The sequence below is a fragment of the Marmota monax genome, unplaced genomic scaffold (genome assembly GCF_021218885.2).
Source record: "Marmota monax isolate L192 unplaced genomic scaffold, Marmota_monax_Labrador192_F-V1.1 WCK01_AAM20220418_F8-fsc00122, whole genome shotgun sequence".
Taxonomy (NCBI): Eukaryota; Metazoa; Chordata; class Mammalia; order Rodentia; family Sciuridae; genus Marmota; species Marmota monax.
The window spans coordinates 6,570,583-6,711,889 of record NW_026695223.1 but is presented as its reverse complement, the minus strand read 5'-3'; the positions used below and the strand labels follow the sequence as shown (position 1 = coordinate 6,711,889).

At 45.3% G+C, this 141,307-nt stretch overlaps 5 protein-coding genes and 1 pseudogene across 14 annotated transcripts; 4 read left to right on the top strand and 2 right to left on the bottom strand.

The window, feature by feature from the left end:
* The first annotated feature begins 11,174 nt into the window (after positions 1–11,174).
* Positions 11,175–11,989, top strand: LOC124086076 (ATP synthase subunit epsilon-like protein, mitochondrial; annotated as a pseudogene).
* A 26,427-nt stretch (positions 11,990–38,416) lies between these two features.
* Positions 38,417–57,388, top strand: Kel (Kell metallo-endopeptidase (Kell blood group)). Of its 3 annotated transcripts, none has more exons than XM_046434245.2 (18): positions 38,417–38,521; positions 38,803–38,944; positions 39,236–39,412; positions 41,200–41,324; positions 41,644–41,790; positions 44,635–44,697; positions 44,787–44,975; positions 45,241–45,389; positions 46,361–46,490; positions 52,877–52,987; positions 54,045–54,143; positions 54,343–54,420; positions 54,798–54,898; positions 55,076–55,186; positions 55,329–55,396; positions 55,599–55,768; positions 56,123–56,218; positions 57,098–57,388. In XM_046434245.2, the coding sequence occupies exons 1-18, from the start codon at positions 38,498–38,500 to the stop codon at positions 57,257–57,259; spliced, it is 2,142 nt and encodes a 713-aa protein (XP_046290201.2). In that variant the 5' UTR covers positions 38,417–38,497; the 3' UTR covers positions 57,260–57,388. The 3 variants fall into 3 exon arrangements, with proteins under 3 accessions (XP_046290201.2, XP_046290202.1, XP_046290205.2); XM_046434246.2 differs by having other exon boundaries at positions 39,216–39,412; XM_046434249.2 differs by lacking the exons at positions 56,123–56,218; positions 57,098–57,388 and having other exon boundaries at positions 55,329–55,400; positions 55,599–55,739.
* A 288-nt stretch (positions 57,389–57,676) lies between these two features.
* On the bottom strand, positions 57,677–58,805 carry Llcfc1 (LLLL and CFNLAS motif containing 1). Its single transcript, XM_046434185.2, has 2 exons — positions 58,664–58,805; positions 57,677–58,133 (listed from the first exon to the last, which is right to left on the bottom strand). The coding sequence occupies exons 1-2, from the start codon at positions 58,803–58,805 to the stop codon at positions 57,955–57,957; spliced, it is 321 nt and encodes a 106-aa protein (XP_046290141.2). The 3' UTR covers positions 57,677–57,954.
* Positions 58,806–63,358: 4,553 nt separating this feature from the next.
* Positions 63,359–90,774, top strand: Trpv5 (transient receptor potential cation channel subfamily V member 5). The gene is made up of 15 exons (XM_046434184.2): positions 63,359–63,904; positions 66,122–66,219; positions 66,370–66,492; positions 66,989–67,126; positions 67,433–67,531; positions 67,657–67,829; positions 68,234–68,380; positions 70,232–70,444; positions 80,172–80,258; positions 80,355–80,431; positions 80,689–80,854; positions 81,057–81,123; positions 82,805–83,073; positions 85,917–86,023; positions 86,593–90,774. Exons 1-15 carry the CDS (start codon positions 63,792–63,794, stop codon positions 86,888–86,890), a joined length of 2,175 nt encoding a protein of 724 aa, XP_046290140.1. The 5' UTR covers positions 63,359–63,791; the 3' UTR covers positions 86,891–90,774.
* A 12,069-nt stretch (positions 90,775–102,843) lies between these two features.
* Trpv6 (transient receptor potential cation channel subfamily V member 6) lies at positions 102,844–117,591 on the top strand. 2 transcript variants are annotated; one of them, XM_046434154.2, is made up of 15 exons: positions 102,844–103,220; positions 110,732–110,829; positions 110,976–111,098; positions 111,462–111,599; positions 111,906–112,004; positions 112,130–112,302; positions 112,780–112,926; positions 113,008–113,220; positions 113,544–113,630; positions 113,729–113,805; positions 114,041–114,206; positions 114,558–114,624; positions 115,013–115,281; positions 116,366–116,472; positions 116,844–117,591. In XM_046434154.2, the coding sequence occupies exons 1-15, from the start codon at positions 103,093–103,095 to the stop codon at positions 117,133–117,135; spliced, it is 2,184 nt and encodes a 727-aa protein (XP_046290110.1). In that variant the 5' UTR covers positions 102,844–103,092; the 3' UTR covers positions 117,136–117,591. The 2 variants fall into 2 exon arrangements, with proteins under 2 accessions (XP_046290110.1, XP_046290111.1); XM_046434155.2 differs by lacking the exon at positions 102,844–103,220 and having other exon boundaries at positions 110,813–110,829; positions 111,467–111,599.
* Positions 117,592–117,680: 89 nt separating this feature from the next.
* Positions 117,681–132,831, bottom strand: Ephb6 (EPH receptor B6). 7 transcript variants are annotated; one of them, XM_046434151.2, is made up of 19 exons: positions 132,525–132,831; positions 132,064–132,274; positions 125,312–125,383; positions 124,831–125,031; positions 124,490–124,554; positions 123,465–124,236; positions 122,658–122,813; positions 122,001–122,351; positions 121,687–121,811; positions 121,338–121,500; positions 120,781–120,895; positions 120,531–120,583; positions 120,242–120,361; positions 119,858–120,105; positions 119,436–119,609; positions 118,781–118,930; positions 118,386–118,579; positions 118,106–118,261; positions 117,681–118,000 (listed from the first exon to the last, which is right to left on the bottom strand). In XM_046434151.2, exons 4-19 carry the CDS (start codon positions 124,928–124,930, stop codon positions 117,892–117,894), a joined length of 3,051 nt encoding a protein of 1,016 aa, XP_046290107.1. In that variant the 5' UTR covers positions 124,931–125,031; positions 125,312–125,383; positions 132,064–132,274; positions 132,525–132,831; the 3' UTR covers positions 117,681–117,891. The 7 variants fall into 7 exon arrangements, with proteins under 7 accessions (XP_046290107.1, XP_046290106.1, XP_046290109.1 ...); XM_046434150.2 differs by lacking the exon at positions 132,064–132,274 and adding an exon at positions 129,026–129,144; XM_046434153.2 differs by having other exon boundaries at positions 132,600–132,831.
* Between the last annotated feature and the right edge of the window lie 8,476 nt (positions 132,832–141,307).

Sequence of the window (141,307 nt, the reverse complement as noted above, 5' to 3'; positions counted from 1 at the left end):
AGGAGAGATGCTCACTTTGGTCCTCATAAGCATTGCAAATTGTTTCCCTGTACCTTTGTGTGATGTTTTAATGATATGCATATGATATGACCATATACATTTGAAATATCCCTAGGCTTTCTTTGTGTGGTTATGGCTTGATGCTATTGCTACTACAAAGTAGCATCATTTACATCTTAGCATAGAACCACTCTGGAATGGAGATGGGTTGTGGAATATTCTCCATTTGGCAACTCCTGCTCATGTTCAGAAGAAGAAAGTATTTGGCGATAGGTGCAGGGGAAACATTCCTTTTTCTAAATTTCAGAGTCTGCATAAATTTCTCTTTGTGGCAGGCAAAGAAACAAGGGCAAATAAGAATTAAATGACTAATTTTAGAAAGAGCATCTTGTGTTTTATAGATGCATAAATCATCCATGTCTATTGAGACTTCTCCTAGACCCAGCCTGCAAACTTCATAATGTTCTTGTTTTTGTCTCTCCCAAATCCAGCAGTTTCAGTAGAGTGCCATACATGTTATCTTTGGCACATTTTTTTAAAAATGTGAGGTTACTTTTTTTTTTTTTTTAAAGAGAGAGAGAGAAAGGTTTTTTTAATATTTATTTTTTAGTTTTTGGTGGACAACATCTTTATTTTATTTTTTTATGTGGTGCTGAGGATGGAACCCAGCGCCCCGCACATGCCAGGCGAGCGCGCTACCGCTTGAGCCACATCCCCAGCCCATGAGGTTACTTTTTTGATTCCCAAATTCCTAGCAATTCAAGGACTTGACTTTTGGCAATGCACACGTGGAAATTTTGTATAATGTTGGAAAAAGAGTTACAAGGAAGGAGTTTACCCGAATATATGCAATCAATAGATTCTGCCAGTCCTAAGTGGCGGAAGAAATTGAGCTGCCCAGTAGTGAGTGAAGGGCTAATACAGTTCCAAAGAGTACTCTGGGAGCTGTCTCATCTTGTCTAGTGAGGGTGACCAAACCATCAGATATTACCAGGTAATTTGCACTGCAGAAACACAACAGACAAGGTGGTGAGTGCATCCTTAAATCCCACCAGCCCATGCTTTGGGAGCTGACCCATGAGCCCAGTGAGGCTGCACTGGTTGGAGAAAGGACTTCTGGTTTCCAGGCCAGTTTAGGAAGATATGTTCTCATCAGAAGAAATACCTTTTTTTTTTCTAATTTATTAATCCAGAGAAGAAGCCTCTAATAGATGAGAAAATAGGGGCTCAGAGAGGTGAAGTAACTTGCCCACATTGACTTAGCCATCAATTCTATTGCAGCCCTGTCTATAACTCTGGAGTACTAATTGTTAATATGGATGCTGGAGAATAAGAGTTTTTGTCCATTTCTGATGGGGATAAAAATGAATGGTCTCAGTAATAAGAAATCCTAATAAGCAGCAACAGTGTGTATCCTCTGGCCTACATAATGGTGGCGGGTGCTAATGAGCCCACAAAAGGAAGTCCTCAGCCTCAGGCCGTGTTTATTACTTTTTCTTTGGACTCAGTTTCTGACAGTTTTTATCCCTTTTCTGAAAACTCTCTCTCTTTGTGCATATTGTCCACCTTTCCATGACATCATTTAACACCTTCGTCCTTATAATGCTTTTCGTTAAGTATTTTAGGAGTTTGAATCATTTATTGATCATTCACTGTATTCTTAGTGGGTGCCCTAGGGCTTATCTGATCAGCATTCACTTAGTATTCATACTTAACAACACCAGGGAGAAGAAACATTGCTCCTGCGTGCCTGGATTCCCCCTGCCTCTCTCTTGGGTTATCATTGGGGCATATGTTTTATTCATTTAGTTACAATCTCAAAAATACATTCTTAAAATTATTATTTGTGATTTTTAAAGAAGTTGGGAGAAGAAAAAAGAGCAGGTGTATGTTTCTAGCATTTGTTATCTTAACCTTATTTACATTTTCTGGATCTTTTCATTTGTTCCCCAGATTCAAGTTACCCTTGGGGGTCATCTCTTTATTTCAAAACAGTTTTGTTACCTACCTATCTTTTGTGATTTTATTGTTAAATATATTACATTTCTTTATGTTTTCTATTTAACAGCACAATTATGTATGAACTGTTTTATACAGTTGCTTTTTAAATCAGGTAAGAGAAAGAAGGAGAAGAAATACAAATTTATATTTTCTCTTATAATTAAAGAATTGCCTCTATCCGTGCTCTTTGTTTTATTTGTGTGAATTTTAATACTGTCTGGGCTCACTTTCTTTCATTATGAATTATTGTGCTTTTAGTCTCTAGAATTTTCATCTAGCCCTTTTTATGATTTTGATATTTTCGTTGGTATTCTCTATGCAGAGAAGCATTGTCATCAGACTTGACTTCTTAAGCATTTGCTTTCTTTAGTTCTTTGAATATATTTATAACGTGGACTTAAAAGTTAAATGTCAAATATGGCATCTGGTCCTTCTCTCGTGCAGTTTCGGTTGTCGACTTTTCCTCCTGTGTATGGGTCATACTTTTTTGTTTCTTGAAATTTTTTTTTTTTTTGGAAATGAGATATTTTAGATCTTAGCTTACACGGTTCATTCTGGACAATCGCACTCCATCCTCAGGGGCTCGTGATTGTAGTTTTCTTGTCAATTGGCTTAACGTCCCTAAGGGACCATTTTGGTGAAGTCATATTTCCCTGGCCATGTGTACCCTTACGACTGCCCCTCAGAGGGGATAGGCGTGGGTACACCTGCCGTCACCCTGAAGTGACAGAGATCTCCTTGATTGATGCTGTCATCACACCCACAGTTCGCCTCCTCTAGTTGGCAGCTCGTTGTTCTATTCTTTTTTTAATGCTCTAGGGCACAGGTTGCTCCACAGGCTGACCCAGTTGGATTCCTTTACAAAGGTGGGTTTGGGGGTGAGCATTGGAGATTTATTCATTCACCAGAAAAAGTACTTCTTACCTCTCTCTTCCTCTGTTCCTCTTGGTGGAACTGTGTGGCCTATACTTCATCTCGTTTCTCTTGTGTATTTATCAGACTCCTTTGTTTTTTGCTTTCTATGAACGCCCCCATTGTTTGAGAGGCCCATTAACCATTTTTATTTTAGCTGATGATTTTCAGTCTTATGGTGGTATAAAAATAATGCACATTCCAAAGAAATCATACTTCAAATTTTGAATTTTGACCTTTTCCCAGGCTAGCAATATGTGTTCGAGACTCTTGTGATGCTGGGCAATGGCCATGAGCAGCTTCCGGTCAGATGTGCAATAATGAGAGTACATGACGGGTACCCTACAGTGCCCTGTTGTCAGTTCATCCTGGATACTGTGTGTTTGCATCCCACGAGGTCTACAAAATGCCCATCTGTGTGTGTACATAAGATAGTCAACACTCTATTATAAAACTAGGCATTGTGTTAGATGGTTTCGACATTCAGTGTGTTAGATATATTAAATGCATTTTGAATTTGTGATATTTTCAACTTAGGATGGTTTTACAAGGCATAATCCCATTGTAAAATCTGGGAGCGTCCACACTTGGTATTAGGAAGGACCAGGTCAATTAAAAACAGAACTACAGAAGACCCAGTGGAGTTAGGGAAGAGTCACAGAGGCAGTGGGTGCCAGGGAGTGAAGGGCAGAGGCTGGGGGCATAGGGAGAGCTCCTGTGTACAAAGTCCAGGGACATCAGCTCAGCTGACTGACCACAGGACGGAAAGCTGGGGTTCAACAGGGAAGGATGGAAGTGCCTGTAAATGCCACAGACATGGCTAAGCTGTCTAAGAATGAAACTTGGAATGTCATGTTCAATATATTGCATACATTGTTTCTAAATACAATGACCCATTAAGAAAAGGTTATTGTCTTCTTTTACAGGTGAAGAGTATGAAATAAGAAACACCTGGACAGAAGTTGCATTTCACCCCAGGCCTGGCTGATGCCAAAACACTGCCTTGGTGCTTCCCAACCATGGCTGTTGTAGGACGCTCAGGAGCATGCGATCGCAAGTATTGCCAACATGCCGACTCCGTAAAGCAAGCTAAGTTTAAATGTCCGTAGGTAGTTCATGCTCAGATCAATGAAATACCCACCATGGGGAAATATTGCTGATTTTTTTTTCATTTTTCTATTGTATGAATTTTCTTATTGAAGAATAGCAAAATAATCCAGTTTGTGACTTTGGTGTTAAGTGAGTGTTGGGGTGGGATTGTTGGGTTCTAAGAATGTGTTGCCATTTGAAAAGGAGTCCTGTGTTCAAGGAGTTTCGTAGCCACTGCCTGCTGCTTTTCCTTGACCAGCCACATTCCGCATATTAGCCCAGGTGGGATATAATCTGTATAAAAATAGCATGCACCCCCAAAGATCTCAACAGTATGAAAAAGGCACTGTGCACTTTATGTGGGTGTGTGTATACGTGGTGCATAGACAGAATGGAGGAGAGGTGGATGGCTGAGCCTATTACACTGCAATCTGTATAGAGCCAGCCTCCCATGTCTTTGGACGCTGCCAACTTCAGTAATATGAAAAAACTCTTGTTGGAGATAGTTTCTCTAATTACTATGTTTACCTCTTTTTTTTCAAGTTAATTGATGTTAATGATCAATTATCCTCATGGCCCACCCTCCAAAGGAAGAACCTGAGCAGGCAGAGGCCACATTGCCAACGCTGCTGCCAGTGCCTCTTCAGAGGTGTGTATCTACCCCCACCTAGTGACCACTGTAGGTAACCGCAGGAAGTATGTTTCAGGCATGATGTCAGAGGGAAAGGAACCAGGACAGGTACTCGTTTCCAGAGATGAGGGGAGTGGACAACAAAAAGTTAGAAAATATTGGGTACAAAATTTTAAAAATCTGAAAATAGGAGGCAATTCGGAAGCAAATCAAATGTCCAGAAAATGCTTGAGATCTATGAACAGAGAAACTCATTTCCTGGGAAGAATAACAATTATTTCTGTGGGCAGAAAAATTTATTTATATTTATTTACTTACTTTGCAGCTCTGGAGATTGAACCCAGGGCCTTGCATGTGGTAGGTGAGCACTCTAGCACTGAGCCTCATCCCTGTCCTGAATTGTGTGAAGGTCACGAGTGTGATCTCCAGTACCCCCCCCAACACACACACACATACACACACACACACACACATCTGAACAGGACTCAGCACTTATTGAATCCCTCCAGAAGGGCTGAGGAGGCAGGGCAAAATTTGGTGAAACAGTTAGGGTCAGAAAAAATCATGTTCTCAGGTACATATTTAACTGAGCTATTGCAAGCACAATATTGCCTTGTGGGTGTTGTAGGGGATGAGATGACATGAAACTGTTTTTACCAACTACCTTGAATGCTTCTAATGGTAGCCTCATCTGTGGAACACACGCCCTACAGTAGGTCTGCCATAGGGACTATACCTACCGCATTATCAACACAGACAATGTTGTACCATTAGGTACCATCAGCTCTCCACATCCATGTGTTCCACACTGTGAATTCCACATCTGTGGATATAACCAATCATGTATGGAAGACATCTGGAAAGAAATGTGTGTCTGTATCAAATGTGGTCAGAAAGTTTTCTTGCCATTATTCTCCAAACAATGCAGTGTAACAACTGTTTACGTTGTACTATGTAGAATATGTCAACTAAGGGTGTCTTAAACTATACAGAGAATGTGCATAGGTTCTGTGCAAATGCCAGGCCATTTTATAAAAGGAACATGACCATACACATTTTAGTATTCATGGGGTGTCCTGGAACTAATTGCCCGTAGACACTGAGGGATGATTGATTATATTCTGTCCTATGTCAAGCACAAGGAAGACAGGGATTCAGAGATGTCAAATAACAAACCCAAGATCTCCTAAGCACTGAAAGGTCAAGATGGGATTCAAGTTCAGGTCCATGATTCCAGATCCTATTCTCCCCATCATACATATCACATTGCTTTTCTTTAAATTATCTACACTTAAAATTTAATTTTGATGTTGATTTGTTAACAAATTCATACAGCAAGACGTTCAAAAAAGAATAAAAGTGTAGCAAGTAGAAAGAGATCACCCATCTACATCCAGCTGTCCAGCAACTCTTTCTTGAGGCAGCCCCCTGTTACTGGTGCCTTGTCTACCTTTCCAGAGAAATTAATCCATAAGAACAACTAACAAAAATTAATAAATGTTAACATCAAGATGATGGCTCCCCCAGCATCATAAGAAATTTTATTTTTATAAGTAAATCAGAAAGTCACACCAAGAGGTTCTTTCATTTAAACATCAAAGTCAAAACTACTTTGCTTGTTTTAACAAAATCCTATTCAATCAAAAGCTAAGCATAGAGGATTTTTCAAAATAAAATACGGTAATCTGCTGTTCAGTCATTTTAGTTTTGAGTCTCTGCTAAAGTAAGGCTTAAAAATGATTGCTGAAATTTTCTCTGAAGCTTATATGTCTTCCCAAACCCCTGTTAGAAAGCACCAAATTACCCATAGCCTGTTTCTTTTATTAAAAACACTCTTCTTATTCCCAGACCTTTCCTCAGATATTAGATTGACCCTGAGCCAACCAAGTTAATATGGCTAGAGATACTCTTGCTAAAGAGTCTCAGCCCAAAGTGCCGGTCTGGATTTTATTTCTAGTTATATCATGGGCAAACTAGATGGCCATTTCTTTAACAAAATGCCTTGAAGTTTAAAAAATGTTCCCAAACTCGTTTGCCACATGTTGTTTTGTCAGTACGAGTCCAGTTTCACATGCAAAATGAATCAGCTTCATCACTCTCAGTGTTAAGTACATTTTTGCAAGAGGTCCCATTTTTAGCCAAGTCACAGCTGAGCGTTACTTTCAGCTAATTAGTACTTGTTCTTAAATTGGGCAGTTCTAACCCAAGCTAGAAGATGAGATGCAATTTACTTCCTCTCTACTCTCCTAAAATTAACCAAGCTGTAAAATTCAAGTGTTCCCTTGTTTTCCCCTTTGTCTCCCCCAGGATTTAGTTCCATCATAAAGAATTCAACAGAACTCAGACTATTTCCACAAATCTTGCTGTTCTGATCTGAGCAGTAATGGAGAATTTCCTTTCAAAACCTCTGCTCTTTGGTTGCCAAGCAACCATTAATTTATTGCAACTAACTTGTTTTGAAATTATATATGATAGTTCACTAAATAATGTGCTTTCCATGCTCCTAAATCCATACAACACTGGCCAAATCTGAATGAATATGATGTTCTTGTATAAAAAAAGAATTATAGGAGCATCTCTTGAGATGAAGAGAAGAGGGAATCAATCTGTCTATTCCCTGATTTAGTAATACAGGGATCTGTGGGATCATACAACTTGATGGCCACAAAATTGGAGCAATTTCAGGTACTGGATCCTTCTTTTTCCTAAAGAAGAGTGACATGAACTACAATTAAGTCCCCTTGAAGGACCCATTATTTTGTTAGGCCGATCCACTTTAACCCATATTTTATCATATAAGGACATTCTAAATAAACCAATAATTCGGTTTGTGGCCAATTTATTAAGTGAGCTAAATTTAATGGGATAGAAATAGAGAATGACTGACTTTCTTTTCTTATTAACCATTACCTCTAACATGTTCCATCATGTCTCACTTCCCTTCCCCATGTTACATGTAGGACATATCCTGTCTAAATTAGAACTTCCATATTGCATGCAGTTTGGAGAATTTCTTCTCCTCTAAACAAGTTTCTGACCAGCAACTTGGAAACCCATGGATGGAAAGCAGGAACATCTGGCTCTTTCACACCCCCCTTTTTACCCACTCCAACCCCCCATCTCTGCCCTGGCTCTTTTGATACCAGGACAGGCAGGAGATTAGAGAGGAAAGGGCTGAAGTCTTTGTAGTTGTCTAGAGCTGTCTGTCCTTTCCTTGGCTGCTGTTGCCCTTCATGGGAAGGCATCCAAATGCAATCACGCTCACTGGGCACCTTTGTAGGTTCTTTAGTTACCCAGGAAGGACAGTAACTTGTAGTTACCCTCAAGTTCTGCATTAATTGTTCACCTTATACCTATTACCTTACAGTGCTAGGGTCTCCTTGTTTGAGTAGGTGGCCCTCTTGGATGAAAAATCTTCACAATTGTTTGTACCTTCCCTGGTGCCCATTGAGCCTCTTTTGCTGTATCAGTGATAGAAGTACAAGTTTAATGGCATCCTCCCCACGAGACAAGAGCACTCCCCTGCTCTCTCAAACTCTAAGGAAGGGTGTTCATCGCTCCAGAGGGCTATCTCCATGCTGCTCCTCTGAGAGGACCAAGGTGGGTCTGTGGGATAAATAAGAGACCTCATTTCTGTGGAATGTATACATAAGCCTCTTGGAGATTGGCTGTTCTTCCTAGGGCATGTGGGAGAAGGCACTAGGGTGCTCCATTGCTGTGATTTTTTTTTTTTCTCCAGTAAATGTATTCCTTTGTCCTTCAGCTTGACTGGGTGGTGAAATGAGGTCAATAGGTAGCTATGCTGCATTTTGCAAAGTTGACTCTGCTCTTTTCTTTTAGAATTCATTGGTGCTAAACACCTATTTTCTGAGCTTTGGCTTTGTAGTTCGATGATAATGAAAAAGCCCATCTCAATATGTCACTATAAAGGCAACCACAAAACAGGAAAGGTTTCAGCAGTAGAAACAGAACCCCACAGTGTGATAGCTGCTCATCTTGGAATCTGCCAGTTTTGCTTCGATGCCTTTGGTTTTCTCAGGTTGAAAGAGTTCAGAGTTGGGTCAAGGACACGGGCCACATCAGGAGAAGGAACAGAGAAGAAGGTGTAGTAAGGCAGCAGGACCTAAGACTGGCAGACAGACAAAATCTAGAAAGATTAGAAAGGAATCTGTAAGGGAGGCCATGGGAAGTGAAGCAGTCTCCACCCATCCCTCTGCTTATCCTGCAAAACTATTCCAGATGATTCCTCTCTGTGCTAGGCTGGGCCCCCCAAGAAGCAGACACCAAGTGAGCCATTGGATAGTGATGCAGATACGAGCATTATGAAGGAGGGATGGAAGGTGGGAAGGTTTGGGGAAAGAGTCTGAGATGGCAGGGAAGTTCTTATGAAGTTCAGTAAGGCTATCAGGTTGTTGTTGGGCCTATGTCACCCCTCTGAGCTGCCCATGCCACCCACAGTCATCAGCTGGGAGCAGTCCCTGGAAAACATGGCCCCAGCAAAGACACCTGAAGGATTTTGGAGCACAGCAGCTGGCACTACCTGTCAGTTGAACTCCTTGTCATTAGAGACATGAGGAGTAGTACATTTGCATGCCACTGTATACTCCAGACAATGAAATAACTGAACGAGTCAATATCCTTTTCTTTTTCTTAGCTATTATGTTAACCCAATCTTATCTTTTCTTCTATGACAAATCTCCTGAAATATAAGTACAACTCAGTGCTCTTCCTTCCATATGTTCCAATATTTGTTTACCCACAGCAAGATAGATTCTCCTCCCACTGCCTATGGACACTGCTCTAGACATAGCTATCGTCCATTTCCTGGGACTGAATACATTCACCTGGAGATAAAATAAAATCAATCAGGGAAGATAGTTGTGGATTGGGGGATGTGAACAGCCAGAAATCTGATGGAGGGAAGGGGAAGGCAGGAATGTTTTAGAAAATAGAGGGGAAAAAAAAAAGAGCAGAGAGGTTGAAGAAGAGAGTGGATTTTAAAAATATCTTCTCTGATGTCCAAAAGTCTTTGCGGACATATAATCTGGGGAGACCCCAGGGCTTCTTGGTCATATGCAAAGTGAAAGGAAAAACATCAAATCTGCATCTTTGGTTGACTTCAGATTTGTTCAAAGAGGTCAGCCTCTTTGAGTCTTTGCTCTCCCCAGAGAAAAGGCAGGCAGAAAGGTGCATGCTGGGCTTCTGCTACCCAGACTTTCTTTCTTTCTTGGGTCCTCTTCCAGGTTCAGCAGTTGCTATTCTCCTGGTAAGAGGCTGTATTGACTCATATGAATCATCACAGGTTATGTGTCTCATGATCTTCAACTTCAGTTTATATCCTTCTCCTTTAAGTCTGAGCACATTAGTTAAATTTTTTGGCATGCTAGACCATGCGATTAGACAAGAGAAAAAATGCACATGTAAAATATTGGAAAGGAGGAGAAAATAAAATTACCCTTAATTTCAAATGATGTTTACATCAAAAAACACAAGAAAATAAATTAAAATACAGCAAGATAACTCAGTAATGTGACTAGGTATAAAATTTATATTCAGAATCAAAAGTCTTCACATATACAAACATATTCAATTAGGACATATAATGGTAGCAAAAGACCTCATTTACAAAAGCAACAACAAAGAACAAGAACATTAGGAGTAAATTTAATAAGTAAAGTTTTATATAAAGGAAACTTCAAAATTTTCCTGAGAAACACCAAAGAAGACTTAAGGTGGACTCAACAATACAAAGAGGTCCACTTCACAGAAGAAGAAATATAGTCAAGAAATACATAAAAAATGTTCAACATCTCTAGCATAATTAGAGAAATGCAAATCAAAACTACACTATTTCATCTCACTCCAGGAATAATGGCAATTATTAAGACTATAAGTAGGGGCTGGGGATGTGGCTCAGGCGGTATCGCGCTCGCCTGGCATGCGAGCGGCCCGGGTTCAATCCTCAGCGCCACATGCAAACAAGGATGTTGTGTCCACCGAAAACTGAAAAATAAATATTAAAAGTTCTCTCTCTCTCTCTCTCTCTAAAAAAAAAAAAAGACTATAAGTAACAATAAATGTTGGCGAGGATGTGGGGGAAAAGTTACACTCATACATTGCTGGTGGGACTGCAAATTAATGCAACCACACTGAGATTGCACAATTAAGCAATATGGAGATTCCTCAGAAAACTTGGAATGGATCCACCATTGACCCATTTATCCCACTCTTTGACATATACCCCGAGGAGTTAAAATCAGCATACTATAATGACAAAGCCACATTAATGTTTATAGCAGCTCTATTCTCAATAGCTAAGCTATGGAACCAACCTACATGCTCTTCTCAGCAGATGAATGAATTAAAAAAAAATGTGGTATATATACACACTGGAATATTATTCAGCAATAAGAAAGAATGAAATTATGGCATTTGCTGGTAAATGGATGGAACTGGAGACTATCATGCTAAGTGAAATAAGCCAATCCCCTCCAAAAAACAAAGGAGAATGTTCTCTCTGATACACAGATGCTGACTCACAATGGACAGGGAGAAGTGGGGGGAACGGAGGGGGTATGGAAATGGGAAACACAGTAGCATGAATCAGACATAACTTTCCTATGTTTATATATGGATACATGAGCAGCATAACTCCACATCATTTAAACCCCCAAAATGGGAAGTTATACTTCATGTGTGCATGATGTGCCAAAATACATTCTACTCTCATATATAACTAAAAAAGAACAAATAAAAAAATGCAACCTAAAAAAACTAATACAAAGAGGTTAACTCTCCCCTAAAAGTATCCATAAAAATTATATAATCACTATTTAAAAATATCATTCTTTTTAGTTAATCAGATTAAAATTTTATATGGAAAAATGTACAAGCAAAAAATAGGCCAACATATTCTGAAAAAGAAACATAATAAAGAGGAAATATATCTGTAAAATGGATTATATAGTGATAATTAAAATGTTCAAGTACTATCAGTGGGAAAAGATGGATTATTCAATAAATGGTGAAACAAACTAGATAATCATCTAGAAAAATAATTGAGTTAAATTCACTATTATGTATTTCACTCCAGAAAAAAATTCAACTAAGCCAGATTTAAATGTAAAAAAAGCAAATCATAATTTAATGTAAGAAGTGAAAGATTCCACTCTCACGATGTGCTGGTGACATACTGGCAACAGGCTGAACTCAGCTACATCTGATTCTCCCAGATGGGCGCAGAGGCAGTGAGAGGCACTGAAGACAGATTTCAAAGCCAATGCCCAGAAGACTTCTGGTAACAGCATAGAAATCACAAAAGTAAAAAGGGGACAATCAACCCTGACTGAAGCTTGAAATGCTACATTTTCAAGGTGAAGATATGTAGGAACCTGTTATGACAGATTAAAATCGATCTCACTTCATGGGGAAAGAAATGTACCTGTCTTATTCATAAATTGACAATGCCAATGTGCATTTCACTCTTTTAAAAAAAGAATGTACATAGAAATGAATAAGATATTTTTAAGATATTTCATAAAAAAGTTTGTCAAACCTGACATTGTTAAGAATTTTCTTTTAAAAAAAAATCACAATGGTTCATACCACCTTAAACAAAATATACAAATGAAATTGCTAGAATACATTATCTGCAAACCACATCACAAAAGACTGACTTGCCTAATGTATAAAGAACTCCTATAATGCAATAAGGAAAAAATATAACAATTGAATAAAAAAGTGGGCAAAGGATAGAAATACAAAAGAATGCCCTCATTTTCTCTCATAAAGAGAACAATGCAAATTGAAATTACAGCAGGATGTCACTTCTCACTTATTGGCAAATGTCAACAGGTTTTCTACTACACTGAGTGAAGTGGTGATGCAAATGCAAAAACCTGCATTAAGAGCAATTTCATAATGTCTATCAGAGTTCTAAATATCAATATGCCTTGATCTAGTGTTTCCTCTTCAAGGAATCATCATTCATATTCTGGCACAGGGAAATGATGTGTGCATTTGATTACTAAGTACATCATTGGTTGTAGAAGCAGCAGCCTGAACTTAAACGTTGATCAGTGGAGAACAGTAAAATAAATAAATGTGCATTCATATAGTAGAATAATATAAACCATTGAATAAAGGAGAAAAGGAATGTCTTATGTACAGCTATATAATGATATTCAAGGTGCAGTTATTTAATCTACTATCATTTGTACAAAAAGAAAAAATTAATTTGCATCCATTTGCTTATAATATGCTTAAGAATATCTATAAAGACATAAGAAATTGGTAAGATTGGTTTCAAAGGAAAAGAAGAATCAGGTGGAAAAGTAGAGAGAAGTGTTTTAAAGATTTTTTTTTAAACTATGTGAATGTATTATGCTTTGTTGCCTTAATATTGGAGAATAGTTATATCCTCATTTCATATTTTGGCACTTAAAAATGGCTGTTTTAAAGATATGCTGTAAGCCTCAATCTCTAGATACCATAATTAACATAGATATATGTCTACATATGCCTCTCTGTTTTCAATATATAAATAGGTAAAACTCAACTCTACAGACTTTCTAGAACAAACCTAAAAATCAGAAAACAGCAAAACAAATCAGCAAGCAGATAAAATAAATGTCCCAAAGTCCATGAACTGAGTGAAGTTTAGGCATTTTGCTTACAGGAAGTCTGTTAAGCTTGCTTTAATCTATTTATTTATTTATTAGAGATAATCGTATCAAGTTTGCTAAAGTAATTTATCTATAGAAAGTCAATAAGAAAGGGCAGGGCCTCCTGTAAGCAATGAGGACTGTGTCAGCTGATGATCCAAAGGCAGGTTAGGAAAAACTCTGCAGAGCTGCTCCTGACTCTTGGGACATTTGGGTCATGGAGACCAGGAGCAGGCCTTCTCTGAGATCATCTCTGGATGTCTGCGACCACTTAATGTTAATTGGAAGGGAGCAAAAAGGCATTCAGAAGTGCTTAACAGTATCTTTTTTTTTAAGGTTTCAAAATTTTTTTTAATTATACATGAACACAATATCTTTATTTTGTTTATTTATTTTTATGTGGTGCTGAGTATCGAACTCAGTGCCTTACGTGTGTGAGGCAAGTGCTCTGCCACTGAGCCACAACCCCAATCTTTAATAGACTCTTTTGAGGCAGGCTTTCATGCTCAATATTTAAATGGATCAGAAAAAACTTTCAATGATTGAAAGTCTAAAATTTAGTCTCTTTGGAAAACACCACAATGCAGTTCAGGTTTCTGGTGGTTTATAATCTATTTTTAAAATGCTTAAGTGAAATATTGACTAAAGATTCCAGAATAACTAGTCAGAGGTTTCCCTCGGTATTGAACACAATAAAATAACAAAATGAGTATTCAACAAATGAAAATGCCAATATTGAAAACTGGCAGAAGATTTATCAAAAACAAAGCAAGAAAACTATCATAGCACAAGAAATAATTTTATCATACACAAGAGCCCAGAGAACCTTCTAACTTTTCTGCAATGAATGGCTCCAAAAATCAGAATAAAAAATGTTAATAATAGGTAAAATCTGTTAGTAAAGAAATGAGAATTATACCAGTCATCAGTCTAGAACAGGTTAGAATAAAGGCAATAGTAATTTAATGATTAACCATAATGGAGTAATTAAAATGATCGCTGGTGTACTCTTTGACCTAGCCATTTCTAGGAATTGTTCTTCTAGATGTATGCACATTAGGTACAGAGATATGCACACCAAGATAGGAATACTTTTGTTAGAAAACTATCTAGACTGCTTTGAAATAATGAGGCTAAAAGCAACTTAAATGTCCAATGAAAGGAGACTGATAAAATAAATTTTGTTATATCCATACAAAGGAATACTATGTAATCATTAAGTAGATGTGTGTGTGTGTGTGTGTGTGTACTCATACTTAAAATTAACTACTTTAAAACAAAGAAAAGGGCTGTGACTGTGGCTTAGTGGTAGAGCCTTGCCTCACACTGGCAGAAGATTTATCCAAAAAAAAAAAAAAGCAAGAAAACTATCGTAGCACAAGAAATAATTTCATAATACATAAGAGTCCAGAAGTATGAGGCACTGGGTTTGACCCTCAGCACCACATGAAAATAAATAAAATCTATAACTAAAAATATATTTTATTTTATTTATTTTTTTAAAGAGAGAGAGAATTTTTTAATATTTATTTTTTAGTTTTCGGCAGACACAACATCTTTGTTTGTATGTGGTGATGAGGATCGAACCCGGGCCGCACGCATGCCAGGTGAGCACACCACCACTTGAGCCACATCCCCAGCCCCCTAAAAATATATTTTAAAAAAGAAAAAAAAATAAGTTGCAGAAGATCATACAATGAATCATATTTAAAAATTCTGTGTGTGTATGTGTGTTTGTGTGCATGTATTATGATTGGAAAATAGTTAGAAAGATACCCACCAACCAAAGTGGTATATAAATTGAGGATTTGGAGAAGCAGACTATGGGTTTGAATTTTTTGCATTACTCTATAGATAGTTATATTTGATTTTTTAAAAATGTTTTTTAAATGTTTAAAAACAAGAATATTATTGTTAACTTTGAAAAATTAATTGATGGAATGGACCAAGAAATCAAACCTAACTTATAATTGGGTTAAAATAATGCATTGAAAATGATGGAATTTGAGAATGGTATATAATGGATAGGGATCACTCTGCTAGAACATGCCCTTCCTTCCTCTGGGCAATGTCAGCAGCACTTCCTTCCCTTGGACAATGTCTCGTCCCCTCTGCAAACTTTTGGCTTAAAGAACCTGCAACTGTCTTTCAGATTCTATGCTCCTGACCAAATGATAGGCCCAACAGGAAGCTCCTAGCCTAAAATGGGCCACACATAGAAACAGGACTCTGTCCCCAATATACATGACGGTGTGGGAGTCCAAGCAAAACCTGTCACAGCTCTTTTCAGCATGTTTCAATTGGTATTTGAGAAGGGGAGGGATTCCTTCTGGGGGGTGGGACTCAAAGGTGCATCCCTGGAGATGTCCCCTCCACGTGGAGGAAGCCAGGTGGCAAAAGATAATGAGCCAATGTTCAAAAGAAGCTGTGGTGAGAGATGTAGAGCAGATTGTTGTAGCTCTACCAGCCCCACTTCCCTTCTCGTGGTTACAGGAGAAAACAATTCTTTTAACTAAATTAGCTCAGGTTGGGTATCTGTCCTTTTCAACCAGAAACATACTGTCTAATAATAGAAAGAACAGGCAAACAAGCTAGCACATTTATTTGCTTCCACATTCCTTTCAATGGAAATGTCATGAGGATATATTAATCTAAAAGTGTACTGAAAATATTCAAAAGATTATAGATTGGGATGATTACAACTTCTATAATTGAAATCATAAATCTAGAAATAGAACAATATTTGCCAGTTCTTACAGAAAACCTTCCCTATACATATATATGTTTGAGGGACAATCTATTTGCAAAGAATAAAAAAAGGAGATAGATTTTTCACAGGTTCAAAGGCCAGAGAGAAATCTGCTGACCTCATATCTCATTGCTGAATACATTTAAAATAATGTGTTAGCAGCTTACCACGTGAGAAAATCATGTTAGAAAGATGATACTGAGAATTCAGGAAGCAAATGGATTGATGTTTTGGTCAGAGTAATGCTGGATTTAAAACCGTACATGAGATAAAAAAAGAAAATGAATGAGACACACATTCAGACGTGGGACAACTTGTGCAAAACCTCATCAGAAAAGAATCCTAAATTTCAACTTGCTATTTAATAGAAATAGAAATAAGAATTTTTTTTTATTAGTCCACCCTGTAGAATTGAATTACATAAAGCTTTATTCAACCCATTTGGAACATGTAAATGAAGTTCATATGTAAAAAGGCATAATTTTTAAAGCAACAACAAGAACTGGAGGAAGAAAACCAACTCAGTAGTATGTATTTCAGCCATAACCACTACTTTTCAAAAAATAAAATAAAATTCACCTCTCAAAAATGTCTCATCCTATATTTAAAAGCAAAGCCATTTATAATGTTTAAAAAATAGAAGATCAGCTGGGGGTGGTGGAACATGCCTTTAATCCAAGCTACTTAGGAGCTGAGACAGAAGGATCATAATGTCAAGGAAAGTCTGGGAAACTCAGTGAGACCCTATCTCAAAATTTTTTTTAAAAATCAATAAATTAAAAAGGCCTGGGATGTAGCTTGGTGCTAGAGCACCCCTGGGTTCAAGCCCCAGTACCACAAAAGGGGGCAAAAATATCCAGAAAGAACATGAGCTGAAATAAAGGGTATGAAATTACAAAGAAAGCATGAGTGATTTTCAAAAATGGAAATCATTTCATTAATAATTAGGTGTGATAGTGACTACTTAATAATGTAATGTGATAAAATGCATAATAAAAAGAATTAAAAAAACACCTTTACATTCAATCCAACCATTTAACATGAAAACAATGTCAATGAAAATATGCTTAAAATGGAAGAAAGTGAGGCAGTCACCAGAGCAGCCCTTGCAGACCTCTAAGTATGTGGAGTTGACTGAGGAGCAGTCCTACTAGCTTTGACATCTGTCCCTGGGAGAGGTGAGGCCACCCCCATGCTGCTTCCATGGGCTCCTCAAAACAGCCCACACTTAGAGAAGTGGGTTTCCTCTGACTACAGCTTCATTTGAGGCCTTGCCAGTGATCCCCCCAAGCCCTCTTAGACTATGTGACATGCAGAAAACTTCCACTCACTTTCTCTTCCTTCACTCTGGGACAGACTTGCATGGTGGCTTAATGACCCTCCCCCCATATTTCTTCCCAGGCCTTTCTTTTCCCTAATAAACACCGGCATGTTAATCTGGTTTTACCAGCTGCTTCTCTGAGAACTAGACCAACACAAAGAGATTGATAAAATAATACATTCATAGTGAGAGATCTGAGCTGCATGGTAAAACTTGCAACCCAAGCAAGTTCAGGTACTTGTCTCCCCACTCCAGTGGCAAACTCAGCTTTTTTTTTTTTTTTTTTTTTTTAGCAGAATTCAATGTTTCAAGAAGATCCAGTAATTCAGCATCAGGTAGTGACTGGAGATTCATAACTGTAGGTGATTCATCTCTTCATCCTGCTGGGAGGAACAGAGGAACACAATCAAGCTCCCCAGGGAGTAGCAATGGCCCAGATGGAGCTGGGATCCCACCATGGAGAGAGCACAACCAGAAATGGAGACAGAAGTTCTACAGTGCCAGTTCACAGAGGGCATGTTAAGAAAGTGAGAACTCTGGGGGACCACCCACCCACCAGGAAACCCACTGGGAGCAACAGAGCCCACCCAAGACTCCTTGTACTATAGGACCCTTGATGTAATTCTTGTGGGCTGGGATCATAGATCCAAAAGGACTGTGACTCTCAGGAATGGGAAAGGGGTTGACAATATTATGGTGATAAAACGCCTTAAGAAAAGTATTACAAACTTAGACAATTCAACTACTCAGGCAATTTTAATAAATCTTTGTGAAATTAACTGAGAAAAATAGAGAATATATTTCTGTATAGCTGTCACAAAAAAATCAAAATAGGTTATTAAAGTATTTTTAAAATATCAACTACCAGCCTTCTAAGAGCAAGAATTCTACCCAACACATGTTTTAACTATTACACATTTAAAGGAGAAATGAATAAGAAAATATTAATAAATTGCTTAATTTCTTAAGATATTGAAATACTTTTTATAAGTAAAAATTGGCTTAGGAAGGAAATTAAGAATGCAATAAAATTGTATTTTAACGTAATTGTAATAAACAGTTCTGAATATGAAAATGTGATGGGATGTGGCCAAAACAGTCTTTAGAAGAAAATGTACTCATTTAAATGTCTTTAATAAGAAAAGAAAAAGAGACCTATTAGTGAAAAACTAATATACGATAAAATTCTAGAACAGAACAAAGTATTAATTTAAATATGCAAGCAAAAATAATAACCCCAGAAAATAAATGTTATAATCATACACAAAACTAAGAACTGGTTATTTGACAAGAGAAGAAAATTGATAAACCTCTGATAAATATAATTTAAAATACATAGAATAGTCTAGTATCTACAGATATCTATATGAATACCCCAATGCAACATCTCCAATTAAAAAAAAAATCAATATATGCTTGCAGACACACTGGTAAAACTCCTAACATTCCTCAGATTAATCTCCCTTGCTGGCTTATCTTTTTGACCATCAAATGTTGGGAAGGTGCATGCTCCAACCTCATTTCTAGACCTGAGGAATTCAACTTCCGACTTCCAATTTGTCATATCCAACCTTGACTTCTCTTGAGCTCTAGTGGTTGTATTTAATTTTCTACTGAACATCTCTTCTAATAAGAATCCTTGAATTTGAAAATCTAAAACAAAGCACTCACTAGCAACTTGTTCCTTAATTTTCTTTCAGAAAATTGTACTGCCATTCATCCAGCTATTTGGGCATCAAACCTTGGTCTTGGGCTTGATAGTCACATCCCCATCCCATCTCACATGGAGAGTTCAACAACTAATCCTGTGCAGCATTCTTGGAGAATGGATAGATACATAGATACATAAGATAGGTAGATCTCTCTTGATTTCGGCCCTTTTCTCAACACCTCCATTGCTATCATTTTAATCCCTTTCTTCTTCATGTTTTTCTTGGATCTTGCAATGATTCCAACAGCCTCTTATATCAGCCCTCCTGCTTCCAGTCAATCTTCCCAGGAGCCTGGACCATTCTTTCTAAACCGTGCAACGACTTCCCACTACACACACAGGAAGCTAAGTCTTTCCTGAGATCAGCACACACTGCCTTCTGCCCTCCTTCTGCTCATTTGCTAGCTCACATCATCAAAAATGGCACCCCATTACCATCTCCCTCCATCTCTCCCTGTCCTCTTTTCCCGATTGATTCTTCTTCACAGCAGTCATCACCCTGTAGAATTATCATATTTTGAGTACAGCTGTTTATTGTCTGCCTATCCCTCCCTCTGGGTGCCAGGACACTACATATACCCTTGACTCCTTGATCTTTCTTTATCTACTCAGAAATAGCAGTTCCCAAAACTATCTTGCAAGAAGGTGAAGCAGATCCCTGGAGAAGGTCTTGCATTGTCTGAAGCTGTACAAGGATCCCATGGGTCATGGTCAGAGTCAAGGGAATAGCACAGTTGCTAGGGATTCGAGTTTCAGTACAGAAGTTGAGAGGAGCTGACAACAGAGATCTTGACACCAATAAATGCCTGCTGGAAACACAAACAAGTTCTGGACGTAGTTCCTGACGTCTCTGATATGAGAATGGGAAGTATCTTCCTACGTCCATGGTAAAACTGGAAGCTTTCTTTATTTCTCCTCGTGAGTGAATCTCAAGGTACAAATGAAGCTTGCTAGCTTTTAGTTACCTCTACTCAAAGAAGAGATATCAAATGGGAGAAGGGATTAAAGGGTGTGGTATGGCATGTCTCCATTCTGCAGGCACAGCGTGTATGGAAGTGTTGGGAGAGAAACTGTGGGTCATCATGTCAGCCTAGAGGTCCTCAAGGATGTCCCCAGGTTCAGTGAGTGGGTCTGAGCAGACTCCGTGGTAAAAGCCTAGGCAGGTGTGCATCCTGTAGTTTCAGACATCCACAGACAGACTCTGGGTCACTTTTATGTGTGGGGGATTGGTTAACAGAGCATAGTCCTGACCCTTATCCAGAAGTGGTTAGGAATTCCAGGCTCAAGTCACCCACTGGTCTTTTAAATATAGATAGTACAAATCCAATAATGCTCTTAAATTTCAACATAGCTTTGGCACCAAAACTCAGACTGCTGTACTAAAATCAAACCACATCCGCCAGTTCTATATTTATGGACCACAGGCTTTAGAAAATGTAGAGGACAATCTGGAAAGCAAAGTAAGAACATTTCTCTTCAAAATAGAGTTTTCTTGGGAAGCTTCGGGTTCCCAAAAGAGAATAATCTTGTAGACCCATTCCAAACCAGCCTCACAAATAGATCCAGAGGGTTTTTAGAAGCAAAATCCACATTTTCCTATTGTGCAGTGATAAGTTTGGCCAAACTTATCTTGTTCAGTTAAGAACTTAAAACAACTGGGACAAGACCTCCAAAAATCTGGCATTAGGGACTCTAATGATGGGATGAGTACACAGTTTTTCTATTTTTAACTCTGTCTCCCAGAGTGGTTCCATCTTCTGCTGGGTAATCTCAGTTCCCAGGATTCACTAATACACCTTTGCTCTTCTAATTTTAAGGCATGTAGTTTCTACTTTTTCTTGATAATTTTGGGGCTGTTTCATTGGTTTCCTACCTGTTTGCTTTCTCCACTCTTCTATCACCTGTATATCCAATTAAATATATTAAGTTTCTTCTTTCTGTCTTCTTGGAAATACTCCAATTATCCGACTCATCCAAATAATGCCAAGTTGAACAGCTTGTGCAAGAACATCTAGGTCTCTGAGTGAACCAGCAAGCAGAATAGGAAGAACATAGCAGTAGGAATGAGATCAACTTCCTCTTTTTGACCTCATGATACTTGTTAGATACAAGGTTGCCACGTGACCCAACCCTATAGAAAACCATGCATACCCTAGCCCATGCATTTGACACTCCTTGGAGCTGTGCAGTTCACAGTATGGTCATCTGCATCTACCAACCCTGGGTAGGCAGACATTTTCAACCCCCATTTCTTTTAGATAGTAAGTACCTGTGCATTCGTAGGACCAGAGTAAACCATGAGTGATAGAAAAAAAAAATGACACTAACCTAAATCAAACAGTCATTTTTTTTCACATATAAAAGTCTGCTGGGATGTAGTCCAGAGCTGGTAAAGCTGCTCTTCTCCACAAAGTTCTCAGACCTCCAGACACTGGATTCCTTCCAATCCACCAGTGTGCTGGCCATCAAATGTGAACCTCATTTTTATCATCCATGGAAACATCTGCCCCCAGGCAGCAGAATAGAGGAAGGAACCAAAAGAATAACAATAACAAATGAAAACCTCAAAGAAATACACAAAACATGTAGAGTTGATGGGAAAACGTAAGTCTCTTCCAAAGGAGATTCTAACAGCTAGTGTAGGACATGTTGCTTATATACCTTTGGCAGAACTTTCAGGAGTGGAGGTGGTAAGCTTAAGTTGTCCCCACAGGTTGAGGCTGGTTTCTGACCCTAGAACTATAGAGACTTCCAAGAAAAATGAAAGAAACCTAGAAGCACAGGCTTTAAATGCCAGATTTTATTGAGATAGAAAATTAGGGAAGATGGCCGCTGCGTACGGGGGTTGCTGAAGTGCTGAGCGTGGTGCTCAAAGCAGCGGCTTTAATAGAGATTTCGCACAGTCTGTTAGAGCTCCTTTCACCGTTAATCTGTAGCGGACCACTTTGCCAAGGAGCAGGAAGAACAAAGAAATCGAAAAAGAGACGCTTGGCTGCTCAGAGCCGCGGGCGCTTTGCTCCCATCTGCTTCCTCTTTCGCTTCGCTCCGGGCTGAGAAGCTGAATGTGTAATCAGCAGTGGATTGTAAGTACCCGAGGCAAAGAAAGCTCAGTGCGCCCTGCCTTTTCTTCTTTTTTTTTTTTGAATATTTTTTATACAGGGAGAGTTTGTGGATTGGGATTGCTGGCGGGGCTGTGGTTTCTGTGCCGAAAATCCACTCCGCGGGAGCCGCCATTTGCTTTCTGCTTGCTGTCTTGATGGCTCTGTATACACTGTCCGGCAGCCGCACCTAGAGGTTGGAGCTGGGCTGCGTGCCGAGCCCTGTCCTCCGAAGGCTGGACTGCAGCCTCGAGCGTCTCGGTGGCCTGTTCGCCGCTGCACCTTCGGGCAGAGCCTGCTCTGGGGTCATTCTGCACCCCCCTGCCAGGGGACCCGTGCTCCGGAGGAGGGGGATGGAGAGCCGCGGCGGCAGCCGCTTGGGCCCCTGGGGCCGGGCACCGGGCTGCGGAGGCCAGGGTGGCTCTGCTACGGTCGCAGACAAGTGCGGCGCTCGTGAGTGTGGCCCAGAGACGGAGGCGACGGCGGCAGGGTTTCATTTCTAGAAATCTGGACTGGAAACAGAAGCAGCAGTTTGTATAATCCCAAGAACTTGCTTATACCAGGAAGCTGTAAGGGCAACATGAATATCATTGAGGAGATGTAACATGGTGGCAGGCGCAGAGAGATCAAGTCTCTGACATCTTCAACTGCGCGGGCATAGGGAGCCGTAAACTGTCTAAATGCTGTTGGCTCAGGATCACTAGGCAATGCTGAGCTGACGTGGATCTGGGGTGTACAGGCTGGGCCCCTCAGAACACACACACAGAGCCCGAATCGGAGGCAATTAAGCTCCGGTTCACCTGCTTCGTGTGACTCAGCACTAACGATCCCGCTGAAATAATTGGCCGGCCCTTAGGAACTTACAGAGGTAAAAGCCAACCGAGCCTTCATAGGCAGTGGCCACAGGACTGAAACGGGGATTGGGAGAGACAGTCAGGACCCACCCGTTGCATTGGTCACCCGGCAAAGGGAACGAACGGTCACCATTTGCGTGGGATACCACCATGGCAGAGAAATGGCGTCACGGGCGGAGGAGATAACTGCATTGAAACCAGCGCGACAGGTGTGTAATCCCCTAGTCATCTCTCTCCACACAGCAGGGAAAACTTAAGGGCCACTCCCAGCTCTCCTGTGAACGCAATAACCAGACCGAGGGAATCAGGAGTGACGCGGGACTCCCGGCGCGGAACTCCCGGCTACCGCTCCCACCAGTGCTGACAACTGAGGGCTCTTGCACCAGCTACCGGGGGCGTGGCTACAGGAGGGCAAGCAAATTCGCTGGGGGATCTCAGCCCCAAGCTCTACAAACTTAGGGTCTGAGGGAGGCAAACAGGGAGAGTGAGCCCAGGTGTTCATGAAAACAGGGCTCCCAGGAGCAGTAGACCTGGCGTGTAGCCAGTATTGTGATGAGCACCACAGGTGAGCACGGCCTGGCTTGAGGAAACACAAGACAAGGCCCTAGACACTCAGGATTGGAGACCCGCCCAGTCTAGGAGAAAGAGCTGCTGCACAGTGAATGGTTCCCACCTATTGAGAGGAGAAGCTTGGCCCAGTGGGCACAGCTCCACCTACTGGAAGAGAAGTTAATAGAACTCTAGGACTGCATTTATTATTATTATTATTATCATTTTTTTTTCTTTTCTTTTTCTTCTTTTTCTTTCATTTTCAATTTTTATTTGTTGTTGTTCTTTAACTTTTTTTCAATGTTTCTATTTTTTTTAATTTATTTTATTTTATTATTATTATTTTTTTTTAAATTTTAATTTTCATTTTTTATTATCGCTATTATTTTTGTTAAATTTTTTTTCGTCTTTTCTTTCTTTATTATCTAATCTTTGTTATTCTTGTTTCTTTTGTCTTTTCATTTCTTTTTAATTTTCTTATTCCCCCTTCCTTGAATTCTACCTGCCTACTCTCATTCTCTTTAGTGACTTCTTCCCTTCCCTTCTAATATCTTTCCTCTCAAGCATCAAATAAATCTATAAGAGTAAACAGTAACTCAGCAGTCAAACAGAACAAGAAGTAACATGAGCAGCATAAAAAAGCAAGGAAGAAAAGGAGTACAAACAATGAAGGACAGCCTAAATATTCAGGAGGACCTAGAGTCAGCAGAAAAATGGTCATATAAAGAACTCAAGGAATACCTTAGACAGATGGAATGGAACCTTAAAGAAGATACGAGACAGCAAATCCAAACAGTGAAAGAACACTTTGAAAATGAATTACATAGACAGATAAAAGAAGAAGTTAAGCATCTTTATCAGGAGATTGAGATTATAAAAAAAAACCAAACAATAATTCTAGAAATGAAGGAAACGATAAACCAAATTAAAAACTCAATTGAGAGTATCACTAACAAAGTGGAGCAAGTAGAAGCCAGAACATCAGATAATGAAGACAAAATATATCATCTTGAAAAGAGCCTAGCCAACTCAGAAAGGCTGGTTAAAAACCACGAGAAAAACATCCAAGAGATATGGGATAACATAAAGAAACCAAACCTACGAGTCATCGGGATAGAAGAAGGTACAGAGATTCAAACCAAGGGAATGAGTAACCTGCTGAAAGAAATAATTACAGAAAACTTTCCAGAAATAAAAAAGGAAACGGATATACAAATTGTAGATGCATACAGGACACCGAGCACACAAAATCACAGTAGACCAACGCCAAGACACATTGTTATGAAGATATCCAATATACAGAACAAAGAGAAAATACTAAAAGCTACAAGAGAAAGGAGGCAGATTACATTCAGGGGTAAACCAATAAGGTTAACAACGGATTTTTCATCACAGACGCTGAAAGCGAGAAGATCCTGGAACAACGTATTTCAAACACTGAAAGACAATGGATGCCAATCAAGAATTCTGTATCCAGCAAAATTAAGCTTCAGGTACGATAACGAAATAAAAATCTTTCATGATAAACAAAAGCTAAAAGAATTTGCAGCCAGAAAACCAGCATTGCAAAGCATCTTGAGCAAAACACTACACGAGGAAGAAATGAAAAACAATAACCAAAACCATCAGTGGGAAGTGCCTCTACAAAGACAGAGGGCGGGGGAAAAGCTAACCATGGAGAAACAAACTAAATTAAAAAAAAGAAGAAGAAGAAGATAAATAATCAAACATGGCTGGAAGTACAAACCATATATCAATAGTAACTCTAAACATTAATGGCTTAAACTCTCCAATAAAGCGACATAGGCTGGTAACATGGATTAAAAAAACAAATCCAACAATATGCTGCCTCCAGGAGACACATCTGATTGGAAAAGACATACACAGGCTGAACGTGAAAGGTTGGGAAAAAATATACCACGCACACGGTCCTCGTAAGCAAGCAGGGGTGGCCATCCTCATATCGAATAAAATTGACTTCAAGACTAAATTAATCAAAAGGGATAAGGAAGGACATTATATACTGTTAAAAGGAACCATTCACCAACAAGACATAACAATTATCAATATTTATGCACCAAATAATGGTGCTGCGACGTTCATAAAACAAATTCTCCTCAAGTTCAAGAATCAAATAGACCACAACACAATAATTATGGGTGACTTCAACACACCTCTCTCACAATTGGACAGATCCTCCAAACAAAAGCTGAATAAAGAAACTATAGAACTCAATATCACAATCAACAACCTAGACTTAACTGACATATATAGAATATATCAACCATCATCAAGTGGATATACTTTTTTCTCAGCAGCACATGGATCCTCCTCAAAAATAGACCATATATTATGCCATAGGGCAACCCTCAGTAAATATACAGGGGTGGAGATAATACCATGCATTTTATCTAATCATAATGGAATGAAACTGGAAATCAATGATAAAAGACAAAAGGCAAAATCCTACATCACATGGAAAATGAACAATATGTTACTGAATGATCAATGGGTTGCAGAAGACATAAAGGAAGAAATCAAAAAATTCTTAGAGATAAATGAAAATACAGACACAACATATCGGAATCTATGGGACACAATGAAAGCAGTTTTAAGAGGGAAATTCATCGCTTGGAGGTCATTCCTCAAAAAAAGGAAAAACCAACAAATAAATGAGCTCACACTTCATCTCAAAGCCCTAGAAAAGGAAGAGCAAAACAACAGCAAATGTAGCAGAAGGCAAGAAATAATTAAAATCAGAGCGGAAATCAACGAAATTGAAACAAAAGAAACTATTGAAAAAATTAACAAAACTAAAAGTTGGTTCTTTGAAAAAATAAATAAGATCCACAGACCCTTAGCCATGCTAACGAAGAGAAGAAGAGAGAGAACTCAAATCACTAACATACGGGATGAAAAAGGCAATATCACAACAGACACTACAGAAATACAGAAGACAATTAGAAATTATTTTGAAAACCTATATTCCAATAAAATAGAAGATAGTGAAGACATCGATAAATTCCTTAAGTCATATGATTTGCCCAGACTGAGTCAGGAGGATACTCACAACTTAAACAGACCAATAACAATAGATGAAATAGAAGAAGCAATCAAAAGACTTCCAACCAAGAAAAGCCCAGGACCGGATGGGTATACAGCAGAGTTTTACAAAACCTTTAAGGAAGAATTAATACCAATACTTTTCAAGTTATTTCAGGAAATAGAAAAAGAAGGAGCTCTGCCAAATTCATTCTATGAGGCCAACATCACCCTGATTCCGAAACCAGACAAAGACACCTCAAAGAAAGAAAACTACAGACCAATATCTCTGATGAACCTATATGCAAAAATCCTCAATAAAATTCTGGCAAATCGGATACAAAGGCACATCAAAAAAATTGTGCACCATGATCAAGTAGGATTCATCCCTGGGATGCAAGGATGGTTCAATATACGAAAATCAATAAATGTTATTCACCACATCAATAGACTTAAAAATAAGAACCATATGATCATCTCAATAGACGCAGAAAAAGCATTCGACAAAGTACAGCATCCCTTTATGTTCAAAACATTAGAAAAACTAGGGATAACAGGAACTTACCTCGACATTGTAAAAGCTATCTATGGTAAGCCTCAGGCTAGCATCATTCTCAATGGAGAAAAATTGAAGGCATTCCCCCTAAAATCTGGAACAAGACAGGGATGCCCTCTATCACCACTTCTATTCAATATAGTTCTTGAAACACTGGCCAGAGCAATTAGACAGATGAAAGAAATTAAAGGCGTAAAAATAGGAAAGGAAGAACTTAAATTATCACTATTTGCAGATGACATGATTCTATACCTAGAAGACCCAAAAGGGTCTACAAAAAAACTACTAGAACTAATAAATGAATTCAGCAAAGTGGCAGGATATAAAATCAACACGCGTAAATCAAAGGCATTTCTGTATACCAGCGACAAAACTTCTGAAACAGAAATGAGGAAAAACACTCCATTCACAATATCCTCAAAAAAAATAAAATACTTGGGAATCAACCTAACAAAAGAGGTGAAAGATTTATATAATGAAAACTACAAAACCCTAAAAAGAGAAGTAGAAGAAGATCTTAGAAGATGGAAAAATATGCCCTGTTCATGGATAGGCAGAACTAACATCATCAAAATGGCGATAGTACCAAAAGTTCTCTATAGGTTTAATGCAATGCCAATCAAAATCCCAATGGCATTTCTTGTAGAAATGGATAAAGCAATCATGAAATTCATATGGAAAAATAAAAGACCCAGAGTAGCAAAAGCAATTCTAAGCAGGAAGTGCGAATCAGGCGGTATAGCGATACCAGACTTAAAACTATATTACAGAGCAATAGTAACAAAAACAGCATGGTACTGGTACCAAAACAGGAGGGTGGACCAATGGTACAGAATAGAGGACACAGAGACTAATCCACAAAGCTACAACTATCTTATATTTGATAAAGGAGCTAAAAGCATGCAATGGAAGGAGGATAGCATCTTCAACAAATGGTGCTGGGAAAACTGGAAATCCATATGCAACAAAATGAAACTGAATCCCCTCCTCTCGCCATGCACAAAAGTTAACTCAAAGTGGATCAAGGAGCTAGATATCAAATCAGAGACTCTGCGTCTGATAGAAGAAAAAGTTGGCTCCGATCTACATATTGTATGGTCGGGCTCCAAATTCCTTAATAGGACACCCATAGCACAAAAGTTGATAACAAAAATCAACAAATGGGACTTACTTAAACTGAAAAGTTTTCTCTCAGCAAGAGAAACAATGAAAGAGGTAAATAGGGAGCCTACATCATGGGAACAAATTTTTACTCCTCACACTTCAGATAGAGCCCTAATATCCAGAGTATACAAAGAACTCAAAAAATTAAACAATAAGAAAACAAATAACCCAATCAACAAATGGGCCAAAGACCTGAACAGACACTTCTCAGAGGAGGACATACAATCAATCAACAAGTACATGAAAAAATGCTCACCATCTCTAGCAGTCAGAGAAATGCAAATCAAAACCACCCTAAGATACCATCTCACTCCAGTAAGATTGGCAGCCATTATGAAGTCAAACAACAACAAGTGCTGGCGAGGATGTGGGGAAAAGGGTACTCTTGTACATTGCTGGTGGGACTGCAAACTGGTGCGGCCAATCTGGAAAGCAGTATGGAGATTCCTGGGAAAGCTGGGAATGGAACCACCATTTGACCCAGCTATTGCCCTTCTTGGACTTTTCCCTGAAGACCTTAAAAGAGCGTACTACAGGGATACTGGTATATCGATGTTCATAGCAGCACAATTCACAATTGCTAGACTGTGGAACCAACCTAGATGCCCTTCAATAGATGAATGGATAAAAAAAAATGTGGCATTTATACACCATGGAGTATTACGCAGCACTAAAAAAATGACAAAATCATAGAATTTGCAGGGAAATGGATGGCACTAGAGCAGATTATGCTTAGTGAAGCTAGCCAATCCCTAAAAAACAAATACCAAATGTCTTCTTTGATATAATGAGAGCAACTAAGAACAGAGCAGGGAGGAAGAGCAGGAAGAAAAGATTAACATTAAACAGATACATGAGGTGGGATGGAAAGGGAGAGAAAAGGGAAATTGCATGGTAATGGAGGGAGACCCTCATTGTTATACAAAATTACATATAAGAGGTTGTGAGGGGAATGGGAAAATAAACAAGGAGAGATATGAATTACAGTGGATGGGGTAGAGATTGAAGATGGGAGGGGAGGGAGGGGGATGGTAGAGGATAGGAAAGGTAGCAGAATACAACAGTTACTAATAGGGCATTACGTAAAAATGTGGATGTGTAACCGATGTGATTCTGCAATCTGTATTTGGGGTAAAATTGGGAGTTCATAACCAACTTGAATCTAATGTATGAAATATGATATGTCAAGAGCTTTATAATGTTTTGAACAACCAATAAAAAAAATTAAAAAAAAAAGAAAATTAGGCAAAAATCACCCAGTTAGTTTATGAGACATATAAAGAAAACCAAGTTTTCTGACTCCTAGTTCAGTGGACTCTTCATAATTTATGATTTCCACAGAAAGTTGTCTTTCTCTTTATGGCATATCAAATATGAAAACATATGACCAAGTATTCTTTGCAATTTCTTCCCTCAAGTCAAGGAGTTTATTTTTCAACTCATTTAATATCCAGTAGTCTTGAGACTTGTACCAGTGGATTATGGCTGAAGTGATGCTGCAGGCCTTCCAAGCCTAGGTCCCCAGAGTCTTGCAATTTCCACTCTTGCTCCCTAGGAATCCAAGAAAACTAGTCCAGCCAGCCTGCTGGAGGGGCATCATGGGGGTGATCTGAGCATCTGCCAATAGCTGTGCCAATCACCTACCATGTTGAGTGGGACCATCCCGGACTGGACAGATTCGAGCCTCCCTGCCATGTGAAACCAAACACATAAATAAGCACAGCTTACACTCCAGCTGTACTTAATTGGCCAATCCATAGGATGGATAGCAATAAATTATGTTGTGTTTTTTCCCCCTGGGGAGGGAATAGCACCAAATTTGGGGGTTGTGCATTATGAAGCAATAAATATCTGGTACACACCCTGACTCCCTGTTCATATTCCTCCTGTTCCTTAAGGATTCACAGAGGAAGACCATGCAGTGTGTCCTATTATTTTACCTTTTGTCACTCCAAATGGGAAAATTATTGTTATGAATCCTTCATACAACTCAGAGAACTTACTGAACATCAGAAGGACTTAGGAGGGGCTAATATGCCTGCAGCATTTTATAACATTTGTATTCATAAGAATTTAATTGATATAATGCTTAAGCATAATTCTCCAATTTTTCATATGATGGAATAAGAAGTTCCTCACCCTTGGCCATGTAGTTAATATGACTGGTTTAATAACAGAGCTAGACTTGGCAAAGTGCAGATTGACTTTATTCTTTCTTGCAACTATTCCTGCAAAAACTGCTCTATCAACTTGTTCATCATCTCTGGGTGAAGTCTTATGCAAGTCCAGTAGTTTTTCCAGGTGCTTTCAGTAATAAAACATCCAGTCAGTTTCTAATAATAATAATAATAATAATAATAATAATAATAATAATAATACCATCTAAGCTGCTACCAAAACTCTGGCTTGTCATCTGTTTCCAAATTTTCTCTCCTTCCCCAGTTTGCACTTGTCCCAGGCTTGGGGACTGCAGTGAAATACAAGTCATAGTCAACATCTTCTTTCTTTCTTTATCCACTTCCTTTCTAACTTGTCATAGCTGTTTTGTTTCCTTCCAGGTTAGAGCTTGAGAAGGGAGGAGAAAGACAAGATGGAACTGGTTTTACTTTTAATCTGATGCTGGAGCCTTCTAGATGAGACTGATATCCAGAGTTTTCTGTCTTACGGGACACTCTTCTGTGTTCTTCAGAGTGATTCTCCCACAGAATAAATAACTAAAGTCCTCTGAATTTTATCATGCTTCTCTGGAAGCATTTTTAATTCTGTCTTAATTTTTTAATTCCTTCCAGGGTTTGGAGATGATGACCATGATCCTTGATGTCTTTGAAAATTTTTATTTTGATGCTCAGTTGTGGTAAAAAACATCTAACAGAAAATTTACCAATTAAACCATTCCAAGTGGCCAATTCAGTGGCATTAAGTATATACACCTTGTTGTATAACTAGCATCCTTCTAAAGGACTTTTTCCTCTACCCAGACTAAAACTCTGCCTGAATTACACATCAAATCCCCATCCTCCCTTTCCCCCACTTGCTGGAAATCAGCATTCTATGTTTTGTCTCTATGGATTTGACTACTTTAAGTATCTCACCTAAGTAGACTCAATTAGTATTTGTCCTTTATTGACAGGATTCTTTAACTTAGACTTTTATTTATTTATATTCAGTTTTGTATGGAAATGGTTGCATCCATTGTTGCTTATTTAACCATTTCTCAGCCATGAGACAGGTTAGGGGGTTATAGTTTTTTTAAAAGTCATTGTAAATAACACTGCAGGTACCCTTATAGTCAAGCTTTAGGTTCATTCATTCAGTTCTTCCTTTCCAGTCAGAGTATGATCCCCTTGTTCTGTGCCAACACACTCAAGTCAGTGACTAATAAATATTGTCAGTAGAAGATGCTCTAACTTAAGAATCCAGGAATTAGGTCAGGCTAAGTGAGAGTCTTTGGACTCCCAAGACACCAGACAAGCTGAGAGCTGTCTCTGTAAATTCCTCCACATGCTAAGATTAGATACCTCTTCCTGGGCTTTATGTCCTTGCCAACCCCTGCCAGCTTCATTCCATTCTATTTCTTGAACTCAACACATCTTGCTGATGTGTTGGGTTCTAAACTCAGCCTTGATTTTTACTTTTTCCTATTCATGTTGTTCAAAAGATCTCTATCTCTTTTAATTGGTGGACTGGCCAGCTGACATTGGGATAACAAATAACAATCTGTGGGTACTTTTAGATCTGAAATCTAAAGTACACAAAACAAAAGCAAAAGCATACAAATGGGTATATCAAACTAAAAAGCTTGGTCCAGCCAAGAAATAATCCATAGAGTGAAGAGACAAGCTATGTAATAGAAGAAAATATTTGCAAGCCTATATCAGATAAGAGTTAATATCCAAAATATGTGAGGAACTCAAACAACTCAATAGTTACAAAACAGATAACCTGATTTAAAAATGGGCAAAGGATCCAAAGAGACATTTCTTAAAATAAAGTATATAAGTGGCAAACAAGAACATGAAAAGTTGCTTAACATCACTATCCATCAGAGAAATGCAATTAAAAACTACAGTGAGATGTCACCTCAGACCTGTTAGGATGACTGGCACCAACAAGATGAAAGGTGACAAGGATTGGAGAGAATGTGCAGACGTCTCTGTATACTGTTGGTGAGAGTGTAAAGTGGTCATTATGGAAAACAGTTTAGAGGACCCTCAAAAAATTGGAAGTAGAACTGCCATATGATCTGGGGGTACATCCAAAGGAAATGGAATCAGTATGGAATAGACTTTGCACTCCCATGTTCCATGCCAAACTAGTCACGATGGTCAAGATATGAAATCCACCAAGGTGTCCATTCATGGATGAATGGATATAGAAAATGTGATATTTATTTATTATGGAATATATTTGGCCTTAAAAAGAAGGAAATTCTGTCATTTGGGATGACATGCATGAACCTGGAAGGTGGTTATACTCAGTAAAATAAACCAGGCACAGAGAGACAAATACCATATAATCTCACTTATATGTAGACTGTGAAGAGTTGAAATCATAAAAGTAGAGAGTAAAATGGTGGTTACCAAAGGATGGGATGTGGGAAATTGGAAAGATATTGCTCAAAGGATATGAAACTTCAGTTAGAAGGAATAAATTCAAGAATTCTATTGCATAACACAGTGGCTATAGTTAATAACAATATACTGTATTCTTTTTAATATTTATTTTTTAATTATAGGTGGACACACATTTTTGTGTGGTGTTGAGGATTGAATCCAGTGCCTCATGCATGCTAGGCGAGTGCTCTACCTCTTGAGCTACAACCCCAGCCCTCAATGTACTGTATTCTTGAAAATGCTGAAAGAATAGATTTTAAGTCTTCCTACCACAAAAATTATGAATATATGGGGTAATGCGTATGCAAATTAGCTGGATTTTACCATTTCATAATGTCTATATATTTCAAAGCAAAATGTTACACACAATTTTATTTATCAATTAAAATAGAATAAAAATGAGTTTTTACAATTTCTAAAGAAGATTAAAAACGTCATGGGTAGGGGGCTAGGTTAAAGGATCTTACTGGAACTGGAGTCTTCCAGGAGCTGAAGATCCAAGGCATGAATTTAAGCCAAAATCTTTAGAGTGTTTGCACACTTAAATCTGTATTAGTTAATCTGAAGCAATAAGTCTGAGATATGGATGCTAGGCTTAAAGAAACGACAGAACCAAGGGTCAGTAGCAGAACCAGAAAGAATGGTCAAGGTCAATATTAAAATGAGGAGAATCTTAGAAACCAATTTTTTTTCCTGTGAAAAAGCTAAGGCATTTTGTGCATTTGCTTGAGTTGGTAAAAGACTGGTTTAATTGTTCACAGATGAAGGAATGCTACACTGCCTGTGGCCTGAGATGCCCTGTAGTGCTTAAGGACACAGGGAGCGAGGACCACCATTCATGTGACACAAGAAGTATTTGGGGTTTCCTCACGCAGAAAGCTGACCCCATTTGGTTCCTGCCATTTCATTTCTGTGTAGATTTCTGATGGTCTCACAAAGGGGCACATTTTTCTGCTTCCTTAACATGATGATCAAACCCTAATGAGAGAGAACGTGGGATTTGCAATAGAATACGTATGGTGGTTTATATTCATTAGTTAGCAAATATTCACTAATGTTCCCCTCCTGCTGTAGCAAGGTATACTTTTGATCCGTTGACCTTGAGCTTGGCCATGTGACTTACTTTAGCCAATGGAATGTGGGTAAACATTCCATTGGCTAAAGAGATGATGAAACCAACCTTAACATTTCTTTCACGCTTTGGTTTAAGTCTTGGACTCTGGTGATCCTTTATGGGAACACATGACCTGCTTAGTCTCTGCCCGTTAGCCTGGGCCCCAGAATAAACATTTGTGGGGCAGATCTGTATGAGCCTGTACTCTGGATTCAAACCCTAGAATTATAACCGGAAGCACAGAGGGATACCATGTAGATTGGCCGAACAACATGAGGTTAACACACAGATCTTTGAACCTGACAATAAATCCTTGTTTTTACATCCACTGAGTTTGGGTGGCTGTTATGAATCACTGTTATGGCAGTTATTGATTCAGAAGGTTGGTTTAGGTTTAGCATACGTTGAATTGACACAATTTTTAGAGTTTCCTATATCCAGACTATTGACACGAACACTTGTTGGCAGGGAAGGAGACGTGGATAAAATAATAAGGACAATAAAGGACTAGAATCATCCTTTTGATGTGTTTTGAACTTCAGTCTTTTGGGCATTACCTTCAGGTTTTCTCCATGTTTGAGTACCAACCCAATTATTATCTGTTAAATATATTTTTAGTTGACTTATCTGTTTAATCAAACAGGGATTTTTCTATTCTAATATTGCTCTAGTCATGTATCTATAGAAGACAAAAAAAAACCCATGGAAATTAAATAAAAATTTATATGGAAATTGAAACGTTAAACTACTAAAACGGTTTCAAAACCAGTTTGTGGAATACTGAAGTTGTAATTTTTCTATCCCAAGCATGATCTCCAATTCCGAAGTATGTCTTCCTTTGAGAGAGTAATTAGAATGTCCCCAAACTTGCCTCTGGGAATCTGTGTCTCCTCATTTTCTTGTCAAAGTCCTCAGCATTGCTTGTGACACAAAGGATTACTATGCTTCATTCAGAATCAGGTCGATGATGATATGATTAGGAGGTAGCTTCCTGGTTGTTATCTCTGCAATCCAATGAAGCAAATTGCCACCGATGTTCACACCTAAGTGCCACAATAAGTACATAAATGTCCTGTCCTTGGTGTTGATACCATAAGCCCTGCAGATGATAGCAGATTCTGAATAGGTTAAAAAACAAAAAAAAATGCAGCCCCAGCCCCAGTCTTCAGGAGGTGAAACTGGATGTTCAAGAGTTTAGAGAGTAACAGCCCCTAAAGCCATCTCATAACAAGGTCAAGCAGAAAAGATAGTTACAAAAAGGAAAGTAAGACAAAGGAAGAAAACTCTTAAAGGCAGATGCTTAATGCCTAACAGCCTTGATTGATAAAGCTTTGGTTCAATTCTCAGTTCTGATCATTATTGATCTTATCACCTTGGGAAAGCTTACTGGGCTTCTATGCACTTCAGCTTGCTCATTTATACAACAGAGAGAATGGCAACTCTCGCCTCCCCTACAGAATTGTTGTGAAGACCGAAGGTGGGGAAAAAGACGTAATAAGCAAATCATTTAATGTATTCCTGGCACACAGGAAGTGCTCTGTAAAAAAATAGATATTATTGTTATGATTACTTGTAGTATAATTGTGCATTAAACAAAAGATCTTGCTTGGCATTAGAATAGGCAGTATCAAAGAATTAAGGCACCCAGGGAGCAGTGTCTGCAGAGATAAACATGGTGGCTGCTCCAGGATCGGTGCTCTTAGCTCACCTCTCTTTGCTGCCCAGCTCTGAGTGGCGGCTGCTGTACTTACCCCCGGCTGGGTACGGCTGCGGTGGCGGTGACACCCAGAGTAGGAAACAGGAGATAAGGGGGAGCTGCACTCCTGAGGCAGCTCCCAGAACAGAGCTTCCTTTGCCTTCCGGAGCTTCTGGACGGGAAGGGGAGAAGCCAGGAGGCTCGATTGCCATCCACAGTTGGCTCGGCTTCTCCAGCAAGGAGGGAACCCAAGTCAGGCTGGAGTGGCTGTCCACAGGGTTGATGCCACACAGCACACTCCCGCCTCGATTCACTCTAACCAACGGAGCTAGTCAGCCACCAATGCACTCTTATCTAATCTGAACGGCCCCTATTATCATTTTACTAGAGAAACAGCTTGGGGATTGATTGACAGAAGAGAAGGGAGGAAGGAAATTTGGGTGCAGGAAGTTAGATATTCATGGAAAGGGTTGTAGACTGCCCAGGAAGGGAAGACACCACTGGCATGTACCAGGCAGACTGAACACTTCTGAAATCCCAAAGCATCATTTTTCCCTGCAGGCTGATCCCCACTCCCCTCCTTAGCCAAGATTCCAGTTTTTCCATCACTGATGTTCTGTTCTTCTAGCCATCCAGAAATACAACTCATGCCTCCATTATAACCCCTCTCCCATCAATCTGAATATACGACTTTATTTTCTTGCATAAAATGCTACTTTCTGTCTACTTCCCTCCCCTTTGTCAGCATCAGGGGCCAGGCCCTCACTCCATTGTTTCTGCAACACCAAAGCAGCCACGGACTCTTGTCTTTTATTTAATCAATCCCGACCCACAGGACTACATCAACTTTTCTTAAGTGCTTCTTTCTGTCACTCTAGTCCTCAAAAACCTCATTTCCTTGTTTAATTGGTGCATTATAATTATATATAATAGTGGGATTCATTGTGTTATATTCATACATGCACTCGACACAATTGGGTCAATCTCATTCCCAAGTAACTTTCCTTTCCCTCCCCTCAGGAGCCCTCTTTTTAAAATTCCTTTTCCCGCAGTATTTCTACCTTCCACATATGAGAGAAAATATCTGTCTTATTTGACCCACCATGATGTTCCCCAGTTCCATCCATTAACTAGCAAACAACAAATTTCCCTGATGCCTTATTTTATATCATGACTCATCTTCGTAACTTTCTTGGTCTTCCATAATATGACCCCAGTTGACCCAGCAGCTTGACTTCTCCAACTATGGAACCACTCTTTTGAACCCAGCTCTCTCCCCAAAAAATGCCACTTGGCTCTAGCACAGCGCTGCTGCTATCAGTGAGTATTTCCAGGTTGGCATTAACATCACCATCCTGATCAATTCCTTTCCACCTAGGATGAGGTCACAAGGGGGATCTGCTCCCAGAAATGTGCTTGCTTTACTGAGACTGCAGGCAAGAGCTCAATATGATGCAGGAAAGAAAGTTTCCGACATGAAATTCGATTCATTCCTACTAACATTTGTAAAGCATCTTGTGTGCATGTGAAGCAAAAAAGGGATACCATACCTGCCACAAAACATTTTTTAATCAACAGGGAGAGGAAGATGCAAATCAGTGGTGCAGTAGAAAGCAGAAGAAAGATTGGGACTCAGTATACTGAGTCTCATTCCTTAGTAGCAGGTGTGAGACCTTGTGAGGTAGGCATAGGAAAACATTACCTTCATTTTCCAGATGACAAAACTTGCTTACCAGCCTGAGAGCTTAAGTGGCTTGTTTATTGTTGCAGAGCTAATAATTAGCAGATTAGGGTCTCCTAGCTGGGTGATCTTTTAAATGTACAACTCTGCTTACAACCAGCAAGGAAATGAAACACCTAGAAAATCAATTAAGCATGCTTGGGAACAGAGTGAATGGCATGGAGCTGGGAGGCCTCCTGGGTAAGATGGCATTTGACCTGGGAATTAAAAAACCCAAGAGATTTCAATCAGAGAAGAAAAAGAAGGAGAAAGAATATTCTAGAAATAAAGGGACTTTATGAACAAAGCCACAGAACAGGATAAGAGGAACAGACCAAGGGCAAGATTTCTTGCCTAGTGAAGACTCCTCCCTCTTCTCCCCTGAGAAACTGAGATAAAGGAGGAGAGGCTTGAGTGTCTCCCTGCTGATAAACAGGCTCCACCCAGAGGCCAGTAGTGTGTGTTTGGGGACAGGGGGGCAGGAGTGGCAGAAGTGCTCTTTCTCCAGGACCACAGACCTGGGGCAAGGGCAGAAGGGAGGCCATTTCCTACATCCCAGTCCTCAGACTCAACACCTAGTGCAGAACCAGGAGGTCTCTGGGTGCCGAAGAGGAGAGACAGATGGCAAGTGCCCTGGAGAAGCATCTCCTTCTGGAGCCAGATGCCTGGGGTGGGGTGTGGGGGTGGCTCTGTGAAAATGCCCTGCCCCCCACTAGGGAGGAGGGAATATGGGGCTTCCAGAATAGGAAGTGGGTAGAGCAGGAGGTGATGGAAGAGAAGGGATGAAGTGGCACATCCAGGGGATACATTCACCCTGAGGCCAATCTGGGGACACTACCTTGAGACAAGAATATATCTATGGGAGAGGTTGTGGGGGGTGTCAAACCGCCAGATAAAACTGTCTTTAACCCCCTGCCCCCTTCCTGAACTGGCTTCTCTCTCCTCCTCTGCTCTCTTTAGGAGGGTGGGGACAAAAGTGGACAAGAACGGAGGAGACAGAGCCAGGCCAGGGGCATGGGGCCTCCCTGGAGCCAGGAGGTAAGTGGCTTCCCCGGTGGCATTGGAGCCAGTCCCTCCAGCTCTAAAGTCGCACAAACCCTCCTTGCTCAGTGCTTGCCCAAAACGGGTAACAACATCCTGTGCTTTCTCATCCGGCAGGGTCTGAAGAGGGATGGGTCTAGGAGAATCAGCAGAACTCCCTCTGTGCCAGGGGGCCCTGGCACTAACTTATTCCCTCTCTGTGCCCTCCCCTCGCCTTTTCTATCCCTCTCTCAAAACTCCTCCATGTTGTGTTTTTCACCTCCTGCCTCCTCCCACAGAGCTCTCCAGAAGAGGGGCTGCCCACTGAATGGAGCCGAGAGTGGTCAGTGACCCGGCGGGTGCTGCTGGTTGTCTCCCTTTTCAGCCTGCTTCTTGGTTCTTCTGTGCTTTGGGTTTACATCTTCCGGAACTGTGGTCCTCGTAAGCAAGATTCTGGGACACCCCGGGCCCAGGCAGCTGTCCCTCAGCCATGGGCGCCGTCCTTGCCCCTGAGGCTCCTGCCCTCTGACTTACTAGCCGTTGCCCGGGCCCTTGTATCCCCTGTGAATCCCTGGATCCCACACCCTGCTCCCACTCCCACCATGTTCTTCCTACCCTTGTTTCCCAGTTGATCCTCCCCTTTGATCCTCACTGGGGATTCCTTGGCCAGCCCCTTGGGGGAGCCCTCATCCCTTTCCCTCTTCTCTCCTAGCTCTGAGCTGTTCCCCACAGGCCCCTGTGAGACACCCATGTGTTTGGATCTCCTGGCTCGTTACCAGGCCTCTGGGAACACCAGTGAGGCCCCCTGCACTGACTTCTTCAGCTTTTCCTGTGAAAAGGCCAAAAGGATCAGTGATTCTTTTCAGGCTCTTGCGGAGGAGAATAAGAAACGTCTAAAGAGACAACTAGGTGAGGAAAGCAGGCTAGAAGATTCTCTGTGCAAGTAGATGGCTGAGCCGGGACACCATGACTGCCCCAGACTCTGCCCACCAGTGAACAACTGGTTTGCGCCATCCTCAGTGGAATTTCTTGGGTTTGCTTCTCCACCCCTTTGCTCTCACATCAGATACCTCTCTCCCTCCATCTTTTCTGGTCTCTCTCCATGATCCTGTCCTCTTTTCTTTACCACTTATATGTGGTTGCTCCATTCTATTTAAATGCTCTTTTTTTTTTTTAACAAGTTCCATAACCTTCGTTCCCCCCCCCCATTTTTAATTTCTATCCTATGCATAGTATTTTCTACTACCTACTCCTCTTCACGACATCCTGCACTTTAAGTCCTTATCAACATTACCTTCTCCTTCCCATCTCTCCTCAAATTCCCTCTCACAATGACTTCTTGCTTCTCCCCCTGAAACGCTGGACCATGTCAAGCAAGCTGAAATGGAACAAGGCATAATGGAAATGGGTGATTAGAGATGATAGGGGAAGAAAAGAAGCTGAATAGAAGAGAGAGGGGCTTTCATTACGGGTGGAGTGTGTGGAAAAGAATGAGTGAGCACAGAGCGAGAGGAGAGACAGCTGAAATGCAGGTGAGGAACATTCCTGAAGATGGAGGCTATGCAGAAGAATGAATAACTGCCAGGACTGAGATGAAAACCAAGACAGAGGGGCAGATGAAAGGCAAGAAGAAGGGCACCCAGGTTTGTCCCACGGTTTAGCAATACCATGGTACCAACCTAGGTTCCCTTCAATAGATGAATGGATAAAGAAAATGTGGTGTATATATTCAATGGAGGTTGAAAGAGGGGTCCCAGGAAGTTGGTGGATGGCAATGAAGATCTAGTAATAAGGACACATAAGATAGGTAAGAATTTCCATTCCAAAGAAACCTAGAGAATGGGTTGACAGTATAAATTGGAACCCTCCCTTTTATAAGAAAAGAGAAGTAGGTTTTCTTTGGTTGAGGAGTACTTTCAGTTAAGGCACAGAAACGAAAAGAAATACCATGCTCAGGATAAGTTCTGTTGTTCACGAAGGGATGAAGAGATATCAGGGACACTGGGAAGAGAGTTGTAGATTTTAGTGGGCAGATAGATGATCAGATAGATGTGTGTGTGAATTACTGTAATGTGTTGGATGGTTTGTTTTCTGAGATCAAGAGATGAGGAGAGTCTGAACCAATGGAGTTCTTCCCATTCTTCTCTTTTGATGAGTTTTCTTCCCTGTGTTCCCTCAAAGTCCTCTGGTTCCCTGATTTTGTCCCTGTCTCTTCTGCCTTCCGTTTCTATCCATTCTCCTTTGAATCATATCCCTCTTATCCCTATCCTTTTCCTTTATTATTTTGTTTAATTTTTAGCCACAGTGTCAGTAAAGACTTCCTGGAAGAGATACTCAGAGCCAACATTTGAAAACATGTAAGAATTTTCTAAGTGAAGTGTGGTTAATTGTAGGCAAAAGGAGCAGAGTATACAAATAAAGAAGAGACTTTCTTTTCCTTCTTATTTTGTTTTCCACTTTTCCCTTATTTTCTTTATCACCTTTTTGTCTGCAGTCTCTCTTCCTGTTCTTCTGCTTGCATCAAGTTGATCCATTTCAAATTGGATGCTTTTTTCACATTTCTTCAAAACAGTTCCTCTCCTTTCTTCTATATTCCTGTGAGGAACTTCCCTTTCTTTCCTTTAAGTGCTGTGTCTCTCACCTCTCTGTCTCTACACCAGATTCCACCCTTTAATTCTCCCATTCTTCCTTTTCAGAAGATCCAGGGTCCTGGCACCCAGGCTCTGGGGAGGAGAAAGCCTTCCAATTCTATAACTCCTGCATGGACACAGATGCCATTGAAGCTGAAGGAGCTGGTCCCCTTAAACAAGTCATTGAGGAGGTAAGAAAAATTGGGGCATTGACTTTTCTGTATATAGAACCCATAAGACCGAAGTATGCTTAGGGCTGCCATTTTTCCTAGAATCTGGGTCTCTTTCCTAGGGATCCTTAAGTTCTAGAAGGGATATGGAGATGGAAATGGCAATGCCCTATGAAGAATCAGGAACTAGGGTAAGAGGAGAGAGAGAGAATAGATGTAGAGAACTAGAGGAATCAAAGGGCTCAGAAGTCAGGAGACAGAGCTATGAGAGGAAGGGAAAATCAAGACAATGGGGAGAGGTCTCATAGCTCCCTGTACTTTTGCCTTTCTCTTTTTCTAGCTTGGAGGCTGGCACATCTCTGGTAACAGGACTTCCTTTGACTTTAACCAAACTCTGAAACTTCTGATGAGTCAGTATGGCCACTTCCCATTCTTCAAAGCCTACCTGGGACCTCATCCTGTATCTCCGCACACGCCAGTCATCAAGGTGAGAGCTGCACAGGCAAAAACACAGCTGGAGCCGGGCCTGGCTCAAACTCTAGGCTGCCATCTCTTAGCGGAAGACTATAAGGCTTGTGAGATAGAACAAATGTTCAAAATTTCCTATTTCAAGAGAAAATTACTGCTATGAGAGCCAGGGACACTAGGTCAGGGTGGGAGAAAGAGCAAGAGTCAGTTCTGGGAAGACTGGAATAGTTCCAACCCTCCTCATTGCTAATCTGGATTTTTCTCAACCTCTTATCTAGTCTTCCCATCTCCAGGTTTGCCCTTTTCTGATTTACTCTTCATTTCTGCCCAAGGGACATTTTAAACTAAGAGTTAATTATGCTATTGTTTCTGTTAAATGTCCCCCATCTTAATGGCTCATCGGGTCATCAAGATCTGATCCCTAATCCTTAGCAAAGCCTCCCAAGTCTTGTGATCTGACCCTTATACACTTCTCCAGCCTTATCTCCTAGTACCTTCTTTCTCCCTTTTATACCCCAACCTCTGCTGACTCACTTGTAGCTGCAAGTCTCTTCTTTATTTGCATACTCTGCTCCTTTTGCCTACAATTAACCACACTTCATTTAGAAAATTCTTACATGTTTTCAAATGTTGGCTCTGAGTATCTCTTCCAGGAAGTCTTTACTGACACCGTGGCTATAAATTAGGTGAAATCCCTCTGTCCTGTCATATCCTCATGCTCTAAGCACTTAACACTCTAAATTGAAGACTTTGGGCCTCCTCCCAACAGGCAGCAGAGGTCCTCCTTGTCAAGCAGTTAGAAGTCTTTACTGGATGTTTATTGAGCAAATAAGTAAATAAATAGTGGCATCATCACTATTGTGGTAGGCAATGTCATGCTATATATTTGGCCCCTGTTCTCAAAAAGTTCCACGGCATTATAAGGAAGAATATTCAAGAAGATCTGATAATCAGTGTAAGGTATTCAAAGTTCACTTTTAAAGTGTGTGCTCAGAAGTTTAATGGGTGTGGCCTTTGGATATTTGTAAAGACCTGAGTTGGTTAAGGAAAGACTCAGAGAAGAGAACGTAAGGTGAGCCTTGAAGCATGGTCTATCTGCTCAGATGAAGGTGAGGCTGAAGGTCATCGCAAGAGCTATGGGAAGATTCTGAGCCAAAGGAAGAACTGGGAACACTGTGGCTTTTCCATGGGGTCAGTGAGAAGACTGGTCTGGAGGTAGGGTGGGGGACCGTAGGAAGAAAAGGAAGACAACATGTGAGGTTTGGCCTGGTTGTTCCTGGCCAAGGAAGCCAGACAGAGGTGCTAACTATTGATTTCCCAGGAACAACAACAAGAACAAAGCTACTGAGTGCTTTCAAATTTTATGATGGCTATGTATAGAGTTTAAGAGAGGCAGCAGTCTCAAAGGTCTACCAGAGGTGTTAGGAATCTAAATGAGCACCATGAGGTCCTGAAATGGTGGAAGAAATGGAAAGGAAGAGCTAGGTATGAGGATATAGCCAACTTCATCCTGGTGGTGATGGTCTGAGGTATTTCCAGAGGACTTAGTGACTGAATAAAAAATGAAGGAGATGGAGGCACTATCAAATGATGGCACTGTTTTGAGTCTGGATGGCTCTTGGGAATAGAATAGGAAGGGAGATGCAACCACAGAAGGAGCACCCATGAGAGGCTGGCTCAGAAGGGAGCCAGAGAAGAGTAAGAACAGCCAGGAAAGTGCAAGTTAGACCAGCATGTGTGGGACCACCCAGGAAAAGAGAGAACTTCCAGAAGGGGGTTGTTGTTGATTCCCGATATTTCCAGATTTCTTTCCTTTCCATAGGAATGGAATGATGTCGTTGGAGACCTGAAGATAGTTTCAAAACAGTTGTAGAAATGAACACAGTTTATATGGCATTTAGGAGAAGGGTAAGGAAGTTGAATCAGTGGCATAGACGCCTTTTTACTTTTTAAACTTAGAACCTAAGATGTGACAAAAGGGTCAAGTGAAAGATTTTTTTATGCTAGAGGAAAAGTATATAGCTTCAATTGGGAGTGAGATGTAGATATTGATGAGAAAAAGGAAAGTGTAGAAATAAAGATCTTCAGAATCAAGGGCAAACTAGGGCATCATCACTATTGTGGTAGACAAGGGGAATGGGGCACTCTCCTGGGGTGAAAAATTTAAGAGGTACCCCCAAACTCAGTATCAAGATAATTATGACTTGAATATTCTTTAAAAAAACAAAATCAATGCAAAAATCTACTATGAACAAAATTTCCAATTTTGGTTTATTGTGGATTTGAGAGGGGCAGGAATTATACCTTTTCTTCCCTAAATGGAACAAAAAAACTTTATTAAGGACTTTTTTTTTGGAAAATACTTACAATATTAAAAGCAAATTAAAATTTATTGTGGAATTTATGGTAAAATAATGCTAAGCAAATTTTTGATGTTATTCATCATGGATTTTTCTCCATTAACTTAGATTTTTGAAAAAATATTAAAATATGTGTCCTGTTTTCTGTGTTGTGGCTACTCCTAATTATTTCACCTAAGGTGAGTGTCTCACCTGCCTTACCCCATACTTAACTCCGGCACAAGGAAGAGTTCCATTCAAGATGTTGATTTATTATATTTCTCTCTTGCTGAGTATCCTCAAACTGGTTGTAATTCCAATATCTGCTCACATTTTCATACCCGGACCTTCACCCATGCCACTTGCCCCCAATCTCTTCCTTTATTTATAATCTAGCTCCTTCTTTGTAGGCTCTTTACTCACATCTCCCCAAGCCATCTTCGGTGGAGCCTTCTCTACTTTCCCACACCTGCCCTCTCCATCCCCCATGCTCCCCATTTCTCTCCAGTCTCTCTTGTGTCCAGATAGACCAGCCAGAGTTTGATGTTCCCCTCAAGAAAGTGCAGGAACAGAAGATCTATGCCCAGGTAAGATGGTGCATGAGCACAAACCTGCCCTCAGATCTGGAGAAAGATTGGGACCTCTGGCACCTGTGACCAAGGTTGTCTTCCTCCAGATTTTTCGAGAATACCTGACTTACCTCAATCGCCTGGGAACTTTGCTGGGAGGAGACCCCATCAAGGTGCAGCAACACGCCTCCTTGTCCATCTCCATTACCTCACAGCTGTTCCAGTTTCTAAGTCCCCTGGAGCAGCAGGAGGCACAGGACAAGCTCTTCCAAATGGTCACTATTAACCAACTGCAGGTGCCTGGAACTGGAGGGCAGAGGACTGTGGGCATGACAATCTCCCAAACTTTATTTATTTATTTATTTATTTATTTATTTACTTACTTACTTACTTTATCTTCTTCCTCCTGGTGTCCTTGGCTCCTTTCTATCCCTATTATTCTCTGGCTGTATTTTTTTCTCAATGCTCCTCACTCCATTTCAAACCCAAGAAGAAGCCCTTTCCCCTTCCTTCTCACTTCCCTTCATTCCCCCCCCCTCAGTTTTGTGTTCTTCCTCTAAGGAAATGGCGCCTGCCATCGACTGGTTGTCCTGTTTGCAAGCCACATTCACACCAATGTCCCTGAGCCCATCTCAGCTCCTTATGGTTCAAGACCTGGATTATTTGAGAAATATGTCGCAACTGGTAGAAGAAATGCTGTTGAAGCACAGGTTTGCCCCAATTGGGACTGGAGAGGTATTGGGAATGGAAACTAAATCTGAGGACCCATAGGTTCCAAAGATCAAGGACACTGTAGGTGAGAGGGAACTGCAGACAGGGGACAGAGTTAGTGTGGGGTGGATGACACAAGAGTGAATGGAGGGAACAAGAAGTAAGCAAGGCTTAGGGGCATGAAGAAGGCATATGCAGGAAATGAAGGATCCTGGGGTCTGTGGGGAGGGAGCAAAATGTTACCCTCCGAAGAGGCTGCATCAGAGGAGATGCTAGAAGGACCAGCCTAGAGCAGCCTGGGATGTTCTAGGGGAAGAAACGGTGGGAGGCCCCTTCCCAGCTGTGGTGAGCAGATCCAGAACCTCCTTGGGAAAGAATTTCCAAGATAAATTCTGCTATGATTAGGAAGTCAAGGATGGTGGGACAGGAGTGTGACTCCATATTAGTTTTGCTGCCTTTCCTGATGCCTAAATGGCCATCACCAGAAGGTAGTGGCTTCCATCCGGGGGCCTGGACTCAGGACCCTTCTGCAGAGTAACTCAGGACAGCAGCATCTAGAAATCCCTTTTGAGGGAGGAAAGAAACACCCATGTGGGCACCAGCAGGTTTACATAGGGTACTGGGTACTGAGAGAGCTGCTGTGCTTAGGAGATGCATCTTCAGATGAACTGAGGTTCCTTGGTTATGGAAATAGATGAATCTGTTTGATGAATTGAGCCCACCTCTTTGTGACTTAAGAAGGCTGCCTCTTTATCCAGTTCCTCTGTCATTCTCCAAACCTCACCAAGAAAGGCTCTTCTTGACTTGTCTGCATGCTGTGACAGTTATTCTTTGTAAATACACAGATGGGTCTGCCCCCTGGAATGCTGACTTGGCTTCCACAAAGAGATTCTTTTTCTGAAACACCGCCCCCCCCCCCAGAACCCTACAGTTTATATGAGGTCTCTCTTTTTTTTTTTTGTCTCCCTAGGGACTTTCTGCAGAGCCACATGATCTTTGGGCTGGTGGGGACCCTTTCTCCTGCCCTAGACAGTAAATTCCAGGAGGCACGCAGGGAACTGAGACAGAAACTGCGGGAGCTGACAGAGCGACCACCCTTGGTGAGGACAGAAAGCCATGTGTTTTCCAGATGGGGGCGAATATTGGTGTATCTCTATGAGGGAAGGGGCCATGAGAACAGAGACCCCTCCACGTCTAGGCTTTCCGTGGAAGCAGGCAGGTTGGGAAGACAGAGACTAACTCAAGAAGCAAACTAGCAGATACCAGATTTTCAGGCACAAATTCCTGGCCACCTCTCTGGCCTTTTGCTGAGTTCTAGAGTTTAAATATAACATTGACATTATCAAGGACTGCTTTTGACAACTTCTCATCACTCTTAAACTGTTTGCTCATTTATCTTGAGCTCTGTGATTGGAGGACTCCCGACCTACAGTTTAGGACTCACTGCAAGAATACATAAACATAGCAAGCACTGGACTTCCCTCTGTCTAGATGATTCCAGGTTTGATGTTCAAATGTGCTTCTCAAGGAGTTCATCTCTGATCCAGTGGGATCAGTGGTAGAGATGTTAATATCTCTGAGGAGGGGGCCAATGTAGGAAATATGCTTCACTAATCAGAGACTACTTGGAATTCTAGATCATATACATACAAATGCAAGTAGAGATATCTACTACCCTGAATACATCCCAACTTCAGCGAAGGCCACAGTTTTGCCTTGAAAATTATTTTTTCCTTAATAATTTTTGGACCATTTCTCTGCCTTAGAGAAACCTGAAATATGTATGGAATTCAGAGATGGGAAATGTATCCACAGAGACAGGAATATAGTTATTGCTTATTGAGAGATTATCACATGCTCAATGTTTCCCTAAAACTTTGAGTCTCGTAGCTGATTTAATCCTCAAAATTCTCTGAGATATGATGGATATCATTTTATCTTTGTTTCAAAATAGGGAAATAGATGTACACCTATTAGGGAAGTTGCCCATGGTAATACAGCCAGTGAGTCGTTAGAACAAGAATGTAAACCCCAGCGGTCTGGCTTCTGGGTCTGAGTGTTATAGAACATTTCTTCTTGGGCCCTTCACTCAGGGGGGCAAATTCCAAAGAAGCTCTTGCCCAGCTCCTTTCTTGATTCAACTGAAGCCAAACAGAACCCCAGCTCTTGTTTTCTTGCTACAAAATTCCTGGAAACAAATAGCTTTCTGTAAAAGCCAGTACCATGGCCCGACATCATGTGTTGAAGGGTGCAGGAGTGCCAACCTGAGACTCAAGCTTAAAGAATGTAGAAGACTTTCAAATCCTGAAACCACTGTCCTTTCTTCTAGGGTACATATTTGTCCTTAGGCTGAAAAGCTGAACCAAGCTCTGCCAAGAAATAGTGGTGTGACCTTGGGGAAACTACTTCACCTTTCGGGAACAACAGTACAAAATATGACACAATAACTACCATGCTCAGCCAAAAAACACTGAGTGGCTGTTGTCTGTAGTCATGTTCCTGGAAAACTTTGGTTTAAACAACAGATATTCTGGGGGTTCCCAAGAAGGTGCATGGTGGCAGGTTTGAGGATCGATGGCATCTCTTTATGACTGAAGCAATGTCTAGAGACCCAGAGTGTTCCAGCAAAGAAAGAGATCTCATCTGGTCAGGACAGCAGAGAACTTAGTGCAATATGGGGAATCCTCCTGGTGGCTCTGTCTGAGAAGAGATGACAAGGTTTGCCCGCAGGGCTGTGTCCAGGGCTACTGCTGAAACACGATGCGGGTGTTTGAAAAACAGAAAGTTAAATCAGGGCAACTGGAACAGAGGGAATAGGAGAACAGTAAGGTGGAAATGAGAGAGGCGTTGAGAGGACCTCACAGGGTTTGACAGGTCACTATAAAGACTCTGCTGTTCTCTGCATGAAATAGGGGTTGCAGTGGAATTTATCTTTCATGTTTTAAAAGAAAATATTTTAAGTGAAGTAAGGGATTTTCTGACTCAAATGATGTAAGAAGAAAAGTGGGGACAAGGACAAAAATCAAGGTTTTGGCTTTGATGTGACCAAAATTTGGGGTCATTAACTTACAGACTTATTGTTCCTAAGGAATTCTAATTTCAGTCGTCTTTATTCGATAAGATGGCTAACTTTTATCATCTGACTATCTTTGCTGGGATATGTAGTCAGTGAAAATGTTTTGGGAAGTAAAAAACAGACCAAAAAATAAGAAAAGAAAAATAGGACATCACATTTGTACCTGTTAAATGTGTAGTATTTATATTCAATCAAAGATCCCAATTTATTTATTTAATAATTTGAATCGTTGTTTCAACAACCCATTCTATGACCTTTCCTTCATATCCTTGGGTTGTTTGCAGTTTTATTCAGTGTTTCTTCATCAGACCACTGCTAGATCCCGAAGCCGGGAGGACTTTGGGTCAAGTTATTGATGACTTACCTATACAGTCATCCATTTATTTATGTGGCAAATATTTATTGAGCACCTTCTATGTGCCAGACACTTCTTTACTCATGTGGAATACAGAGGAAACAAAACAGACAAGAATTCTTGCTTGTAGGCATTTGTAGGGTGGAGGAAGAAAAAAAAAAAACAAAAAATGTTGGGTAGTGTTAGAGTCAAAAGCGTAACAGCAAATGAGGAAAGTGATGTGAGGTGGGCAGCAGTTGTGAGTCTTGATGGGAGGGTCAGGAGAGGTCATAGGAAATCCAAGTCCTCCACCATCCATGTTTAGTTATGGTTCAGCCAGATGAGAGTCTGTTCAAATTGCACCATTGTTCAGCATTGATTTTTCTATTGAATTTCCTAGGACTAGGACTTGATTAGTGGTTCTGCCTGACATTCTCCTGAAATCAAAATAACTCCAACAGAATATATAGAGGAATTAGAATATATAGAGGAAAGAGCCAGGTGTGGCACACATGCCTATAATCTCTGAAGGCTGAGGCAGGAGGATGACGAGTTTGAGACCAGTCTGGGCAATTTAGGAAGATTCCTGTTTCAAAAGAAGAAATAAAAAAGGCTGGCCGGGCACGGTGACACATGCCTGTTATCCCAGCAGTTCGGGAGGCTGAGGCCAGAGCATTGTGAGTTCAAAGGCAGCCTCAGTAATTTGGTGAGGTCCTTGGCAACTTAACAGGATCTTATCTTTAAATAAAGAATTTAAAATGTCTGGGGTTGTGACTCAGTGGTTAAGCACCCTTGGGTTCAATCCCTGGTGCCAAAAAAAAAGGCTGAGATTGTGGCTCAGTGGTAGGTAGAGATCCCCTGGGTTCAACTCACAGAACTGGGGGGGAAAAAAAAAAGATATAGATATAATGCTTATGGAATTCCAGTGGAATTTAGAATATGCAGAGTATTTTGAAGGTATTATTTTACCTGATCCTCCAATCTGTGAGGAAGGTAGAACAGGCATTACTCTCATTTTTACGGCTGGTGCAACCAGAGTACTGGGGTTTAAATTAATAACCATGCTTGGTAAATGCTGGATACTGTTCAGGAGTAATTGTGGTGGCCCTTGAGGATCATTTAGTCTATAGATTTGTTTTGTTGATTTTTAGAGTAATTTACAACTTAGAATTAATTGCCAGCATTCAAAAACTGGGAGATGACGTGCCAATATTCAGATTTCTAATTGTGTGTGGGTTCACGCGGCGTGCAAAGCTTGGCAGCTCTGGGCAGCCTTCTCGGGTGACAATGTTTGACTGTACCTGAAAAGGGCACCTCAGTCTCCCATAGCCTTGCCCTGCTCTGAGCTTGGGCTGCTGGACTGTTGCTCTCAGTTATGTTGCTGCGTGGCCCCTGTTGGAAATCGTGGCTCCTGCTTGTTCCTATGCCCCAGTTTAATGAGCCTTTTAACCAGATAAATTTTTATTATTTTAGTATTATCTGTCCTCAGTGATCTCTCCTTGGTTCTTAATAGTTACACATTACTTTCAGAGTTCTCTAATTCCTTTAATGACTCATTCTAGAATTTTGCTTAGGATTTAACATTAAAGATTCTCCACTGGGCTATTGTCCTTCATTCTACTTTACCCCTATTGAAGATTGTCCAAAGTTTTGCTTCCCTTCGGACTCTTGGAATTTTTCCTGAGTTCTGTCACTTCTGAAATATTATTATTCATGGTTCAGAGGTGATAGATGAAAATTTCTCAGTGTCCTAAAATTAATCTACTGAGCTTCATTTCTTCCATCTTATATGTAAGCGCAAGATGATGGGTACAGACCTCAACAGATTTAGGGATTCTAAAGTTTTAGGGAATCAGATTTAGGGAAGCCATTTATTCATTTGTGGACTCCTGGCACCCTAGGGCTCATTTCCTGGATGCGAGAAATGGCCTTCAGTTACAGAGGGGATTTTGGTTTTATAGGGTACAATTAGGGTGGTTTCATCATTGGAATTTGTGGGCGGGCCGTTCGAATAGTCAGGAGCTAGTTAGGTAGGTTAAAACTTTAACTCAGGAGGGCAGCTGTAAAAGGTTGAAATTCATTGTTACTTGGACAGGTAGGAGCCCAGATTGTGAAGGATGGGTATTTAAATCTGTTCATCTCCTTCCTTCAGGGACCATTGTTCAGTATTTACCATGTGTCCTAATTTGCAATGGAGGACGGTTAAAGTCCAGAGCCTAACACTCAGTTTTCAGTATTGGCCTCCTTCCTTCAGGGCCCATTGTTATCGGGAAGGGATTTACTGAAAGGTTAATGCTTGGCTAGTTTCTTTCCCTTCTCCTGAGCTGCTTTGTCTCTGTGCTTTTCCTCTGGGGGCTGTTTCATAGGATGATTATTTTCCATAACTCCTCATTATATATTTTACAGATTTTTCTCTTTTTATTCTATGTCTTTTTCTCTCTGCAGTCATTGTGGTTTTACTTTAGCATTTTTATCTTGAAAGACAGCTGGGGTAGAAGTCTGAATGGTGTCAGTACTCTTGAGTAACCAGGTCTCATTACAAAGGGTGTTGGAGAAATGGTCAGGCATCCACCCGTGAAGGGGATCAGCAAACAAGTCGGGAAGTGTGAAAAGGGCGGGCAGATCCACATCACCGAGCTCACAAGGGTCCCCCACAGATGTGTTGCTGCTGCACCCGGGTGCAGCCATAGTCAAGGGAGAGGCATTCTCAGAGCCAGGTCTGTCTGGAGCAGGAAGGATGTTGAAAGTCATTGCAGTCATACCCACATTCCCAATGGGAACCCATTGCTTTTCACATTGATATTGCAGAACTTCAACTAGCATACCATAGAAAGGGTCTGACCACTTCTCACAAGAAGAGACATGCACAGAGTTTATCGTTCAGAGAACAGAGCACACAGATGTGGGCACCCAAGACTGGAGCAACCTGCAAAATAATGAACTGCCCAACAGGCAGGCTCAGGAGCTTCCTCTCCACCCAGGCTGCAATGACCCGCCTTTCCATTTCCTCTAGTGGGATGCCCCTGGGGCCCCATCTCCAACCAGAGAACCAGCCCAGCTCATGTTAAAAACAGCAGTGACAGCTTTCCTACCTTCCTTGCCAGCAGATCTTCAGGAGGGAAATAAGTTACAGGAATAAAGTGGCTGGTTTCATCTCTTCTAACCCAGATTAGTCTAGTAGCTGGTTTTTTGTAGGTTCCAGCTCAGCTCCTGTAGGCCAGTTGCCTGAATTTTTTTCTCTGGCTCTGCAATATGTTTATTCATCCACCTGTGTCCTCTCTGGGCTAATCCCTGGTCAACTTTTCAAAATCACCCAATCCATTCTCTGAAATCTCCCCAGCATCTTTATTTATTTATTTTTTATTCTTTGGGTCATGCTCTTAGAAAAACATGCCCCTAGTTCTTTTGAGCTGATAATTTTTCTGTACCTTTGAAGTTAAATTTTCCTTTTCTCATCCTATTCCCCCCCAAAAAAAAAAAAATTTGGGTGAAAGTTTCGTAGATATGTGAATTATACACTTAGCTGCTTTTTTTTTCTTGCTTCCTCTAGCAAACAATGTATCCTCCAAAGCCCCGTTTTATTGATGATTTTCTTCTTTATGACTTAAGGTCCTGCAATATGATATACACACTTAGAGAGCAGGCATGGGTGATGGTAGAGGAAGGGAATCACTGTCTTAACTGTCCATTTTGAGCAAAGAAGTGTGGGAGGGTGGAGTCATTGCTGGGACCCCAGGGCCATGTGTGTGGTGGGTGGGGGCCAGGTGGGTAATTGTCCCACTAAAGGAAGAGGTTAGGCTTCTCCTCCTCCCCTGCCCAGGAGCCTTTTATTCCTTCAGAGCAATGCCTGCCGGGAGCCTTGCTTTCCAATTAATAGGCAATTTGCTCAACCAGGCTCACAAGACCAGTTGCGGAGGACCCAAGCCCCTTTATGCTGAGTAGGAATGTATGGCCAGAGGGGGTAATAAAGAGAGATAAATCAGAAACTCCAGGGGAGAGAGCAGGCTCTGGGGTGAAGGTCTAGAGAAGACTGGTGAGGAAAGAGCCTTAGACTCACTCCAGCTTTGTCTCTGCAGCCAGCCCACCCGCGATGGGTGAAATGTGTGGAGGAAGCAGGCACTTTCTTCGAACCCACCCTGGAGGCCTTGTTCGTTCGTGAGGCATTTGGCCCCGGCACCCAAAGTGCTGTATGTGAGAGCAGTCCCCTGCCGCGCCCCCTGCCCCGTCCTATGCACTGCGTGCTTCTCAGTAGTATGTGCGGGGGACAGGGGGATCCCAGAGGCCCCTCCACCCCCCGGGTGAGCACAGTTCAGCTACGGAACACGAGTAGGCATAACATGCACTAATTTGGACACGTCACCCGGCTTCCTTAGTCTTGTGTTTCTTCAACCATAAAATGAGAAAATCGAACTCCCTGACCTTTAAGGCTCCTCCCTGTTTATCGAAGACTTTAGAAGCAACACAGGACATGACATGAGCATGAGGTGACGTAACCTTGAGGAGTACAAATAAATAACTACAGAACACTTGGTGACTGTCTGTCACATGCTGGGACTCTTGCAAGTATTTCACCTGCGACTTTATTTAAGTCTGGGTATCATCCTAATTTTATAGGTCCAAGAACTGAGGCATGGAAAGGTTAGATGACTTGACCAAGGTCACACAGCTACCAAATAGCACAGTCAGGACTGAACTCAGGCAGTCTGATGCCAGAGCCCAGGCTTCCAAATATTGTCACTCATTTTCTTCCCCTAAGAGAGGATGCATGCAAGATGCTGGATGGCTGAAAAACAGGAACTACACTTTCAGGCCCTGAAGATGGGGAGAGGCCCACTTGTTAGGAAGCTGAAGAGCTCAGAAAGATGAAGAGAGGAAGTGCATGCATTGAGAGGGAGGGTGGGAGGACAAGATCCCCGAGAGCAGAGGGGGAGATGGCAGCCCTCTTCTCCCTTGGCTCCAACTGTAAGGGCCTTTCCCAGCTCAGATCTCCCTCTTCCTGGTTGACCAGTGGTGGCCAGCTCCCACTTTCCTCTCTGTGCTTGGCACTGCCTTTTTAGCCCTGCCTTTACAGTATCTGGGAAAGGCCTTCCCCTCATCTTTCTGAGCTCTTCTTCCTTCTCTGATAGCTCCTCCGGCGCAGGCACCCTCCAGAGCCAAGGCCCCCTGAAGGTCAGTGCTGTGGCAGAGCCAGAGCTGAGGCTGATCTTGGTTCTGTTACCTTGTCCCCCACCCTCACCCCCACAGGCCATGGAGTTATTCACTGAGATCAAAGTTGCCCTTGTCGCACACCTCAAAAGACTCCCCTGGATAAGTCAAAAGACCCGAAGAGAGGCCCAGAACAGGGTAAGGCCAGGAGTGCAGGCCAGTGTGGGAATGCTTACGGGTAGGTCAAACGGCAGTGGAGGGGGAGAGAGCCAAAGGCACACAAGCAGGTGGGAAGTACAGATGCCACTGTGCTGCACACACGCCTGGGGACAGTATTAAAGGCTCCGAGACACTCAGGGAATGTGAGGTCCTTACCACCTTTCATGTCTCTCCCCAGATCACTCAGCTGCAGGTGCAGATGGGAGCCCCTGAATGGGCCCTGAAGCCGGAGCTGGCCGGACAAGAATACAGCAATGTGGGTCTGCCTTTTGCAGCTCTCCTCCCTAACCTAGCCAAGTCTTATCCACATCATCCATGTTCCCTGAGCAATTCTTACCCACCCACTTCCTTGCCCTGGTGCTGGCTGAGTCTTGCCAGCAGAAAAACAGAAACTATTCAGGCTGTGATGCGTGTGTGCACACACCTATGTCTTCTGTGACTTCCTGTGTATGTCTGTGTGCTGATGCACGTGGAGCGTGTCTGCACCCACAGCAGTAGTGGTCTCCACTAACTCATGGATGTTTGTGTATGAGGGTATTATGTGTGTTTGGGTTTAATGCGCTCCTTGGCATACATAGATGTCCGTCAGTGTTTGTCTCTGTGTGCCCAAGTCACCTCTTGCCTCCTCTCCAGATACAACTTGGACCCAACTTCCTGCAGTCTTTTCTGAGCTGTGTCCGATCTCTCCAAGCTAGAAAGGTCTGGAGCTTCTTGCAGCCTCTCCCTCACCACAGGTATGGGGTCAGAGGAGATAGGGACGCACCATCGCTGAGATACCCCCTCTGTGATTAGTAGGAAAGGAATCTGGAGACTTGGAGGAGGCCATGGGAACAGTGATATTAGTTGGAGGAACTGTAGGTGTCTTGGGGCAGTTAATGATGGAGCTGCGTTCATATGTGCTTTCCCCACAGATGGCAGGTGTCCCCCTGGGGGGTCACTGCTTCCTATTCAATACCTGACCATGAGGTGGTCTTCCCAGCAGGACTCCTGCAACCTCCATTCTTCCACCCTGACTACCCTAGGTAAGGGCCATTCTGGGAGCGTGGCCAGGGAGTTTCCCAGGAGAGATTAACAGTTGTTATGATGGATGAGATCCGTGGCTGGAGAACTGGGGTAAAAAATGTTGAAGGATTCTGGAGGTAAGACAAGCTCTTGTATCCCTAGAGCCGTGAACTTTGGCGCTGCTGGCAGCATCATGGCTCGCGAGCTGTTGCATATCTTCTACCAGCTGTGTGGGTAACAGGGGCCATTGGGATGTGGGATCACAGGGAACCCAAGGGAAGACCTCAAAGCAGTCCCACAGGGGAAAGGAGGATTATACAAGGGCTCCAGGAGGGACAGTCCTAGAAACTTGCAATGTTTCCGGGAGCCAGAACATTCTGTGGCACAACCCACGTCCCTTGCCATTTCATGTTCTTGCTCTGTTTTCAACAGTGCTGCCTGGGGACTGCCTGGACTGTGACACCCGGGCCCTGCAGGAGGCACTCCTATGTTTGGAGCGCCATTACGCTGCCTTCCCATTGCCCAGTGGAACCTCCTTCAGTGGCTCCAGCACGCTCCTAGAGAATGCCGCAGATGTGGGGGCGCTGGCCATTGCGTTCCAGGTAGGTCAACGGCCATGATCTGTTTTCACCAGCAGACTAAAGGCACTGTCCTCAAGTTTTCCTTCCACCTTCTCTCATGCAAATATATTTACATGATTTTCTGCCCTTTATATCTCCACATATCAGTTGGCAACTTGGGGACACACCTCATTCCCTGTAGATTCCCCCCTCCCACTTTCTAAGAAATCTATCAGTCTTCCGGAAAATATTCTTTCTTTTGGCTCAGACCAATATGTTAGTTCAGAACAGGGAACAAAGGCCCATGAGTCTGTTTGAGGTACTGCTTGAATGGCATCGAGCTTCCAGATGGTCTCAAGCATAAAGCCAACTCTTCCTCCTATCCCCCCAATCCAGGCATACAGCAGGAGCCTCCTAGAGTACCGTGGGGAGACCAAGCTGCCCAACTGGGACCTCAGCCCCCACCAGCTCTTCTTCAGAAGCTATGCCCAGGTAAGCAGCTGCCCTGCCTTCCTCAGCTTGCTTCAGATCTGATAAGCACCCTATTACTAATACTCAAAGGCATTTTCTCTATGACACACCCTCTTCAAATACCCCTGACTCACTGCCATGGATGTCCCTGCTGTCATCCTTTGTCACTTGTCCCCTTACCATCACCCTCCAGATTACTAAAAAATTCTTCAACCAAATCAGCAACCCTCCCCCCTCCTCAAAAAGAAGAAACAAATTCTACTTCTAGGTCCCTCCATGAGTTAAGTCCAACATTTTCTTATCTCATATGCCAGAAATACAGACCCCTTAAAATGACCCTACCAGAAGCTGACTATATTTAACATTCCTCCTCAGAGACTTCACCCCCAGGAGTGGTCCCAGTTTGACATGACCCCTTTTATCACCTGTGCTTCCCCAAGAGGCACAGTCCCCAGCTCCCTCGCAGAGCTGTTTCATTATTAGATTTGGCCTCCGGGGTCCTCACAAATGGTGTCATTGCTTAGCTTGGGCCCTCCTCTACTCTCCTAGTGCCAGCTTAAATGACTTACAAATGACATGAACTCTACATGGCCCTTGAGCATTTGAATCCTGCTCCATTCTTTGTCTGCTACTCCTGGTGACCCTTAATCCCAGCCTTGTTCTAATAAACCTATAAGAACTTGATCTGGTCAGGCACATCGTAATACTAGTGACATGAGAGGCTGAGGCAGGAGGACTGCAATTTTTGAGACCAACTTCAGAAATTTAGCAAGATTCTGTCTCAAAATTAACACAATGGAAAGGGTTAGGGATGTAGCTACGCGGCATAGCACCCCTGGGTTCAGTTCCTAGTACTAGAAAGAAAAAGTAAAGGTTTCTCTGCTCCTTACCCTTCCTCAGGTCCTGTGTAGGGAACCCAGCACTGAGCACTCCCAGGTCACTCACAGCCCTCCCAGACTTCGAGTCCATGGACCTCTCAGCAACACCCCAGCCTTTGCCAGACATTTTCGTTGTCCGCGTGATGCCCTCATGAATCCCTCCAGTCGCTGCCAGCTCTGGTAACATGGACCCACAGACAGAGCAATGCAGGTGGATCAGCAGCCCCTGGCCCATCCAGGCAGTGGGGCACCATCTCTTTTTCCTTCTATTCTCCAAATAAAAGGTGGCACTTGGTCCCCACCTGTCTCCTAAGGACTCTTTCCTGCTATGTTCTATTCCTAGAAATCAGAAAAGATAAGAGGGAACCATGCCCAGGACGGTAGGTAGAAAAGGAAAGAGCTGGCGAGATGGTGGGTCTGAAGGTCAGTCAGTCAGTGGGCCAAAGGGCTGGCAATTCCACAGACCATTCAGAGCCCCAAGGGCTTGGTGAGGGCTCAGAAAGCTGCTCCCAATTGTTTTCAGGATTTTATTGCTATTTTATTGTCACTGCCTCCTCCCTCTAATCTTCTGTTTTGGACAAAGCTAGGAGAGGTGTAAGAGACAGAAGGGTGTAGGTCTGGTGTGATGTCTCTGGCGGTGGGAGATGAAACTCTGGGCGTGGGGTGGCAATCAGGCAGTGGCGATGGCAACTGCAGTCTCTGTTGCTGCACCGAGTCTAGGTACCAATGATAAGAGGTGGGGAGTGGTGTTTGAGTCCTTTTTGGGAGTAGTGACCTGAAGCCCACTGGGGGGAAGAGGTCAGTGAGCAATTATGAAGCGCAGGCAGACGTTCAGGTTTTCATTCAGGAACCAGGCCACCACCTCAGCCTCAATGTCTCTTATAAAAAAACCATGATGCTGGCCATGTTAAAGCAGAAGGCTAGATCAAAAAGGTGGTCTCGGACAGCTGCTGCCTTCGATGTCATGTTCTCCTCTTGCTGGGCCATGTCCATCACCTGCCACAGTTCACCCACCGAGGAAGCCAGAAAGTGTTCTTCAAACTGCTCTTGGTTCTGGTCTGGAACAGGGAAGAGGGGTAGGGATGGGCGGCCCTGATCCTGACCTGCCCCCACCTTGATCTGGCTGAGAGAAAAGTGGGGACCAAGGGGATTTGGCACAATCGCCACCTCTTTGGCCTTGACGAGAGAGGTGCTCCTCATCTAGATGTCCTTTCTGATCTGGGTTCAACCACAGCCCCAAATCCCACACACCCAAACCCCACCTCTAATGCTAGCTGTCTCCTCTAAAGTGGTACCATCCTGAGGGAATGAAGGACATCTTTCAATATGAGGAAAACCAAGGTTCTCCTCCAGGACACTCATACTCACCCATGCAGAAGCTGCATGCAATTGCAGCTGGCCCAGGTGGGCCCTGCCTGGGAACCCTCCTTGCTCCAGACAGGACATTCTACCATGATAGGGAAACGGAGCTATCTCCCAGAATCCAAACCCATCTCAGATTCACCCTCATCTAAACAGCTACCTGAGGCCTGGCCTCAATCAGACCCAACCCTTACCTCCAGACTTTGTCTCTCTCTTCTCCACCTACCTGCAGAAGCCATTTTCTCTTTCTGCTTCCCCTCATCCGTGTCTGCGCTGCCCTTCTGAGACTTCATCCCCTTCACCCGCAGCAGCAGTAGGAGGGCTGTCAGGAATGCTACCCAGCAGAGCTGGGAGCCCAGAGATGTCATGGGCCTGCCCACCCACAGCTTCTGGCCCACCAGCTCCCTAGTGCCCAGCAGGCTTCCCCCACCTGCCTCCCTGTCCCTGTCCCAGTCCTTACCCTTTCCCTGCATCGATTTCCTCTCTTCTCTTCCATAGGACCTCTGACTTCATGTGCTCTGTGACATCACAGCCATGGATCCCATGCTCATTCCAGCTCACTAGTGCATTCCATTGCCAGGCAGGAGGAGAGGGGTAGCCAGCCGGGGATGGCAGAGGCTTTTATAATGGCTGTAGTGGGTCATCCTGTAGAGATGGCAATAAAAAGGACTTAAGAGCTTGCAAAGTACTTTCTTTTTTATTTTGTACCCATGGGTGCTCAACCACTGAGACACATCCCCAGTTCTTTGTATTTATTTACTTATTTTATTTGGAGACAGGGTCTTGCTAAGTTACTTAGGGCCTTACTAAATTGCTGAATCTGGTTTTGAACTTGCAATCCTCCTGCTTCAGGCTCCTGAGATGCTAGGATTACAGGCATGAGCACTGTGCCCAGCTTATAAAGTACTTTCAAATCCACTATGTTATTGGTTCCACACAGGCACTGGCACTCCAAAGTACTAGTATTCTCATACCCATTATATAGATGAGGAAACCAAGGTTCACAGAAGAAATGAGCTCCTTCTCGAGATCACAGAGTTACCAATGAATGGGCAGAGCAGGACTCTCAATTCCAGCTTTTGAAGGTGAACATGACATCTCTCCGCTGTCCATGTAGCATTTCTTTAAATAGAGTGTCTTGAATAGATAAGGCCCAGACCAGATGCAGCAACAAAGACATAGCAAAAAAAATCCTGGGAACATGCTTCATGCTGTGCATGAAAGCCTAGTCTGTTCAAAGTGAAATAGAGTGGGGCAGATGGAGAGGGGAAAAATTCTCATGCTCTAAACCTGTGCATGAGCAACAGACAGACACAGAGACACAGAGACAGAGAATGCACAGATACAGAAACAGAACAGTTTCCTGTCCCTGAGTAGAAGCCATTATCTCCTCTTCCTTCTCCTCTATTTTTTTTTTCCTTTCCTAGACTTTGTCCTCTTGTACCACTTGAAGCTAAAAACCTTCTCTCTTTCTCTCTCTCTGTCTCTCTCTCTCTCTGTACCAAGTATGATTGAACCCAGGGTCTTACCTTGCTAGGCAAGTGGTTCACCACTGAGCTACATCCCCAGCACTCCACCTTTTCAGATAGGGTGTTGTGGTGTGGATCTGGAATGGCTCCCAAAAGCTCATGTGTTGAAGGCTTGGTCCCCAGTGCAATAGGGTTCAGAGATAGGGCTTTCAAAAATGATTGGATCTGAAGGCTCTAACCTCACCAGTGAATTAATCCATCTGGTGGATTAATATTTTGAATAGACTATTGGAAGGGGATGGAAATTGTAGGAAGTGGGACCCAGTTGGAGGAAGCAGACCACTGGAGGTGTGCTCTTGGGGACAATTTCTTGTTCCTTCCCCCACCACCCTCTCTTCTTCCCATCTGCCATGAACTGAGCAGCTGTCTGGGGGATGCCACTGCCATGACATTTCTGCCTTGGAGCCAGCTGACCCAGGACTGAAACTCTGAAACTGTGAGCCAAAAATAAAAATAAACCAACCAACCAACCACCGAAGGTCTCACTAAGGTGCCCAGGCTGACCTCAGGCTTGTGATCCTCCTGCCTCAGCCTCTCATGTAGCTGGAATTGTAGGTGTGCACCATGGCACCTAGGAGTCTCTTCTCTTCTTTTACACTTTTCTTTAAGACACAGAGAGAAAGTGTTTCCAGGCTCATCTCCAAGCCCTTCACTTGACGGAAGGAGTTACTCTGCAGAGGAAATGAAGTGGGGCAGGTGTCTCTGCAGCTCACTTTCATCCTGCCCATGAACCTGGTGAGCACAGACATGTTGGCCCCCTGGATGGTTCTGGGTTGGAGAGACAGGATGAAGGCCTTTCGTGGAAAAACCAGAAGCTGATGCCAAACCATGAGAGGCAGGCTGGGTGCCCGGGACGGGGGAGGAGCTATCACAGCCACTAGCGCTGCCCATGCAGACCATGCCCGAATGAAGTGTGCACACGCTGATGCAAGGACACATGCAAAAACATGTGCCCCTTGTTCAAGAGCGACCTGCAGACATGGGAAGTGTGACAAGATTTGCCCGGGCTAGCAGATGTGTTCAGGTGGAGGCTGCTCCATGTGCAGCAGATACCACCTCTGACATAATTCCTGGTGACCCAAACCAGATGACAGTGAACCAGAGAGCGGTCTGGAAAGGCACTTGATGATGAAGGAGGAAAGAGTCAGATTGAGAGTGACCCTGCTCACCCCTTCCTTGTACCCATTGAACTGCAGAGCCACAAAACTAATGCTTGAACGGAAAAAATAAAATCACTAATCTCCTCCTGGCTATTTTGGGGGAGGAGGCTGTTGATTCCCTGGCACAAAGAGAAGCCATCTCCAGCTCTGTAGATATGAATGGGGAAGGGAGCTGTGGGAGGGGCAAGCTGGAGTGGAAAGAACCAGTTTTTACCTACCACCATTACTTCCACCTGCCTGACTCCTGGTGTCAAGAGGTAAATAAATCCTTGCAGGAAGCCAACAATCCATTAAAAAAGTTTTTGTTTTTTTTTTGTAAAGTATAGAAAAGTACACACACACACACACACACACACAAAGGCTAATCATTCCATCATTGAATGATATTCACTCTGAATGTTTTTAAAATGTAGTAATACTCAGATCTGTTTCCTGCTTGTCTGTGGGCAGCTGGGGTGACAGGGCATTTCCTAAAACTTGAAACCCAGGTATGTTTTCTCCTCCTTCTCAGCATGTCAGTCTACAAAGCCCTGCTGCTTTTCTGTAAGAGCACTCTGGGATGTGTTGATGGGGCGAAGCTCCCCAGCCCAGCTCCTCTCCCAGGCACCTGGTGGCATTAGACTCTGAGGTGTCCTGGCTGGGGAAGCCGCTTTCTGAATTGGGGGTGTGCTTGTCCACAGAAAGCTGGCGCAGGACAGAGGAAGACAGAATGGCAATGCAGACTATTGCCAAGATGAGGAGTGGCGGGAGACAAGAGGAGATCAAAAGAGAGTCAAATCTCCCCTCTACCAGCTGGGACAGGCAGACAGTATGGTCTCCATCCAGAGTACTTGTTTATGCTCTTCCCATTAAAGACAACAGTGTAGGCAGCAGCAAGGGACAGGGGAGACACTGAAGACCCAGGAGTGGGGACTTGAACATGGGGCCCTCGTTCCTCCTTCCCAGACTTACAGCTGATGCCCTTAGTGGTAAGCCCCGGTACCTGCTCTGTGCAGCTCTGACCGGGCCAGCCTCCTCCACTGCCAGCTCCTCCCTACCCCCACCCCCTGCAGGATTAGCTTTATGGGTTGAGTGTTTCCTTGGCAAGTGCTCCATTCCTGGCCTGCCCCCCTGCTTATCAGCGCATCTACAACCCCCACTTCAACCTTATCACTCCCTCCATCTCCTTAGACTGGAAGTCCCCAGGCTTCAGTGATCATTACCACCCACACTGCCCCAACCCTCGGGAAGGCAGAAAAATGTCCCACAAGGTGACCCCTCCCCACTCCCTGGGTGAGAACACCTCCCCGTCTGGGACACCTCCTCTTCCTTTCTTGCTTTATTTTCCTTTCAATTCTTGTCCTTCTCTAGAGGTTATTTTATCCATCCCTTACTCTCTGGAGCACAGCAAACGAGGAAGGCAGTTCTTGGTTCCAGAGGATCCCCAAGAGGAGGGTCCCAACATACCCCACCCAAGTCTCTCACATCTTTATGGACAAAAGACTCCCAAGAAGCAACAAGATCTGGAGAGGAACTCACTGGGAGCCAAAATCCCCAATTCAGAGCCAGGTCCAGTCTTGCCTCCAGCCCTGGGGTTTGGGGGAACCTCACTTCTCCTCTGTGCTCTGTCCTTCATTCAGAAAACAGAGAACTTGTGCCCTATTCCCCTTGACCTCACAGAATGACTACAACTCAATGGCATTGATATGCCTTTTTGAGAACAATCAGAACATTAAGCACAAGCTGTCACACAATAAAGTAATATAACCTCAACTTATCCGTGTCCATTCCTCCTACAGCCTTGTTCCTGGAATGAGTCTTAAAATTTCCCTGTCCTACACTTTACTAGGCTCTTGCTGTTCAACTCCCCTTGGAGCATAGACCTCTGGGGGTTTCCTGGGATTTGTACCTGAGAGTCATGCTCAGGCTGGGCTCAGGAAAATGGCAGGGGAGGAGGAGAAAGGGGAGAGTCAGACACCCTCCTTTGAGGAGGGTCCAGACAAGAGCCACAGGCTTTTGAGGAGAAGCCATCCCTGGGTTCTTTGGGGGAGAATGAGCTGGTGAGGTCTTGTGACACATGGTACCTTACATACACTTTCTTGTTACAGTATAATTGCTTCCCCTACTTTAAAAATTCAGAAGATCCTGGTGAAGAATGCTCACCTGACCCTAAGGGGTAAGAGGCAGGACTTAAACTGGGATCTGCCAGATTCCTGAGCTGGAAGCCTTTAGTTCCCACATCTTGCAACCCACAGCCTGCACACCTTGTTCATGGGACCCACCTTCCAGGCACTGCCCTTGCTCCCTCTCCAAACTTGTCTGCCCCATTCCTCAGCCTCTCCAGGTCTCAGCTGACCCAGCTGACTGCCAGGACCCAAGAAGTTCCCTCCCCTTCCCCTATCCCTGCTCCAGGGCAGCTCTGTGCCCCCAGGCTCAGCTCTGGAAAGAGCTCCGCCCCTTCCAGGGAAAGCCTCCTCTCCCTAGGCAGGTTGGCTAGTCCCTCAGTGCACGTGCACACACACATACACACACACACACACACCACAACCACACCTGCACACACAAGTCACGCAGAGAATACACTCACTCAGGGTCCTAAGCAGACCCTGCCTCCTGAGTTGCTGCTGCCATCCTAGCTTGTTCCTCTCACCAGAGTCTCACACCCTGCCAGTGCCTGCAAGAAGACATGGGAGCAAAAGGGCCTTGGATTCAACTCCAGAAATTTCTGGCCTCCTGGCTGGTTGGAGAGCAAGACTGGGACCAGCACCTGGACCAGGTCTACATGCTGCAGCAGAAGAGGTAGGCTTCTAAGGAGTTGGTGTGAAATGCACCAATTCTCAAACCCTCTGACCCACAGGACTGTTTTCCTGATATTGCACCCTAGAATTCAGCATCAGCCTCCTGGATATATTCTTCCCTCCAGCCCACCCACTAAAGCACCCCAGCGGGACCCTCTTGGTAGTAGTGCAGAATGCAGCATTGGGCCACCTAAGGAGACTTTGTCAATATAAAGGCAGGGGCAGAATGACAGCCCAGGCAGGAACCTGCCTGCCTCCTGGAAGGAGGACTAAATGCAACTGGATTGAAGAAACCAAGCATATAGGATGGGGAGGACAGACAATATCAGGTTGTTGGGAGCAGGTTGCTGGGGATGGGATCAGATATTACTGGTCTTTTGTTGAGAAAACTTGGTGGAAGACAGAACAAGAAGTTACAGTTGGAATTAAAGTCGGTTGTCTGGAAAAGGGGGAGGAGAGATTAGTTTTGTGTGACACTTGGATGTGACCAGCTGAAGAGGACAAGCAGGGTGACATTGCAGAATCCTGCCTTCAATTCTGCCTTTTACTGTGTGTACTGTGTTGGGGGTGCACCAGGTGCCCACTACATGGAGAATGAATGGGGCTTGTGCCGTTCCTGGGACCTTTTGTTCGGGAAAGGGCTGGTCTATCTAGTGCGGACCATCCTATCGTTTTTTCCCTGAGGTCCAGAGTCAGGAAAAGCAGTCTGGGTGGGGGCAGGGATGCATCCTGCAGGCCAGCCTGCGGGGGAGGGAGTGGGGCCTTCCCACTCAGGAGCTGAGGGGTGGAGCAAGCAGACAGCCATCTCTGAAGCAAGCTGCTCTGTGTATCAGGAGAGTCTTGTTTTTGGTTCAGTGTCCTGCTGTCCCTGTCTTGAGACTGTTCATCATTTTGAAGAGGAAGTCCTGAATTTGCGTTTCACATTGAACCCTCCTATTGACAGGGCCTTCTGCTTACTCAGCCCCAGTCCCCCACAACGCCCTACGCTGGAACCTTTGATCCCCCCTCCCCCTGCATCAGAGTGGGACAGAAGTGGTCTCCCAGGGACCTGGTCACAGGACCTCCCCTCTGCAGAGTAGCAGCGGGCCAAGGGTCAGGAGGGACAAGAGCTTTGTACAGTGGCCTTAGGACAGGGAGTGAACTCTGGAATCCAGCCCTGGCCACTCTGGACAGGTCAGAGATACACAGTTCACTGGGACTGAGGGCCTGGGTGAAAGAGGCAGGTGCTGACCCTTCACTCTGCAAGTCTCTCCCAGTGGTATTCCCTGGGATAGAGAACTCCTTCTTTAACCAGAAAACTTCTTCCCCCTGGCTCCCGGAGCCATGGGAAGAAAGGAATCCGTGGGTCGGGGCCATGAGGTCAACAGCTCCTCTGCTCTGCCCGATGACCCTCATCCTGCCTAACTCGGTGTTTGCCTTTGGAGCCAAGGCTACGTTGTCTAGCAGGCCAGGCTCCAGCTTTATCTCTTGTTGGCTTTAGAAGCAGACAAGGGCAGAAACAACAATGAACTCTTGGAGGGCGTGTAGATGACTGTCTCATCCTGGCTTCTGAGCTGAGAGGCCCGGTGCTCATTCCTCCTCAGTCATGAGCAACTTGCTTTGAGTCCAGGAGGAATACCTGGCCCATAACCTTCCCCAAATTCTCCATCCACAGTAGACGTTGTATCTAAACAGCCCAAAGGAGTAATCAGAGCTTTAGAAGCTCAGGATTTCCACAGAGTTCCTAAGCCCTAATAGTTGGTCTTGTCCTCCTTCACTGTTTTGGCTTCTAAACTCCCCTGGCTACAGAGAGCAGGTTCAGTAAGCATGAAATCCTGGGGAACCCCACGGAAACGCACCTTCCATCCACCTGCTGATTTCCTGAAACATCTATGCAATTTTGATGAGTCAGCAGGGTCCCAGGAACTCTTTGCAGGGATGTCATAGCCAGACCTCAGGCTTCCTCCTTCAGGAACTGCACCCTTCTATTAGCCTCCCTCCCCAGCTGAGCCACAAACCTGTATACAAGGAATCTTCATGACAGGGATGGCACCAGAACCAGGGAAACCCTTAGACCACACTTTGCCTTAATGTCCCCTTAGTTCCTTCAGTCCTTGCAGATGATGCAAGGGTGGCAAAGTGGAGATGTGAGCATCTTAGACAGAGGATGTCTCTGGTTCCCCCTGCTCCTGGCATCTCTGTGATGGTTTCTACCTGACGCCAGTTCATCCTCCTCCAGGATATGGGAGTCTCCACTGCTTCAGGCAGCCAAGGAAAATGACCTGTGTACACTTAAGAAACTTCTGTTGGAACAAAATTGTGACTTTCGACAAAGAGGTGAGATCAGACTTTAATGGGATAGAGGTAGGCAGAAGGCCCCTCTCTCTGCTGAGCATGTGGGGTCTTTGGAGGTATCCCTGGAGCCAGGAGCTCCTTCCTGGAGGGCTCCTGGCTGGAATTTGATGTTCTTGTCTCATTCCACTCCAGGAGCCCTGGGGGAGACGGCACTGCACGTAGCGGCCCTCTATGACAACCTGGAGGCCGCCATGGTGCTGATGGAGGCCGCCCCAGACCTGGTCCAGGAGCCCACTGTGTGTGAGCCTTTTTTAGGTGAGGAGGCTGCGTGGTAATTCCAGGTAGAGACAGGCATGGGATGGTTGGCTGTTACCTCTTGAAATGGGCTTCTGAAGGGTGGCTTTGAGGAAGTACTGGAGGGCCGAGAAGCATGACACCCATGAATTGGGAGAAATACCTAAATCCCAGCCTTTGCTTTGAGTATCCATGGATTCCTTTAGCCGTTTTGCATCTCAATCCTGTCAGGATCCCTGACGACATCTCTCTCTGCCCCTTTCATAGCAGCCACAGTGGTTTTATTTACATCAAGTCCTCCTCACCTGCCTCCAGTAGTGGAGGGGTAGGGACAATGAGTTGGGCAGCCTGAGGGAGTAACTAGCCACTCTGTGCAGTTTCTGGCCACTCTGTGCAGCCATGGTTGTAGTCTACATGAGGAACTGGCAGAGACTCTTGCTGGGGATTCGGCTGGGTGTTGTGTCCCTGAGAGACCTGAGGGAGATGGACTTGTGACTGATGGTTCTCTCTGGGCCAGGTCAGACTGCCCTGCACATCGCTGTCATGAACCAGAACGTGAACCTGGTGCGCGCCCTGCTTGCCCACGGGGCCAGCGTCTCTGCCAGAGCCACAGGCACCGCCTTCCAACGCAGTCCCCACAACCTCATCTACTATGGTGAGGGCAGGGCCAGGCTGGGAGGAAGGGCAGGTGGACAGCCAGGTCGAGGCCAAGAGCTGGGCTAAGCAGGGCCTTGCCCTCAGCTCCATCTGTGGGGAAGCAGAAGGGCAGCCCTTACAGGACTTAAGGCCAGAGGCCAATTCCCGGGACCCTCTTCAGTGTCCTTCCTCTGGTTCTGCTGGACAAGTGCCCCATGCCCTGAGCTGAGATGTGGGAGGAGCAAGCAGGCAGTCACCTGGGAGAAACTGCCCCCTCAGCTCGTGACCCTATGGTCTCCTGCCATGGATCTCTCTATGTCCCCAGGGGAGCACCCTTTGTCCTTTGCTGCCTGCGTGGGCAGCGAGGAGATTGTGCGGCTGCTCATTGAGCACGGAGCTGACATTCGGGCCCAGGATTCTCTGGGTAAGAGCTGAGATGGGAGGGGGTGCTGGGATGTGCCTGGGGGTGTGAGGGAGGACCCAGGGCGGGGAATGGGACCACCAAGGCCTTTAGACCTGTGTCCACATGCCAGCCCGTGTCCTCCCCAGGAAACACAGTGCTGCACATCCTCATCCTGCAGCCCAACAAAACCTTTGCCTGCCAGATGTACAACCTGCTGCTGTCCTATGATGGAGGGGACCACCTGCAGCCCCTGGAGCTCGTGCCCAATCACCAGGGCCTCACCCCCTTCAAGCTGGCTGGAGTAGAGGGCAACACTGTGGTGAGAGGCTCCCCAGCCCTAAGGTGCCTCTCTAGTGACCCTTCTCTCCAAGCTCCTCCCAAAGGAGGCAGTCCCTTACTTTCTACCTCATCACCACAATGTTCAACCTCAGGTTCCCTCTTAGTGGCATTTGAGACTTTCATCTTAAAATATTTTCCATAGTATTCTCAAATCCTACTCCCTTCATCTCATTTCCTCTTATAGAGCTTTATGGGAAAGAAAGAAAGGGGTGGGGGGGGGAATGGAGGGAGTGGGGAGGAAGGAAGGAAGGAGATTCATGTAAACAGAAGATGGCCAATTCTGCACTATCTGTGGAGAGTAAGCAACTGGCCTGCTCCACAGGCGTTTTGTCTCAGACCAACTTCTCACACATTGACTCTCCTGTTCATCCCTGTATCTTTCAGATGTTCCAGCACCTGATGCAGAGGCGGAAGCACATCCAATGGACATATGGACCCCTGACATCCACTCTCTACGACCTCACAGAGATTGACTCCTGGGGAGAGGAGCTGTCCTTTCTAGAACTTGTGGTCTCCTCCAAGAAGCGGGAGGTATGGAGCTCAAGAAAGGTCAGAGAGCACTGTGTCCACACAGTACCTGCCCATTTTCTGGGATTTAGGATCCAGGGAACTTACAACAGGCCAAGATGAGAACAGTTTCCTGGGACCTGGGGGAAAGACCAGCCAACACTAATCTCCTGAGGTTGTTTTCCCTCTGCTTGGCTCTAGTTCCTTCATCTTACCTGTTCCATTCTACCATTTCAGATGAGGAGTTCTCCAGAAGGAAGCTCTTCCTTCCCTCCCTCCCTTCCTTTCTTCCTTTTTCCCTTCAGCACAATGAGCACCTTCTGGGTTCCAGACACTACCCAGGAACTGAGAATACAGAAAGAGAGAAAACACGTTTCCTGTCAGCCAAATTCCTCAATTCTGATCCCTATCCTCAATAATTGCAATAGAGCACAAGATGTACCATTATATGGGCGTGTGCTATGTACCGGGGCGGCAACGTGGAGGTGTAGTCAACTTGGTCTGGATGGCCAAAGAAAGTGTCACAGAGGAAGTGCTCCTCCTAGGTCTTCGACGGGGAGTTGGGAGTCATCAGGAAGATAAGTCAAAAGAGAGGGGACAAAGCATAGATCATTGAGACAGTCCAAGATTGAATAACATGAAGGAAAGGAAAATTTGTGGAAGTCTATACAAGGAAGAAGAAAATGCTGCTGGCGTTCGGGAACCTCCAAGATATTGGCAAGCTATAGTTTCCATTGTTTATCTGCTACATGACAATTTCCTAGGAGCCTTTGTAGAGTCACAAAACATGGACAGTTGTGATGGATGATGGAAACATGAATGATGGGAGGAAGGCTGAGTGGTCAGTTTTTGTGACCCTCCTCAAGGAATCAGCCTGGAGATGGATAAGCTTTGAGCAGGTTTTCTTAGGAATTAGATGTCCAGTCCCTCTGTGTGGACTTGGCCACCATGCTTGTTTAGTTTTTGATATCAGCTGGTTCTCAACAGTCTCTTGTGGGTCTGATACCTTCCCCTTCCCTAACACCTTCCAGCTATTCCCTTTTCATATTCTTGCTACCTTCACCCTTAGTTCCAGCAAAGAACAAGACTCCTACCTGTGACAAACCTTAGCCACTCTGGGTGGGGATCCTTAAACTTTCTGCTCTGAACTGCCAAGCACTCTGTCTCTCTCTTTCCCTCCAGCTTCAGTGGTATTAAAAAAAAAAATTCTGCTAATGGTTAATCCCTTCAGCTTTGCCTTGGATCTGCCTCTTCCTAATTTCTGACATGCTTCATCCCGTTCTTCACCCTCTCTAGAGCACAGTCCCATCACACTTAGATTTCTGGCACATTCTACAGCCTGCTGTACTGCTTTTCTTGAGTCTAACAGTACTTCCAGAGTAAACTGGACTATATCCTTGCTTAGACTTTCCACTTGCTTTCCATTGTATTCAGACTTCACACACAATACACAATGATATGGCGTATATTTACCTTGCACATTATATCTTTTGTCCACCAATCCCAACAGGTTCTCCCATATTCCCAACCACACCTCACCTGCAAATGGATAATGCCTTCTCACCCCCTCCTGCCCTGGTGCCTGCTGCCACTTCATGGAATGATCCTTCCTAACTCTCCTTCATTCAGTAAACTACTCTTCAGCTGTTAAAGCTACAGTGGTGCTATGGTGCCTTGTTTTTGCTTCTTAATAGTATACCTATAGTATTAGCACAAACCTAGCATATAGTAGAAATGAACTAGTTATCCCTCAAGGAAATGACTAACTAAATGAATGATGATAATGATGGTTACTGTCCTTCACTTCTGGGACCCAGTGGGAACTCAATAACCTCAAAATGTTGGTCACCCCAAGCTACTTTCCTTCCATGGCAGGCTCGCCAGATCTTGGAACAGACCCCAGTGAAGGAGCTGGTGAGCTTCAAGTGGAAGAAATATGGGCAGCCATACTTCTGTATCCTGGGTGCCTTGTACATTCTCTATATGATATGCTTCACCACATGTTGTGTCTATCGCCCCCTCAAGTTCCGTGTTGGCAACCGAACAAATCCTCGAGATAACATCATCTTCCAACAGAAACTACTACAGGTGATTTTATTGGAAGAGATAAAAGGGAATAGTAACATGGGGTAATGATGCTGGAGACAAGACTGATGCTATCCAGGAAAGATACCACCCTTGGGTTCTAGAAGTTGCAGGCTGCAAATCACCATGGTAGCAATTAGGCATAAGATAAAGGAATCAGATGGAATTTAATGAGCGAAAGAGTAATTGCCTAGGGATTTATGGACTCTTTTGCAACAACATTGAGAGAGCCCTTCATATTAGTAACCTCATGCATTTGTGAAACTTTTTGCACTTTACAAAGAGGACCAGCTTTTTGGTAGTGGGATATTCAAGGAAACCTCTTCTAAAGAAGGAAGATTGTACTCCAAGTCACATCTGTGTTATTTTCTGTTCTGGTAGGGTCAGCACTTCTGGCCTGCTTTCTCTTCTGGACACTATCAATATAAGCTCATTGGCAATAATGGGTCAGCTGTCTGACTTCTAGTTGAGGACCTTGTGGATCTGCCTCTTCCTAATTTCTGACATGCTTGGACAAGCAGATTGCAGTAAATGGTCTCTGAGGTCACAGGCCTGCCTTCTATAATGTTCCTGAGAACTGGGAGGGTGAGAAGGGCTGAATAGAGGTGTGTAGACACAAAACTCTGTAGCTGGGGAAAACAAACTGTCTTTTGGATGTAATAGAGGGAGTAAATTCAAAATAGTACTTTTAAACATGTAAAATTCAACCTAGTACAACTACATTTGGGATTGATCCATGGATTACTAAAATTTTTGTCCTGGTGAGCTAAAAATAGCAGAAAGAGGTCAGGCATATAGGAATAAAGGAACAGAAATGGAAGAAGAATTTTGCAAGATAAGTAAGAGCTGGGTGACTGGAGATCTATGGTCTATGAGGGATAGACCAGCCATAGGAAGAGCTCAGCATGGACTACTAGGAAAAGGGGTAGGTTAGGTGAGAAAGAGAAGAAAAACTTCTTACGGTCAAGAAGCAAAAACTCTGAGTTGGGTTACACCAAAGACAATAGTATGCACAGAGAAAAACAGGGGAAAGAACCCCAAACTAAGTAGGCACTCCATCTCTTTCAATTTCTAGCATTCACTACCCTAATTATATGTGTAGCTCAAACTACACAAAAGCTGACTTGTAAGGATGGAGTTAGTTTATCTGTATCCAATTTTGAGAATACCTTGACTCTAAGATGCCTCATCATTCATTTATAGGAGTTATATTTCCCCCCCCCAGGGGAAGGGGTAGGGGAGAGAGAGAGAGAGAGAGAGAGAGAGAGAGAGAAATATTCCTGTATCGAGAGCCCCTGTGAGTTTGTGTTCCATGAACATCACTCCAGGCAAGGAGGTTGTCTCTGGTGTGGAGAGCCCATAAAGCCAATAAGGACATTTAGGAGATAGTCAGGTAGAATGGGGAGTGCCTAGGAATGAAGAGAATGTATAAACATAAACAAATCGAGCGTGCCTAGACTTTCCTCTAGCTTCTGGCCCTATTTCTTCATATGTGCTCCTTCCCAGCCTTCCTTTGTCTCAGATTTCTTGGAATCTTCATGAGTTTTCAGTGTAGATAGTGTTCTGCTCTAGGAGTTGGGAGATGTTGAGCAATTAACCACCAGTGTCTTCTTCCGTGTGTCTGCTTCTCTTGGGGCAGGACTAATTAGATAGGAACATGTTCCCAGATAGTTAAATCACACTTATCAGGTCCCCTAGCTTTGCCTCAGGACTAGGAGAGGCATGATTAAGGCTAAGTACCCCTACCATCCTTCTTCTCTCCTATTCTTTCCTTCTTTCTTCTTAGTGTTTTTGCCCTGGGTCAAAGCCACCTTGATCTATAAGGAAGTCTCTTTGAGTTCTAAATGTTCTTTCTCAGTGCAGGAGAGGGGCAAGAGGGTTAAGAGTGCAGCTGTGAGGGGGTTAGAAAGAAATAACAGCCAAAGGTCCCTAGTCTGTGGTGTTAGCCCTTAGCCTTGTCCCTGAGTCGATGGAATGTTTGTACTGCTCTTACTCAAATGGTAAACCAATCTGGATTAGATCCGGGCTCCCAAACATATCACCATGACTTGAAAGATTCTGCTTTCCCAGTGCTGCTGAAAGCAAATTTTGCACTTTGTTAAATAATAAGAAATTCTCTTTTTTTTTTCTTTTCTTCTACTTTTTGGTTACTTGAAAGTTTTAGAAATATTAAAGTGGACAGTATAGAATCTTTATGATTGCAGCTGTCACTGATTAGCTAGTTTATGGATCTTTAGCTTAGATAAATGAATACTCTAATAGCCAAGTTTATTAATAAGCCTAGAAGCCCTTGGCTCTCAGTCACTCTAGCATTTTCTCTGTGGATCTTTTGGGGTCTAAGAAAACATTGGGCTCTATGAACTTTAAGATCCTTTGTAGCTTAACTTCTAGATTTTATGACAGCCACCCAAGAGCATCACCTCAAGACATTTGAAATTGAGAAAAACAAGCTCTTAATTTTCATGAAACTATACAAAAGTTGAATCATGTAAGGATGGGATTAGTTCATTTCTATCCAATTTGGGGTATATCTTAAGGACTCTTAAGATGCTTCATCGTCCAGCTTCCTCAGGGTCTCCCAAGAGCTCTATTAATTAGAATTACTTTCCTCCTGCACTCAAATTTCTACCTGGCTTAGGCAGAGCAGCAAGCACTATAGAACTAGTTCTTTTAGGTTCCCTAGTCGGTGAGCTAGGTGGTTTGGATTTTAGTTCTAAATCTGAAATTAAATAGTTGTTTGACCTCAGGCAAATCCTACCTCCTGTTAGATACGTGATTTTTAACCAAGACTATATATTAGAAACTTGGGAGGCTGGTAAAGAAGACCTGTTCTTATGCTACAACCCAGTAAATCAGAATGTCCGAGCTGAGGCTCTGGCTTTGGTGTTTTTAAGAAACTCAGGGTGACCCTAATGTTCAACCAGAGTTGAGAACTCACAGATTCTGTCTTTGAGATTTGCTCAGTTTCAGTTGGCTAGTCTTAGGGCTACCATCTGAGCATTTAGATTCTAAAGTGCACTGTTCAGCTTGAGGGTATTAATTTTACATCGCCATATCTCCTTTTTCTCTCTTAGAAAAGATTCCTTCAAGCTCTTCTTTGCCTTTTCCTTTCCTAGAAACATTTCACTGATTCATTCATTAAACAAATAATTATTGCTAAACACTATTCTAGGTGTTAGAAATTCAATACTCACAGTTTGAGCAAAACACGAAGTAGACAGTGTTTTGGTCTGATAGCTTAAAGACTGATGCATATTAATTAAATGAGAGTATGAATAGCTATCTCATTACAAAACTGATTAACATTATTTTGTTCCATGGTATAAAAAGGACACGGTGCAAAGAGGGCTTATAACAGGGCCCTGGTCCTTCCAGGAAGCCAGAGAGGGTCTTTGAAGAAGGCTTGTCTCTGAGCTGAAATTGGTGGTGAAAAGAATATTTTAGGCAGAAGGAATGCTTATCCAAAAACCCCAAGGCAGGAAGACCCTCCTTAAGGTCTAGGAACTAAAAGTTTAGCTAGAACCCAGGGAACCAGGGTAGGTGCCTCCAGATGAAATGGTCCTTTCCAAATTACACAGGGTGCTACAGGATATATTGGGGATTTTATCCTTTATCTCCAAAGCAATGAGATGTTCAGAAGGATTTTAAACAGGATAAGAACTTGAGCAGTTTTTTTTTTTTTAAATGACTCCTTGCATGCTAGAGTGTTCTCTGTTGAGTCGAGGGAACTAGAGAGGATGTGGAAAGACTAGTAAGTATCCACTACAGTTTAGCAATCCAGAGACAATGGCAGATTGGTACAGAGGTGTGATGGGAGGTGGGGGGAAGGAGTGACATCAGGGAAGATTGTTAAAAGCATCAGAAGGTGAAAGCATCACTCCCTGGTGACAGATTGGATGCAGAGAGTGAGGGAGCAGATGGGGCAGGAATGACATGTGTTGTTCTATCCGTTTGAAATCATCTTTTACCTGTTGTAAACAGTGGGATGATTTGTGTACACCTCATTATTCCTCATGAATTCTGGACAACCCAAAGCACCATAGCTATTTGAAAACCCAATTGATCTCCAACTCTGTCCTAGTTGGTTCAGGAGTTCTAACCAACACCCTGTGGAACAAGCACAGCAGATAAAGACTGAGGAAGGGATGGGGAGAAACAGGAAACCCAGGAGAAAAAAAATGACATCTACTAAGTGCTTACTGTGTGCACATTACATGCACGGGTCAGCACCTTCAAGAACTTGTTAAAGCGCAGATTCTGGCAGTGAGGCTGGGTGGTACCTGAGAAACTGCATTTCTGACAAGCTGCCCATGAAGTTGATGTGACTCTGTAGACCACAGCAAAGCATTATATCATTTCATACCATTAACAAATAAAATTGTCACCATTTTAACAATGGTGGCTCTGAGGTCAGAAGAGATCAAGCACTCAGGCAAAGACACTTAGCTGACAAGGGCAATGTAGGGGTTGGGGTGCAGAGTGCTTCATTTGAGAACCTTCACCTCTAAATACCAAGAGAGGGCACTTGTCTCTCCAGAACCATAAGCTCAATCCCAGTCTTCTTTCTTAGGGACCCAATCTATAAGAAATTCACCTTCATCGTGCTTTGAGCTCACCAGGGGACACCACACTCGCATTTATGTGCCACATCTAATCTTTCCCTCTTAAGATGAGAGGGACATGGATTGATGGATAGATAAGATATGTAATAACTCCTACCCCCAGAGATCGAGCTACTGCCTGTTCTCTCATTTAGGTATGACCTCTTTAGAACTTAGAATGCCAGGCAAAGGGAGAAATTAAAGACTTGAAAGGGTAAAGTGAGGATATGTAACCTGGCAAAGGACAATGGCAAAGGAGCAGCCACAGTTACATATGGCTTCTCGGAAGAGAGTAAAATTTTCCAAGATCCATCTTCCTGAGAAAATGCAGTGTCTCTTTGAAGGTGGCCTTTCAAGGGAACCACATCTTCCTCTCTTATGGCCCAGGCCCAGAAATTCTCACCTTGGAATACAGATTAGAATACATATTAAAAATCTACCAAGATTTTTTTTTTTTTTAGAAAAACAAACAACAACATGTTGATCCAAACTAACCCAGGCTTGGCCTTTGTGTGTATGTTGTGACAAAGACTTGCCATTTAGTTCTAATGGGCAGCTGTATTTAGGAGACCTGCCCCATTTAGAGAATCAGAGTAACTTTCATTGAGAGCTTGCAAGGCCCTGCTGGTAGCTTCATTTATTTACAAGTCTGGGATTTGGGGGAGACAAAGTAAGATCCAGATTGGGGTTGACAAGTGGTTCTGGTGCCCTCCCACTTTCTATTGGGGCAGGGGATGCTCTCCACACTTTCCTGCAGGACACATACCCAGCTCTTTCAACTCAGTGGAGCCCCAGGCTCTGTTCTGCCTGCCTGCCTCTGGGCATTTCCTTGAAGGCAAAGAGTTCAGGCATCTGCCAAGCAAGAACAATCTCGTTGGAGCAGTTTCTCAGTGAAGTAGGAAGGGCCAAACTCTGCAGGGGATTTGGTTGTTGACAACCCCTAAAATTCTAAGACATGTAGTGATGTGAAAAAATTCCAGACATTGTTGGAAGATATTTATTTTTAAAGGAGTGGTGTGGAGTATTTTCTTAGTGCATTATTAGTCAGGCTTGCCTAAGGGACTTTGAGCAGAGGACTTTGGAAATCTCAGAAAAGCCCAATTGTCATCTTTTTCTCCTTTCATTCCCAGTTGGGTGTCCCCATTTCCACTTCTCCATTCCTTCTTTGTCTCCCTTTAGGTAATGCTCAGCTTGAATCTACCATTTCCCCCTCTCCTTTCTCACCTTCCTTCTTTCTTTTCTTACTAAATCAATACCTGCCATCATGGTGGGCATTGTGGTAAAAAGCAGGAGACATCCCTGCTCCCTGGAGAGACAAGGGGTACCCAGACACCTTCAATGTGCTGGGTGAGGGCCGTGAACACAGAGCAGCACCAGGTGTCTGCAGAAGAGACACCTGATCTGGACACAGAGGGACAGGAAATGAGAGTCAAGAGGAATGCTGGGCTGACCTTAGTCTTGGAGCATCAGGAAGGGTGAGACAGGCTAACAGGGGGCAGAAGGTGTTCTACAGAAAGGGCCCATCCTTGATGGAAGGCTTGACTCAACAACCAAGTCCCCAGTAGCTCAGAGCATGGGGACATAAATGCTTGATAATCTGGGGTTTATCTCACAATCAACATTTCTAACTAAAAGAGTACATACATGTGATTTAAGATCAAGTGACATATCTGATGAAAAGCAACTGTGTCCTGCACTGGTCCTTCTCCCCACCACCTCTCATTCCTGGGCACGTCCAGGCTTTACTTGCTTCAGCTCTCCATTCTTGTCCTTATCTCCATGTCATTGAAGTAATATGCATCTTTCTCCATTTATCAATCAAATTCAGACACTATCAAAATTCCTACTGTCATATGAAAGTAAGGAACACTGATCTCTTGCCTACACTTTTATTTTGAAGGCTTTGGGTAGCAAGAAAAGGCATTAAATAGAGAAGCCATATGATAATATTCATGACTTTTGTGTTTAGAAAGATCATTCCAGAAGCTTGGTGGGGCAAGTGGATGCAGATAAACAAGATGATAGATGCCATGGGTTTGACTAAAGGGTTGGTTCTGTTAATTCAGAGAACATGAAGAAAGAAAAATTGGGAGACTGAATTGGAACTTGGGGATGAGTGTTCCTGATAATTTACTTTGCTAAACATAACCTTGAACTTGATCCCAAAACCTGGGTATGAGGACTAAAAATCCAGAAAGCTATGGATTAATTAGCCTTTCATCTTAGAAAATCCTGAATACAATCCCCAAAGAATAAAATTCTAGAAACTAAAAGGAAGTCATTATTTGTTTGAGTTTAGGGCTTAATTCTAGGGGGACCAGGTGGTTTCTTAAAGAGGAATCCTTATTATTGTTTCAAGCAACATCAAAAAATCCATCATTGAAATTTGATGCTCCTTTCCATTTTTGAAACACTAAAATATTCTAAACAACACAAAGAGTACTTATTCTAAACATGAACCAACATAACCTATCAAATGAAACTCTAGAGTTCCCCTTAAAATCAAAAGTCAAAATGTTTTAAAAGTCCAATAGTATTATTTTTATGGCAACTTTCACACATATACCAAGTTGTGGTTTTTTTTTTTTTTTTCCTTGCCCAAAGAGAACAGTTAAAAAAAAGCAAACAGGACCCTATATAAATGTCTGTGTACTGGTCCAGAAGATGAGCAAGGAAGGGGGTTCTCAGCCGACCTGGTACCTGCGGCCTAGGGCCCTGGGGACAGAAGGTGCAGGCAGCCACTCCAGGGCCGTGGATCCCAGGTGGGGCTGGGCAAAGCGAGCGGTTTCTGTTCCTTGGCCTCCTCACTGTTGAATTTGTGCCAGGAAACGCCTCCGTGTGAAGGAATCTGTGAAATAAGCAAAGAGGAGCTGGTGAGGGGAAGCCCCAGCAGGACCCCACTGTCCCCAATGTTCTCTGTTGGTTGAGGTTTCATGGTTTTCATCTCCTGAGATCATCATAGCTGGTGCCATTCCTTTTCTGGCCGCTAGGGGTGCTCTGATCTTCACAGCTCTTCAGGTGAACCTGAGCACAGTTCCTTCTCTTAGTTGTGACAAGATACAAAAACAGGCGTTTACCCTGACATACTCAACAAAGATACAACATTTTAAAAGAAATTAAACTTTGTTGTGCAAACACATATATAAAATAATGCAGGGTTTTTGGTTTTTGTTTTTGCAGTTTGGGGCACGGAACCCAGGACTTCCTGTGAGCAACATTCCCAGCCCCTTTCATTTTACTTTGAGACAGTCTTGTTAAATTGCTCAGGCTGGCCTAGAACTTGTGATCCTCCTGCTTCAGCCTCCTGAGTAGCTGGGATCACAGGGGCACCAGCATGCCTGGCTTATGTCTATATTTAATGTAGTTTCTAAAGTTAATATATTTATTATTTTTCTCCTACCACGAGTCTGAAAAGGAGTTGACATGTTTTACAATAAAAAGACATGCTTTAGAAACATTAAGATAAAACAAAATATTAAAGTCCATGAACTGAATTTTAGGAGAGAGGAGAGGGAGTTCAAAGACAGTTGCTAGGACTGAGGACAAAACAAGCCAATGAACAACAACAGTGAACCCTTTTATGGCCAAAAAGTTGCCTTAATATTTTGGAATTCATTGCATAATTGTCTGCACCTGAATGTATTTCTCTGAAAGAGGCTCCATAGTCCTTTTTATATACTTAGGTGGGGTCGTGGCTTTAAACACGTTAAAGATGTTTAATGTGGGATTTAATCCCTGCTTCTGTATGATGTTGCAGAACTTCCACTGGAGGTAACATGCATGGTCTTCACTCCACCCTGACCCCAGGACTATGCCTTCTACATCTTCTGCTCAGGATAGACAGGGACCCTTCCTAAGAACTAAAATCCATACAGCATTTCTAGCCCAATTTCTACCCCTATTATGTGTTGACAAATAATAATAAAACCATGATGAATGTTTCAATGGTCCATTATGGTTTGTGAAGTCCATCCAAATATATCGTATAGTGTGATCTTCACAATAACTCTGCAAGGTAAGCAGTAGAATCTCCATCTTCTGGTTGAGGACTCCTCAGGCTCAGAGATCTTCAATGACTTGTTCAAGGTCTCATTGGAAATGGTAGTTTCTGGGCCCATACTAGAACCTGCATTCTGAGATAGGCTTACAGTGTATTCTGCCCAGTTCAAGCCATAATGAGATTGGAAAAGCTGGACTTCTCCCATAGTCAAAACCATCCCAAGCCACTAAGATCTCTCTTTTTTAAAAAATTTGCTTTATCGGTGCCCTGTACCTTTCCCTTCCCTCTCCTATTCCCTCCCTCCTCTGCTCTCTCTGCTCTATAGATCTCCCTTCCATCTTTATGAAATCCCTTTTCTTTTCCCTTTTCTCTCTAGCTTCCACTTATGAGAGATTTCTGAGTCTGGCTTATTTTACTTAGCATGATGTTCTCTAGTTCTATCCATTTTCCTGAAAATGACATGATTTCATTCTTCTTTATGTCTGAATAAATCTTCATTATGTATATATATATATATATATATATATATATATATATATATATATATCACATTCATCTGTTGACAAACAGACTGGTTCTATAACTTGGCTATTGTGAATTGTGCTGCTATAAACATGGGTATGCATGTATCATTATGGTATGATGATTTTAATTCTTTAGGATAAATATCAAGGAGTGGTATAGCGGGGTCATTTGGTGTTTTCAAAACTAGTCTTTTGAGGAATCTCCATTGTGGTTTTAGTAATTTACAATCCTACCCACAGTGTGTAAATGTAAAGATCTCTTCTTATTTATTAATTCAGTCCTATTAACTTGTGTATCTCAAATATGTTCCCAGTTGCTCATACACAAATCATAAATTACTGCTTACAACATATATAGAAGAGGTGATATCCAATGATAGGTCAAGTCATTAGCATTTAGTTTTTTAAATAAACCTTGAACATATAGACTCCTGTCCTGGTTGGATTTAGCCACATTGGTACTATACTGGGGATGATTGACAGGGGGATGATGGATGGCTTTTCTTCATCTTGGATAAACGTTGGAATCTTTAGACCACTCACTTGAAAGGATTCGACTCTCCACCCATCAGAAAGCCTTCCTAGTCCTGAATTTCCCTCCATAGGAGGCCTATGTGACTTACCAGGATCACATCCGGCTGGTGGGGGAGCTGGTGACCGTCATCGGGGCTGTGATTATCCTGCTTCTAGAGGTGAGGTGCAGGGGGGTCCAGGCTAAGGCCATCCACCTGAGGCCCCAGGCTGAACTGCAGTCTACATTGTCTCTTTGTTTTACTGGCCTCCCCCAGATCCCAGACATTTTCAGAGTTGGTGCCTCTCGCTATTTTGGACAGACAATCCTCGGGGGGCCCTTCCATGTCATCATGTGAGTGTCTCCTCCTTTTAGCCCCTGCCTACACTTAAAATTGTTCCAGGTCTCCAGTGCACTCTCTGGGATATAGACCTTAGGTGACCCTCACTCAGGTGTTTCTCTCCAGTGGACTTATATCTATGTGTGTAGGTGTGTTTTATGTGTTAAAACTAAGCCTGAGTGTGTGGGTACCACCCGAGTCACCACCATGCTGTGGGGATATAGAATATTCCCAGACCACCCTCACTCTCTGTTTCCTGCTCTTCTTCTAGCATCACCTATGCCTCCCTGGTGCTGGTGACCATGGTGATGCGGCTCACCAACATGAACGGAGAGGTGGTACCCATATCCTTGGCCCTGGTGCTGGGCTGGTGCAGTGTCATGTACTTTGCTCGAGGATTCCAGATGCTGGGTCCCTTCACCATCATGATCCAGAAGGTCAGTGCTTTCTGAAGCCTTCTTCTGGCTCAGTCAGAGGACGTTTGCAGACTGAGGGTTGGGGACAGGTGCAAAAAAGGAACTTCTGCTCTGACTGGAGCTGGTGGAACTCTGGGGGCCTCCTGATCTGTTAGTAATAATGGCTCAGATACAGTGGAGAAAGGATCAGTCCACCTTTCTTCCTCTTCTCTGTTTCATGCAGATGATTTTTGGGGACCTGATGCGTTTCTGTTGGCTGATGGCCATGGTCATCCTGGGATTTGCCTCTGGTGAGTGTGTTACTCCTTCTTCCAGTGGATCATTGGGTCCAGATCTTCAGAAAGTTCACCCTCACTCTCGCTGTCAGCTCTCTTCTGCACTCTCTTTTGTTGTCCATGAGATCAGGACCACTTAGGCTGGCCAAGAAGGTAGACTCATGTGGCCTGGACCAATCACATTTGTGTTGACTAACTGCCCTGTGAGACCTTCAGCTGGAGAGGGCTTTTGGAGAGAGACGGACCTTAAACAGGAAAGACGGGCCAGTTGTGGATCCCAGAAAACTGTGTGGACAAAGAGAAACAAGGCAGTGTTTAACTCTTCTTTCCTTACAGTTCAGAAGAAGAAACAAAGCATTCAAGAAGACAGTGTGCTCTCGTTCTATAGGTGGTCTTTAAAGTTGAGATAAAAGGAAAGAATTAGAACAAAGAGATATACAAGAGAGTCTGGACATTTTAAATCATGGTAGAGAAAACAGAAAAAGAAGAGTGGCGAAGAGAGACCGAGAGATATGGGACAAGCAGGGTTTCAGTCAAGGCTTAGTGGAGGGTGCCAGGGAGAGAGAAAAAAGAGAGCAAGGGAAGGAAAAATGGCAGGAAGAGCAGTGGGCGGGGGAAGGAACAGGAAGGAGTACAAGAGAGTTCTTGGCGCTGACAAGATAAAGATCCTAAGGCCAGGAACTCTGACTCTGTCCTTGATTAGACAGGCAGGTGTATCAGAAGAGCTTTGAAGACCACCAACTCTAAAAGATCATGACTCCTTACACAGATTCTTTACTATTCCCAGAAATTTCCCTGTTCAATAGGGATTCCCACGAAAACAAAGATGGAAAAACAAAAACAAAAACCAAAAAAAAAAAAAAAGCACTCCAAGATGTAAAGCATGAAAGGGTAGAGCTGGCAGTCTATCTAGAATGTTCTACTCCCCTGCACCCTCTGATACCCCTCTTCGAAGCCTTCTCCCTTCCTCACCTGGGTCTACTCATACACAGGTTACAAAACAGGGCAAAGGTAACAGAGTTGCTTCCTACAATGTCCTAGACCCCACATTCCCTAAATGATCACTTCTTGGCCATTGTACTTAATTTTTTTATTAAATAAGGAAGATGTTCTCTGTCATGGACCCTGTTTCTGCTCTTGGAGCCACCTTGTTGATGTTTCAATTTCCCACACGGAGAAGCCATTTAAAGGGTCTAATGCTGAGATCAGGTCCAAGGATGCCCATTACCGTCCAGCAGGCCACACAGAGAGCAACAATAGCCTTCCCATGAGCGTCCAGGCTCACCTAGGGAGTCTCAGGGTGATGGATAGTTATCTAAAGGCCATCAAGATAAAAGGTTTTCTTCTTTTAGCCTTTTTATGTGCTCCATTTTTAAAAATTGTTGCATAATCCACGCATTCTTTTAAACAACTTATCTTGTAAATGTTTGGCTTTCTAAAAGTTAAGAAACAAGTGACATTATGCCATACATGTCCATACATTTTTTTTTCTTAATGCCTGAGTATTATCATCACCCAGCATGGTGAACTTAGTCATAGGACCTCTTGGAGTTGGCCAGTTTCACAGTTTCACATTTGTGGATGCATGATTGTGTGGACGTGTGTATGTATATGGAGATGTATATATCAGAGGTAGAGTGAATACTAACTTGGCCCATGCTTATTGTGATAATTCCATTCTTTCTGGGCGGAGCAGCGTTCTGTATCATTTTCCAGACAGAGGACCCAGCCAACCTGGGGGAATTCTCTGACTACCCCACGGCACTGTTCAGCACCTTTGAGCTGTTCCTTACCATCATCGATGGCCCTGCCAACTACAGCGTAGATCTGCCCTTCATGTACAACCTCACCTATGCTGCCTTCGCCATCATCGCCACACTGCTCATGCTCAACTTGTTCATCGCCATGATGGGCGACACCCACTGGAGAGTGGCTCAGGAGCGTGACGAGCTCTGGAGGGCCCAGGTGAGTTTATCAGTGTGATTCTTGCTAAGGGACGGGGGATGGAGAGAAAAATCAAAGTGAGATGTTATGGTGGACCGTTCCCAGAAGAGTCACAGGACAACCCAGTGAAGCTGCCATCTCAGTGATATGTAAATCTGAGGTACATGTGGATAGATAGAGGGGACAGAAGCAGGATAAAGTGGAGGGTAGAGGCAAGAGGTGGGGCTGTTGATCATGGGTGAAAAGTAGATCTAGGAGTCCTTCTTGGATCTGCTGGGAACCAGAAACTGTGCTAGTATATTCTAGTTTTTATATTTGGACCTTATGTTCTCTTAGATTCTATAAATCCCAGTTTTCCATGATCTTTTCTTGTGTCACCATAAGACAATAAGTAGTAGAGTTGGAAGTTACCCTCAGGAGACCTCTAAGAAGTACTCACCTACTACTCAGCATAATTATTTATTGGTCAGAGTCCTTCAACATCTTCTTAATGCTAATCAAGACCTTATTATCTTATATGTTTGGATAGGGGGTAGGAGGAGGGGAGTTTTCCCAAATTATTAAAAATGTCCATATTGCGTTGAGCTGAAACTTGTCTTTTTATAATTTTCATTCTCTGGCCCTAAACTTTTTCCCCTCATACAATAGGGAATACATTTTTTTATGCCACTAGTCAATTATTTGAATAGAGTCATCTTCCAATTTACTCCTCAAACTTTTCATTTTGGTCATGATAATCCTTTAGGGCCTGCTCTTTATTGGGAAATTTCTAGGAGCTGGAACACATGCAACAACATGACAGCTGTAACCTGTGACCTCATGGGGCTGCCAGTCTAGTTAGAAAGACAGACATCAAGCAAATGACTCCATAGAAGGTTGCAAACTTACAGCAATAAAAGTGCCATGGAGAATACCAGGTGCTCAGAAGAGGAGGCAACCCAGGAATCTGACTGGAAAGTTAGGGAATGTTTTCCTGAGGCAGTGACATTTAAGATGAGACCTAAAGATGGGCAAGAATCCATTGAGAACAATGGTGGAGAGGATAGGGGTCAGGGATTGTAGCAGTGAGGACCCATGACAACAGGAACAGAAAACAAAACTCAAACAGACTTGTTTTTAAGTAGGAGGAGGAGGGTATGTTGATCCTTTGGGGGTGGCTGGTCAGAACCCAGTCTCCATCTCACATATTCTGTCAGTCCCTTGTTCTGCTCTCTCTTATTCTGACTTTCTTCTAAGTCAGGTTCTCCTGCCATGTTGTCCTGATGACTTAAAGAAGTTCTAAGCTCTGAGGGAAAGAGCAGGTTCCTTTAGTGCATAATCATAAGACCTGTTCTTGTTGCGTTCTGTCAACATCGTATAGTGCTGTTGGCTTGGAAAGAGCATCTTTGACCCCAGAAAAATCAGCCTAAGATTCACATCCTTGCAAAAAGTTTGGGTCTCATAGACCCATTTCTGAATTTAACATAAAGTTATGACCTTGCTGGTGGTGCTAGTGTGGAGGTAAGGAGCCCTCACCTCAAGCCCCATAATGGAGGAGATGATTTCCAGGGACTTGGTAATCCTGCTTATTCTAACCAATGGGCTGAGAGAGGTGAAGGATCCATTCTCTAAATGAAGGATGGGTTCTGTTACCAGAAAACAAAGGGAGGCTGAATAATAGCTGAGTAAATCATGTGAAAAAAATTCAGATTCTAGTAGATCATAAACTTAGAAAGAGACAGTTACATATATGTATCCTTTTTGCGGAAGAAAAGACCTATCCAGAGAAGAGAACAGAATGATTAGAAGTCCTGAGATTGACTCAACTATGAACCCAAGGGAAGTGTGGAGTAATAAAAAAGTCCGGAAATGGGAGAGGGTGACGTGGACAGTTGGCTGTATTAAGGACTGCTAGCTCCTTCAATCAATAATGCTACCTGGCCCTGACCCATTGTGACTGCACTCTGTTCCTGTGATAATAGACCACGGTCCTTTTGAAATTAGAATTGTCCAGTCCCTGATATGATTGGAGCAGTGCTGAGAGAGATCATGCCTTTTCTTACTTTGGATGTAATACTATTACCAAAAGCACCTAAAATCAGGTCAGATCTTTTAGCATGTATGTAACTGCCTCTTTCTAAGTTTATGATCTACTAGAATCTGAATTTTTTCCACATGATTTACTCAGCTAAGTTCCTTACATGTAAATGTAGGACCTCACATTTTTTTTTTCAATGTTATTGGTTTTAGAGCAGCATTCTGGTTTGGTGAGGTCATTTTATATTGCTTTTGTCACCCCACATATTACGTATCCCTCCCAGTTTTGTGTCACAGGCATATTTGATAAGATTGTCCTATGTTTCATCTAGGTAGTTAATGAGGGCTGGGCAAAGGACAGAACCTGGGACACGCTACTAGAAATTTCCCTGCCAAGTGAGAAGTCATTAATCAATCCTTTTCCCTCTTCAGGTATGGATGTTTAAGTTGCTGAAATTCCTTGAACTGGAGCATCATCAGTTCATCCCTGAGATCAGAAAGATTTTATTTAATCATTTTATTTAAATCAAGATCATTGGTCTGTGACTTTCCTATGGAAAAAAAAATGAGATTACTTTGGAATGACTCATTTTCCCTGAATCTGAATAATAATGTAGGAGTCACTGTTTTATTCAAAACAAAGAACATCCTTTCTCCTTTTCCTATGAGAAAAGCAGGCTAGCATGGTCTTGTCACAGGCTCCAAGAAAATAATGGTAGCTCTTACTGCTGATCTCTGGCGTCCTCATTTCACACATTGCTTTTGACTCCCTTTGTGGGTGGTCTCCGTGCCCCTCTGAACCTCACAGCTCTTTCTGAGCTCTTTCTCTGCCTCTCCCCTCCTTTCAGGTCGTGGCCACCACCGTGATGCTGGAGAGAAAGATGCCTCGCTTCCTGTGGCCTCGCTCAGGGATCTGCGGGTGCGAGTATGGCCTGGGGGACCGCTGGTTCCTGCGGTGAGTGAAAGGCTGATCAGCCTTAGAAGCAAGGGCCACCAGGAGACGTCATGAGACTGTGTTAGCCTGTCTTGGGGAGGGAGATGGAGTACAGGCGGGGGCTTAGGGAATGCTGATGGTAATGGCAGGCTGTGTGTGTGAAAGGCTCGGATGTGAGCAGCGATTGCCCGGCTCATGGTCTGTTCCTGCCTGACCAGCATTTCCAGTATACTCTGGCCTTGAGTGCTGCTTCCTCCTTCATGCTCTACCCTTATCTCCTTACCTGGCTCTCCTCTCTACCGGGGGTTTCCTGAACTCTGTATTCTCCACCCTGTGACCCTGTATCTGTTAACTGACTCCATTCTATACTGCCATCACCCATGTCCCATGGCCCTCTAAAGGCTGATTGCTCGACCCCTCCATTGCACTCCAGTCCCCTTCCCCTCTCTTGATCCTAGAGGCTCTTCCTGCTTCAGCTCTGGTCCCCTCCTTTTCTTCCCCTGTGATCCTGCTTCCTCCACGTTCACCTCTCCTTCTCCCCACAGCCTCTTCCCACCTCAGGTGACTCCTTTCTGCTTTTCTCTCAACAGGGTCGAGAACCATCATGACCAGAATCCTTTGCGAGTGCTCCGTTATGTGGAAGCTTTCAAATGCTCAGACAAGGAGGATGGACAGGAGCAGCTGTCTGAGAAACAGCCCTCTGTGACTGAGGTTGGAACTCTAGCCAGAGCCTCTCTGGTTCTTCAAACTCCGTCCCTGTCCAGGACCACATCTCAAAGCAGCAACAGCCACCGGGGCTGGGAGATCCTTCGTCGTAACACCCTGGCACACTTGAATCTTGGACTGGACCTTGGTGAGGGGGATGGAGAGGAGGTCTACCATTTTTGATGAGGATTCCCTGACTCTTGACCTGACTCCAGGGGGGCCTGGGTGGGGACAGAGAAGGAGATGCCTGCTGATGCAAGCGTCTAGCTTTCATGCCTGTTAGTCACGAGAAGGTGTAGATGGAACAGTTTCTAAAGGGCCATACCATATTTCACCCATCACATCAGCATCTATGCAGGTGGGCGATGGTCATCGACTGTCCCATGTATCTCATGGGTTCTTGGAAGTCTCACGTCCTGAAAATGGCGGGTATCTTTCTGAGCAAAGTTGGACTTGGCAACTAGAGACATGAGATAGGGAGGCCAGATTGATATCTGGACCATCTCTCTTCTGCCCCAGGCAGTCTTCAGAGAGTAGCAAGCAGTGCGGCCTGCCCAGCTCCACATAGCTCCATAGGGGAAGAGCTAGGCTTGGCGTAGAACAGTGACCTTTCTTCTTTTCCTGTCTCCCTGCTGGACTCTCTCCCACCTAGCAACCAAACCCCAGCTATGAAGCTACAAGAAGAAAGCTTCCATATCCTTGCGTTCTCTAAATTTTCTCTTATTGTGGCTAAGTACATGTAATCTAAAATTCACTATTTTAATTATTTTTTAGATGTACATTTCAGTTTCAGGGACTACATTCACATCATTGTACAAAGTTTCATCATTTTGCAGAAGTTTATCATCATCATAGATGATAAGCCCACTAAATAACAACTCCCTTCCATTTCCTACCCCTGTTTCTAATAATTGATGTTTTACTTGGTGTCCATGACTTTGACTACTCTAGGTACCTCATATAAATGGAATCATGCAGTTAAGTCCTATCGTATCACTCTATCTTCAGTTAGTATAATATTCTCAAGGTTCATCCATGCTGAAGCAGGTATCAGAATTCCATTTCTTGTTAAGGTGGAATGATATTTTGTTGTGTATATGCACACACATCCCACATTTTATCTCTTCATGTATCTATAAATATTCACTTATTTCTACTTTTGGTTATTGTAAATAATGCTGCTATGAAAATGAGTGTATACATATCTGTTCAAGTCCCTGCTTTCAATTCTTTGGGGCATATACCTAGAAATGGAATTGTTAGGTCACATGACAATTCTATGCTTACTATTTTGAGAATCTGCCATACTGTTTTCCACCGTGGTCTTCACATTTGACATTTCCTCCTAATGAGAGTGAAATGGTATCTCATTGTAGTTTTAATTTGCCTTTCCCTAAGTACTAAGGATATTGAACATATTGACATGTATTTATTTATGGGACATTTGTATATCATTGGGAAAATGTCTATTCAGTGTCTTTGCCTCATTTCGAAATGGGTTTTTTTGTTTTTATGGTTGTTGTTAAGTTGCCTTATCTAATTTCTCTCCTGGTGTGTGTATGTTTGTTTTTCTTTAATTTGTTTTACCTAGTTACACATGACAGTACAGTGATCTTGACATATCATACATTTGAATCAGATGGGATATAATTTCTCATGTTTCTGAGTATACAGGTTGCAGAATCACATAGGGGTGGTGAATATTGACTTTCTCTGTTTGAATGGCCCAATCACTTCTTCTGCCAGACGCTCCCTGCTCTATCCTTCAGGTGGCTCATTTGCAGCTAATCATCCTTGAGCCTGGAGGCAAAGGCTCCTGCTTTGTATCCTGAAACTGCCTGGCTCCACACCCATCTCCCTTTGCCCCTGTGCTGAGTTGTGAATTGAACAACAAGAATAAAAGGCTGTCATCTCTGCCAGGAGGGAAATTTGGAACCAGGTGTCCAGGTTACAGGAGCTCCTATATAATGTCCCTCTTGTCCCCAGCCCTTACATCTCATCTCAGTCCTGTCATTGCTTCTACCAAAAAAAACATTACAACTTTAAAAAGAACTGTAGTCTGGAATAGTAAAGAGGTAAGTGGCATTTGTGAAACCATAGCCAGATTCATTCAGATACATAAGTGCCAAGTTGCACTCCCCAACAGTGAGGGCTCACACCAAAGTTCACAAACACTCTCACACCCACGGGACCTACTGGGCATGGTGTTTAAAAGTGCTGAGCCATGGTGATTCCTCTGTTCTCCTTCAAGTGGAAGCACTTCCAAGCCTCCGGAAAACTGAACTCTCATCTGTGCTTCAGATCCATTTCTCTCTGCATTTTCAGACACCTGTGCCCAGCGCTGTCTGCTCTCACTCTTCCTATTTATGTATCTCCAGCTTCTCCTCCACTAGCTCATCAGTAGATAAACATGCTGCATTCTTAAGCACACTCTCTCCACCCCACATTACTTTCAGCTACCTATGATTTCTACTTTCTGTTTAAGGAAAAACTTCTTAAGATTTGTCTCATTGTCTGCTGGTCTTCCACTGATTCCTCAACCCACTGTGCTTTGACCTGGTCTTTTCCATGCTACTGGTTCTACCCTGGTCTGGGCTATCTTCCTGGGACCAACTCATGGAGCCATCCTGGTTTTGCTTCAACTCTCTGCAGCATTCAGATTACAGTTGACTATCTGCCACTTCCCATGTTCCTACCCCTCTGGCTGCTTGTCTTCATTTCCTTAAATGTCTCTGGTCCACAAGACTCTGTTTCCTCTATCACCTGGGCAGTGCCACCTCCCTCCATAGATTACTACATGTAAGCTCATGTCTCACAAGTGCCTATCTTTGGTTCAGATCTGTCTCCTGAGCTCCAGGCATGAACAGCTTCGACGCCAGCTATTGGACCGCTCCACTTGGATATTTTATAGACCTCTTGAACTCAACATGTCCCAAACTGAACAGCGTTTCCTCCTCACCAAACCTGCTCCTCCACCAGTGTTCTCAACCAAATAGGCAGCAGCACAATAGGCAAAGTTGCCCAAACCAGTATCTTGGGCATCATCCTCAGTATTTCTGTCTCAATTCTCATATCCAGCACATCTCATCTTGTGGAAATTCTATTCCTTAAAACATCTGCTTTGAGAAATAATAATTTTGATTAGACAGAAAAGTAAACTTTACTGTCTCTGCCTCAGCCCCTTGGCTGTTTCCCTCAGGGATATTCACTATTAAAAGTTTGTTATTTATCTTTCCAAAAATACTTTAAGTGTGCCCAAGCACAGGTGTGTACATATTTTCTTAAAAATAACATCATGGGATAGTCTATTAGAAAAACAGTTTTTACTTTTCTCATTTAATGAATTTTTAAAGACTATTCTGTACTGACATAACATTTAAAAGTTTCCTTTTTTTTTTTCTGCTTCTTTGTAAAACGGGCCACCATCATCTCCCTCCCACATCATAGGAGAACATTCCCAACTGCTCAGGTTGCATACAGTGTTGGTCTTCCCCAGTCTGGAGTTCCCAGTACAGCCAGAATGACTTGGTATGAAGCAGCCCCTGCCTTACACTATGGTCTTTGGGAAGTGCTGACACCTAGCAACCTCTCCAGCCTTCTTTCTCTTCCTGTGCTGTGTGTCACCAAGATGAATTCCTCTCAGTTCCTGAAGAGTAAGTTTGCTTCCTCCTCATCTTTGTGATTTATGGACCTTCCTACCTCTCTGTACTATTCTCCCTTCCATCTTTGTAACTTTTTACTCATCCTTTGGTGTCAACTTAAAGATAAGACCTTTGGGGTGTGTGTGTGTGTATGTGTGTGTGCCCACGTGTGCACGTACCATCTGGAAGAGGAGGGGTAGTCTCTGTCCCCCTAGATTAAGTTAGAGACCACCTGCTGTTTCCTGTCTAATAATTTTTTTTTATATTATGCACCCTACACTATTCCACTTACTTGTTTAAATATCTATTTTCCTTAGTAAACTACGCACATCACAAAGGCAAAGATGGTGCCCATCCTACTTGCTATTGTTTTCCCAGAACCTGGCATAATTCCTGGTATTGTGAAATAAATATTCATTAACTGAATCTATGAATGATTGACCTGTTTTTAGTTTAAGTTCTCACTGGCCACCCTCACTCCCCCCCCCCCCCGATACTGGAGATTGAACCTAGAGGCACTTTGTTATTGAGCTATATCCCACCCCTTTTTATTCTTTATTTTGAAAAAGGTCTTGCTAAGTTGCTTAGGGCTTCGCTAAGTTGCTGAGGCTGGCTTTGAACTTACAACTCTCCTGCCTCAACCTCCAGAGTCACTGGGGTTACAGGCCTGCCCCACTGTGCCTGGCTTTCTTACTTCTTAAAGGTGTTAAAAAAATAACTGACTTTGAGGGGAGTTGTAATACTTAAAGATGAACAATGAGTAGAAACACTTGGAAAAGATAAAACCAATGCAAATGCAATTAGTGGGACATTTTTCCAGCTTAATTATACATGGGCCGGGGAAAGGGAGCTTCGGAAGGAAGGAAAAGGTGAAGGACAAAGAACCATGAGGAATATCAGGAGGGAGAGGAAAAGGGAGGCGGCCCCAGCAGCAGAGCTCTGGGACAGACCTCCCTGCACCTGCTACTGTGTGGCACCCTCTGTGTGGCACTGAGATCTACAAGACTCCACACCTGCCCTCAGAGGCCCAAGTGAGAAGGGAAGAGAAAACATGCACAGACATCTGTACTGCAGGCCAGACATGGTAAGTGGGCCATGTGTGAAGGGTTAGACCAAAGAGCAGGTGTTCTTGTCCTGCCCTCCTGCTTGATGAAGCTCCAGAGACAGGGACAGAAGTAGAGCAAAAGAAATCCTGCTGTTTCTGTACCAGGGATTCTTCAGATACCCCAGATGGTCACCATTCTCCCCTCTTGCTGCAGTTCCACTGGATTCTTCAGAATAGAATGCAGAACATTCTGGCTCCCGCATGCCTCATAGGCTAGAAGCAGGGAAGTTCCCACAGGTGTCACCAGGCTGGACAAGGTATCCCCTCCCAGAGGTTTGCAAAGAATGTTCTTGATGAGGTTCTGAGTTCTGGTGAGGAGGATTGCATTGCCTCTGAGAAGTGGCTCTGCCGGCAGCCTTGGGGAAGGCCAGAGGCCAGCGTCCTGCCCCTTGTGCTATATCTGAAGAAAGACAGGATAAGGTATTGGGTCCTGGAGCTGAGGGAGATGGAGAAGTGGAGGAAGAAGAGACCCAGAGAAGGAAGGGCTGGGGAACTCAGCCAAGACTGGGCAGAGAAATGGAGTTGGCAAAGAAGGGCAAATGGTGGCCCCTTGCCACCACTAAGATCACTCAGTGAGAAGCTGAGAAAACACCTTGATGTGGGGCCAAGGGTCATTTACCTCTCTGAGCCATGCCACTTATTCCTTAAAGGTTAATGAAAAAAGTTGAGAAATGTGCAGGGAAAGACATGTTTTGACCACGTCACTAGTGCCACACTGCTGGGAGAGCTTGGGGAAGTGTGGTCCCCTTTTCCTGCCTGGGATGACAGCCAAGCAGGAGCCACCTGGGGAAGGGCTGGACACACCTTCTTTCTACTTCTCCCTCTTCTTTGTCATCCCTAGGATTGAGGAGGCGGCAATTAGAGCCACTTGGGCCCGAGGGAGCAGGTGTTTGTGCAAGGCTGCAGCTGGGCAAAGGCAGCGTGTGTGTCCGCTCTTACCTTTGCTGGGCCAGGTATTCTGAGAGGGTGCTTGCTGCTTGATGTTCCCTAAGGTCCACTCTCTAGCCACAAAGCTCTCTCCTCTCCTTCCTCCTATAGTTCCTGCCACTTCCTGACCAAGCCTGAAGTCAACAAAGGGGGCCAGCACAAAGCTCTTCCCCAGCACCATGACCACCCACGTCCAACCCCGGATCACCATCGTGGGCTTCTTCTGCGAGTGACTACCCCAGGTTCCTGAAAACCTGAGGTCTCCTTGTTTCTCATTTCTGGGGGCAGGGTTCTCTGGGGAACAAGGCCCTTTGGAGGTGATGAGTGCACATGCAAACCCAACCTCAGTCCCCATCCCTGCACATGAGATTAGCTGAGGGAACTTGGGCTCAGACAGCTGATGATGATAATTCCTCACTAGTCTACCTGACGTGGCTGTGACAAGATATGGAAGCCTGCAGTCACTGAAGTTTTCCTGATGTAGGAATTACTGCAATGTCTTAGCCTGCCCCCAGCTCCCTCTCTGGGTTCCCATTGCCTCTGCTATCCCTCAGCCCTCCAGTTCTGGGATAACAAGACAAGAGAAAGAGCCATGGCTTCATGAAGGTGACCCTGGCCTAGTCCATGTAGCCTCTCTTGAGTTCCTGGGTCAAAGAGCATTAACCCCAGTGAATGGCCAGCTCCTTCTCCCAGGGAGTCCTGGAGCCCGGGCCCTGACTTTCCCGCTGCTCTCCCATCTAAACCATGAACAGAGAGGGCAGCAGCACATTGGTCCCAATTATTCTTCTCTTCCCCACAAGGAGATCCCTGTCTCTGCTCTTCCCTCTCCCTCCATGAGCAAGCCTGGTGGCAGGAAGGAGACAATTCCAAGGCTTTGTGACCATTGTTCTAGCCCCTTTAGGCCTCCAGTCAGTGACCACTCCCTCCCTGGGGCACAGGCTCCTGGGATGGGTGAGTTCAGTTCAGGAGTGGGACAGTGGCTGGGACACAGGTGCCTTTGCTGCATACACCCCGCCCTCCTCATCCCAGCTGCGGCTCCCTACCCACCTTCTCAGGACAATAAATCTTTCAAGAGCAGATGGCCAGCCATTCTCTGCGTGTCGGCTGAGAATTGAACAACACCCCCCAATCCATACTGACGTGTGTGCACGCACACACACACACTTTCCTGCCACCTTCCCTTTCCCTGTCACCTTCAGGGGCCCCTTCTCACACACTGACCTACTTTTGCCCTTGGGGCCCCAGAAAGGAAAGACAGCTACTCAATGACTTGCAATTTCCTTGGCACAGCTCACTCTTCACAAAACATTGTTCAACACAAACTCTGCCAAGTGCTCTCATGGGGAGAAAGAAGAATTCAGTGTGGGTTACCCTCTTCCTTGGAGACTCTGAGCGAGGAAAAGAGGTAAGTGAAGGAAGACTCTTACTGCCTTAGGACACCTTGCACTCCCAGTGGGCAGGAAGGAGCCCCAGCTGGGTGGGATGAGATGCAGAGGAAAGAAAAGGGAAAAGATGGCATTTGAGAGGAGCTTCCAGGGATGAGCTGAAGCTTGCAGATCAGGCCATCTGGGGTATCTTTGGCCTGGTTAGAGAGCCTTGTTTTGGGAAATGTCAGAGACATTATTTATGTCCTACTCTAGTCAACAGTGAATAAGGGAACTACAGATGCACAGTCTCTCAGGAGGGAAGGGGGCAAGGCCAATGGGATGGAAGATGGAACTTACCCTGCGAAGGTGGCGACAGGCTGAGATTGGATTTTTCTCTGGTCCCCTGGAGGGAGGGTAAGCTGGTCACTGAAAGGTCTCCAAGACAGGAAAAACTGCATAAAGAAGACTGAGGGAAAGGAACAGAGACGATTACTGTACATTGGTCATGGGCCAGGTGCCCCATACACCTGTCTCTTCTAATTCTCAGGAGCCTGCAAGTCAGCTGTTGTTATCCTTGCTTTCCAGACAGGCAACTACGGGCCAGAGCAGGGTGAATTAACTTGTCCAAGGTCAAGTGACTATTACCGTGATCATTTTGTAGACAAGGAAGCTGAGGCTCAGAGAGGTGGACTAATTTGCCCAAGATGGCTCAACTAGTAATTAGCAGAGTCTGAATGTCTCTATCAGAAAGCAATTTCCTCGAGTCTTCAATTTCAAATACTCCCACCCAAGCAAAGATGATAAAACAAATGGTTTGCATTCCTATGAAATTTTATAGCATGTAAGGCCTTTTCATGTCCATTATTTTCTTTAATCCTAACAACAACCCTATAAAGTTAACAGAGCACGATGAGTGTCCTCACTTCACAGACAAGGAAGTCCATTCTTAGATTATCTGATAGAGGTCATGGATCTCACCAGTACAGAGCAGAACACTAACCCAGGACTTCCAGGTCCCCTTGTTTTGTATGGACAGCTGGACAAATCCAGACCTGTGGCAGGGTGGGTGGTGCTATCCTCACCACCAAGTCCTTCACAAGAGCAGACACAGAAAATGAGATCCAGAGATGCTGGGTGCAGTGCTAAGCACACAGGCCTTGTGTAACCTCTGACATAGAAAGTGTTTATTTTATTTTTAATATTTATTCTTTAGTTAGACACAATATCTTTATTTTATTTATTTATTTTCATGTGGTGCTGAGGATCAAACCCAGGGCCTCACACATGCTAGACGGGCCCTCTGATGTTGAGCCACAATCCCAGCCCTGGAAAGTGTTTTAATAGACTGCCCTCCATGACGGACACACAGTCTCGGGCACACAGTCACACCCATCACCTTCAGCACTGGCTCTCATGGGCACCCTGTGCTCTGAAGGTATATTTCCTCTCTCTGGTCTGTGTGAAAGACTTTGAGCTCAATCCTGACTTTTTAGTAGCTCCGAGGCTCCTGGGTCCCTTGGACACTCCAGAGTCACCTCCTGGAGTTGCGCACTTCAGCAAAGCAAGAAGAAAGGGGAGGAGGCAAGAGAACTGCCCCCAGGGCTCTGCATGCAACTCTGTGATAAGGAGATGATAGGTCAACAGGTTTCCAACTAGAGATTATTACACTCCAGCAAATGCCTGTCCACCTCCACTCCACCCCGATTTCTCACTGCCCCATGTGTGTTCCAGAGCAGGCATGCTGCATAAATCCAGGTGTCACATTCTGACACCACCATGTCCCCTGTCCTGGGATTATGTATGGTGGGGACAGGGGAGGTAAGGGAGTTGCAGAGTAGTTAAGATTTTTTTTTTCTTTTTCAATTTCCTAGTTCCTGTTATTGTCGAGGCTGACAAAGGACCTCACGCTCTTGGTTCCTAGGTAGGTTCAGAATTGCCCAACAGCCAACTAGAGAATGTACTATTTGGCTTCCGTCCCTCCCTTGTACCCAGCAGGGACACCTCCTTCTGGTCCCCTTGGTTCCTGCCTCTTCACCCTCTCAGCCTCCCAGCGCACCCTGCTCAAGTATTGCCACAGAATCTGTTCAGCCCCTCATGCCCTGGTGCTGACCTCTAGTCCAGGGGGTGCAGATGGTGGGCCTGGCTTCCACTCCAGCTATGGCAAAGGGTGTTTCATACTCTGACTGCAGGACTCAGGGCCAACCTCCAGCCCCTAGATTCTCAGGGTGTCCTTCACTCCTAGTTCATTTCCTCCTCTATTCTGCCTTTTCCTTATCCCTCGGTTGCTCTGCCTGGGCCTTCAGAAAGAGCACTCGTGCTTGCTCTTAGTGTGTCCTCTCCCACAGTTTGCATGTGTCTGAACACATTAAACAATCACCACTACTCTTAGACAAGTCTGGCATCTTATTTGGTTTTTATGACGGCGGTGGTGGGGTGTTGGGTGAGTGCTTGCGTTAAATAAATAGAATTTGAAAGAGTTCTTATCGCCCTCTGCCCTTTCATTGAGTGTGTTGGGGTGGGGAGAAAAAAAAGAATAAAAAACACAGGTGGGGAAAAATCGGGGAAAGATCAGTGATAAATGTGGCTGCCTGCAAGGGCCATGGGTTCTAGACTAAATGCCCTTGGAAAGGGGTTTGCCAAACATGATGAGATTAGGGATAATGATTGGGTCCTGTCTCCTGGGCCCAACCAGTGCTATTTATTCTAGTCTCTAGGACCCCACAGCCCCCTCCCTATGCCCCTGGCTGAGAGGCCACAAGATTCTTGCAGAATAAAAATAATTGGCGATGTCGGGCCTGGAGTCTGGTGTCACTGCCCAGGAGCAGAGAGCCAGCCTACTGCTGCCTTGTTCCAGGGGCCACACATGTTATTCCCTCCCCTTTTTGTGGCTGTCCAGAGCTCTGGGAAGCACCATGGTTGGGGAGCTTCACTCTTCCCCACCCAGAGCTAGCGGTGATCAAAGGCTGTGTGCCCAGTTTCTTCCTGCTACCCTCTCCCTCTCCTCCCTGCATGGTGGAGCCTCTGCCAGTGTCTTTCACACATAAAGACAGCCAACCAGCCTGGGACAATGAGAGCCCTGTTGACATGACGCTGCATCCAGCTCCTTCCTCTCCACAGCTGGAAACCCAGGAGAACTGCCTGGGGGAGCAGGGAGTGGAGAGAGGAGCAGAGAAGTTGAGACATGGAGACTTTAGTTTTTCAGATCAGAAAACAAAAGATCAGTGATGTGGCCGAGGTCAATCAAATAATTTCTGGGTGAATTGATGTTGTATTGCAGCTTTTCTGATCCGACCGATTGCTCTACTCTCTCCGTTTTCCTCTCCCAGAAAGCCAAACCCCTCAGCACATTCCGCGCACTTGTAAAGCTCCTTAGTGGGCTCTGTGCACTTCTGCAGCCTGTCCACCTGGTCGGCCTTGGTGCCTGCAAGAGAGTAGATGGGACTGGGGTCCCTGAGGCTTGATGAGGAAGACAGACAGAGGGAGGCAGAAAAATTCAGCCCAGGGAAAACAAGGCCCATGGGACTGGGACTCACCCAGAGGCAGGTTGTGGACTTTGACACCCTCCTTCACAAGTCATAATCGTATCTCTAGGGGGCCCTGCTTGGGCATAGGCCAAGACTCTAGTTAGGTGGGTCAGGGCACAGCTGGTGGGTCCTGGGGCCTCATGGGCTTCCTCTAGATCTCAGAACCTCTCCTCACAAACCCAGGAGGCCCAGGGCCCATTCCACCCAGACCAGAGCTGAACCCCTCCTCTGACATTTTCTGGATGGGGCATTATGAATAAGGTGCTCAAAGTTTCCATCAGGGTGAGGGAGGTGCTGTCATCTACATGAACTCTCTCAAAGTAGGACCAGACAATCTGCCAGCAGAGTGTCTGGGAAGGGAGAGGGGTGAGACTGGGCACCGGTGCATGGAAATGCCCCATACATGTGTTCCTAGATGCCCCCTTGGGTACAGCCCACGAAGGGGCAAATTCCATCAGGACTCAATACCTGAGGATTTTGAAGACTACAGGAAGGAAGCCAGATAACAAACACATGCACACAATCCTTCGAAAACATCACTATAGCATATAGATGCATTTCCACATGAAACACCATGCATCAATTTAGGTCAAATATCATACATATCTGAGAAGTGCACTAGCTGCATGACGCTGTTCGTCATGGCCACTGCCTCCAGTATGCCTCATTTCCACCACTAACTCAGCCCTCAACCATCTCCCCAGTGCCCCTCCCCAGAGCTCTCCAGGGAAGCATACACAGAGTCTGAGGCTGGCTGTACAATGTTCCCCATAGTGTGAGGCTCAGTGGGGTCTAGAGAGAGAGACTGCAGGAAATGAGGGCTCAGGGCAGAAGATTGGAGCTACATCTACTTCTGGGATAAAAAGGGGGCATGGCGACTGAATTCACACTTTGGTAAAAAATGTATGACAGTTCTGCAACAAATGAGACCTCCTGACTTGTGAAAGCCAAAATGATTCTGTGCACATGAAACCATGTGTGACTCCTGTTTCTTCAGAATCACAGGATGCTTGAGTTGAAAAGGACCTCGAAGGGTTTCAGCACACTGGGTCATACAGACATAAACAGGGGAGTGACAGAGCTAGTCAGACATTGCAGTGGTATACACCATTGCCCCCAGCTCTGGGCGGTGCTGGTGGCCTGCGCACTCCCCTGCTGACCTGTCTGTGCTACTCCACAGGCTTTATGAGCTGGCACCCAGGGCTTGTGAACCCAGTGACTGGAACAAACTCCATGATGAGTGAGCACTGGTTTTGACCTCACTGCCCTGCATAGGCTCCGTCCTCATGGCCCTGTGGCTGGCCTGACCAGTCCTGCTCCTGACCACAGAATGAGGAGACCCCCTCCATGAGGGAGTGAGGCCAAGGAAACAGAGGCCTAGATAGAAACACAGAGAGAGGAGAAGGGAGAGAGGATGCAAGAAATTCAGAGCTCCCTGGAGACCTCGAAAGGTCTTGCAGGTACACATACACATACACATGCACAACCCACCACCATCCACTGCACACACCATACACACACATCCACATGCATGTACCGTACATACACCACATTCAACAGCCAACACCACACACTGCACGTACTGTGTATATACCACTCATACATCACAGACACCACACACATACACACATAGGCACACACCACACACATACACACATAGAACCCACAATGCACACATAACCTACACCACTCACGAAACATATTATACAAGCCACACACATGCACACACCATACGATACATCACACTCCTCCACATACCACACACATACCTCACCCCTGCTCATGTACATAACCCCCATACCTTAATGCACACCACACACATGCACCATACATACCATACACACATATCACATATACATACCAAATACCACATGCACACTACCCAAGCATGTGTGTGCACACACACACATATACATGAGCACAGAGATTAAGACTGAGGGAGCAGGGACACCTCTGCAGAGTGACAGAGATAAGATAGTGAAAACCCACCCAGACTGAACCCACTGACCCTGGGTGGGTGGGGAGACAGCTAATCGAACATAGAATGAACAAAATGAGACCCAAAGCCAGAACAAAGCTATATACGTATTTACTTTTTGGCCCTAAATCAGTGGTTCCCAATGGAGGATGATCTTGCCAGCTGGGGGACTTCAGGCAGTATCTACAGAAACTTTTGGTTGTCGCAACTGAGGACAGGGAGAGACAACTGTGGTCACCTGGTAAATGGAACCTAGGATACTACTAAGCATCAAGAGATGCCTGTACGACAGGCCCAGGCCTGAAAGAAGGGTTATTTGTTCCAGAATGAAGCGTCCAGTGATTGTGCCTGAAAGGCAGGATGTGTGTCCTAGGCTCCGAATCGGGGTGTGTCCCAGCTGCTCCTGCATCTGCACTGACACACATGGCTGAAGGCCTCTGGCCCCGCGGGGGCCTTTCAGTTGACTCCTGAGGACTTCACTGTTGCTTAGAGTTTGAGGCTCAGAAGCTCAGCTTGGGGCAGGCAGGACCGGCTAGAACAAGCTCCTCTTGTGCATCTTGGCCTGCTTTAGATCTGTCCAGGTGGATCCTCCCTCCCCCATGGGTCCTGCTCCCACCAGTTCTCCCCAAGGCATGATGGGAAACTGCCATAAGGTTGGCACAGACTAGATGTCAGCCACCCCTAGTCTGTGCACCTGCTGTTACAGAGGGGACCACTGAGCGGGATGGCGACTACCAGCACAAAAGTTTTCTCCCATTTGAAGTTTGGGCAAGTGATGTGAATGGGGTGTGAGGGCAAGACTCACAAGCTGAGGTCAGCCCCTGGGACAACCCTGCTAGGAGCACCAAGCTCCCTCCCACCCTCCAAACTCCCCATCCCAATGTCCGTGGCCTCCTACTGGTGGACACTCCTTAGCTCTGGGTTGCACAACTGATTCTTCTCCCGCAGTGGGCTTGGCACAGTAGTGAAATGGGCAGAGAGCCATGCCACTCTCAGGATGCTTTCTGTCCCCTGGGAACCTCAGTCCTGGGACTACATCCTTCACACGTGAGGCTGGGAGTTAATGGGGTGTCATTGGCCCTCGGGTAGTGCTGCCGCCACATGGCCCACTCCATTACTGACCCGAGTGCATGATGTGGGTCCCGAGGACTGAGAGAATGGTGCCACCAGAGCCTATACGCAGCAACTCGTACCTCCCTTTCTCTGCCTCCACCCCACTGTGAGTCCATTTTCAGTTTCCTGTCATTGGTCATTGCAGCCGACCTGTGAGAAGGCAACTCGAGGGTGGAGCTGCAGGAGGAAAGGAGAGCTGGAAACCGACTCCTCTTCCTGTCCTCCCTGATCCCCAGCATGACACACCTCATTGCTCCATCCCTACCCCCACCAGGGACTAAGCTGGGGTCTTTTGCTGGAGCTGAGAAGCATAGAGGTGTGGGCAACAGGCAAACACTGGCTTAATGGGCCCAAAGGTCCCGGGGTCAAGGTTTGGATTCTAGCACTTTCCCCCCACCCAGACTGAACCCACTGACCCTGGGTGGGTGGGGAGGCAGCTAATCGAACTGCACTGTTTGCTCAGGGCTGTATGGGCTGGCCTTAGGTCCAACAGCAGGAACACAAGTCGCTTTCCATTTAAAGGTGGTTCTTCTATGCCCCACCCACAGAGACACCCCACCCTGCCTGCACCCAAGTACTCCCTTGTCCCTACACATGTGCTCTCATACACACACATACAGAGTCCATACAACATGTATGATACACACCACATAACATGCACACACACCATACCACATGTGCCACACACGGACACTGCAGACACTTAGCACACACTGTCATTACACACATACACATAATACTACACACAGCATGCACACTATGTATCAAACACTCAACACATACACACAAGCACACCAGAAACATACAGCACATGTTGCACCTCATGTACCATGCAGTCGTACATAGAACACACATGAATATCAAACACATAGGCACCTCACCTCCTCACCACCCCCACCATATATACCATGACATTCATCATATTCACACCAGACAGGCCATACCCAATATACGTACTCCACACACTCTATACACACTTTCCATATACACCAGACACCATAGACACATCATATACACACAGCACATACACACCACACACCACACATGCACACACACACACGCACATATACAGAGGCAACACACATGTGCACGCACACCATGCACACCTTATAGGCATCTCACATACACACATACTGCCATGGTTGCAACTTCCCACTCTCTGTATCTGAGACAGAAACAAAATATTACAAAGTTAGAGAGGGACCCCATGCCTGTGACTTTAAACACCCAGACACCTGCCCCAGGCTGGCAGGCCCTTGGCTGGCAGCAGGGCCTCCACTTCTCTCAGACAGTGAAGATAAACCAGAGGGTCTCCCTGGTGGCTCCCAGTAGCTCCTGTTGGCTTCCGCTGAGGCTCTCTGTGGCAGGATCAATGTGGCGGGGGTCTCTGCAGCAGCATCCCTCTGTGTGGCAGGGAGTCTCTCACTTCTCTGGAGTGTGGGATGGAGCAGAAGGGAGGTGGGCTTCAGAATCGGGGTGGATTTGGACCTCGCCTCTGCCACTCTGTGACCTTGGATGGCTTATTTCATCACTTTGAGCTTCAGTTTTCTCTGTGGGAAAATGGGGACAATAATACCTGCCTCACAGGTTTGTTGTAAGTGTCTGTGGGAACACTCAATTAAAGGACCCAGCACCCGTAGTGGTGAATAAATGTGGCTTCTACCAGAAGCTTGCGGGATAAAATCTGGAGCATTTTTATACTAACATTTTTTTCTTTGCTGATTATCTGAAATTCCAGCTTGCCAAGCATACTGTATTTTATCTGGTACCACATCCATTGAATGTATGTGGTGTTGGGGAGGGGTCTCCAGCACTTCAGAGCCCAATCTGCCCACAGTTAGGTTTTGGGCCTTGGCTAATGAGCCATGGGTGAATTTTACATCTTTAAAGGTGGAATCAAAACAGAACAAAAACCCACACCCCAAAATACACAAAACAAAGACGAATGTGCATCAGAGACTGTGCCAAACTGGGAAATCCTATACTATCTGTCCCTTCACAGCGTCAGCTTGTTAACCTGAAGTTGGTAAGAACCAAGAATCTTTGCTATTTTGATACCTATCCTAGGCCCTGCAAGAGGTTTAACCACAAAAGTCAAGAAAACCTAAATCTCCAGAAAAAGGAGTCAAGGAGGCCCAGAGAAGGAGGGGAAGGGGACTGACACAAAAGGCGCTATAAGGAAGGGTGCTCCTTCCTGCAGCCCCTTGATCCTGGGAATGGATCTGGCCCTCCTCCTCCTCTCAGGTGAGGCTGACCTGTCCAGGCCTTCCCAAGACAGGTCACTGGGTGTCCCAAAGTCCAGGGGAGAGCTCTCTAATCTCTTTGAAGGCCTCCCCTGCAGTGACTGGCCTGGGGGCAGGGAGAGAGTCCCAGGGTGGAGAAAGAGAGGAACTGACGCAAGGCCCCCAGGTAGGCAGGACTGCGGGCCTGTCTCTTTAAATCTCAGGTAATTTGGGAGGAGAGAGGGAGTGTCCCTCCAGCTCACTCCCAGCAGGAGCTCCAGGCGGACCAGCCCGGCAGAATCCCAGCTCTGCCAAGAGTAACAAACTCCGAGCCCTCTGCAGACAGCTAGGAGGCCACAGGGAGCTTCCCAGGGCCTTGAAGGAGAAGTAGGAGACGGGACCTCTACAGGGAGAGGGCAGGCCGGCTCTTGGGGTTGCTGATGTGGCCCCAAGGCAGAGCCCAGTCGGGGTCTGGCCTCAGCCCCCCAAAGAGCAGTTTCTGCACTCCATGGGGTTGTCTCTGCCCAAGGAGAAGGGGTTAATTCTGTGCCTATGGAACAAGTTCTGCAGATGGTTCCACAGACAGGAGTCCTCGGCTCAAAGCCGAGATGAGCAAAACCTGCTGCAGCAGAAGAGGTAAGTCTCACTGTCTACTCCCCTTCCCAGCCCCAGGCTTGTACCCCCGTCAGCCCCCTTCACCCCTGTCTTTACTTGCCCCCGCTCCCTGGCTGCACAGATGGTGCTCCACGGCCTGAACCGGCTCCTTGGGCGCACCTTGTCTCTAGAGTCTTGGCCTGTGGGGCTCCCTGTCTGGATGCCAGGTCACAGAGGAGTGGCTACGGGGCGCAGGTGTCCATTATCTTCACAATCTCCTTCAATCCCAGAGCCTTTAGTGAGTGCCTCCCTAATGGACAAGGGACTTCCCTGGGCCTTGTAGGCATTGTGCACAGGTCCCTCACCGCCAAGGTGCTAGCGGGTCAGGTCAAGCTTCATATATTCTCTTCTCTGTGCCCCCAAAACAATCTCCCTGGTGGAAACACAGAGCACACATGCATACATGTAGGAATGAGGGCAAGACCGAATGAGTAAAGCCGAAAGGGGACTAGTGATCACTAGTAATCACACATAGGACAAAATGTGAAATAGTTTTCATCTCCGCATTGATCTCAGACCTTGACTAAGGCTGTGCTATCTTCCAGGCACCGGAGGGGGTGGGGGCGGGCATGGGTACCTGGCCAAAATACCAGATGTGCAGAGGACCAGGCTCCCCCACATTCTCATTCAGGTTGGGGGATTTGAGAGACTCTAGAGTTTGAGCCCTAAGCAAGTCTCACTGTTGCCTCCAGTCCTGAAGACCTCTCTCAACTCCCTTGACTCCTACGCTTCACCCCCCAATGCCAGCTCAGAGCTGGAGTTGGGAGCAGGAGAGAAGAGAAACCCATAGGATCTTGGAGCCATCCTGCTGTGTCTCCCCTCCCAAGTTTCTAATGGATTTTCCCACCCAGTTGATGACAGCTAGAAGGAAGTTCAGAACTTTGGGGTTTTCCCTGGGCCCCGAATGAGGCAGATAACATGTCTCTTCATAGAAGAAAATCTGAAGGTTTTGTGTCTTGGGGTTTTTCTCTGTCTCTGAAAGCAGGGGTCTGCCTTGGCTGGCTGGAAAGCTGCCTGGGGGTTTCCTCTGCTTTGCTCAAGAATTCTGGGCTGGGATGTGCCCTTCTTTGAGTTGTGACTTCCTGTCTCTCACATCAGCCACCCACCTCTCTCCCCCCAGGCCTGGGAGAGTGGGGGCTGGGACACATGTCTGGCTGATGACGTCTTGGGGCAACAGAATGGCATTGTTGTTAGAGAATAGGTCGTCACTGGCTCTACTCATCCTCTTCCCACTCCTGGGACCCTAGGGCTGGGAGCACCAGGCACAGAGCACGAGAGGCCTGGGTAGGTGAGCTTCCCTGTGTACTGCTATGACGGGAGGACATTGTAAGGGATTTGGGCTGGAGCATCCCGGTCCAGGCTGAGCATAGGTTCTTTCCAGTCTTGTCTGCCTCTAGTTCTTCCTAAGATCAACTAGTGGGCCCATTCTGCCATCAGCTGGGGACTCTCCTCCATTCCCTGACCTCTGCATCTATTTCTGTTTCTTGCCCTCTACCTCTAAACACCAGGTGTCCATAATAATGGCTCCTCTTTGGATGGCACTTCCCAAAGGGAGTGAAATTTTCTGGAAGGGGACTTTCCTAGTCTGTGTGGTTAACTAGACAAAGGAAGACACACTGGTAATTGGAAAATCATGGGATGGCCATGCAAATAAGGTCAGTATGGAGAGGTGAGGGTTGAGCTGAGGAGAGATAGGAAAAAACAATGTATTGAGAACCTGGAGGTGAATAGCTTCCAGCTCCTACCTTGTCTCATGTAATCTCAGATTCAGGCTGAGGAGGTAGGGCCTCACATCCCTGTAGGAATGAGGCAGGCCCAGGGCCCATGAGGGAGGAAGAGGTGAGTCAGAATGTGTGCTGAGGGGGACTTGGAGGGGAACTTCAGGGTGGGGTCAGGTGCGGTTCCATGGATGGTCCAGTGAGAAGGTCTCTTTCTTGGGTCTTCATCAGACAGCCTCCTACTTAAATCCACGTTGTGGGGTCCAAGTTGAGTTCTCAACTCTCTCCCATTTCTTCCAGATCACCTCTCCCTCTGGCTCAAATTTTTTCACTTCTTGATAATCATTGCATTCAACATTTGAGCATACGACACTTCACTAGGTTTGGAAAATGAACAGGACACATTCCTACTCTCAAGGGCTCACGTTCTGAGGGGAAAAATGTACCCAAATGCATATACACTAGGCCCTCTGCACCTGCAGATTCAATCACTTTTTCTTTTTTGGTCTGTGGTGCTAGGATGGAACCCAGGGCCTTGCTCATGCTAGATGAGTGTTCTCCCACCAAGTTATATTCCCAGCCCTTGCTTCAGCAAATTCAACCAAACCTTGGAGAGGAAATAATTTTTAAAAAGTTCTGTTGTTGCTGACATGTACTGTGTGGTTAAGCACATGATGGTCGTGTTGTTATTTCCTAAACAATACAGTAACAACTATTTACACAGCGTTCACATTGAATTGGGTCTCACAAGCCATCTAGAGATGTGTGTAAATTATATGTAAACACCACACCACTGTATATAAAGGACCTGAGCATCTGTGCATTTCCATATCTGTGGAAGTCCTGGTGCAATCCCCTTCCCAGACTGGAGGGATGACTGGATGTGGTTAAAGATGAGCTTGGTGAAGGTCATCAGAAGGGGACAGACCAGTGCAAAGGGAGCACAGAGGAGGAAGCTGCCATATCTGATTTCAGCCCATGCTGGCACCTTCTCTCCAGGAGCAAAGGCAGGTATACTGGAAGGTTCTCTGTAGTTTTCTACAGTTATGTAGGTACATGGATGAATACAGGTGAACTGAAGTGTCTGAGAACACTAAGCTCTGGCACGCCCCGTGCTCCACTCACTCCTGCCTCAGCAAACACACATCATCGACTTGCATGTACACCCGTCTACTTACATGAAGGTATCGTGGTAGTTAAAAAGATGGCCAGGCTCCAAGTCTCTAAAGAGCCACTTTCCGCAGATTTTGGCTTCCTCATCCCATTGCCAGGAGCCTCAGCTGGAGGGAGGACCCACAAGTGCTCAGTGAATATTGCTTCCCACACATGACTGCTCTCTTCTTCCTCTGTGGTCACCGCCCCAGGCATACCCCCCACCTCCCAAGAAAAACCAGGAGGAGCCATAAAACTTGAAGAACCACATAATTTAGTGGTAAGAGCCTGGGGCTATGTTCTTGGCCAATCTTTCTGCCTTTTAACCCTGTGTAATCTTCTGGCAATGATTGGCCATGCTGCCTCAGTTTACTTTTTTGAAAAATGGGAGAATTAACCCAATCATGCTAAAGGGTGATAATGAGCAAAAGAGATATATTGCTTTGGAAACTGAATGGTGTGTTTAACAAGTGGGATTATTGTGATTAAAAAAATACATAGCAATATAGGGCAACTCCTCAAGATCGCAAGCATCAGAGAGGCTGTGAACTTCCTTCTAGCAGAACAGGACAGAATCTACCAGATGGTGTGTCCAACCATACTGTGTATCATTCCCATCTCCATCATGAAGGCACATTCATCTGAGAGGGTGTTTGGGGAGAAACCTATGGGATTGATGGGTCTCCACATGGTCCCCTCTGTGGTCTCTGAGCCTTCTTCCAACCCTTATTAGCATTAAGAACAGTGGTGGCGAAGTGGCTAATGGGGCACTCATCCCAGCTCTGCCTCTGGCTTGGTTGGACAAATCACATCAGAGCTCTGGGACTCTGTCACATGAACAGATTAGACTCAATTTCTGGGGACTTTCTAATCTTAATCTTCTGATTTGAGCTTTTCCTCAAGACTGTCTGTATTCTGCTGTTTTCCCCAGCACTAAAAACAAAACTTGACTTGTGTACATGGAACACACAGATATATAAGTACATGAGAACCAAGAGAGGAGTGTGGGGTCCAGGGGCAGAGAGGAGGGAAGTCAAAGATCCTCACTTGGTGGCCTGAGTGGAAAATCATTGACTTGTCTTCTCAGAAAAAAAAAAAAAAGGACCCGGTTTTGTGCCAGGAACCCCATAGATAGGTTCTACAATCAATATTGAGTGTAGACTTCAATTTTATAATTAATTGAACAGTAAAACAAAAAATTCTAGAACCTGAAAACACCTTTCCTAGTGTGATAATTTCAGATTTGCTCTATAATTCTTTTTGCTACTTAACCAGTGGGAGCTTAAATGGCTTCATTTTTGTTTCTTCCTTAGTTGAGTATTTAATGATCTGTTAAGACAACATTTTGTATGTATGGCAAATTTCTAATTCTCTTTCATGTGAAGAATCCTTTTTTAAAAAAAAAATGGATCATGAACACTTGTAACTGGAAGTCAGGGTTTCTCCACCTTGGCATGATTAACATTTGGGGCAGGGTAGCTCTCTGATGGGTGCCATCCTGTATGGGATGTTTAGTAACATCCCTTCCCTCTGCCAGGAGCACATCCCTGTTCCTCAGTAGTGATCTAAACTCCTCTGATGGGCTGCCATTGGAGAATCTACAAGCATCTTTGATGCTCTTTGCACTTTTCTTATGGAGCCTGAGGATCCTCAGAGATTTGGGGGTCTGCCTCCACACTACAAACAACCAGAACTTGGGCTTTCTCTGCTGTCCCCTGGTGGCCCCATTTTATTATTACAAGTAATGTCTCTCCCTGATACCATGGAACCCATTCACACGCCTACCCAACTTTTTGTTGGATTCTGGAGTTTGCAATCAGAAGAGGCGATTTTCCAAAACACTTTGCTGGGTTGGATTATAAGTTGTTTCTTCACCCAGAATGTGCTCTGGTTAGGTTATCAGATAAAATCCAGGATACCCAGTTCAAGGTAAATCTCAGATTAACAAAGAGTAAATTATTAGTGTTAGAGTATCACAAATATTGCATGGGATATATATTTAAAAAATAGTTATGGATGTAAAATTAAAAATTAACTGAGCATCTTGTATTTTTACTTTACAAATCTGGCAAACCTAGGTTCTCTCCAGTCCCACTAGAATATCTACAGAAGCAAGAAAAGGAAGATATAGGGATTGGAGGCTTGAGGGGGGACGTCTGCAGGCTCCAGAGATGAATAGGGCCCTTTCCTTGGGGCCTAGGAATAGACAGATGCTAATTACAACCCAAAGAATGAGATGCCGGAATAAAAGTAAAGCCAAAGGAGAGAGTAAAGAATATGCTAGGGAGGGTGTGTATATGTGAGTGTGCCCCATTCTAGTGCAGGTTCTGAATATCTACAGAAGAGGATTTGGGCAAATGGCCAGAGGGGTGGTGGTGATGGGGAAGGAGGTGTAGGAAGCTTTTCTGCAGCTGTTTTTGCATGCCAAGCATACTGTTTTTCGTTTAGATATATGTTTGCTTAAGGTTGGCTCAGGGGATGGCTTCTAGAGAAAATAAGGAGGGGCAGTAAAATCAGGCCACCTTTTTGGCCCTGCTAGGGATTCATCCATTGCACAGCTAGCTCTGGTGAGCGCCCACTGCATTCTCAGCTTCTCCCCCAGCAGCGCAGTGCAGAATAGACAATGAACAATTCAGGGCCCGGGAGTCAATTCTAGGAGGAGGGAGCCCTGTGGGCGCAGGCATAGGGAAATCCATGTGCTCTGTGGAGCTGAGACGTGTGTGGTGAGACCAAAACGCAGGGTGGAAGGAGTGAGTGGGAGGAGCAGCAAATGGAAAAATAGTTGTACAAAGACCGTAAAAGACCTCTGTGTTCCCTCTCCTTGGGCACTGAGGGACCCATCCGAATATGATAAGCTGTGATTGCAGGTGGCATTTAGAAAGGTTGTCTTGGCAGCCTCCGGAAGAAGGGGTTAGGGGTATGTAGGGTGCAGGGGCACTAGTTAGGAGAATATTTTGCTAATCTTGGGCTAGAGAATGAGGACATGACTTAATGAAAGTTAGCAGGAGCAAAAAGGAAAGGAATGAATGGAGATGGAACTTGGATGTTGGAGTGACCAGCCTGGTGGCTGCCCATGTGGCCTGGAGGGGAGGAAGGAGCTATGGTTGGGGAGATGTCCGAGTCATTTCTCCTCTTCTGGATTACCCTCCCAACCCCAGTTTCACAGTAGGTTTCTTGTAATCACACTGCTGGCACTTCAGGATATGAACTCCTGTTGATGTTTTCTGTTTGTTTGTTTTGGTATATCATGTAATTGGCCACATATAAATAAATAGGATTATTTCATTCCCTCCTATAGAAAGACCAAATGGCTCAAGGCTGAGAGAGAAAATTGAATAGAAGGTAATCCATATGTCTTACTTGGAAAAAGTTGTGATTTTATGAGTTTTTTAGTTCATTGTCAGAATAATACTAGAGAAATCTGGAGAGTCATAGAAGATAATTTTCCCCTAAAGCAAGTGAAAAGCAGATAATAAAAAAGGAAAGACTAAGGACAAGAAAATACAAAATTTTAAAAAAGATCCTATGGATCCAAAATCAGGAAAGCCCAAAAAGAACAAAAGGAAAGAATGGGGACATTCAAACCTGCATGACATTCAATGAATGAACCCTACTAATTAGATTTTCCAGCTTCTCTGCATCTATCATTGTTGGCCATAGTTTATATTTTCACAAGTGCTAAGCTCTAGTGTGTGCTGTTTGAAAGTGGATTTCCTGAGCATGCCTGGATTGATCACCTTTGGAAATTTGCATGCACGGAGCATACTCAAATAGCTACTGACTTGAGTGATGCTCCTCAAAATTTTAATATGCACAAGAATCAGTTGGAATTTTCTTAAATTACAGACCCTGGTTTTCCAGGTCCAAGGGTGGGCCTGAGAGTTCATATTTCTTATCAGTGCTCATAAGATGCTAATGATTTCTTTAAGAAGAAAGGGCATAAAAATAACATGTGAGAAGAAAGAGAGAGAGAGAGAGAGAGAGAGAGAGAGAGAGAGAGAGAGAGAGAGAGAGAGAGAGAGAGAGAGAGAGAGAGTGTCAGGCCTTTATAAACAAGCAGCTCTCACTACTTTTGGACTGAACCCCAAAGATGCTACCCTCAGGAGGAGGAAAAAGCTAGAATAAAAGGAATTTCTGAGAAGGTCAAATAGGCAGAGCATCACAACAGGAAAAAACTGGTTAGCCTCTGCATGTTGACTTCCTCCACGAACATGAGGGAGGAACTTCTTGTACCCCTAGTCCATGCAAAACAAGGCTTATCCTGAAGGCAATCTCAGGGCAACCAGGAGGCTAACCCAGGACCACTCCAGAGGTAAACAGGTCAGGAGGTGAATGCATACTGAGTACAACTCCTCCCCCCTCACCTGATATGCAAGATAACACTAACACGCACTGTACATTCTGGTCCGGCACTCAGGGTATGGCAAGCCAGTCATGACACTCTCCCACTGACTGGCCAGGTGAAGAAAGACTAGGTGACCTTTGCTCTGCCATGGTCCCACCTGCCTGGGTCAAGGGCCTTGGGGTCCATCAGATACAGGTTCTGAAGGACAAAGCCTCACCACTTGATCCACCACTGAGCGTGCTCACTGTCACCACTTCTCTTCTCCCATTCCTTGGTAGGATCTGGGAGTCTCCTCTCCTTCTAGCAGCCAAAGAAAATGATGTCCAGGTTCTGAGCAAGCTGCTCAAGTATGAGGCCTGTGAGGTGCACCAGAGAGGTAAGGATCAGAGCCCAGCACCCATCCATCTACTGGGCCAGCCCCAGACACAGGACTTCCCAGGAGAGCCCAGGACCTTGAGTCTGTACTGTCCCCACTCCTCTGCTCCATAGAATCCAGGTGACTCTTTTCTTTACAAATGCCAGGAGCCATGGGGGAAACAGCGCTGCACATAGCAGCCCTCTACGACAACCTGGAGGCCGCCATGGTGCTGATGGAGGCTGCCCCAGAACTGGTCTTTGAGCCCATGACATCTGAGCTGTATGAAGGTGAGGGCCCGTGGGCCCATCCAGGGTAAGAGATGGGGTGCACTGAGATATTTCCAGCTATCTCTGTAAGGGATCATTTGGGGAAACCAGAGGGAGCAGATGAGTGTCCCTTCTCTTTATTCCCTTCCCGGGAATTCTCCTTTCTTCCTTGTCGTCCTCACATTCCTAGAACACCTGGCTTCTGAAACCCAGAGGCCAAGAGGAAGAGATGGGGGTCAGCTGGGTCTCCTGGGAACCTTGAACACCCAAGCGATTCCAGTCCTCCATCCCAGTCTGCCCTTAGGAAGGAGACCATGGGTTCACTAGTGAGGTCTCTTCAGGGTACTGGGGACACTTTGTGACTGATGGCTCTCTCTGGGCCAGGTCAGACTGCCCTGCACATCGCTGTCATGAACCAGAACGTGAACCTGGTGCGCGCCCTGCTTGCCCACGGGGCCAGCGTCTCTGCCAGAGCCACAGGCACCGCCTTCCAACGCAGTCCCCACAACCTCATCTACTATGGTGAGGGCAGGGCCAGGCTGGGAGGAAGGGCAGGTGGACAGCCAGGTCGAGGCCAAGAGCTGGGCTAAGCAGGGCCTTGCCCTCAGCTCCATCTGTGGGGAAGCAGAAGGGCAGCCCTTACAGGACTTAAGGCCAGAGGCCAATTCCCAGGACCCTCTTCAGTGTCCTTCCTCTGGTTCTGCTGGACAAGTGCCCCATGCCCTGAGCTGAGATGTGGGAGGAGCAAGCAGGCAGTCACCTGGGAGAAACTGCCCCCTTAGCTCGTGACCCTGTGGTCTCCTGCCATGGATCTCTCTATGTCCCCAGGGGAGCACCCTTTGTCCTTTGCTGCCTGCGTGGGCAGCGAGGAGATTGTGCGGCTGCTCATTGAGCACGGAGCTGACATTCGGGCCCAGGACTCTCTGGGTAAGAGCTGAGATGGGAGGGGGTGCTGGGATGTGCCTGGGGGTGTGAGGGAGGACCAGGGGTGGGGAATGGGACCACCAAGGCCTTTAGACCTGTGTCCACATGCCAGCCCGTGTCCTCCCTAGGAAACACAGTGCTGCACATCCTCATCCTGCAGCCCAACAAAACCTTTGCCTGCCAGATGTACAACCTGCTGCTGTCCTATGATGGAGGGGACCACCTGCAGCCCCTGGAGCTTGTGCCTAATCACCAGGGCCTCACCCCCTTCAAGCTGGCTGGAGTAGAGGGCAACACTGTGGTGAGAGGCTCCCCAGCCCTAAGGTGCCTCTCTAGTGACCCACATCCTACTTTGCTGCCCTGGGAGGAAACAGATGTTAATGCACATTCCTGATGCCTGGGTCCCTTTCTCAGCTCAGATTGGGGTTTTCCTCCTGATTTTTATCTTTCTTGTTCCTGTTCCATTTCCTGCCCACTTTCTCTGACCTGAGTATTGGGGATTTAATCTAGATCCAGGCTTGGTGTCTGTAATGCCCAGGGCCATGTATCCTACCCAGAGCAGCAGCCCTTCCCTTCTCTCATCTTCCTTCCTGAGCTCTGGAGAGGGTCATGGGGAAGGAAGATGAATTTGACGTCAGAGTGAACATGGCTGATGCTGCCTCTTAAATTAAGGGCCTCTGCCCTCTCCAGGGCTGCTCTCCTCCTGGATGTGATTCTGCTCCACCCTTTATGGCATCCCCTCTGCCTGCAGCTCCTGATGCTCTCCACCTTCCCTCAGATGTTCCAGCACCTGATGCAGAAGAGGAAGCACATCCAGTGGACATACGGGCCCCTGACCTCCACCCTCTACGACCTCACAGAGATCGACTCTTCAGGGGATGAGCAATCCCTGCTAGAACTTATTGTCACCACCAAGAAGCGGGAGGTATGGGGGTCTCCCCAGCAGAGGTGGCTGGCAGGATATGCCAGGGTCTCAGAGTCACCTGTTCTACTCTTTCTGCTGCAGGCTCGCCATATCCTGGACCAGACTCCAGTGAAGGAGCTGGTGAGCCTCAAGTGGAAGAGGTATGGGCGGCCCTACTTCTGCGTGCTGGGTGCCATCTACCTACTATACATCATCTGCTTTACCATGTGCTGTGTCTACCGCCCCCTGAAGCCCAGGACCACTAACCGCACCAACCCCCGGGACAACACCCTCCTCCAGCAGAAGCTCTTCCAGGTGATCCCCCAGGAGTAGAGGACTAACAGGGCAGGACGCTGCTCTCTGCTCTTTCTCAGTTTGGTCCCACTGCCCTGTTCTCAGATCCACATTTCTCCCCTCACATGTCTGATATATGGGTTCAGAGTCAAAGCACACACACACATAGAAACACACACTCTCTCTCTCTCTCTCTCTCTCTCTCTCTCTCTCTCTTGGAGCAGCCTGAGACTAACCAGACCTAAGGGGTTAGAAAGGTCTGGGCTTGTGGCTGTAGGCTCCAGGAAAGATAGAGCAGATGCATGAGAGCCCTGGATGCTCTGAGCATCTTTTTCTCCCCTCAGGAGGCCTATGTGACCCCCAAGGATGACCTCCGGTTGGTGGGGGAACTGGTGACCGTCATTGGCGCTGTGATCATCCTGCTGGTAGAGGTGAGGTGTGGATGGAATCCACAGTGAAGCTGTTGTCCCAGGGATCCAGCCTAATGCAGGTCTTCAAGTGCCTTTGTGTCTCCCCATCTTCTCTTCAGATACCAGATATCTTCAGGTTTGGTGTCACTCGCTTCTTTGGACAGACCATCCTTGGCGGACCATTCCATGTCATCATGTGAGTCTCTGATCTCTCACTCCCATCCCTTTCCTCTTAGGTCTCCAGTTTCCTTCCCTGGATTCCTGACTTTCTAATCTTAACTCCAGAGATCCTTCTCCAGTGATGTGTGTCCCTATGTGTGCACAGGCTGAGTCTGAATGTGTGGGGACTGTCCCAGTTATACCCTTGCTGCCTGGTGGCTTGTATAATCCCAGCCCTCTACTCATCACCTCCCTTACTGCTCTCCTCCTAGCGTCACTTATGCGTTCATGGTGTTGGTGACCATGGTGATGCGGCTCACCAATGCAGATGGGGAGGTGGTACCCATGTCCTTTGCCCTGGTGCTGGGCTGGTGCAATGTCATGTATTTTGCCCGAGGATTCCAGATGCTGGGCCCTTTCACCATCATGATCCAGAAGGTCAGTGCTTTCCCCCCATGCTTCCTAGAGAGAGGTCCCCAAACCAAGCTTTTGTAGAGGGCCAAATACTCAATATTTCAGGTTTTGTAAACTATGTATGGTATTTGTTGCATATTCTTCTTTACTTTTAAAAAACAATCCTTTAAAAATGTTGAAACCATTCATCCATCCAATATTAAAACCATTCAAAAGCCACAACAGGCCAGGTAGATTTGACCTGCAGGCTATGGTGTGCTGACCTGTATCTTGGGGCATGGAGCTGTTAGAATAACTGGTGCTAGACCTGCTAGCTCTGGATGGAGCAATTGCTGAGAGAATGTGTGATGTTCTCTTTGTCTCATCCCCTTTTAGATGATTTTTGGTGACCTCATGCGGTTCTGCTGGCTGATGGCTGTGGTCATCCTGGGCTTTGCTTCAGGTAAATTGCCTATCCAAAATGGGGGCCATGGAGGAAGGGGTTGGGGGGACCTACAGGGTACAGAATGCCTCTGGCTAAACTTGAGGGAGGGAAGGAAGGAGGGGGAGAAGGCAAAAGTCAAAGGAGGCCGTGCAATGTCTGAGGATGCGATATCCCTCAGAGGTAAGGGAAAATTGGGAGTGCTCGGGAGAATGGCTCTTGGGATCAGGAGGCTGAATCTTGTAGAAAATGTGGAACAAAAGAACCTGGAAAAAAGGAGAGTTGTGGGCTGAGATGGTGATCCTGGAGATGAGGAAGGCAATAGGAAGGCAATGTGCAGCAATGAGCTGGCCGTGGGCTGGTCATGATACAGTTGCCATGGTAACTCTCACCCCCTTGGGTGGAGCAGCCTTCTATATCATCTTCCAGACAGAGGATCCCGACGAGCTGGGCCATTTCTATGATTACCCCATGGCACTGTTCAGCACCTTCGAGCTGTTTCTCACCATCATTGATGGTCCTGCCAACTATGACGTGGATCTGCCCTTCATGTACAGCATCACCTACGCTGCCTTTGCCATCATCGCCACACTGCTCATGCTCAACCTCCTCATTGCCATGATGGGCGACACTCACTGGCGAGTGGCTCACGAGAGGGATGAGCTCTGGAGGGCTCAGGTGAGCTCCCAGTGGCTGGGTAGGTTCTTGTAAGTCATCCTCTTCCTGCCCAAGAAATGCCTATGCTCAGGTAGAAGCAGGTATTCTGGCCCTACGTGTGTTGGATAATTATTGCACAGTAAGGAAAACAATGCCAAGTGTGCAGAAGAATTGGATTAGCAATACAATAGAGAAATAGTGGACTCTCCGGAAAGAATTCCTCATTGTTTTCCCAACACTGAAAACCTTAAATCTCTTCTAGAATACTCAACAGGAATCAAAGCTGACAGTGGCCAAAACCACATTCAGTCAATTTTGCTTCTAAGTGAGAATGGAAGTTTTAAGTTTTCTTGACAATATTTAAGTCTGCAAAATCTGACCCAGAAAAAATGGAAGTGTTAAAAATAATGCCATAAAAAATTCCTATCCTAGCAGAACCTATCTTCAGCCATATGATGAAGATGGGCATAAGACAATTAGATGAATAAAATCCCCATTTAAAAATATACTTAGAAAAGAATTGAGATCAACAAAGATAATTTCAGCAAAATAAAAACGGAAATTCCAAACACTAGAAGGCATTTAACTATGAAAACAGTGAAACCTAAGCTGACTAAATGAGATTTGCTCTGGGAAATATTTTCTCCTTGAAAATGTACTGATACTAGATTTGTAAGTAGGTGTTTACGTCTATAAATGGCCATTATGTGGGGTCAGGTTATTCTGAGGCCCTGAAGACTCCTTTCTGTTTGCTTCCCTCGTCTCCCCATCCTCCTTGGAAAAGATCTCTCCTTCTAAGGAGAATCTCCACATCCCAGCTTCACTCTGCCTGGCTTTGCCATGAATGTCATGTTGTTGGGTGAAAACGTGTGGGGCTCAAGTCCCATCAAACTCTTCCTGAGAAGAGGCTCAACAGAGTTCAAACCACCATTCCAGATCAGGGATGTGGCTCACCCTTCTGGGAAGCCATGAGCTGCCGAGTTTCCTGGCTGTTGTAAAACTCGTCTCTGCTGGGCCTGCCCTTCCTCCCCCATTCTTCTCAATCTACATTGCCTGGTCTGTACCTGGGCTCCTTTCTGACTCTCCCCTTTGTCCTCACATGCAGGTGGTAGCCACCACGGTGATGCTGGAGCGGAAATTGCCTCGCTGCCTGTGGCCTCGCTCCGGGATCTGCGGGAGCGAGTACGGGCTGGGGGACCGCTGGTTCCTGCGGTAAGTCATGGTGTTGGGTAGGAGTCCCCTGAGCAACCACTTTTGCAGGGGACCCCTTTGCTCAGATAACCTCCGGCTCCCCAGGGCCCCATGGATGCCTGGGTGTCCCCTAGGCCCCATATCCACTGACTGGACCATGACTACTGAGAAAGTGGCCCCATCAGGAGCATCCTAAGAGCTGGTGGACCAGAGTCTGCTATTTCCTGGGCCCTGGCTGCTGAGGGCCAGGTGTCCCATGCCCATGACAGTTTGCAGAGGGGAAAGGCCAATAGTGGTGGGGCTGGGAAGCAGGTGGATAGGAGAGAGGCATTGGTCTTGCCTCTCTTCTTCGGCCCCTGCTACCCCTCACGTCCTCCTCCTGCACTCTGCAGAGTGGAAGACAGGCAGGATCTCAACCGGCAGCGAATCCGTCGCTACGCACAGGCCTTCCAGCCGCAGGAAGTCCTCTGTTCTGAGGGCTTGGACAAAGACTCAGGGGGAAAACCAGAGGGGTGCCGTCCCTTGGGCCCCCACCTGTCCTTTCCTACACCCTCAGTGTCTCGAAGCACCTCCCGTAGCAGCATCAACTGGGAAAGGCTCCGACAAGGGACTCTGCGGAGGGACCTGCGGGGGATGATCAACCAGGGCCTGGAGGACGGGGAGGGCTGGGAATACCAGATCTGAGCACTCACCCTCACTGCGAGCATGAAAACAAAACAAAGCAAAACCAACAAGAACCTAGGGGTCTCATCTCCCAGGTCCCAGGGGGAAAGGGGCAGACCGTGAACGCTAAGCACGTTGGGAATTACTGCTCCAGGCCTCCAGGATGCCTTGAGCTGGGCAAAGAGAAGCTGAGGCTACGGTCCTCACCTCGTCTTAGGCCTTCCTCCTTCTCTCATGGAAGTCCCACTGCACGTCAGAGCACTTTAAGGACAGGTTTGCCTTCTCAGGCACCTGTCTCCACCCCTGTGTAATAAGTAGGAAGGGAGAGAGCCCTTTCCAGGGTGCTCCAGACAGTTGAAGGGGGAAGCGCTGGGTTTATGGAAAGGTGCCTGGGAGAGGGAGACAGGCACCTCTCTAGGAGTAAAAAAGCTGGGCTGAGTCTCACCACCTTCCAATAAAGTCATTTCCTGCTCCCTGTCCCACGGGCTTCTGCCTGTCTGCCCGGTGTCTGCCCGCCCCCTCCTCCCCTCCGCCCCTCCTTGCAGACTGAGGTCTCGACACACCTGAACGTTCAAATTCCCTTCCCTTTAATGTAGTGGAGGCTGGCAGAGGGTGGAGGACTGGGGAAATGCAGCGTCCAGAGGAGGGTTGGGAGAATGCCGCAGGCACAGAGGCGGAGAGGGAGCCTGGCTCACATCTCGCGCATCCCTCCTCGGACCTGTGTCCTGGGCTGGGTCAGCGGCATCGTGGGCTCACAGCTTCCTGCCCAGACCTCACTCACACCTCCACTGAGCCTGGCTGCCTCAGATGCTGCCGGAGGAGCTGGATGTTGTGCAGCAGTTTCTTCTGGTGGCCAGCCAGGGTGATGCCCAGGGCAGGCAGGTCTCTGGCGGGGAAGGAGTGGGTCAGAGCTGGGCCAGTTTCTCTAAGATCCCAGACACCCGCTCTCCTGGGGCCTGGAGCTCCTGCCCACCCCGCCACCCCTGCTTACTCCAGGCTGAGCTGAGCCACATCGCTGAAGGTGCAGAGGCCGAACTTGGAGAAGTTGTCCTGGTAGCACTCTAGTCCGATGGCCGAAAGCCAGGCCTGGGGCGAGTCCAGACAAGGGAAGTCCAGGACCACAGGGTTCAGGAGGGCCTGGGAAGGTCTGAGGGGGGGAGGGGCAAACAGGTCAAGTTCTCCTCTTCATCTCAGCCCTCTCGCCTCAGTTTTCTTTTTGACTTTCATTTACCCTCCCTGGCTTTCCCAGGTTGCAGCCCCAAGTTCCAGACCTGTCCCCTGCGCCCCCATCAGCTTGCAGGGTGTCTGGCTTGCGGATCATCTTGTCAAATGCAGCCACCAGCTGGTCAAAGTGAGGCCGCCGGGCACGGTCCTTCTGCCATGTGTCCAGCATCAGCAGATGTAGTCCAGGAGGACAGCCTGGAGGCGGGGGCAGCCGGAACTCCTGCTCTATTGCATTTAGTACCTGGGGATCAGGGGAAGCATCTGGTGACAGAAAGCTCTTGCTAGTCGCGGGGGGTGTTAGCAAAGTAGGGATGGACTGTAATCTGGTGCCACGTGAGTCTGGAGTGGAGAGGGAACTCTAAAGCTTGGAAGATATCTGAGAATGTGAATGGAAGGAAGCTCTTGGAAGATGTGGGCCTGGGAGGGATCATGGTAAGCTCACCTCTTGCTCACTCATGTCCCAGTAGGGCCGTTCTCCATAGCTCATCACTTCCCACATAAGTATCCCAAAGCTCCAGACGTCGCTGGATGTCGTATGCTTTCCGTGTGCAATGACCTCTGGGGCTGCCCAGCGAAGCAAGCAACTTGAGCCCTGAGGAGTGAAGTCAAATGCAGCAATAACAATAATCCTAGCGAGAGTCACATTTACTGAACAACTACTCTGGACTCAGACGTATATTAAGGGTTTCACACTGAACATCTCATTTAATCCCCTGAACACCCGTGTAGGGTGGACATTAGGATGCAGAAGTGAGGCATAAACAATATGAACTTGTCCAAGGTCACAGTGCTGGAGATGTGCTGGGGCCTTCTGGATTTGTCCCCAGCTGTACTGATTCTGGAGCCTGTGAATCCTCCACATGAGGGGGAGGGCAGGAGTGGGTGCCAGTTTGACACTCCTGCCCTCCCAAGCCCCCTTTCTTTGCCTTAGTCCCTGAGATCCTTCAACTGCCCCTTGTTCAGGCTCCTCTCTCCCCAGCACACGGGTGAGCCTCCAACCCCCAGATACCGGGCTATCCTACCTGGCGCCCACCCCAGATTCCAGCTCACCCCAGAGCCCCTGCTGAGGGATGCTAAGCCTCAGGCTCTGCACTCACCTGAGGACTGTGGCCAAGGCGGGCCACCTTGCACACCAGGTGGCTGTTCACCAGCACGCTCCCGGCAGAGAGCGCTCGGTGCACAAAGGCAAAGCTAGACAGGTACTGCATGGCGGCGGCCACGCCCCGCTGCATGGCCACCAGCTGCAGGCTGCTGAACTGGCCCTCCCGTTGCTGAGGGGCAGAGGACAGAGGTCAGCAACACAGTGGAACCTGGGCACGCTGAGCAGCAGACACTAGCATGAGAGGGCTGTTGGGGGCAGAATTTGGGATCACACAGGCCTGGGAAAGAAGGATGAGGACCACCGTGGGAGGCAGGGGGAGGGAGCAAAGGTATCGGCTGTCTCCTGAAAGAGGGGAGGCCCCCAAGCTTTCCTGGACCCACGCACCACACCCTCCTCCTCCACCCCAGCTGGACTGACCCTGAGGAAGCTGTCCAGGGGTCCGAGGTCCATGAGCTCTGTCAGCACCATGAGGGGACGGCTCTTGGTGACCACACCCTCCAGCCGCAGGATGTTGGGGTGCTGGAACTGGCCCAGGAGTGCGGCACGGCCCAGGAAGGTCATCTGCAGGCCCTCGGCACCCCTGGCCCACAGGGCCTGGATGGCCACGGCCTGCTCCCGCCGTCCCCGGGGCTGCAGTCGGCCCCTGCGCACTTCTCCAAAGGAGCCTGCAGAATGGGAGCAGGTGGCATGGGGGTCAAGGAAGGACCGTGGGCTCACAGTGTCCTACTGTGTGTGCTTAAAGGGATTCCTGGCTAAGGAGGGCTACCAGGAACCCCCAGTCCCTCCTTGTCCCTGCAGTACCTGCCCCAATGACCTCTTCAATCTTGATATACGAAGGGTCAACCTCCCTGGCAAGCTCTCGGATGGCCTGGCAGGGGTCTTCGTATGTGGAGGGGTCTGTGTAGTACTTTACCCCAAGTCCTGTAGGGAGGAGTGGGCTCTTAGGGTGTGGTGCAAGGCTGGGTGCCCACATGCCCGAGACGTGCCCGCTTGCTTCTGGAAGCCGATGTGAAGGAGCCCCTCAACACTGCCAGGCACGCACCCAGCCCCCAGACCCCCAGGCCCAGTCCTGGTCCCTCCTCCTGCCCACCTGGGCTGCTGTACTGCTGCAGCTGCTCTGTGTAGCCTGTGCCTCGCCGCTTCCTGCGGGACAAACGGGTGACCTGGAACAGTGGCCCCATCTCCACCCCTGTGCTGTCCCCCCACGTCCCACTGTTGCACGGGGTTCGGGGTGGGGCTGGAGTAGTGGGAAAAGGCTGTCTATAGGGGGGGTCCACAGGGGTATCCAGGACATGAATGGTGCTGGGCAGGTTGGGGAGGTTGGGGCACAGGGGCCTCACCGCTGGAAGATGACAGCCAGGACTGTGATGGCCGCCAGCAGGAGGAAGGCCAAGGCTCCCAGGATGGAGCCAATCACCAAGGACAGCTTCTCTGGAAGCTGAGAGGACAGTTCACCTGGGGGACCAGGCCTCACACATGAGTGTGTGAAAGCATCTCACTACCTTAGGCACCCCCACACCACACACACACACACACACACCCCACCTCACAGACCCACCCACACACATAAACACACAACAGGCATGTGCACACCTGACTACAAATCCACACATACGCATGCGTATGCACATATATACACTTAGTCCTGTACACGCACCCACGACCCCTACAGCCCTACACACACAACTTGCATATCCACATGACCCACACATTCACCCCTGCACACCCTCCCCAGCAGCCCCTGAGGTCAAGGGTCAGCCACGGTAGCATCCTCACATCCTCCTTTCCCGGAGTCTCTGGTCCCGGAGATGCCGGGTCAGGGTTCAAAGCCTGGATGGTCTTGACCTCTCCTCAGTGTCCCCTTAGACACCCAGTTCCCATCCAGGCACCCCCTCACCTTGAGGCAGTGTCTGGAAATAGACCTTGCCCCCATAGGGGCCGTGGCCAGCAGCAGTCCGCGCCCGCACCTGGAAGCCATAGATGTGGCCAGGACTCAGCCGTGTCACGGTGGCAGTGTTGGTCTCGCTGGTCAGAGTGAAGGAGTGGGATTCGTCTTCTGCCTGGGGGCAACAGCCACTCACTGCCTGCACAGCCTGCTCCTCTTGCCCCTGCTCTTACCCCCAAGCTTTCCTCAGCTGATGTGGCTGTCAAACACATCCCCATTGCCTCATGCGACCCCCATGCTCTCCTGTGGGGACTTCCAGCTCCTACCAGCCCTGCTGTGGTGCCCCCTGCTCCTTGCCCACCTGGTCATAGTAGCGGAGCTGGTAGTCAAGGATGTTCCCATTGGTCTGGTCAGGCTGGGGCCAGGACACAGTGATGCTGTTGGCGGCCCTGCTCACTTGGTGCACCACAGGGACTGCCGAGGGGACTGGATTGCAGGAGGGATTATCAGGGGGATGGGAGTCTCTGAGAGCAGAAGCATCACTGGTGGGTGGAGGGCATGGAGCTTAGACTATGGATTCTAAGGCAGCCTGATTGGAGGGCAGGTTTGGGAAAGGCGGGCAGGGGGTTCTAAGGAGTTATGGGAGATGTCACTAAGCTGGGTAAAAGGGCTTACCTTCATGACTGGTGCTGACATTGATGGCTGCAGCGTGGGGAGGGTCAGGGCTGAGCTCAGACACCCCATTGACAGCCTGCACCTCCAGGATATAGGGTACATGTGCTCGGAGCCCCCCGACTAACACTCGACTCTCCGTCAGGCCCCTCTGGCGGGGGTCAAAATGCACCTCATCCCTGCAGCGGCGACAGGAGCCCCCACTGCCAGGCTCCTGATGCCCTCCACATTCCTTGCACACGACGTTGAAGAGCAGGTCACCTCGTCCGCCCAGCTCCTGTGGCAGGCGCCAGTGCAACATGAGCACTGAGCCCTGCACCTCAAACCACAGCTCCCGGGGTGCTGATGGAGGGCCTGGGTGCCGTCAGGTGCAGTGGGAGGGTGGCAAGGTGGGAGGGTGGAGAGGATTGAGGAAGGAAGGAGGCGAGGAGGGTTGACCATCCAGAGGAGGAGGGAAGAGAGCATGGGGTTGGGGCAGGAAACAGAGGAGGCAGGTGGGAGGAGAGAGGGAGGTGTGGCAGGGAGGGGAAAAAATAAGGAAATAGAACAAAAAAAGAAAGTCACTCCAAATGCAAAAGGCACCCCACGTGGCAGCAGGCTCCCCTACCTCCAGCCCCACTCCCAGACTCTTTTCCATGCCGGGCTGGGAGGCAGACTCACCAGTACAGGGGGCCTCTGGTGGATCAGAACTGGCCCGATAGAAGCCCTGGAGGCAGGGGCAAACGGGGGCTGCAGGGTCAGGGGAGTGGCTGCGGGCAGGGCATGGTGAACAGGGAGCATTCCCGGCCAAGGCCTTATAGGACCCCCCAGGGCAGGCTGAAGAGGCAGAGAGAATGGGGCGTCACTCTTGCTCCATCCACCACCCTGAGCTCCCAATGCCCCTGCACACAGGCTTCAGCACAGCTCTCTGTTCCCCAGAGCTGGTCCTCCTGAGACCTAACCACCCCCCTTCCCTAGGGCAAAGACTCCTGTCAGTCACTGGGACAGAACTGCATCTCCAGTGATGAAGAGGTGAGGTGTGATGGGGTTGCAGGCTGGGCAAGCCCCACAGGCGTGGTTGCATAACCTCTCTCCGCAGCCATATCCACGGCTCCTTCTACTGGCTTCCCAGCCACCTGGTGCTGCAGTGAACCCTCCCAACCAGATAGCAGAGGGGGACAAGCGACCCCACCCAAGGTGATCTGGGAGTTTAACAACTTTTGGTCTGTATCACTTCTTAGGTCTGCAGCCCAAAGATCCATAGCAATTGCTGTGGAAAGATCCAGAAGATTCCAGAAATTTTAGATGAATGGGTGTGAGCAAGTTTGTACGCTTCAGGAAATAAAATGGGGGAAATGGGTCCTGTCCTAAGATGGCTTGATCCTGATGTTTTGGGGGACACAACAAAGTCTGGGGTGCTCGGGGGAGGACCCCAAGGTTGGGGGCAGGTGGAAGATGCTGGGTAAGTGCGGGGGACTGGACTCTCACCTTGGCAGGCCTTGTCTCCATGAGCAGGCTGGTGTCCAGGCTGGCAGTGGCAGCCCCCAACAGCTACCATCCACTTGCCCTCCCCATTGCAGTGCAGCCTGGGGAGGCTGCCCCCTGCCTGGCCCCCAACTCCATCCTCCTCTGGCTCTGCGTGAGCCACACAAGTGCCCACAGCTGCCACCAGGGAGGCCCCCCCAGCCCCGCTGGCCTGCGTCTCAGGAAAGGAGGCAAAGGCACGGAGCACGGTGGGGCAGGCGTAGGAGAAGAGCTTGACCGCTACAAGGGCCAGGCAGGCCCCTGTGTCCTGGAAGGCCACATAGAAGCCACGCTGGGTAAGAGGGCCAAAGCTTCGCTCCTTGACATTCAGCTGCAGGCCAGCTCGCTGACCAGTCCCTTGGGGCCCCACAGCCCAAGAGGAGGAGGAAGAGGAGGAGGAAGAGGCAGGGAAGCTCTCATCTGCTGCGATTGTGTCCACCTTGGTCCAGCGTTTGAGGTGCCAGGTTGAAATGTGGTCGGGGCTGTCGGGCTCCTCCGCCTGGCGGTAGTAAAGGGTGAAGGTCTCCCGGCAGGTGCCCCCGCTCACGTCCAGGCTGGAGCAGGCCCGCACGGAGAAGTGGAGTCTGATGTGTGCCCTCTGGGCCCCTCGCCGCTCCACAAAGTGCGTCTGTAGCCAGTTGTCCTGGGTGGTACCTGGAGCAGCCCCTGCCACGTGGCATGCCTCAAAGGTCCTTGTGAGGCGACGCTGGTCATCCAGAACGCTTACCTCGTCCCACTGCCCGGAGACCAGAAAAGGTGTCAGCTGCTCAGAGCTTGGGCAGGGAGGTGTTGGGGGCCGGGGAATGAAGGGGACATATCTGTTCCACTGAGACTTAATGACAACCAAGCAGGAGGAGGATTCATCGAAATCCTGTTCAGGGAGGGAGGGGGTCTTATCCCACCCGCAAGACCCAGGGTTGCCTTCCCAAATTCCACTCTAGGGAACAGGAAGGGGTGGAGATGGGTTCAGAATGAAGAGTGGCACTCACCCCACCTGGTGGGAAGGTGAGCCAGCCAATCTCAGATGTCTCTCCCGTGGTGTCCAGCAACACTTCTGCCCAGAGAGAGAGGGGCACTCGGTGCCAACCCTCCAGTCAGCACCTCTGACCCCAACCCCATTCCCATGGGGAACCAGAGACTGTCCCTCCATGTCCACTTAATTTGCCAGCAGTCACTCAGCTGTCTGTCAGGAACCCATCTCTGAAATCCCCGATGCAGATCCTGGCCACCCTCCCCATGCCTTTCCCACTTGTGATGTCTTCCCTCACTTCTGAGTCGTTCCCATTTCCTACCCTCACTGGCCCCGCACTGGGCCTCCCCTCCTTCTTACCTTCCAGAGCCAGAACTGAGGGCCCCAGGACCAGGACCCACAGGCTGCACACCATGCCAGACACTCTGCTCCCTGACTGCGCAGCCCCCTCAGTAGCCATGGGGCATCTTCAAGGTTCCCACCATTGCCCTGGCCACCACCCTGCTCCCAGGTGGGGCTGTGGCTTTTGCTCAAATGGGGGTTGGCAGCGAAGCTTGCTTCCTAGGGATACACAGAGGCCCGGGAGAGGTGGGGTGGGTGGGGAGGAAATTGCATTCTTATATACAGCAATTTCATCCAACCTGATGCCGAATTTCAAACTGCCCCCGCACCCACCCTAGGGCGAAGCCAACAGAGAGCTCTCTCAGAGACAGCTTTGAAGATTCAGGATCCTGGAGGGCCTCGTGCCAGGGTGCTTATTGCTACTCCCTGTGTGACTGTGTCTCTGTGTTCCTCCTGGCCCTCCTTCTCAGAGGGGGAGCACGGGGTAGTTGTGGCTTACCCTTTTCCTGTGGAAGGAGTTATTCCAGTTCTTTCTCTTCATTTACTCTCCTCCCTTTCTCCAATGGCCAGTCTGTATTGGAAGTTAAAGTTAGAAGATTCTTCTCATTAAAGACAGGTGGGCAGGAATCTATCCTGTCCTTAGGGAACACAAGGATGCTCCCCGTGCCCCAGCAATGCTGCCTTGGGTATTCTAGACACTTTACAGAGGCAGCGAAGCGTGAGAGACACAGAAAAATGGCCATGGGGTATGAAGGGAGGGAAGGGTAAGAGTACAAATATAAAAAGAGCATGGGCATAAAGACTCTGAAAGACAAATGAGGAGAGAGCTATGTATGTGAACAAAGGTTCTCTCCCCCAAGGGGCACTTTTTTTGTGTGTGGCTAACAGAAAAATAAGTGTATGTCTTAAACATATGAAAAGATGCTTTTTGTTTGCTCGCATTTAAAGGAGGACCTATTAAAACAACAGTGGCATGCCATTTGTTAGAGGCTGAATGTTGGTGCCTCTGCCCCGGATTCACATGTCAAAATCTTAGCCCCCAATGTGACAGTATTTGGAGTTGGGGACTTTGTCAGGTAACTAGGTCATGAGGGTGGAGCAGCCATGAATAGGATTAATGCTCTGATAAGAGACCCCAAAGAGCTTACTAGCCCTCTTTCTACCTTGCAGGGTTATAATAAAGATGCAAAGAGGACTGTCTGCAGTTCAGAAGAGGACCCTCGCCAGAACACAACCTTGGCTCTCTGACCTCGGATCAGCCTCCAGAATGGTGAGAAACAAGTTCCTATTGCTTATAAGCCACTGAATCTATGGACTTTGTCATTACAGCCTCGATTGCTTACTAAGACCTCTTTTTTTTTTTTTTTTTTTGGTACTGAGGATTGAACCCTGGGGTATTCTATCACTGAGCTTCATCCCTCCGCTTTTTTATTGTTTATTTAGAGAAAAACTCTCACTAAGTTGCTTAGGGCCTCACTAAGTTGTTGAGGCTGACCTTGAACTTCCAATTCTTCTGCCTCAGCCTCCAGAGGGCTGGGTTCACAGGTGCGTGCCAACGTGCCCAGCTCTAAGACTTCATTTTTAACCTATGAAGTCAATAACCATGCTGGACAAGTATAGATAAATAGGGTCTCTTCAGTATACCATATTATGAGTTCAAATTGGAATCTTGGTGCACAGAGAACAGTTGGCAAATCTAGCTAGCAGTTTCACTCCTAAGAAGTCCTTGGGGTACAATATACATTCACCAGTTTGCGTAGATGTTTGAGCGGGATACTCATGTGAATTGTTTATAAGAGAAAGACTATAAACTGTCCATCGATAGGATGATGGTTAAGAAATCAAGGCACATCCTTAACAAGGAATACGGGCTACTATTTATGTATTAATATGCAAATAACTTCCAAGTGAAAGTAGTACTCCCAGAAAAAGATAAGGTAAGCTCTATTTTCTATGCTTTAATAATTATTAAATGAATTCAAATGAATTCTAAGGTTATATATAACTGAACTAATAAAAAATAAAATATATGTGGGAAAAAATGAAAAAAGAAAGAAAGAAAGAGAAATAAACTTAGCTGGGTGTGGTAGCACATGTCTATAAACACAGCAACTTGGAAGGCTGAGACAGGAGGATTGCCAGTTAGAGACCAGCCTCAGCAAGAGGCCCTAAGCAGCTTTGTGATACCCTGTCTCAAAATAAAAAATAAAAAGTGATTGGGGCTATAGCCATGTAGCTCAGTGACAGAACACCCCTGGGTTCAATCGCCAGTACCATGCACACACACACAAAAGATGAAGAAAAGCCTGGTAGCACTCTGACCCTCCTCATGACTGAGTCTCAAAAGTCCATGTGCTACATGGACAAGAGCAGTAGGATCCATTTATTTCTGTTGAGGAGGAAAATGTGCTGCTAAAGAGAGGATTGAGGAAAAATAAGCCAACTGGAAGGGGAATTGAACCTGGATGTATGTGGCCTTGTGATTCACAGTGGTATAGAAAACTATGTGTTTCTCCATGAAACTGAAATCAAACTATAAAACTATGTTAGACTGTGATCAACATGAAAGCCATAATTTAATTCCCACTCATCTAATTTTTTTTTTATGTTCCTGCTGGCTGCATCATAAGATGAAGACTTCAGTGCCATTTCCATGAAGTCAGCATCATGGAGAGATTCATGTAGGCTGATGTGTACTGGGCATCCTTCAACCTGCCACTGAAATTGACCCCTCATATCTCTAATACCATGTGTGAAATAGAGAGCTCAATTCACCGCACATAGAGGCAAGTAAGAAGCAGTTCCATGTGGCAGATAGTATTCTTTTTTTCCCTTAAAAGAGTTTATAAGAAAAACAGATTCTTTGCAAATACTGTCCTAAATGTTGTTAGGACCATCCACTGATGACATAAGTGCTCCAGACAGAAACAGGCAGATCATGAAGTAGAGGGCATGCCTCGCTACCTTAACTTCAGAAGCATTGGCTCCATCACCAACAGCTATTCAATAAACACCCGAAGCAATTTATGTTGCAGGTGCAATCCCCAAATTCTCAGTGCCTGAATTTGGGAACATGCTTGATACACAAAAGCAAACCAGATTCTGTCCAGAGCCACAGTCTTTAGGAACACTGTTATCAAGAACAGAGAACGCCAGAGGCAAGCTTTTAAACAATGAAGGCTATTTTACAATTCACCCAGAAGATATTCTTTAAAATAGTCTCTTTCAGGCAGAACATGAATGGGTTCTATGATTGGTACAAAGAAGAAACAATAAGGACTGTGCTTCCCTAAACTCACAACTAGACAATCATGAAGGAATAATAAATATTTTGGTAACATCGTAATGAATTTTTTAAATTGAAAGATAGCAAAGCAAGATAGAAAAGATGCTTCACGAACAATATCAATGGTACCATATGGAACATTCTAGAAGATGAAGAATGGCAAGATAGTTCCCTTGATGACCCACAATACAAGTAATGCAGCAGCTTGTGACTGCATCAGGGCATGCTTGGATAGCCTTAGCACGCCTCTTAATGACAACATGAAGCTGGCCTCTCTTCAAAAGATCCAGAAATGAGTAGCAGCAATTTACTTTGTCAATTTGTTTCTGTCATCAAGAACTATCAGAAAGAAAAGAATAAAATGGAGACACTACAGGTAGATTGCCACTTGAGTAATTTTTTTTTTTTTGAAATTTTACTAAGAACAAAAATATTCATGAAAAAAGAAATGGTTGAGGATCCTAAAGTGCCCATAAGTTTATTCTGATATTTGATGAGAATGTCTTTCAGGTTCAGACCCAGAATACTGAAGGTTAGAACCAAGTTTCTTTAGAAGAAAAATGACTGCTGAGTCAGACTAGGAAGTCAGGTCAGTTCTTGCTTATCTAACAAAACAGATAAATTCAACTCTTTTATTTTTTTAACAGATAGAAAGACCCTAAGTGGATCTCTACTGCAAGAATAAAAATACAGCAAGAGGAAACTTTAAGATATGGAATAAATTGCTGTCAACCAATTCATACCACTGCAGATTCTTCTGAAGCAAGTTTCAAAGGTAGAAAAACAAGCGACAAGAACATGACTGCTCCGCATGCCTGGAATACTAAGCAAGCAGGACTTGGAAGCCGACTTTCAAGGGCGCCTTCAATGGCAGCGGACATGGAACGCCCAGGAGCACATCCTGGGCACCATCGAGCACAAGGATACGGCAGCACCATGGGGAAGAGGAATCCGCAAGGCCAGGTCTCTCTCTTCCTCCTGAGCCTGCGTGTCAGTCCTCTCTCTGCTCCGGCTCATGAGAAGAACTGGCCAGTGTTTAGAAATCTCTGCACGAGAAAGTGCCAAAAACTGACTTAAATCAGGAAAACATTCAAATTTCAGATGCATATAAGGTTTTAAAAATATCGAACAACTGACGCAGCAGAAATGTGGATGTAAAACGACAGCTCAGAAAATGAGACTGATTAGAGTTTCATGTGATAAAAATTGCATTCTACCGCTTCATACTTCTTCTCAGCTTCTTTTCTGGATATATCATATTTATCTCCTCTCTCTCTCTCTCTCTCTCTCTCTCTCTCTCTCTCTCTCAGTACTGAGGGTTGAATGCAGGGGTGCTCCCCAGCCCTTTTTACTTTTAATTTTGAGACAAGGTCTTGCTAAGTTGCTGAGGCTGGCCTTAAACTTGTGATCCTCCTGCCTCAGCCTCTGAAGTAGCTGAGATTCCAGGCTTGGAGACTAGATCCACAAGCCTGCTACATATTTCTTTGTTTGACAAAAATAAGATACACTCTTGGGCCTATTTTGTTTTCAGAAACCGGCAAAAATTAGAGACTTGTAGAATCTTAGCTTATAAAGCATAGCTTATGAAGTCTCTTCTCTGAGAAAATGAAACATTTAAAAGTAAATTGGTAAACCTGCATGCAATTTGAAAAATTAACTATGCTCCAATTAAATGCTAAATACGATACTTTCATGAACAAATCCAGCTTACTTAATAGAGTTTATGCACCTCAATCCACAAAGCGAATTTTAAAAATTAAATAATGCTAGCCAGGTAAGCTTGGAGGCAGGTATGACAGAAATACATTGGATCATTAAAATTGGTCACTGTAGGAGGTAGAAATGGAGGGTGGTAGGTGGGGTATAATTGGCTTTGTCTTACACATATTGGAATTGTTTCTCTTGTTACAATAAGCATACCTTATTTTTTATAGTTACAACAAAATCCAAACAAGAAAGTATTTTAAACTTAGACAAATACAGCATATGTTTATATTTTATCCCCTGATCTTTTATCCTCTAGCTTTCAAAATACCTAGAAATTTTCATCTAGAAGAAGAAAACAGAGATGAAGAGACAGCAGAAGCTGAGCGTGAATGAACTGAGAGCAACATAAGCAAAACAACTTTTTATCATGCCCTGTTCTTTACGCTTCTCTCCCAAGAAGTTCACATTGTCCTCATGCTTTTCTGCCACTCTGTCAAGCAGAGGACTGGGACTACAAAGGGAAAAAGGGACAAAGGGGGACACCTGTAACACAGGGCATAGTTGGTGGCAAAGGGAGCCTAGACAGGTGAGTCGGTCAGCTGCAGGTCAGCAGGGAGAGGGAGTGTCCCAATGGAGAGGGTGCATTTATGTCTGCTGTGGTTGCTGGGCTGGTTCTCACACCTGTTAGCTGCAGGGTCACCGTGGGAGGGGTCAGCACCATAGGCCCTGTCCTCTGCCCTGTTCTGCAGCTGTTAAACGCCCAGGAAATTCCAATATAATCCTTGCTCAGCTGAACGCTGCCGCCTCTGCCCTTTAATCTGCACCCTGAAGACCCTCTGGGTAGCTCTCCGTGCTCTGGCCCTCTGCCTTGAAAAGAATTCTGGCAGGCTTTAAGGCAGCGGTCAGGACAGACAGGGAAGAGGTGGCAGTCCTTTGGCTCTTGATCCCCTGCTACCCAGGCTAGAGAAGCAAATGCATGGATCACCTAGCAGAGGATAGTTCTGTGTCCCTGGAGGCCTCCAGCCTCTGAGAATGTCCCCCAGAGCACGCCAACTCAGACAAATGTGCCTCCCACTCCCAGGCTGTGGAGCTGGAAGAGGCTTTTAGGATGCAGGCAGTGTCTGGGTCCAGCCAGACAGTCACGCAGAATAAGCCACTCTGTGCACTGACCGGTGACATCTTTGACTCTGGAAAACAGCATGAGGGGTGTTGGGGCAATGGGCAAATGTGCACAAGGAATGAGTAGTGAAAGGTGCTGGGAGGATCAATACCTGTGTCCCCAGATGCCTGAGGATGTGTCTCTCTGGTACAGTGAGTAAGAAAATGTGTGTGTAAGGCAAGGTAGGCAGCAGTAACAAGTCAGGAGATGAGTGTGTGTCAGATATGCTGCTCAGTGCTGTTCTGGAGGGGTCCCATGAACTGTCCCTCACCCTGGGCCCTGCTCCATCCCTCCCTCTGGGTGAGAGCTCTCTCCTGGGAGGTGCTTCTACAGAAACACCTGGGCTGGGAGAAGGGGCCAAGCAAGAAGGAGACATAGGGAAACCAAGGCTTCCAACCCCAATGCTGCCATTCCCCTTCCACCTAGAGTGATGGGGCAGGGTGTGGACAGGGGGCCTGGCACCCAGGTGCAGGTGACAGTGAGGGGCTGGGACTGGTGTTATCCCAGAGGAACCACCTGCCCTTCCCATGCTCTGTCACCCAGGCCTGTTGATCCTAGCACTCTGGTAACTCCATGGTCACTGGAAGTCATCTAGTGACTAGTGAACATAGTCACTAGGCAGGTACAGAGGAACCCCCACCCTAATTTTCTTTCTAGAAAAAAGAGTCCATTGCTCCACTGAGCAGAGCTCAATTCCCCAAAGCCACATTACTTGAGCAGCTTCTCTGGACTGTGAAGAGCCTCAGGCTCCTTCCCACTGGTCTCTCAGTTCAGGGCCATCCTCTCCCCTTCCAGAGCCTGAGTCAAGTTCCCCTGGCGGGTGGAGGGCCTGGGTTAACTGATTGGGAACAGGCCCAGCAGCTCTTCTCCATGGGCACTGCCAGGGACATTACAACATCAGCTATGCTGGGCCAATGCCAGCTCCCCTAGGGATGGGAGGAGAGAGGGTGCCAGACAGCCAAGATCTGTGGGTGGGGGTGGGGGACCAGGCAGGACCAAGCACCCAGGTTCAGAGAGGAGGTGAAGCTAGGGCAGGAGCAGGCAGGAGACTTTGGTTAGAACTTGGGGGTTATGGCTGAGAGCAGAAAATGAGCCTCACCTCCAAGACTTAAATGTGGTGATGGGGATCAGGGGTGGCGTGGGGGATGCTGTGCAGATCTGGGGGCAAGTGTGGACGGGCCTCCTGGCTCCTCCCAGCTCCAAGGGGATTGGAGAGATGCCACTGAAATCCGAGGGATGGGCAATTCTTTTCCTAACGCCTAGAGTCGGTCCTCAGATCAGGACCCCCAAGCAGAGCCAGAGAAGGGTCTCTGGAAAAACAGCGGAGGAAAGCCAAACAACAAGGATAGGGGGGCGTCAACGAGATATGTGGGGGTATTCCCTAGCCGCTCACGAGCCCCGCTTTCGCCTTGGGGAGGTATACTCAGCACTCCCCCAGGAGGCCCTCCAGGGTGTGCAGAGGCCCAGCCTGGAGGATCCCCTCACTTTGCAAACCGTAATCCCTCGGTCCCCAGGCACACTATCCCCGGTCCCCTGATGCCGCTTGCGACCCGGGCTCACCTTCCCGCCGGCCTCAAGCTCTGCAGGTCTGCGCCCGCGAGGGCCCGCAGAGGAGCCGCTGCTCCCCGAGCTCACCCCGTGTCGTGAGCGTCCTTTCGGGTCCGGGAACCCTGCTCCCCGCGTCTGCTCCGTGCCCGAGTCTCTGGGATTCCGGGGCGAACCAGGGTCTAGCGGCAGGGGCTTCTCCGGAGGCGGGGCGCTGGATGGTGCAGAGCTAGCGTCGCGATCGCCGCCCCAAGCTCGGTCGCGGGTCCCACCGCCCGCTGCTTTGGAGCGGCGGCAGGAGCTAGCGCAGCCCGGCCCGCCCCCTCTGCGTCCCCTCCCAGCCTGGCCCGCCCCTCTCCGGCCCCTTCGGCCGCCCTCCTTCTCCCCTCTTCCGGGGAGCGGAGCCCGCCCTCCTGGCCTAGGCGGCTGCTACGAGCCGCCCGCTTTTCTCAGCGTTGGGGAACGCGGGGAGATGCGGGGCGCGCCCTGGGCCCGCGGGAGCGCCGGTGTGTGGGGGGGCAGCCTCCGCCGGCGGGTGCTGGCCCGGCCAGGAGGGACGTGGGCTGGGTGGGTGGGTGGCACGCGCGAATTGCAGTAGCAGGCTGCGAGCGCGAGGCTGGGAGATGTATTCAGACCCTTGGGCTCGAGCGCGCGGAGCGAGCGCAACTGGCCCGCTGCGGACTCCCTGGGCGGGACAGAGCCCCCAAACGCACCCCCTTGCCTCCCCTCCTTTTCGGCTTTAACTCTAGGAACTAGACAGTGGGCTCCTACTGAGGTTTGAACTAAGGTGGGCGTAGAAAAAGAGATGGAAGAAAGAAGGGGGTAGAGGAAAAGACAACAGAAATCTCGGGGGTCCAGGCGGTGGTGCGGGAGGTTATGCAGCCAGGGAGAGGGGCGCCAGCGCTAGCCTCGAACTCTTTTATCTTTTAGTGCTTGAATTTGGGTCAACGTCGGAGCTTCAGGCTCCAGCCTTCTCCCTCCACCCTCCCCAAGGGACTGGGAAGCTTGGGGATGAAAAGGGGAAGTCCTGGTGTCGCTGCCTGGCTCTGACATGGCTTGGGCAAGTCACTGCACCTCTGGGCGCCTCCTCCCTTGCCCGCGCTCCACAGAGAACCTTCCCACAGTGATGAGAGGCGGTCGAAGACGCTCTCAGTGTGTGCCCGGAGGCAGGGTTGAGGAACGCAGGGGGCGACTCGAGAAAAAATATTTCCGCCCACCCTTAACCTCTTAACCCCAGGTCTGGATGAGGGGTCTATTGTTTCTGTCCTAGGGAGCTGGGCTGGGGCCTTCGCGAGAAGTGTTGCTACCACCTGCTGGTCCTTTCAGGGAACGCAGGCACCTGGTGGAATTACTTGGCTCTTTTTTTCCCCTCCCATATCACCCTATCCCATCTTATTCTCCTGCGTCTTTTACTTGTTCAAAGACATGCTTATGAAAGCACTAGCTGCAAAAGGGCTGATCACAACTAGTACTTAAGAAGCCTTCAGAAACCAATGGAAATTGTGAAAGATCTATGGGCTAACAAGCACAATAAACAAAGCAATGAAACTCATTAAGTGGCACCCGGGAGAGATAAACAGGCTTTAATGAATTGACTGAATCAGTGATAGAAAGAAAGATAAAGCTTACTGAACGAGTCCCAACATGTCCAGGGGGTTGTTCACACCTAATATCGGGAGTCAGTTAATAAGACTGATGAAGTTTAATGATTCTGCATTTGGACCTCATTAATAATTCCAGTTGCACTGGGTGGGTATAACTAGATCTCTTCCATTTGCTCCAAAGATTCTTGGTAAGGGCTGCCTTCGTTTCCTGGTCAGATTTTTCCAAAGCCTTCCAAGACTTTTGTGGAAAACCTGAATTTACATCCTATGCAATATAAATAAATATATATTCACACATGTATAGGTATATGTGTGTGTGCATGTATATACATATACATAGGTTTGAAATTATGATCTTATACATTTTAAGCAGACTTATACTCCAGCCCCTCCTAGATATATTAACAGTATATTTTGCTAGACATTTATGGGTGCTTTGGAAACTTTTAAAAAGTAATAAAGCACATAATTAAGTTATGTTAAAATAAAAGTATCCACAAAACTGAAACAGATTTTTTTTATAGAACTCAGAAATTTCAGTAGCAGTTTGCAACATCCTTATTGATATTACCATAAAAATATACATATTCCTTTCTATCGTATGGCATGCCTCATAGCATAGTAGGTGCCTTTAATATGAAATTAAATATTTTCTGCTCAAGTCTTATGTACTTAGTTATTTTTTTCTCTTGCTAATACAATGTGAGAGGCATCTAGTGTTCAAAGAAAACACCATCATACAAAAGATAAAAAAAGTTTAAATTTGTGATAACAATTGGCCTTATATTCTCATCTGTGAGTTTTTAGACCACATTTTATTCGTAGATGGAAAACAGAATGCACTGTAAATTATGCCCCACTGTTACAGCTATGGAAAAACAAAGTACCAAGTTCTTTTTAAAGTTGAATATAAATCTTTGGTATAATTTGTTCAATGTTTGGTTCATATTAGGTGCTTAGAAGTCTTTCAAAATGGATAAGTATAATAATATTTAAACTTGTTCTGTGCTAAAAGGCAGGACTTAATAAAGTTTATGCCTCACAGAGTTCGTTATCTCCTGCACACAACAATCTATAATGTACGTTTGGAGCCGAAGGACACTCCTGAATAGGAAACTTCTGGAGGGATGGGATGGCTCCTCGATTGCTTCTGCCTCTTGTTTCCTGAGTTTTTGCCTCCTTCCTGGGCTTTTCTCTCTTCAATATCTATCACTCCCGAAGGATGTGCAATTTTCTTCTTCCTTATTTCCCCTCAGAACAGCTGATGTAAGTTGATGTTATTATAAACAAAGAGCTTTACAAGCAATTTTAGTGGTAAGAAATCTAGCAAAAAAGCAATAAAAGAATTTCCTGAGCTTCCATATCTCTTATTTCAAAGTGTAAGTTATAGGCCCCAATGCAAGACTTCACAAGGGGCCTAGGGCTTTTGCTGAACTGTCTTGAGAATTTGTGACCCCTAGGTGAAATCTTAATTTCCAAAAATTAGGTAGCTGATTTTTGGTCTCTTCAAATCCTTTGCTAATGAAAGTGTCAAATACCCATTTCTCCAACTAAACTTTGATTCTGGTTTGCTTGAAAGATGGAGACTGCTATTGACACCCTGGATGCCTGGATGCTGCTGTAGGTTTTACCATCATTACTTACACTTTGATAATAATTGAACCAGACAACAGTGAAAAAACATTGATAAGTATTCATGCACAGAGAGGAGGAGGATGGCTCTTCTCTCAGAGTGCAAAATTACCCCAGTGAGCAGGAGACTTAAGCTGCAGCGAACAGAAGGGTCATGCCACAGTAGTTTAAACAAATTAGGTGATCTTGGAGTGCTATGCAGGCCCCAGGTCAGCAAGGCTCCCTCTTCAGAGTGAGGCCTTTTCCTCCGGTTCTCTACACGTTGACCAGAGCTCCAGTTATAACAGCCATTAATTTTAGGCAAGAAAAAGAAGGGAACAGGATTACAGAGATTCACCTGGCTAAGTTAGCACTATTTCACGTTAGCTTTCCAGAACCTCTGCTCAGTGACTTCTTGTCATATATTATTGCCCAGGACTGTGCCACATGACCCTCCCTTCCTGTAAGAAACTGGGAAACCCAAGTTGCACCAAGTGAAATGAAACTTCTGTTAGAAAGAGAGGGGGAGAGAAAGAATATTGGACAGGCAACACACAGCCTGTGCCATAAAGAAGACAATATGACCACAATTACCTACATCTTTTCTTGTAATCAGCAAAGATTAAGGCTTTTTATAACCATCCTTGCTGATGTTTTTCCCAAAACCATCATCTTTAATACACTTTTTTAATTTTCAAAGATGACTTCTGAAACTTATTGGAGTGAATGGAAATGCTAGGAGCCTCCTTTCACTAAAGTAAGTCAAAGAAAAGTCACAAATCCTTGTGGTTCCTCATGTAAATATTAAAATTTGAAAACTTTCTAGGTTTCTATAAGATTCTGGGCAGGCCCCACGAGCAGCACAGGACTGATGGATGTTCCACGCCACCACCTGCTCCTTTTCTTGTTTTTGTCCTCTACTTTCAGGTCCAGACAGGAGATGGGATGATGGTTTCAGGGAGCAGATGGTCCCAGGGCTGCTCTTCCAGTCAGATGCAGTCTTTTCCTCTTGGTCTGGTTCAGGTAATGCTCACATCCACACCCCACAGCCTGAACGTTGACCTGCATCTGTGTGGAATGTGCCTGCAAGATCTAGAGGTTGCGGGGCGGGACACTTCCTGGTGCTCAGGCTCCTGAATAATCCCTTGTTTTAGATTATACATCTCTTTCTACATTCAAATGGGTTTCTGAGAATCTATCCCAGCAGAACTTGAAACAACAACAACGAAGTGGAATACGTTACTACCAGGAATGAGTAAATAACATCAAAAACAGAACATGAGATCCTCTTAAAATCTGGGGCAAAGTGCAAAATGAGCAAATATGTAAGAGTTTAAAAAAATGTCACCACTTCACACTCTTAATAAATTAAAAGGCATGCAAGTTGTTTTTAAAGATTGAGATAAAAAGAGAGTAAAAAAATAAAAAAGAACACAACAGCTAAAATAAAATCTCAGCCATGAAGGGGAAGACTTAAAACTCCAGGAAAAACAAACCCCTGAAATAGAAGATGAACCTGGAAGACATTCAAGTGTGAGACACAAATAGATTTTTTTTTTTAATAATAGAGAAGGTAAAAGACTTTGAAAATATAATAGGAAATTCTAAACTTAATAATTCCCAAATGAGAAGAAAGATAAAATACACATGAGAAATAAAATAAAATTAAAGAAATTTATTTCAGCACTTGGTACATATAAATAGGTACTTAACAAATACTTAATAGTTTTTTAAAATTAACTGAAAAAAGTCATGAGATTGAAAATTTAGAGATTTTGCCATCTTCTAAGTAAAACTGATAAGCAGAACTCAATGCCAAGGTATATTCTGGTAAGTAGTTTCTAGTCTGTCTCTTGTAACTTTCTCTCTCTCTCTCTCTCTCTCTCTCTCTCTCTCTCTCTCTTACACACACACACACACACATACACTCATACACATACACATACAAACAATTCACATGTAGAGTTTACTTAATAAGAGTTTAAACTAAAACACATTCATATGTCTTTTTCATTCATATGTTTTTTGGGGGGCGGGAGGAGAGGACACAGATCAATGAGAAGGTAAAAAGTAATCCTTTAGAGTTCTCAGATGAAAAAGGTAATAAAAAGGTAATATAACACCATTGATCAGCCTCTCAAAAGCCATTCTTAACTTTTTTTTTTTTTTGGTACCAGGGATTGAACTCAGAGACACTACTTAACCACTGAGCCTCCAGAGTTGCTGGGATTTCAGGTGTGCACTACCATGCCAGTCATTCCCAACTGTTTTCTGGGCTACCCCGATGCCAAAGCTAAAAAGCTAAATAATTGCCCTCCCTCCATTTCTTGCATAGTAGATGGAAGGCTTAAGTCTGGTCTGTGGCAAATCTTTTGGGGGGATTTCTGAGCAAATTTTTGGATCTCTGACGAGAGGGAACAAATTTGACTAACATGGCCATTTCTCCTTTGTATTGCTTTAACATAACCACTTGGACTTTGCATTGGTTCCCAGCAGTAACACAACACATTTAGTGACTAAAAACAAATCTATTATCTCATAGTTCTGGAAGTCATAAATCTGAAATAGGTTAAGGTATATTTCTTTGGATTCTCTAGGGGAGAATCCAATTTCTTGCCTTTCCCAGTGGCTTGAGTCACTGCATTCCTTACCCATGACTCTTCTGTGTTCAAAGCCAGCCATGCTGGATGAATCCCTCTTTGCTGCTGTCTCTGACTCTGCCTCCCTTGCCCACTTACAAGGATCCTTGTGATTATGATGAACCTACCCCATAACGCAGGATAGTCTTCCCATCTCAAGGTTAGCAGATCAGCAGCCTCCAATCCCTCTTCCATGAAAACTAGCATGGCAGGTCCCATGGATTAGGAAATGGACATCTTTGGAAACCATTATTCAGCTTACCACACACATGTTGGTGGGGGCTGCAGCACCATATTGGGGTCAAAACTAGCAACCACATACCTGCAGACTGCTTGTTCCATGACAGCTGTGATTGTTCCAAACACCTGTAATTGTGATTTGTGTTGCTTGCAACTCCATACATCTCTAATGGATACAGATCTAAATATCTTATCTCTAACTAAGGGCTTATTATTTTCAAAAGGCAAGATCTGGCCATTTTTAGAACTGCAAGTCTTAGAAAATTTGCTACTCCAGGCTATTTTCCAACAAGGCACATTTACAAATGCTCTCTGAAAAATTAAGTGATAAAGAAGAAATGTGTTCTTTATTAGGGAAGTTGTGATGGAGAAAAAGCAGTTATAATCACATAAACTATCTAAAATTTTTGGATAAATAAAACACAAAATAAAATATAAACCTGCAAATCATTATTCAATAACAAGAAGAAAATTAAGTAATCAAGAGTAACAGGAGTAAGATTATAGCAACAAAAGTAAAAAGAAATCTTTTTTTTTTTTTTAAAGAGAATTTAAACTCCAGGTTAACATAATGCAAAATATGAAAGAGAAATAGCAAAGATGGGGATGTCATCAGTGCTAAATCTTTTGACACCCATCAGAGGAAGTCAGTAGTTTTTGTTGGCATAATCAGGTAAAAAGAATTTTAATGCCTTAAGATAATCGTGTAAAATTATCTTTAAAATAGGGTGTTCACCTTACAAGTCATAGATAAAAGATAAAAGCAAATGGGCATAGTTCATTCATCCAAAGGTAAAATAGAGTAAGAAGTAACAAAGACGCCTAAAAATATAAAAAGCATAATTAAAGTGACAGATGTCAAATGAAGTACAATGTTTTAATGAGCATAATATTCTAGGACAATTTCTATAGTAAGGGGTGGAATAAGGACATCATGGATCTCTTTATGTAGTTAATAACAAAGAGTCTCTTTCTCATTTTACAATATGCTTACATGAACAGTTGTTCTCTTGCATTTTGGGAAATATTTGTATACACAAGACACAATATTATGGGGACAATGGGCCCTTTAGTTTCTCAAATAACAACAGAACCATGTGACAGTGTGAATTAATGCATGTTATAATTAAATGTATGCATATTAAAACCATAGAGTTTAAATGCACATGTTCATGCACACAAACACACAACACACACAGGCACGCGCCTACACTGTCGCACACACTTAATTGGGATGAGGAAACGGCCAGCCTCTCCCTGATTCCCACCTCTTCCCTTCTCTTCACCATCACAATCCCAGGAAAGCCAGGAAGATGATGGAAACTTCTTTCCACCACTGATTAGGAATAATTTCAAAGCTTCATCTGAGTCTTTGTGTTGCTAAATCAGCAATCATGAAAAGGTATATAACTTAGAAAGGAGCCCACTTTTTACTTAGTATAAACCCAAGAGATGGAAGATGATTTTTAAAAATTATGGTATGCTCACATTCAAATTCAACAAAAGTACAGACTTAAATACTTTAATCACTTTAATGACATGAAATTGTTTATTTCCATATTGGAAAATAGAGTACATTTCTTAACTGGATATATCCATTCATTCCATTCAAAGCAGTAATGGGGGAAAAAAAGACATTGACAGATAATATAAAATCTTAAATATAATTAGTGTAAATTACAGAAATTTCCCACGTTACTGCTTATGAAATCCCGACTAAGACACTATCCTTTATCTCATCCCCTGCCCCCATCTTCTAATTGCCTAGAAAGAGCTCTTCTAATACTGCTCTTCATAAGAGGGTAAATTACTAATTTTACATGGGCAAGGAGGGCTTCGCTGTAGTAAGAGAGACTTTCCCTCATGGCAACTTTGTTCCATATTATTTATGAGAATTAATTGGTGGCCTTGGGAATTGTGCTTTTCTGATTCACTGTGACCTATTGAATAGTAGAAGAAAAAAGAGACATGTTTATGACACCTTGGTTGCATGACAAAGAAGGAGAATGGATTTAGTGATATCCTGTATTACTCTGTGGGAGACCCCCCCAGGAAGCTAAATAACTCAGAATCTCCCCCAAAAGAGATTTAAATGCCAGATTAATTTAACACATTATGTGTAAGGGAATGGAAAAATGAGATAGCATCAAGATTGCATTCTTAGTCATCCATAAAGGAATTCAATACTTACTGTTGTTCAAATCAGTCTTTCTCCTCAGAGAGTTTTTTTTTCCTTGTCTTTTGTCAATTACTTAGTTCTTGTTCATCCTTAAAATATCATCTCACAGCCCAGAAATAAACCCTTACATCTATGGTCATTGATTTTTAACAAGAGTGCCAAAGCTATTTCACGGGGAAAGAACAATCTTTCCAACAAAGGGTATGCCACAGATTGAAGTTGAGCCCTTACCTTACACCATATGCAAATTCAATTTAAAAGGGATCAAAGATCTAAACTTAGGAACTAAAACTGTAAATTCTTAGAAGAACACACTTGGGAAATCTTCATGACATTGCATTTAACAACAATTTCATAGACATGCAGTAAACTATAAGCAACAAAATAAAAAATAGATGACGTTGGACTTCATCAAAATCAAGAAATGTTTGCACCAAATGAAACTATCAAGAAAGCAAAAAATACAATCTATACAATGAGATAAAAATATTTGGAAATCATATATCTGCTAAGGGATTGATTTCC

What these genes read in the sequence shown, in the direction of transcription:
- Trpv6 (XM_046434154.2), top strand. Translation starts at nt 103,093, where the DNA reads ATGGGGTTGTCTCTGCCCAAGGAGAAGGGGTTAATTCTGTGCCTATGG. An exon ending in CCACAACCTCATCTACTATG is followed by an intron (nt 111,600 to 111,905) that starts GTGAGGGCAGGG and finishes CTATGTCCCCAG; the next exon opens with GGGAGCACCCTTTGTCCTTT. An exon ending in GGACCATTCCATGTCATCAT is followed by an intron (nt 113,806 to 114,040) that starts GTGAGTCTCTGA and finishes CTCTCCTCCTAG; the next exon opens with CGTCACTTATGCGTTCATGG.
- Ephb6 (XM_046434151.2), bottom strand. Translation starts at nt 124,930, where the DNA reads ATGGCTACTGAGGGGGCTGCGCAGTCAGGGAGCAGAGTGTCTGGCATG. An exon ending in TGTCAGCACCAGTCATGAAG is followed by an intron (nt 121,812 to 122,000) that starts GTAAGCCCTTTT and finishes CCTGCAATCCAG; the next exon opens with TCCCCTCGGCAGTCCCTGTG. An exon ending in GTGGCTCAGCTCAGCCTGGA is followed by an intron (nt 118,001 to 118,105) that starts GTAAGCAGGGGT and finishes CTTCCCCGCCAG; the next exon opens with AGACCTGCCTGCCCTGGGCA.
- Kel (XM_046434245.2), top strand. Translation starts at nt 38,498, where the DNA reads ATGGGGCCTCCCTGGAGCCAGGAG. An exon ending in ACGTCTAAAGAGACAACTAG is followed by an intron (nt 39,413 to 41,199) that starts GTGAGGAAAGCA and finishes CTTCCTTTTCAG; the next exon opens with AAGATCCAGGGTCCTGGCAC. An exon ending in CGCTGGCCATTGCGTTCCAG is followed by an intron (nt 55,769 to 56,122) that starts GTAGGTCAACGG and finishes CCCCCAATCCAG; the next exon opens with GCATACAGCAGGAGCCTCCT.
- Llcfc1 (XM_046434185.2), bottom strand. Translation starts at nt 58,805, where the DNA reads ATGACATCTCTGGGCTCCCAGCTCTGCTGGGTAGCATTCCTGACAGCC. An exon ending in AGAGAAAATGGCTTCTGCAG is followed by an intron (nt 58,134 to 58,663) that starts GTAGGTGGAGAA and finishes TCCCTGTTCCAG; the next exon opens with ACCAGAACCAAGAGCAGTTT.
- Trpv5 (XM_046434184.2), top strand. Translation starts at nt 63,792, where the DNA reads ATGGGAGCAAAAGGGCCTTGGATTCAACTCCAGAAATTTCTGGCCTCC. An exon ending in TGATTATCCTGCTTCTAGAG is followed by an intron (nt 80,259 to 80,354) that starts GTGAGGTGCAGG and finishes GGCCTCCCCCAG; the next exon opens with ATCCCAGACATTTTCAGAGT. An exon ending in CATCCTGGGATTTGCCTCTG is followed by an intron (nt 81,124 to 82,804) that starts GTGAGTGTGTTA and finishes TGGGCGGAGCAG; the next exon opens with CGTTCTGTATCATTTTCCAG.